Source organism: Mytilus trossulus, chromosome 6, assembly GCF_036588685.1.
Source record: "Mytilus trossulus isolate FHL-02 chromosome 6, PNRI_Mtr1.1.1.hap1, whole genome shotgun sequence".
Lineage (NCBI taxonomy): Eukaryota > Metazoa > Mollusca > Bivalvia > Mytilida > Mytilidae > Mytilus > Mytilus trossulus.
Genome location: NC_086378.1, coordinates 68481526 through 68625704, shown reverse-complemented (window position 1 = coordinate 68625704; position 144179 = coordinate 68481526). Strand labels below are relative to the sequence as shown.

At 32.7% G+C, this 144179-nt stretch overlaps 3 protein-coding genes across 3 annotated transcripts; all 3 read right to left on the bottom strand.

The window, feature by feature from the left end:
• Window positions 1-29077: 29077 nt before the first annotated feature.
• On the bottom strand, window positions 29078-34726 carry LOC134721737 (uncharacterized). The gene is made up of 2 exons (XM_063584922.1): window positions 34566-34726; window positions 29078-30332 (listed from the first exon to the last, which is right to left on the bottom strand). Exons 1-2 carry the CDS (start codon window positions 34646-34648, stop codon window positions 30080-30082), a joined length of 336 nt encoding a protein of 111 aa, XP_063440992.1. The 5' UTR covers window positions 34649-34726; the 3' UTR covers window positions 29078-30079.
• Window positions 34727-45637: 10911 nt separating this feature from the next.
• LOC134721735 (uncharacterized) lies at window positions 45638-139450 on the bottom strand. The gene is made up of 3 exons (XM_063584920.1): window positions 139066-139450; window positions 75218-75599; window positions 45638-47507 (listed from the first exon to the last, which is right to left on the bottom strand). Exons 1-3 carry the CDS (start codon window positions 139325-139327, stop codon window positions 46391-46393), a joined length of 1761 nt encoding a protein of 586 aa, XP_063440990.1. The 5' UTR covers window positions 139328-139450; the 3' UTR covers window positions 45638-46390.
• On the bottom strand, window positions 76899-79994 carry LOC134721736 (uncharacterized). Its single transcript, XM_063584921.1, has 3 exons — window positions 79623-79994; window positions 78781-78931; window positions 76899-78242 (listed from the first exon to the last, which is right to left on the bottom strand). The coding sequence occupies exons 1-3, from the start codon at window positions 79908-79910 to the stop codon at window positions 77680-77682; spliced, it is 1002 nt and encodes a 333-aa protein (XP_063440991.1). The 5' UTR covers window positions 79911-79994; the 3' UTR covers window positions 76899-77679.
• Window positions 139451-144179: the final 4729 nt, after the last annotated feature.

The following is a 144179-nucleotide window of genomic DNA, read 5'->3' as shown; positions in this document are numbered from 1 at the left end:
TTGACCATAAAATGCCAAAATTGGTCATTTTTGCAGAAATTCTATAAAATAAAAGTTTAAATCCTTCAGTTTCATGCTATTTGACAAGTTGACACCATCAAATCATTTAGGGAAGTTGCCAGAGAACAAATTCTATATTTACAGATGTCACCTCTTAGGTCCGAGAACACAATTAAATCGTAGTGCATTTCTTTTAGAACATAAATGAAAATAAAAAAAATCCCACCTGCGCTTTCTCAAAGAAACTTTTACAGTGTGTTGTACTACTTTTGGGACAAATTATATCAAATTTATAGAAAACTTCATCGCCTCTAACTCAAAATATGGACAATTTTATGTTTAGGGCGTCTTGAAATCTTTTGACAGCTTCCGAAGTGCTCATTTTCAACCTTTTTCAGCTGGACCAAATCACTACTTTCCTTTAAAATTCTGGACCCAAATTTTTTTACAGTGTAATTTCATTACCCTACTTGCAATTTGAGGCAGTGAACATGGAGAAATAAATTTGGAAGGGGTATAAAAATTAATGGCAAGTAACCCACTGTCAACACTAGGGACTATATTTGTAAACAACGAAAATCAAGGGACGACAATGGTGGTCTCGGACCGATTTAATAGGGTAGAAAGAGTTGACAAATCTTAAAAAAACTTGGTATGAACAAAGCTTAATGTATTATAACACTGCTTACAAAGTTTCATGACAGTAGGATGTATATTATAGACATTAAGTTAAGTTCTATACTCATCTTTGCGTGTAAAATTTTGACGTTAAAATTGAAAAATTTCAACTATCAACATTTGGGGCTTTAAAAATTAAAATATTGCAAAAAAATACTTTTTAAATGCCTTAATATATAACTTATCATGTACTAAAACCAATAGAGTACTCATTTGATTTATCAGACTTGGCATAATTATTCAAAAGTCAAATTTATATGAGCCTGCGCCTAAAAATTCAGGTTTTTCAATGAAGGGGAGCCTTACATGAAGATGTAATATTTTCCAGCAACTTTAAATTTGTGAAGCTTTTTGGTTATAAATAATCCTTACATATGTATTTAAAAAACTTTAAATGGAAAGATAAGTTACAAATAACATATCATATTAGTTTAAAAGGGTCTTAGGCCAAGTAAGACTGGAAAAAATTTAGGGTCAATTAAGGCCGTGCCACATATTTACATTAAAAAATGCATATTGAGGCTATAAGAAATAAAAATTTGTGTCTTTTTTTATCATTTCTATACTCATGTGACATGATACAACAAATCTGAGCACAAAAAGACTCTTGCAATTAACTTTTCTTACAAGCAGTATGGGCTGAAACAAAGATTTTTGCCTTTTTAGGGAAAAACTTGCATGCAATTTATTCTCAACAGGCTTATATTTAAACCACTTGCTATCCTACAGAAGAAAAGAAATATATTATGTGAAATGGAACAGGTACAATAGACATTGAAAAGTGCATTTGATACAAATTTAGTGAGGTCTTTAATATGGACATCAAATTTTATATACCAAGCTCCCCACTATTGCCTTCATCCAAACAAGGCCTTAGACTAGGGTCATTTATACAACACATTTTGCACATTTTATCTGAGATAAACCTCTTTTCTGTAGATTCAGAGTTCATAAATAAGTAAAAGAAGCAGGTAAAGGCATAGAAACACAAATATTGACACATAAAAACCTGTCAGATAGAAAGTCAGGATGCCATTTATGCATCAATATTGAAAAAGTTATAAAATGTCTATTTTGACCATAAAATGCCAAAATTGGTCATTTTTGCAGAAATTCTATAAAATAAAAGTTTAAATCCTTCAGTTTCATGCTATTTGACAAGTTGACACCATCAAATCATTTAGGGAAGTTGCCAGAGAACAAATTCTATATTTACAGATGTCACCTCTTAGGTCCGAGAACACAATTAAATCGTAGTGCATTTCTTTTAGAACATAAATGAAAATAAAAAAAATCCCACCTGCGCTTTCTCAAAGAAACTTTTACAGTGTGTTGTACTACTTTTGGGACAAATTATATCAAATTTATAGAAAACTTCATCGCCTCTAACTCAAAATATGGACAATTTTATGTTTAGGGCGTCTTGAAATCTTTTGACAGCTTCCGAAGTGCTCATTTTCAACCTTTTTCAGCTGGACCAAATCACTACTTTCCTTTAAAATTCTGGACCCAAATTTTTTTACAGTGTAATTTCATTACCCTACTTGCAATTTGAGGCAGTGAACATGGAGAAATAAATTTGGAAGGGGTATAAAAATTAATGGCAAGTAACCCACTGTCAACACTAGGGACTATATTTGTAAACAACGAAAATCAAGGGACGACAATGGTGGTCTCGGACCGATTTAATAGGGTAGAAAGAGTTGACAAATCTTAAAAAAACTTGGTATGAACAAAGCTTAATGTATTATAACACTGCTTACAAAGTTTCATGACAGTAGGATGTATATTATAGACATTAAGTTAAGTTCTATACTCATCTTTGCGTGTAAAATTTTGACGTTAAAATTGAAAAATTTCAACTATCAACATTTGGGGCTTTAAAAATTAAAATATTGCAAAAAAATACTTTTTAAATGCCTTAATATATAACTTATCATGTACTAAAACCAATAGAGTACTCATTTGATTTATCAGACTTGGCATAATTATTCAAAAGTCAAATTTATATGAGCCTGCGCCTAAAAATTCAGGTTTTTCAATGAAGGGGAGCCTTACATGAAGATGTAATATTTTCCAGCAACTTTAAATTTGTGAAGCTTTTTGGTTATAAATAATCCTTACATATGTATTTAAAAAACTTTAAATGGAAAGATAAGTTACAAATAACATATCATATTAGTTTAAAAGGGTCTTAGGCCAAGTAAGACTGGAAAAAATTTAGGGTCAATTAAGGCCGTGCCACATATTTACATTAAAAAATGCATATTGAGGCTATAAGAAATAAAAATTTGTGTCTTTTTTTATCATTTCTATACTCATGTGACATGATACAACAAATCTGAGCACAAAAAGACTCTTGCAATTAACTTTTCTTACAAGCAGTATGGGCTGAAACAAAGATTTTTGCCTTTTTAGGGAAAAACTTGCATGCAATTTATTCTCAACAGGCTTATATTTAAACCACTTGCTATCCTACAGAAGAAAAGAAATATATTATGTGAAATGGAACAGGTACAATAGACATTGAAAAGTGCATTTGATACAAATTTAGTGAGGTCTTTAATATGGACATCAAATTTTATATACCAAGCTCCCCACTATTGCCTTCATCCAAACAAGGCCTTAGACTAGGGTCATTTATACAACACATTTTGCACATTTTATCTGAGATAAACCTCTTTTCTGTAGATTCAGAGTTCATAAATAAGTAAAAGAAGCAGGTAAAGGCATAGAAACACAAATATTGACACATAAAAACCTGTCAGATAGAAAGTCAGGATGCCATTTATGCATCAATATTGAAAAAGTTATAAAATGTCTATTTTGACCATAAAATGCCAAAATTGGTCTTTTTTGCAGAAATTCTATAAAATAAAAGTTTAAATCCTTCAGTTTCATGCTATTTGACAATTTGACACCATCAAATCATTTAGGGAAGTTGCCAGAGAACAAATTCTATATTTACAGATGTCACCTCTTAGGTCCGAGAACACAATTAAATCGTAGTGCATTTCTTTTAGAACATAAATGAAAATAAAAAAAATCCCACCTGCGCTTTCTCAAAGAAACTTTTACAGTGTGTTGTACTACTTTTGGGACAAATTATATCAAATTTATAGAAAACTTCATCGCCTCTAACTCAAAATATGGACAATTTTATGTTTAGGGCGTCTTGAAATCTTTTGACAGCTTCCGAAGTGCTCATTTTCAACCTTTTTCAGCTGGACCAAATCACTACTTTCCTTTAAAATTCTGGACCCAAATTTTTTTACAGTGTAATTTCATTACCCTACTTGCAATTTGAGGCAGTGAACATGGAGAAATAAATTTGGAAGGGGTATAAAAATTAATGGCAAGTAACCCACTGTCAACACTAGGGACTATATTTGTAAACAACGAAAATCAAGGGACGACAATGGTGGTCTCGGACCGATTTAATAGGGTAGAAAGAGTTGACAAATCTTAAAAAAACTTGGTATGAACAAAGCTTAATGTATTATAACACTGCTTACAAAGTTTCATGACAGTAGGATGTATATTATAGACATTAAGTTAAGTTCTATACTCATCTTTGCGTGTAAAATTTTGACGTTAAAATTGAAAAATTTCAACTATCAACATTTGGGGCTTTAAAAATTAAAATATTGCAAAAAAATACTTTTTAAATGCCTTAATATATAACTTATCATGTACTAAAACCAATAGAGTACTCATTTGATTTATCAGACTTGGCATAATTATTCAAAAGTCAAATTTATATGAGCCTGCGCCTAAAAATTCAGGTTTTTCAATGAAGGGGAGCCTTACATGAAGATGTAATATTTTCCAGCAACTTTAAATTTGTGAAGCTTTTTGGTTATAAATAATCCTTACATATGTATTTAAAAAACTTTAAATGGAAAGATAAGTTACAAATAACATATCATATTAGTTTAAAAGGGTCTTAGGCCAAGTAAGACTGGAAAAAATTTAGGGTCAATTAAGGCCGTGCCACATATTTACATTAAAAAATGCATATTGAGGCTATAAGAAATAAAAATTTGTGTCTTTTTTTATCATTTCTATACTCATGTGACATGATACAACAAATCTGAGCACAAAAAGACTCTTGCAATTAACTTTTCTTACAAGCAGTATGGGCTGAAACAAAGATTTTTGCCTTTTTAGGGAAAAACTTGCATGCAATTTATTCTCAACAGGCTTATATTTAAACCACTTGCTATCCTACAGAAGAAAAGAAATATATTATGTGAAATGGAACAGGTACAATAGACATTGAAAAGTGCATTTGATACAAATTTAGTGAGGTCTTTAATATGGACATCAAATTTTATATACCAAGCTCCCCACTATTGCCTTCATCCAAACAAGGCCTTAGACTAGGGTCATTTATACAACACATTTTGCACATTTTATCTGAGATAAACCTCTTTTCTGTAGATTCAGAGTTCATAAATAAGTAAAAGAAGCAGGTAAAGGCATAGAAACACAAATATTGACACATAAAAACCTGTCAGATAGAAAGTCAGGATGCCATTTATGCATCAATATTGAAAAAGTTATAAAATGTCTATTTTGACCATAAAATGCCAAAATTGGTCATTTTTGCAGAAATTCTATAAAATAAAAGTTTAAATCCTTCAGTTTCATGCTATTTGACAAGTTGACACCATCAAATCATTTAGGGAAGTTGCCAGAGAACAAATTCTATATTTACAGATGTCACCTCTTAGGTCCGAGAACACAATTAAATCGTAGTGCATTTCTTTTAGAACATAAATGAAAATAAAAAAAATCCCACCTGCGCTTTCTCAAAGAAACTTTTACAGTGTGTTGTACTACTTTTGGGACAAATTATATCAAATTTATAGAAAACTTCATCGCCTCTAACTCAAAATATGGACAATTTTATGTTTAGGGCGTCTTGAAATCTTTTGACAGCTTCCGAAGTGCTCATTTTCAACCTTTTTCAGCTGGACCAAATCACTACTTTCCTTTAAAATTCTGGACCCAAATTTTTTTACAGTGTAATTTCATTACCCTACTTGCAATTTGAGGCAGTGAACATGGAGAAATAAATTTGGAAGGGGTATAAAAATTAATGGCAAGTAACCCACTGTCAACACTAGGGACTATATTTGTAAACAACGAAAATCAAGGGACGACAATGGTGGTCTCGGACCGATTTAATAGGGTAGAAAGAGTTGACAAATCTTAAAAAAACTTGGTATGAACAAAGCTTAATGTATTATAACACTGCTTACAAAGTTTCATGACAGTAGGATGTATATTATAGACATTAAGTTAAGTTCTATACTCATCTTTGCGTGTAAAATTTTGACGTTAAAATTGAAAAATTTCAACTATCAACATTTGGGGCTTTAAAAATTAAAATATTGCAAAAAAATACTTTTTAAATGCCTTAATATATAACTTATCATGTACTAAAACCAATAGAGTACTCATTTGATTTATCAGACTTGGCATAATTATTCAAAAGTCAAATTTATATGAGCCTGCGCCTAAAAATTCAGGTTTTTCAATGAAGGGGAGCCTTACATGAAGATGTAATATTTTCCAGCAACTTTAAATTTGTGAAGCTTTTTGGTTATAAATAATCCTTACATATGTATTTAAAAAACTTTAAATGGAAAGATAAGTTACAAATAACATATCATATTAGTTTAAAAGGGTCTTAGGCCAAGTAAGACTGGAAAAAATTTAGGGTCAATTAAGGCCGTGCCACATATTTACATTAAAAAATGCATATTGAGGCTATAAGAAATAAAAATTTGTGTCTTTTTTTATCATTTCTATACTCATGTGACATGATACAACAAATCTGAGCACAAAAAGACTCTTGCAATTAACTTTTCTTACAAGCAGTATGGGCTGAAACAAAGATTTTTGCCTTTTTAGGGAAAAACTTGCATGCAATTTATTCTCAACAGGCTTATATTTAAACCACTTGCTATCCTACAGAAGAAAAGAAATATATTATGTGAAATGGAACAGGTACAATAGACATTGAAAAGTGCATTTGATACAAATTTAGTGAGGTCTTTAATATGGACATCAAATTTTATATACCAAGCTCCCCACTATTGCCTTCATCCAAACAAGGCCTTAGACTAGGGTCATTTATACAACACATTTTGCACATTTTATCTGAGATAAACCTCTTTTCTGTAGATTCAGAGTTCATAAATAAGTAAAAGAAGCAGGTAAAGGCATAGAAACACAAATATTGACACATAAAAACCTGTCAGATAGAAAGTCAGGATGCCATTTATGCATCAATATTGAAAAAGTTATAAAATGTCTATTTTGACCATAAAATGCCAAAATTGGTCTTTTTTGCAGAAATTCTATAAAATAAAAGTTTAAATCCTTCAGTTTCATGCTATTTGACAATTTGACACCATCAAATCATTTAGGGAAGTTGCCAGAGAACAAATTCTATATTTACAGATGTCACCTCTTAGGTCCGAGAACACAATTAAATCGTAGTGCATTTCTTTTAGAACATAAATGAAAATAAAAAAAATCCCACCTGCGCTTTCTCAAAGAAACTTTTACAGTGTGTTGTACTACTTTTGGGACAAATTATATCAAATTGATAGAAAACTTCATCGCCTCTAACTCAAAATATGGACAATTTTATGTTTAGGGCGTCTTGAAATCTTTTGACAGCTTCCGAAGTGCTCATTTTCAACCTTTTTCAGCTGGACCAAATCACTACTTTCCTTTAAAATTCTGGACCCAAATTTTTTTACAGTGTAATTTCATTACCCTACTTGCAATTTGAGGCAGTGAACATGGAGAAATAAATTTGGAAGGGGTATAAAAATTAATGGCAAGTAACCCACTGTCAACACTAGGGACTATATTTGTAAACAACGAAAATCAAGGGACGACAATGGTGGTCTCGGACCGATTTAATAGGGTAGAAAGAGTTGACAAATCTTAAAAAAACTTGGTATGAACAAAGCTTAATGTATTATAACACTGCTTACAAAGTTTCATGACAATAGGATGTATATTATAGACATTAAGTTAAGTTCTATACTCATCTTTGCGTGTAAAATTTTGACGTTAAAATTGAAAAATTTCAACTATCAACATTTGGGGCTTTAAAAATTAAAATATTGCAAAAAAATACTTTTTAAATGCCTTAATATATAACTTATCATGTACTAAAACCAATAGAGTACTCATTTGATTTATCAGACTTGGCATAATTATTCAAAAGTCAAATTTATATGAGCCTGCGCCTAAAAATTCAGGTTTTTCAATGAAGGGGAGCCTTACATGAAGATGTAATATTTTCCAGCAGCTTTAAATTTGTGAAGCTTTTTGGTTATAAATAATCCTTACATATGTATTTAAAAAACTTTAAATGGAAAGATAAGTTACAAATAACATATCATATTAGTTTAAAAGGGTCTTAGGCCAAGTAAGACTGGAAAAAATTTAGGGTCAATTAAGGCCGTGCCACATATTTACATTAAAAAATGCATATTGAGGCTATAAGAAATAAAAATTTGTGTCTTTTTTTATCATTTCTATACTCATGTGACATGATACAACAAATCTGAGCACAAAAAGACTCTTGCAATTAACTTTTCTTACAAGCAGTATGGGCTGAAACAAAGATTTTTGCCTTTTTAGGGAAAAACTTGCATGCAATTTATTCTCAACAGGCTTATATTTAAACCACTTGCTATCCTACAGAAGAAAAGAAATATATTATGTGAAATGGAACAGGTACAATAGACATTGAAAAGTGCATTTGATACAAATTTAGTGAGGTCTTTAATATGGACATCAAATTTTATATACCAAGCTCCCCACTATTGCCTTCATCCAAACAAGGCCTTAGACTAGGGTCATTTATACAACACATTTTGCACATTTTATCTGAGATAAACCTCTTTTCTGTAGATTCAGAGTTCATAAATAAGTAAAAGAAGCAGGTAAAGGCATAGAAACACAAATATTGACACATAAAAACCTGTCAGATAGAAAGTCAGGATGCCATTTATGCATCAATATTGAAAAAGTTATAAAATGTCTATTTTGACCATAAAATGCCAAAATTGGTCTTTTTTGCAGAAATTCTATAAAATAAAAGTTTAAATCCTTCAGTTTCATGCTATTTGACAATTTGACACCATCAAATCATTTAGGGAAGTTGCCAGAGAACAAATTCTATATTTACAGATGTCACCTCTTAGGTCCGAGAACACAATTAAATCGTAGTGCATTTCTTTTAGAACATAAATGAAAATAAAAAAAATCCCACCTGCGCTTTCTCAAAGAAACTTTTACAGTGTGTTGTACTACTTTTGGGACAAATTATATCAAATTTATAGAAAACTTCATCGCCTCTAACTCAAAATATGGACAATTTTATGTTTAGGGCGTCTTGAAATCTTTTGACAGCTTCCGAAGTGCTCATTTTCAACCTTTTTCAGCTGGACCAAATCACTACTTTCCTTTAAAATTCTGGACCCAAATTTTTTTACAGTGTAATTTCATTACCCTACTTGCAATTTGAGGCAGTGAACATGGAGAAATAAATTTGGAAGGGGTATAAAAATTAATGGCAAGTAACCCACTGTCAACACTAGGGACTATATTTGTAAACAACGAAAATCAAGGGACGACAATGGTGGTCTCGGACCGATTTAATAGGGTAGAAAGAGTTGACAAATCTTAAAAAAACTTGGTATGAACAAAGCTTAATGTATTATAACACTGCTTACAAAGTTTCATGACAATAGGATGTATATTATAGACATTAAGTTAAGTTCTATACTCATCTTTGCGTGTAAAATTTTGACGTTAAAATTGAAAAATTTCAACTATCAACATTTGGGGCTTTAAAAATTAAAATATTGCAAAAAAATACTTTTTAAATGCCTTAATATATAACTTATCATGTACTAAAACCAATAGAGTACTCATTTGATTTATCAGACTTGGCATAATTATTCAAAAGTCAAATTTATATGAGCCTGCGCCTAAAAATTCAGGTTTTTCAATGAAGGGGAGCCTTACATGAAGATGTAATATTTTCCAGCAGCTTTAAATTTGTGAAGCTTTTTGGTTATAAATAATCCTTACATATGTATTTAAAAAACTTTAAATGGAAAGATAAGTTACAAATAACATATCATATTAGTTTAAAAGGGTCTTAGGCCAAGTAAGACTGGAAAAAATTTAGGGTCAATTAAGGCCGTGCCACATATTTACATTAAAAAATGCATATTGAGGCTATAAGAAATAAAAATTTGTGTCTTTTTTTATCATTTCTATACTCATGTGACATGATACAACAAATCTGAGCACAAAAAGACTCTTGCAATTAACTTTTCTTACAAGCAGTATGGGCTGAAACAAAGATTTTTGCCTTTTCAGGGAAAAACTTGCATGCAATTTATTCTCAACAGGCTTATATTTAAACCACTTGCTATCCTACAGAAGAAAAGAAATATATTATGTGAAATGGAACAGGTACAATAGACATTGAAAAGTGCATTTGATACAAATTTAGTGAGGTCTTTAATATGGACATCAAATTTTATATACCAAGCTCCCCACTATTGCCTTCATCCAAACAAGGCCTTAGACTAGGGTCATTTATACAACACATTTTGCACATTTTATCTGAGATAAACCTCTTTTCTGTAGATTCAGAGTTCATAAATAAGTAAAAGAAGCAGGTAAAGGCATAGAAACACAAATATTGACACATAAAAACCTGTCAGATAGAAAGTCAGGATGCCATTTATGCATCAATATTGAAAAAGTTATAAAATGTCTATTTTGACCATAAAATGCCAAAATTGGTCATTTTTGCAGAAATTCTATAAAATAAAAGTTTAAATCCTTCAGTTTCATGCTATTTGACAAGTTGACACCATCAAATCATTTAGGGAAGTTGCCAGAGAACAAATTCTATATTTACAGATGTCACCTCTTAGGTCCGAGAACACAATTAAATCGTAGTGCATTTCTTTTAGAACATAAATGAAAATAAAAAAAATCCCACCTGCGCTTTCTCAAAGAAACTTTTACAGTGTGTTGTACTACTTTTGGGACAAATTATATCAAATTTATAGAAAACTTCATCGCCTCTAACTCAAAATATGGACAATTTTATGTTTAGGGCGTCTTGAAATCTTTTGACAGCTTCCGAAGTGCTCATTTTCAACCTTTTTCAGCTGGACCAAATCACTACTTTCCTTTAAAATTCTGGACCCAAATTTTTTTACAGTGTAATTTCATTACCCTACTTGCAATTTGAGGCAGTGAACATGGAGAAATAAATTTGGAAGGGGTATAAAAATTAATGGCAAGTAACCCACTGTCAACACTAGGGACTATATTTGTAAACAACGAAAATCAAGGGACGACAATGGTGGTCTCGGACCGATTTAATAGGGTAGAAAGAGTTGACAAATCTTAAAAAAACTTGGTATGAACAAAGCTTAATGTATTATAACACTGCTTACAAAGTTTCATGACAATAGGATGTATATTATAGACATTAAGTTAAGTTCTATACTCATCTTTGCGTGTAAAATTTTGACGTTAAAATTGAAAAATTTCAACTATCAACATTTGGGGCTTTAAAAATTAAAATATTGCAAAAAAATACTTTTTAAATGCCTTAATATATAACTTATCATGTACTAAAACCAATAGAGTACTCATTTGATTTATCAGACTTGGCATAATTATTCAAAAGTCAAATTTATATGAGCCTGCGCCTAAAAATTCAGGTTTTTCAATGAAGGGGAGCCTTACATGAAGATGTAATATTTTCCAGCAGCTTTAAATTTGTGAAGCTTTTTGGTTATAAATAATCCTTACATATGTATTTAAAAAACTTTAAATGGAAAGATAAGTTACAAATAACATATCATATTAGTTTAAAAGGGTCTTAGGCCAAGTAAGACTGGAAAAAATTTAGGGTCAATTAAGGCCGTGCCACATATTTACATTAAAAAATGCATATTGAGGCTATAAGAAATAAAAATTTGTGTCTTTTTTTATCATTTCTATACTCATGTGACATGATACAACAAATCTGAGCACAAAAAGACTCTTGCAATTAACTTTTCTTACAAGCAGTATGGGCTGAAACAAAGATTTTTGCCTTTTCAGGGAAAAACTTGCATGCAATTTATTCTCAACAGGCTTATATTTAAACCACTTGCTATCCTACAGAAGAAAAGAAATATATTATGTGAAATGGAACAGGTACAATAGACATTGAAAAGTGCATTTGATACAAATTTAGTGAGGTCTTTAATATGGACATCAAATTTTATATACCAAGCTCCCCACTATTGCCTTCATCCAAACAAGGCCTTAGACTAGGGTCATTTATACAACACATTTTGCACATTTTATCTGAGATAAACCTCTTTTCTGTAGATTCAGAGTTCATAAATAAGTAAAAGAAGCAGGTAAAGGCATAGAAACACAAATATTGACACATAAAAACCTGTCAGATAGAAAGTCAGGATGCCATTTATGCATCAATATTGAAAAAGTTATAAAATGTCTATTTTGACCATAAAATGCCAAAATTGGTCATTTTTGCAGAAATTCTATAAAATAAAAGTTTAAATCCTTCAGTTTCATGCTATTTGACAAGTTGACACCATCAAATCATTTAGGGAAGTTGCCAGAGAACAAATTCTATATTTACAGATGTCACCTCTTAGGTCCGAGAACACAATTAAATCGTAGTGCATTTCTTTTAGAACATAAATGAAAATAAAAAAAATCCCACCTGCGCTTTCTCAAAGAAACTTTTACAGTGTGTTGTACTACTTTTGGGACAAATTATATCAAATTTATAGAAAACTTCATCGCCTCTAACTCAAAATATGGACAATTTTATGTTTAGGGCGTCTTGAAATCTTTTGACAGCTTCCGAAGTGCTCATTTTCAACCTTTTTCAGCTGGACCAAATCACTACTTTCCTTTAAAATTCTGGACCCAAATTTTTTTACAGTGTAATTTCATTACCCTACTTGCAATTTGAGGCAGTGAACATGGAGAAATAAATTTGGAAGGGGTATAAAAATTAATGGCAAGTAACCCACTGTCAACACTAGGGACTATATTTGTAAACAACGAAAATCAAGGGACGACAATGGTGGTCTCGGACCGATTTAATAGGGTAGAAAGAGTTGACAAATCTTAAAAAAACTTGGTATGAACAAAGCTTAATGTATTATAACACTGCTTACAAAGTTTCATGACAGTAGGATGTATATTATAGACATTAAGTTAAGTTCTATACTCATCTTTGCGTGTAAAATTTTGACGTTAAAATTGAAAAATTTCAACTATCAACATTTGGGGCTTTAAAAATTAAAATATTGCAAAAAAATACTTTTTAAATGCCTTAATATATAACTTATCATGTACTAAAACCAATAGAGTACTCATTTGATTTATCAGACTTGGCATAATTATTCAAAAGTCAAATTTATATGAGCCTGCGCCTAAAAATTCAGGTTTTTCAATGAAGGGGAGCCTTACATGAAGATGTAATATTTTCCAGCAACTTTAAATTTGTGAAGCTTTTTGGTTATAAATAATCCTTACATATGTATTTAAAAAACTTTAAATGGAAAGATAAGTTACAAATAACATATCATATTAGTTTAAAAGGGTCTTAGGCCAAGTAAGACTGGAAAAAATTTAGGGTCAATTAAGGCCGTGCCACATATTTACATTAAAAAATGCATATTGAGGCTATAAGAAATAAAAATTTGTGTCTTTTTTTATCATTTCTATACTCATGTGACATGATACAACAAATCTGAGCACAAAAAGACTCTTGCAATTAACTTTTCTTACAAGCAGTATGGGCTGAAACAAAGATTTTTGCCTTTTCAGGGAAAAACTTGCATGCAATTTATTCTCAACAGGCTTATATTTAAACCACTTGCTATCCTACAGAAGAAAAGAAATATATTATGTGAAATGGAACAGGTACAATAGACATTGAAAAGTGCATTTGATACAAATTTAGTGAGGTCTTTAATATGGACATCAAATTTTATATACCAAGCTCCCCACTATTGCCTTCATCCAAACAAGGCCTTAGACTAGGGTCATTTATACAACACATTTTGCACATTTTATCTGAGATAAACCTCTTTTCTGTAGATTCAGAGTTCATAAATAAGTAAAAGAAGCAGGTAAAGGCATAGAAACACAAATATTGACACATAAAAACCTGTCAGATAGAAAGTCAGGATGCCATTTATGCATCAATATTGAAAAAGTTATAAAATGTCTATTTTGACCATAAAATGCCAAAATTGGTCATTTTTGCAGAAATTCTATAAAATAAAAGTTTAAATCCTTCAGTTTCATGCTATTTGACAAGTTGACACCATCAAATCATTTAGGGAAGTTGCCAGAGAACAAATTCTATATTTACAGATGTCACCTCTTAGGTCCGAGAACACAATTAAATCGTAGTGCATTTCTTTTAGAACATAAATGAAAATAAAAAAAATCCCACCTGCGCTTTCTCAAAGAAACTTTTACAGTGTGTTGTACTACTTTTGGGACAAATTATATCAAATTTATAGAAAACTTCATCGCCTCTAACTCAAAATATGGACAATTTTATGTTTAGGGCGTCTTGAAATCTTTTGACAGCTTCCGAAGTGCTCATTTTCAACCTTTTTCAGCTGGACCAAATCACTACTTTCCTTTAAAATTCTGGACCCAAATTTTTTTACAGTGTAATTTCATTACCCTACTTGCAATTTGAGGCAGTGAACATGGAGAAATAAATTTGGAAGGGGTATAAAAATTAATGGCAAGTAACCCACTGTCAACACTAGGGACTATATTTGTAAACAACGAAAATCAAGGGACGACAATGGTGGTCTCGGACCGATTTAATAGGGTAGAAAGAGTTGACAAATCTTAAAAAAACTTGGTATGAACAAAGCTTAATGTATTATAACACTGCTTACAAAGTTTCATGACAATAGGATGTATATTATAGACATTAAGTTAAGTTCTATACTCATCTTTGCGTGTAAAATTTTGACGTTAAAATTGAAAAATTTCAACTATCAACATTTGGGGCTTTAAAAATTAAAATATTGCAAAAAAATACTTTTTAAATGCCTTAATATATAACTTATCATGTACTAAAACCAATAGAGTACTCATTTGATTTATCAGACTTGGCATAATTATTCAAAAGTCAAATTTATATGAGCCTGCGCCTAAAAATTCAGGTTTTTCAATGAAGGGGAGCCTTACATGAAGATGTAATATTTTCCAGCAGCTTTAAATTTGTGAAGCTTTTTGGTTATAAATAATCCTTACATATGTATTTAAAAAACTTTAAATGGAAAGATAAGTTACAAATAACATATCATATTAGTTTAAAAGGGTCTTAGGCCAAGTAAGACTGGAAAAAATTTAGGGTCAATTAAGGCCGTGCCACATATTTACATTAAAAAATGCATATTGAGGCTATAAGAAATAAAAATTTGTGTCTTTTTTTATCATTTCTATACTCATGTGACATGATACAACAAATCTGAGCACAAAAAGACTCTTGCAATTAACTTTTCTTACAAGCAGTATGGGCTGAAACAAAGATTTTTGCCTTTTCAGGGAAAAACTTGCATGCAATTTATTCTCAACAGGCTTATATTTAAACCACTTGCTATCCTACAGAAGAAAAGAAATATATTATGTGAAATGGAACAGGTACAATAGACATTGAAAAGTGCATTTGATACAAATTTAGTGAGGTCTTTAATATGGACATCAAATTTTATATACCAAGCTCCCCACTATTGCCTTCATCCAAACAAGGCCTTAGACTAGGGTCATTTATACAACACATTTTGCACATTTTATCTGAGATAAACCTCTTTTCTGTAGATTCAGAGTTCATAAATAAGTAAAAGAAGCAGGTAAAGGCATAGAAACACAAATATTGACACATAAAAACCTGTCAGATAGAAAGTCAGGATGCCATTTATGCATCAATATTGAAAAAGTTATAAAATGTCTATTTTGACCATAAAATGCCAAAATTGGTCATTTTTGCAGAAATTCTATAAAATAAAAGTTTAAATCCTTCAGTTTCATGCTATTTGACAAGTTGACACCATCAAATCATTTAGGGAAGTTGCCAGAGAACAAATTCTATATTTACAGATGTCACCTCTTAGGTCCGAGAACACAATTAAATCGTAGTGCATTTCTTTTAGAACATAAATGAAAATAAAAAAAATCCCACCTGCGCTTTCTCAAAGAAACTTTTACAGTGTGTTGTACTACTTTTGGGACAAATTATATCAAATTTATAGAAAACTTCATCGCCTCTAACTCAAAATATGGACAATTTTATGTTTAGGGCGTCTTGAAATCTTTTGACAGCTTCCGAAGTGCTCATTTTCAACCTTTTTCAGCTGGACCAAATCACTACTTTCCTTTAAAATTCTGGACCCAAATTTTTTTACAGTGTAATTTCATTACCCTACTTGCAATTTGAGGCAGTGAACATGGAGAAATAAATTTGGAAGGGGTATAAAAATTAATGGCAAGTAACCCACTGTCAACACTAGGGACTATATTTGTAAACAACGAAAATCAAGGGACGACAATGGTGGTCTCGGACCGATTTAATAGGGTAGAAAGAGTTGACAAATCTTAAAAAAACTTGGTATGAACAAAGCTTAATGTATTATAACACTGCTTACAAAGTTTCATGACAATAGGATGTATATTATAGACATTAAGTTAAGTTCTATACTCATCTTTGCGTGTAAAATTTTGACGTTAAAATTGAAAAATTTCAACTATCAACATTTGGGGCTTTAAAAATTAAAATATTGCAAAAAAATACTTTTTAAATGCCTTAATATATAACTTATCATGTACTAAAACCAATAGAGTACTCATTTGATTTATCAGACTTGGCATAATTATTCAAAAGTCAAATTTATATGAGCCTGCGCCTAAAAATTCAGGTTTTTCAATGAAGGGGAGCCTTACATGAAGATGTAATATTTTCCAGCAGCTTTAAATTTGTGAAGCTTTTTGGTTATAAATAATCCTTACATATGTATTTAAAAAACTTTAAATGGAAAGATAAGTTACAAATAACATATCATATTAGTTTAAAAGGGTCTTAGGCCAAGTAAGACTGGAAAAAATTTAGGGTCAATTAAGGCCGTGCCACATATTTACATTAAAAAATGCATATTGAGGCTATAAGAAATAAAAATTTGTGTCTTTTTTTATCATTTCTATACTCATGTGACATGATACAACAAATCTGAGCACAAAAAGACTCTTGCAATTAACTTTTCTTACAAGCAGTATGGGCTGAAACAAAGATTTTTGCCTTTTCAGGGAAAAACTTGCATGCAATTTATTCTCAACAGGCTTATATTTAAACCACTTGCTATCCTACAGAAGAAAAGAAATATATTATGTGAAATGGAACAGGTACAATAGACATTGAAAAGTGCATTTGATACAAATTTAGTGAGGTCTTTAATATGGACATCAAATTTTATATACCAAGCTCCCCACTATTGCCTTCATCCAAACAAGGCCTTAGACTAGGGTCATTTATACAACACATTTTGCACATTTTATCTGAGATAAACCTCTTTTCTGTAGATTCAGAGTTCATAAATAAGTAAAAGAAGCAGGTAAAGGCATAGAAACACAAATATTGACACATAAAAACCTGTCAGATAGAAAGTCAGGATGCCATTTATGCATCAATATTGAAAAAGTTATAAAATGTCTATTTTGACCATAAAATGCCAAAATTGGTCATTTTTGCAGAAATTCTATAAAATAAAAGTTTAAATCCTTCAGTTTCATGCTATTTGACAAGTTGACACCATCAAATCATTTAGGGAAGTTGCCAGAGAACAAATTCTATATTTACAGATGTCACCTCTTAGGTCCGAGAACACAATTAAATCGTAGTGCATTTCTTTTAGAACATAAATGAAAATAAAAAAAATCCCACCTGCGCTTTCTCAAAGAAACTTTTACAGTGTGTTGTACTACTTTTGGGACAAATTATATCAAATTTATAGAAAACTTCATCGCCTCTAACTCAAAATATGGACAATTTTATGTTTAGGGCGTCTTGAAATCTTTTGACAGCTTCCGAAGTGCTCATTTTCAACCTTTTTCAGCTGGACCAAATCACTACTTTCCTTTAAAATTCTGGACCCAAATTTTTTTACAGTGTAATTTCATTACCCTACTTGCAATTTGAGGCAGTGAACATGGAGAAATAAATTTGGAAGGGGTATAAAAATTAATGGCAAGTAACCCACTGTCAACACTAGGGACTATATTTGTAAACAACGAAAATCAAGGGACGACAATGGTGGTCTCGGACCGATTTAATAGGGTAGAAAGAGTTGACAAATCTTAAAAAAACTTGGTATGAACAAAGCTTAATGTATTATAACACTGCTTACAAAGTTTCATGACAATAGGATGTATATTATAGACATTAAGTTAAGTTCTATACTCATCTTTGCGTGTAAAATTTTGACGTTAAAATTGAAAAATTTCAACTATCAACATTTGGGGCTTTAAAAATTAAAATATTGCAAAAAAATACTTTTTAAATGCCTTAATATATAACTTATCATGTACTAAAACCAATAGAGTACTCATTTGATTTATCAGACTTGGCATAATTATTCAAAAGTCAAATTTATATGAGCCTGCGCCTAAAAATTCAGGTTTTTCAATGAAGGGGAGCCTTACATGAAGATGTAATATTTTCCAGCAGCTTTAAATTTGTGAAGCTTTTTGGTTATAAATAATCCTTACATATGTATTTAAAAAACTTTAAATGGAAAGATAAGTTACAAATAACATATCATATTAGTTTAAAAGGGTCTTAGGCCAAGTAAGACTGGAAAAAATTTAGGGTCAATTAAGGCCGTGCCACATATTTACATTAAAAAATGCATATTGAGGCTATAAGAAATAAAAATTTGTGTCTTTTTTTATCATTTCTATACTCATGTGACATGATACAACAAATCTGAGCACAAAAAGACTCTTGCAATTAACTTTTCTTACAAGCAGTATGGGCTGAAACAAAGATTTTTGCCTTTTCAGGGAAAAACTTGCATGCAATTTATTCTCAACAGGCTTATATTTAAACCACTTGCTATCCTACAGAAGAAAAGAAATATATTATGTGAAATGGAACAGGTACAATAGACATTGAAAAGTGCATTTGATACAAATTTAGTGAGGTCTTTAATATGGACATCAAATTTTATATACCAAGCTCCCCACTATTGCCTTCATCCAAACAAGGCCTTAGACTAGGGTCATTTATACAACACATTTTGCACATTTTATCTGAGATAAACCTCTTTTCTGTAGATTCAGAGTTCATAAATAAGTAAAAGAAGCAGGTAAAGGCATAGAAACACAAATATTGACACATAAAAACCTGTCAGATAGAAAGTCAGGATGCCATTTATGCATCAATATTGAAAAAGTTATAAAATGTCTATTTTGACCATAAAATGCCAAAATTGGTCATTTTTGCAGAAATTCTATAAAATAAAAGTTTAAATCCTTCAGTTTCATGCTATTTGACAAGTTGACACCATCAAATCATTTAGGGAAGTTGCCAGAGAACAAATTCTATATTTACAGATGTCACCTCTTAGGTCCGAGAACACAATTAAATCGTAGTGCATTTCTTTTAGAACATAAATGAAAATAAAAAAAATCCCACCTGCGCTTTCTCAAAGAAACTTTTACAGTGTGTTGTACTACTTTTGGGACAAATTATATCAAATTTATAGAAAACTTCATCGCCTCTAACTCAAAATATGGACAATTTTATGTTTAGGGCGTCTTGAAATCTTTTGACAGCTTCCGAAGTGCTCATTTTCAACCTTTTTCAGCTGGACCAAATCACTACTTTCCTTTAAAATTCTGGACCCAAATTTTTTTACAGTGTAATTTCATTACCCTACTTGCAATTTGAGGCAGTGAACATGGAGAAATAAATTTGGAAGGGGTATAAAAATTAATGGCAAGTAACCCACTGTCAACACTAGGGACTATATTTGTAAACAACGAAAATCAAGGGACAACAATGGTGGTCTCGGACCGATTTAATAGGGTAGAAAGAGTTGACAAATCTTAAAAAAACTTGGTATGAACAAAGCTTAATGTATTATAACACTGCTTACAAAGTTTCATGACAATAGGATGTATATTATAGACATTAAGTTAAGTTCTATACTCATCTTTGCGTGTAAAATTTTGACGTTAAAATTGAAAAATTTCAACTATCAACATTTGGGGCTTTAAAAATTAAAATATTGCAAAAAAATACTTTTTAAATGCCTTAATATATAACTTATCATGTACTAAAACCAATAGAGTACTCATTTGATTTATCAGACTTGGCATAATTATTCAAAAGTCAAATTTATATGAGCCTGCGCCTAAAAATTCAGGTTTTTCAATGAAGGGGAGCCTTACATGAAGATGTAATATTTTCCAGCAGCTTTAAATTTGTGAAGCTTTTTGGTTATAAATAATCCTTACATATGTATTTAAAAAACTTTAAATGGAAAGATAAGTTACAAATAACATATCATATTAGTTTAAAAGGGTCTTAGGCCAAGTAAGACTGGAAAAAATTTAGGGTCAATTAAGGCCGTGCCACATATTTACATTAAAAAATGCATATTGAGGCTATAAGAAATAAAAATTTGTGTCTTTTTTTATCATTTCTATACTCATGTGACATGATACAACAAATCTGAGCACAAAAAGACTCTTGCAATTAACTTTTCTTACAAGCAGTATGGGCTGAAACAAAGATTTTTGCCTTTTCAGGGAAAAACTTGCATGCAATTTATTCTCAACAGGCTTATATTTAAACCACTTGCTATCCTACAGAAGAAAAGAAATATATTATGTGAAATGGAACAGGTACAATAGACATTGAAAAGTGCATTTGATACAAATTTAGTGAGGTCTTTAATATGGACATCAAATTTTATATACCAAGCTCCCCACTATTGCCTTCATCCAAACAAGGCCTTAGACTAGGGTCATTTATACAACACATTTTGCACATTTTATCTGAGATAAACCTCTTTTCTGTAGATTCAGAGTTCATAAATAAGTAAAAGAAGCAGGTAAAGGCATAGAAACACAAATATTGACACATAAAAACCTGTCAGATAGAAAGTCAGGATGCCATTTATGCATCAATATTGAAAAAGTTATAAAATGTCTATTTTGACCATAAAATGCCAAAATTGGTCATTTTTGCAGAAATTCTATAAAATAAAAGTTTAAATCCTTCAGTTTCATGCTATTTGACAAGTTGACACCATCAAATCATTTAGGGAAGTTGCCAGAGAACAAATTCTATATTTACAGATGTCACCTCTTAGGTCCGAGAACACAATTAAATCGTAGTGCATTTCTTTTAGAACATAAATGAAAATAAAAAAAATCCCACCTGCGCTTTCTCAAAGAAACTTTTACAGTGTGTTGTACTACTTTTGGGACAAATTATATCAAATTTATAGAAAACTTCATCGCCTCTAACTCAAAATATGGACAATTTTATGTTTAGGGCGTCTTGAAATCTTTTGACAGCTTCCGAAGTGCTCATTTTCAACCTTTTTCAGCTGGACCAAATCACTACTTTCCTTTAAAATTCTGGACCCAAATTTTTTTACAGTGTAATTTCATTACCCTACTTGCAATTTGAGGCAGTGAACATGGAGAAATAAATTTGGAAGGGGTATAAAAATTAATGGCAAGTAACCCACTGTCAACACTAGGGACTATATTTGTAAACAACGAAAATCAAGGGACGACAATGGTGGTCTCGGACCGATTTAATAGGGTAGAAAGAGTTGACAAATCTTAAAAAAACTTGGTATGAACAAAGCTTAATGTATTATAACACTGCTTACAAAGTTTCATGACAATAGGATGTATATTATAGACATTAAGTTAAGTTCTATACTCATCTTTGCGTGTAAAATTTTGACGTTAAAATTGAAAAATTTCAACTATCAACATTTGGGGCTTTAAAAATTAAAATATTGCAAAAAAATACTTTTTAAATGCCTTAATATATAACTTATCATGTACTAAAACCAATAGAGTACTCATTTGATTTATCAGACTTGGCATAATTATTCAAAAGTCAAATTTATATGAGCCTGCGCCTAAAAATTCAGGTTTTTCAATGAAGGGGAGCCTTACATGAAGATGTAATATTTTCCAGCAGCTTTAAATTTGTGAAGCTTTTTGGTTATAAATAATCCTTACATATGTATTTAAAAAACTTTAAATGGAAAGATAAGTTACAAATAACATATCATATTAGTTTAAAAGGGTCTTAGGCCAAGTAAGACTGGAAAAAATTTAGGGTCAATTAAGGCCGTGCCACATATTTACATTAAAAAATGCATATTGAGGCTATAAGAAATAAAAATTTGTGTCTTTTTTTATCATTTCTATACTCATGTGACATGATACAACAAATCTGAGCACAAAAAGACTCTTGCAATTAACTTTTCTTACAAGCAGTATGGGCTGAAACAAAGATTTTTGCCTTTTCAGGGAAAAACTTGCATGCAATTTATTCTCAACAGGCTTATATTTAAACCACTTGCTATCCTACAGAAGAAAAGAAATATATTATGTGAAATGGAACAGGTACAATAGACATTGAAAAGTGCATTTGATACAAATTTAGTGAGGTCTTTAATATGGACATCAAATTTTATATACCAAGCTCCCCACTATTGCCTTCATCCAAACAAGGCCTTAGACTAGGGTCATTTATACAACACATTTTGCACATTTTATCTGAGATAAACCTCTTTTCTGTAGATTCAGAGTTCATAAATAAGTAAAAGAAGCAGGTAAAGGCATAGAAACACAAATATTGACACATAAAAACCTGTCAGATAGAAAGTCAGGATGCCATTTATGCATCAATATTGAAAAAGTTATAAAATGTCTATTTTGACCATAAAATGCCAAAATTGGTCATTTTTGCAGAAATTCTATAAAATAAAAGTTTAAATCCTTCAGTTTCATGCTATTTGACAAGTTGACACCATCAAATCATTTAGGGAAGTTGCCAGAGAACAAATTCTATATTTACAGATGTCACCTCTTAGGTCCGAGAACACAATTAAATCGTAGTGCATTTCTTTTAGAACATAAATGAAAATAAAAAAAATCCCACCTGCGCTTTCTCAAAGAAACTTTTACAGTGTGTTGTACTACTTTTGGGACAAATTATATCAAATTTATAGAAAACTTCATCGCCTCTAACTCAAAATATGGACAATTTTATGTTTAGGGCGTCTTGAAATCTTTTGACAGCTTCCGAAGTGCTCATTTTCAACCTTTTTCAGCTGGACCAAATCACTACTTTCCTTTAAAATTCTGGACCCAAATTTTTTTACAGTGTAATTTCATTACCCTACTTGCAATTTGAGGCAGTGAACATGGAGAAATAAATTTGGAAGGGGTATAAAAATTAATGGCAAGTAACCCACTGTCAACACTAGGGACTATATTTGTAAACAACGAAAATCAAGGGACGACAATGGTGGTCTCGGACCGATTTAATAGGGTAGAAAGAGTTGACAAATCTTAAAAAAACTTGGTATGAACAAAGCTTAATGTATTATAACACTGCTTACAAAGTTTCATGACAATAGGATGTATATTATAGACATTAAGTTAAGTTCTATACTCATCTTTGCGTGTAAAATTTTGACGTTAAAATTGAAAAATTTCAACTATCAACATTTGGGGCTTTAAAAATTAAAATATTGCAAAAAAATACTTTTTAAATGCCTTAATATATAACTTATCATGTACTAAAACCAATAGAGTACTCATTTGATTTATCAGACTTGGCATAATTATTCAAAAGTCAAATTTATATGAGCCTGCGCCTAAAAATTCAGGTTTTTCAATGAAGGGGAGCCTTACATGAAGATGTAATATTTTCCAGCAACTTTAAATTTGTGAAGCTTTTTGGTTATAAATAATCCTTACATATGTATTTAAAAAACTTTAAATGGAAAGATAAGTTACAAATAACATATCATATTAGTTTAAAAGGGTCTTAGGCCAAGTAAGACTGGAAAAAATTTAGGGTCAATTAAGGCCGTGCCACATATTTACATTAAAAAATGCATATTGAGGCTATAAGAAATAAAAATTTGTGTCTTTTTTTATCATTTCTATACTCATGTGACATGATACAACAAATCTGAGCACAAAAAGACTCTTGCAATTAACTTTTCTTACAAGCAGTATGGGCTGAAACAAAGATTTTTGCCTTTTTAGGGAAAAACTTGCATGCAATTTATTCTCAACAGGCTTATATTTAAACCACTTGCTATCCTACAGAAGAAAAGAAATATATTATGTGAAATGGAACAGGTACAATAGACATTGAAAAGTGCATTTGATACAAATTTAGTGAGGTCTTTAATATGGACATCAAATTTTATATACCAAGCTCCCCACTATTGCCTTCATCCAAACAAGGCCTTAGACTAGGGTCATTTATACAACACATTTTGCACATTTTATCTGAGATAAACCTCTTTTCTGTAGATTCAGAGTTCATAAATAAGTAAAAGAAGCAGGTAAAGGCATAGAAACACAAATATTGACACATAAAAACCTGTCAGATAGAAAGTCAGGATGCCATTTATGCATCAATATTGAAAAAGTTATAAAATGTCTATTTTGACCATAAAATGCCAAAATTGGTCATTTTTGCAGAAATTCTATAAAATAAAAGTTTAAATCCTTCAGTTTCATGCTATTTGACAAGTTGACACCATCAAATCATTTAGGGAAGTTGCCAGAGAACAAATTCTATATTTACAGATGTCACCTCTTAGGTCCGAGAACACAATTAAATCGTAGTGCATTTCTTTTAGAACATAAATGAAAATAAAAAAAATCCCACCTGCGCTTTCTCAAAGAAACTTTTACAGTGTGTTGTACTACTTTTGGGACAAATTATATCAAATTTATAGAAAACTTCATCGCCTCTAACTCAAAATATGGACAATTTTATGTTTAGGGCGTCTTGAAATCTTTTGACAGCTTCCGAAGTGCTCATTTTCAACCTTTTTCAGCTGGACCAAATCACTACTTTCCTTTAAAATTCTGGACCCAAATTTTTTTACAGTGTAATTTCATTACCCTACTTGCAATTTGAGGCAGTGAACATGGAGAAATAAATTTGGAAGGGGTATAAAAATTAATGGCAAGTAACCCACTGTCAACACTAGGGACTATATTTGTAAACAACGAAAATCAAGGGACGACAATGGTGGTCTCGGACCGATTTAATAGGGTAGAAAGAGTTGACAAATCTTAAAAAAACTTGGTATGAACAAAGCTTAATGTATTATAACACTGCTTACAAAGTTTCATGACAATAGGATGTATATTATAGACATTAAGTTAAGTTCTATACTCATCTTTGCGTGTAAAATTTTGACGTTAAAATTGAAAAATTTCAACTATCAACATTTGGGGCTTTAAAAATTAAAATATTGCAAAAAAATACTTTTTAAATGCCTTAATATATAACTTATCATGTACTAAAACCAATAGAGTACTCATTTGATTTATCAGACTTGGCATAATTATTCAAAAGTCAAATTTATATGAGCCTGCGCCTAAAAATTCAGGTTTTTCAATGAAGGGGAGCCTTACATGAAGATGTAATATTTTCCAGCAGCTTTAAATTTGTGAAGCTTTTTGGTTATAAATAATCCTTACATATGTATTTAAAAAACTTTAAATGGAAAGATAAGTTACAAATAACATATCATATTAGTTTAAAAGGGTCTTAGGCCAAGTAAGACTGGAAAAAATTTAGGGTCAATTAAGGCCGTGCCACATATTTACATTAAAAAATGCATATTGAGGCTATAAGAAATAAAAATTTGTGTCTTTTTTTATCATTTCTATACTCATGTGACATGATACAACAAATCTGAGCACAAAAAGACTCTTGCAATTAACTTTTCTTACAAGCAGTATGGGCTGAAACAAAGATTTTTGCCTTTTCAGGGAAAAACTTGCATGCAATTTATTCTCAACAGGCTTATATTTAAACCACTTGCTATCCTACAGAAGAAAAGAAATATATTATGTGAAATGGAACAGGTACAATAGACATTGAAAAGTGCATTTGATACAAATTTAGTGAGGTCTTTAATATGGACATCAAATTTTATATACCAAGCTCCCCACTATTGCCTTCATCCAAACAAGGCCTTAGACTAGGGTCATTTATACAACACATTTTGCACATTTTATCTGAGATAAACCTCTTTTCTGTAGATTCAGAGTTCATAAATAAGTAAAAGAAGCAGGTAAAGGCATAGAAACACAAATATTGACACATAAAAACCTGTCAGATAGAAAGTCAGGATGCCATTTATGCATCAATATTGAAAAAGTTATAAAATGTCTATTTTGACCATAAAATGCCAAAATTGGTCATTTTTGCAGAAATTCTATAAAATAAAAGTTTAAATCCTTCAGTTTCATGCTATTTGACAAGTTGACACCATCAAATCATTTAGGGAAGTTGCCAGAGAACAAATTCTATATTTACAGATGTCACCTCTTAGGTCCGAGAACACAATTAAATCGTAGTGCATTTCTTTTAGAACATAAATGAAAATAAAAAAAATCCCACCTGCGCTTTCTCAAAGAAACTTTTACAGTGTGTTGTACTACTTTTGGGACAAATTATATCAAATTTATAGAAAACTTCATCGCCTCTAACTCAAAATATGGACAATTTTATGTTTAGGGCGTCTTGAAATCTTTTGACAGCTTCCGAAGTGCTCATTTTCAACCTTTTTCAGCTGGACCAAATCACTACTTTCCTTTAAAATTCTGGACCCAAATTTTTTTACAGTGTAATTTCATTACCCTACTTGCAATTTGAGGCAGTGAACATGGAGAAATAAATTTGGAAGGGGTATAAAAATTAATGGCAAGTAACCCACTGTCAACACTAGGGACTATATTTGTAAACAACGAAAATCAAGGGACGACAATGGTGGTCTCGGACCGATTTAATAGGGTAGAAAGAGTTGACAAATCTTAAAAAAACTTGGTATGAACAAAGCTTAATGTATTATAACACTGCTTACAAAGTTTCATGACAATAGGATGTATATTATAGACATTAAGTTAAGTTCTATACTCATCTTTGCGTGTAAAATTTTGACGTTAAAATTGAAAAATTTCAACTATCAACATTTGGGGCTTTAAAAATTAAAATATTGCAAAAAAATACTTTTTAAATGCCTTAATATATAACTTATCATGTACTAAAACCAATAGAGTACTCATTTGATTTATCAGACTTGGCATAATTATTCAAAAGTCAAATTTATATGAGCCTGCGCCTAAAAATTCAGGTTTTTCAATGAAGGGGAGCCTTACATGAAGATGTAATATTTTCCAGCAACTTTAAATTTGTGAAGCTTTTTGGTTATAAATAATCCTTACATATGTATTTAAAAAACTTTAAATGGAAAGATAAGTTACAAATAACATATCATATTAGTTTAAAAGGGTCTTAGGCCAAGTAAGACTGGAAAAAATTTAGGGTCAATTAAGGCCGTGCCACATATTTACATTAAAAAATGCATATTGAGGCTATAAGAAATAAAAATTTGTGTCTTTTTTTATCATTTCTATACTCATGTGACATGATACAACAAATCTGAGCACAAAAAGACTCTTGCAATTAACTTTTCTTACAAGCAGTATGGGCTGAAACAAAGATTTTTGCCTTTTTAGGGAAAAACTTGCATGCAATTTATTCTCAACAGGCTTATATTTAAACCACTTGCTATCCTACAGAAGAAAAGAAATATATTATGTGAAATGGAACAGGTACAATAGACATTGAAAAGTGCATTTGATACAAATTTAGTGAGGTCTTTAATATGGACATCAAATTTTATATACCAAGCTCCCCACTATTGCCTTCATCCAAACAAGGCCTTAGACTAGGGTCATTTATACAACACATTTTGCACATTTTATCTGAGATAAACCTCTTTTCTGTAGATTCAGAGTTCATAAATAAGTAAAAGAAGCAGGTAAAGGCATAGAAACACAAATATTGACACATAAAAACCTGTCAGATAGAAAGTCAGGATGCCATTTATGCATCAATATTGAAAAAGTTATAAAATGTCTATTTTGACCATAAAATGCCAAAATTGGTCATTTTTGCAGAAATTCTATAAAATAAAAGTTTAAATCCTTCAGTTTCATGCTATTTGACAAGTTGACACCATCAAATCATTTAGGGAAGTTGCCAGAGAACAAATTCTATATTTACAGATGTCACCTCTTAGGTCCGAGAACACAATTAAATCGTAGTGCATTTCTTTTAGAACATAAATGAAAATAAAAAAAATCCCACCTGCGCTTTCTCAAAGAAACTTTTACAGTGTGTTGTACTACTTTTGGGACAAATTATATCAAATTTATAGAAAACTTCATCGCCTCTAACTCAAAATATGGACAATTTTATGTTTAGGGCGTCTTGAAATCTTTTGACAGCTTCCGAAGTGCTCATTTTCAACCTTTTTCAGCTGGACCAAATCACTACTTTCCTTTAAAATTCTGGACCCAAATTTTTTTACAGTGTAATTTCATTACCCTACTTGCAATTTGAGGCAGTGAACATGGAGAAATAAATTTGGAAGGGGTATAAAAATTAATGGCAAGTAACCCACTGTCAACACTAGGGACTATATTTGTAAACAACGAAAATCAAGGGACGACAATGGTGGTCTCGGACCTGCTCACTTATATTTTATAACACGCTATACCATTTATTTCTAAAGTAAGGAATAAGAAATTAAAGGGTTGTCGTTAGTTGCTGTCCGCCTGTTTTACTATTACTGGTTTTGGTTTTGAAAAGTCACTGTATTACTCTATTACTGCACATTTTGGGGTTTACTGAAAGTTGAATATATATCTATGTATATATAAAAACAAAATACAGCAGATGTGGTACAATTGGCAATGAGTCATCTAGTGTGACTTGGATGTAAGCAATGAGATCTGTTAATATTAACTGGTGAACAGAAAATGCATATATCATATGTAAAAGAAATTGGAAAATTTAATGGTAGCTGCGGATTTTTGAAACTTAGAGTAAAGAAATAATCTATATTGGTCGAAATATACTTAACTCATTCAACTGATTATGTTATCTGGTGTAAGTACGATAAAAAAGCTTTAACGTTTGTTTTAATATTAGTATAGTGAGATATAGAAAATAATCATCAATTAGCAATAACTATTTGACTAAATCCTTTATACAATGTATAAGTAAGCAGAGAATTAGTTCATGTACATCTTAACTAACAAACCAATCAATAGCGGAATTGGAATTGACGTGTCCTTGACTCTGGTGTTCACCAACAGTCCATCGTGTTTCGTCTAATTTTCCAGCTGTCGTAGCGATCATAAAATTCCAAAAAGGTTTTGATCCAAATGCTACATTATATAACCCATCTTTTGTCAACCCAATTGACCGAATATGCTGTGCACCAAGATCATTTCCATCCGGACTTAAGTCTGCATTATCAGCGTTAAAGACAGCAATATAATCATTGGTTGGTTGATCAGCAGATTTAATAGTGAATCTGAGCATCTTTCCAGCTTTAACTCCTTGTATCAACGACGCCTTAGATCCATGTGTAGTAACACCTGTTTCTGAGTTGGAATACGCGTGTACCCAAGGCCTGGAGTCAATAAACCACTTTGTTGCCTGTCTATCATTGGAACTGCCACGATCGGTGTGAGAACCTACATTGTAGCGGATGGTTTCTACATTTCCGGTCGTTGCAACATTTTGCCAATACCAGTATGCGTTGTTCGGAAATTTCTGTTAATTTGCTTTCGATACGTGGCCTAGAACTTGCGCAGTTACATGACCGTTTCTTATCACTAACTGGTCAGCTTCAATTCCGTACGTATTATCTGAGTAAACTAGCCTCACTCGTTTGCCAACTAAAATAGCTGCGCGTAGGAACTCCAGGGAACCATCGATGGCTTGTCCGTCTTTGTCATGTTCATATACTAAGGTCTAACACGTATCAGCAAACTTTTTCATCGATACTTTGTCATTAGAATGTCCTCGGTAAGTATGTTCACCAACAAACCATCTTGACATATCGCGTGTTCCATCGGTTGACAAAAGATTAAACCACCAATACGAATTCTGCTGGAATTATATATGATTTCCGACAATTGACTGACTAACATGCCACAAATGGGTTCCAGCTACTTTCGTTTCAGCTTTATCGTATGCTATATTTGAAAATTCAAGAGCTCCTGCTTGTTTACCATTTACCTTGTTAACGTGAATTTCTGCTCCGTTAGCGACAGCTCTTATTAGATGTTTTATATTGCCACAGCTTCCTGATCCACTGTCTGAGTTGCAGAAAATGGGAGCTTGTGGATTTGAGTCTGAGGTTAATTGTCTGAAAATAGAGAGAACATTAGTCTGGCAATTATCATTTTTGTATAATATAATAAGATGTCAAATAGAAAAAAATCAAACAAAAGAACAAAACACTCTGATAAAGACTAATTGCAGGAGCAGTGGCGGATCCAGGGGGTGGTCCCACGGCGCACCGGACCAACCCCCATGACGAGTGTCAATTTTTTCAATTACTAGCTAATTAACAAATTAACACTTAAGATTAACCCTTTCATCGCACTACTGTAAATTCAAAAATTATTGCGTGCATTTATTATTGCGATTTTGTCATTTTACACTTGAATGCGATTTTAATTTTTACGATTTTGAGAAAAAGTCAGGCTTAATTCAGTTAAAATATTACAAAATGCGAGTTTTAATTATTGCGTTTACAACTCAGTCGCATTATTCGCAATAATAAAAACCTCGCAATAATTTCTGAATTTACAGTAATTGGTTATGGATTACCTGGATACATGGAGGTGTCACAATGATAGAATACGGATCAATGCGTTTCACCTGTATACATGTAATTTAATTGTCAAAACAGCTCGTCAATATGAAGAAGTTGACTTCTTATTTTGAAACGTAAATACAAATTATTTTTGTATTTTTAAGTGAAATTTCCATATATAATTGCATTCTCCAACTAACGGAGTCTCGGTTTTAAATTTCATCTATGTACATTTTGAAAAAAAAAACAATCATTACGAATGAATGAAATTAAATTTGTTTATCTATCTCTTTGAGCCCCCCCCCCCCTTTCCCCCAACATCAACAGCATTCAAGCATTCGTGTCGACGTCGAAGTTGGTACCGTCATTTGTACAAAGCGCAACATTTGATGAAATTAAACATTTTGTAGACTTTTACCATACTGATTTGCCGAGTTCATCTACAATGCCTTCCGTATTGCGTTTGTGGCAAAAGACTTGCGAGTCAATGCTTTCAAAACCAGAAACTGTAGCCGGTGCTCTGAAAGAATGTTACAAAACCGACTTTCCAATTATTTCTGTTATCTTAAATATCATAGCTACCATGGGGGTGACGAGTTGCGAATGTGAGCGATCCAACAGTGAGTTATCACTTCTAAAAACCTACCTGAGAACAACTATGGGACAATCGCGTTTAAACGGACTTGCGTTGATGCATGTGCACTACAGTTTGGAACTAAACATAAAACAATTTATAGATAACTTTGCAAGGAAACCCCACGAAGCATGATGTTGAATGACCTGATAAACGACTCTTACGTTTGTTAAATTAGTAAATTTTGAACAATTTTACGTAAAACTATTTTTACTGATTCGGAACATTTTAGCTAAACCTTTTTTACAGCTTGTCTTATTCAGATGGCAGTTGTATGTTGTGCTATTGTAGATTGCAAGATATTGTATAGAGTCTTAAATAAAAATCTGTTTTACATGTCTTTAAATTCCTTTACCTAGGAATATGTGCATCGCATGGTGTTGTCCAAATTCATGATCTTCCATAATGTCGAAGGTATTTTTTAACCTTTTTCATACCCTTCAATATTCATTTGAGACCACCCCCAAATTTTATTCTGGATCCGCCACTGAGGAGCTTTTCCAATTGTTGAAGGCCGTACGATGACTTATAGTTGTTAATTTCTTTGTCATTTGGTCTTTCGTGAATAGTTGTCTAATTGGCAATCATACCATATGTTCTTTTTATATAACTATCGCAACAAGCTTCTGACTTAATCGATTTGTTTATTTCAAGTTAAAGATGACTCAATGACTAATGAAATGTTATTATCTGTTTCAATTGACAAAGCCACAATAGAATATCATATCATCTTGTCTGCATCAGAACAGGCATGGGGTAATCGTAATCAGTAATCGTAATCAGCTGTAATCGATTACATTTTGCAGTGAAATCATATGTAATCAGTAATCCTGCCATTTCTGATCACAAGTAATCGTAATGTAGTCGATTACATTGCAAAAAAAAAGTGTAATCCTGATTATTTTCAGATTACTTTAAGATTACATTCATAAGATTACTGGCTGATTACAAATCTTGTATATATATGCAAATAGTTTTTATAGACAATATGAAAATAAAAAAATGTAAAGCATGAATGAAAAAATCACGAAACTAGTATTCACTATGATGGGACTTTGTTTAATGTGATAAAGTGTATTATCTATATAACAAGTTTAGTATAAGTGTTTTATTTTGTTAACAGTTTACTAAAGGAATTTGCCTTTCAAGTGTTTTTTTTTTTTGTGAGACTGAGCTCTTATGATACAAGAATATGCCTTGAAAGCATTTTTTTTGTTCCTTGATTGAACACTTCTAATCAATATTAACTCCAATTTCATATAAGTTTGCCCAATATTTTAATATTCAAAATGAGAAAACATTTAGTTCCAATTTGACTTTGATGGTCGACATAAATACACGAGCCAACTTGATTCTAAATAAAATTTTAGACCACATTTAAATTTTTTGACAATTTGAATAAATTTTATTTTCCATCAACTTTATGATATGGGCTTTCTAATTACATCGTATATAACTTTATTTGTATTGCAATCAAGACAATACCATTTGATACCTAAGCTCACCTATTATTGTTAAAAATTTGGAAATATTGTTTAACACGGTCACCTGTAAAAACTTTTATGAAAGTGTCAATTATGTCCCCACAGACAATTAAACTATAATACTTAATTAATTTTTCATTATGTATTCAGGTTTTTTGGTAATTGGGCAGTTGGTTAAAATTTGTAGAAAAAACAAAGTTATATCTTTTACATAGAGAAAGACACTTGTCTATAGCTATGTTATCAAATTACACATGTTACACTGTACTGGTCTAAATTCTTCAAAATAAGATGAAAAATTATGGCTTTAAAAAAATCACCAAAGTTAGCTTTTTTTGTGAGGATAAAAAAGTTACACAAGAACTTCTTCGATATTGCAATATACAATGTAATCATAGGTTATCCAAAGTAATCATGATTACTTTAAAGAAAAGTAATATAATGTAATCGATTACAATTGAGATAAGGTGTAAATGAATGTAATCGATTACATTTTATTAGCAAAGTAATTGTTATTTAATCGATTACATTTTAAAGTTATCGACCCCATACCTGCATCAGAAGCACATTTCGACAATTAATGTCTCTTAAGGGAGTTCGCTTCCCAGTTTCAAAAAATTTACTTTTCAAAACACTAGTTTATATTGATAGGGGATTAATAATGGAATCCAAAAAGCAAAAAAAAAATATAGGTCACCGTGCTTGTTTTCGAGATAAAAGCCATTAATATTTTGACGGGGAAACATTGTCTCTTGACTTTTCATAGCTTTATCATTGACAAGTTGAAGTTCTCAAAAACAGTTAAAAAATAATCTAAAGTCTATAAGACTTTCACAGATGGCTCATCATTATACATGTAAAAGATTTATAAGAAAAAAATTGGGAGTCAATAGGCAATATCTTTAAGGCATTCAAATGGATAAAACCAGAGGATTCCGGAAATCTGACAAAAATCCCAAAACATGACAAGCGAACTTCCTTAAGTGATGCTTTAGACCTTGATAATGAAGAATCAAACTTCGTTTTATTCAACAATAGTATTATACACGCTGTTAACAATTACACCACTGACACAGCTATCTGAGTGACGGTCTATAACCTAATACATACTTAATGTGCGTATTGTTATGCGTTTACTTTTCTACATTGGTTAGAGGTATAGGGGAGGGTTGAGATCTCACAAACATGTTTAACCCCGCCGCATTTTTGCGCCTGTCCCAAGTCAGGAGCCTCTGGCCTTTGTTAGTCTTGTATTATTTTAATTTTAGTTTCTTGTGTACAATTAGGAAATTAGTATGGCGTTCATTATCACTGAACTAGTATATATTTGTTTAGGGGCCAGCTGAAGGACACCTCCGGGTGCGGGAATTTCTCGCTACATTGAAGACCTGTTGATGACCTTCTGCTGTTGTTTTTTTATTTGGTCGGGTTGTTGTCTCTTTGACACATTCCCCATTTCCATTCTCAATTTTATTTGCAGAGCTGTTCAATCCAAAAGGAGCATCAATTAAAGCCAAATCCGGACAAAGAATCAGAGCTTTGTATGAGCGAGATGCAGTCCTTAATTCAATACAAAAGAGCAATAAAATGTACATTGTGTCCCACTACTCGCCCCTGTAATTTTTCAATAGTAATTAGACAGCTATTTATTACTCTATATACCTTGTAAACCATCTGACACTGTATTTAGTTTTCGTTTCTGGTGTTGACGGTCGTGCATAAGATCCATCATACCACCGAGACATGTGTACATTTCCAGTGGTACATACGTTGAGAAACAACCATGACCAGTACGCCTTAGTTTAATGTTTATCCCAATCATTCTTGTTTCACCCATTCGCTTCCACAAGTTACTATTAAAGTAAAGAGAATAAAATTAGAACAGATTGATTCGACCAGAATATCAACGACAAGAACATGTTACGCATTTATGATTACTCTGTACACGTCAATGAGAGGGTTATTCGACGACAAAAATATGGGTTTATAATAATTGACTACAGATAAGTAATTGGCTTCACATAATTATCATGATTCTTTTTGAAACTTTTGGAGAAAGTAAATTGCTTCTGAAAAAGTTTGTGCTGTGTTCAATTGCAATTCTTGTTCCTGTTGTCGTACTCATGAAAATGACATTTAGTACATTATATTTCGATCGTGGTAGCTTAGAAATTCTTAAGACCCTTGCTAACGCAACTGACATAAAACTATTAGATCGTATTGAACAGAAGTAAAATATAAATTTCCGAACAAGGAGAATTAAACATTTTTACAAGTAATGCTCATGGTACATGCGCAAGGCTATTTGAATAATGTTTTGTCATCTCAATAAATACTTGCAGAATTTATCATAAATGTTAAGAATATAACAATTAAATAACATTAAAATATAAGGATCAAAACAAGTGTTAATTTTTGATTGGCTGAACTTCAAAACTACATGTGGTTGGTTTGAATCTACTTTTGACATATGTCTTCATATGAGCTGCGTCGGATAGAAATCGACCTTATGCAAGTGCACGTTTACATGAACATGCATAAGACTTTGATTGGTTCTGAATATTTTTTTACTGTATGAAAGATAAATTTTGGTCTGTTTAATGGGGTTCTTATATCAACTCAATTTCCAAACAGTTACAGACTGTACATACATATCTTTTACAACCCAAAACAAGTTAAATTACCAGATGTGTTGATAATTACAGATATCTATTTTAATAAGGTCGATTTCTATCCGACGCAGCTCATATTGCAACAGTAGAGAAACACCTTCTAAAATCATTTACAGCTTTCCTTATGTGTTTATGAAATCCTTTTGGGGGAAAGGATCAATTTAAGGATCTCATGTTTACCAAATATAAAATACAAATCATTACAACACTTTCCGTTTAAAAATGGATGATACAAAAAAAAAGTAAAAGTCACAAAAACACTGAACTTCGGGGAAAATTCAAAACGGAAAGTCCCTAATCAAATGGCAAAATCAAATGCCCAAAAACATCAAAAGAATGAACAACTGTCTTATTCCTGTTTTGGTACAGGCATTTTCTTATGTAGAAAAAGGTGGATTAAACCTGGTTTTAAAACGATTGAAGAATGAAGATATTACTTTCTTATGCATTTACTTATGCATGTATCACCGATATCTTTTTTGCTTTCAAAATACCGATTACAAGTTTTAAATGTACTTTTTATTTATCTAATGTAATGAAATTCGGATTCCATCTTTGGATATGATTTACTGAAGGGTTAATTATCTGTAATTCATACGGATATTAAATTCAAATGTTGGTGGCATTAACATTTTAGGTTTATTCATCAAATATGTGTGTGGTTTTTCAACATTATGTTTTCGTACAATTAAAATGTTTGAAAATCATTAATACTTGTTTATCACGTTTTTTTTTTAGCAATATCGGCTTATCTTTCCATAATAACACTATTCTTTGATAACGTCAACCTGTCGAAAAAGCATATTCAACCCGTTGCTGTCGTTTGTGAACAAAATATGCTCTATTTTATAAATTTAGGGCCTTGAACATAAATAAAGATGTCAAATATTTTGGTTCTTCTAGTTTTATCTTTGTAAGTAGACAATAATGCAATCAAATCAACTTTTAAGCTAGCAATAAAACCAGGTTTAATCCACCATTTTCTAAGTAAGAAAATGTCTGTACCAACCAAGTTCGGTATTGTATCTCCGACAATTGATATATTGGTTCGAAAGATGGAAAATAAATATTTGTTGTAAAAACCTATTTTTGTTTGTGCAATAATAATTCTTGAAATTTACTTGTATTTACAGTTACATTAAATCTAACAATCTAAGTTGCTTAATAACCTGTTATTAATTATCAATTGTTAAAACAACACCTATTTTATTTTGTTTGTAGGTATAGGCTGAATATATTTTTACCAAATGTTGGCATTGGTTGAAGACACCATTCTATTACTAGGGAATCATTAGATAATGAGTACTTTTTATATCATACATTTTTTTTCTAAAAAAACGTTTCTACTTCTAAATTTCGCTGACTAGTGTAGATAAGCATATTTAATGAGATAGAGTCGTTAAATTAATCTGCACTTTTTTTTAAGCATCACATGTACTGTCCTTTTCATTTTAGCCTAAGAATACTGTTGTAAACATAACATTACTATACATTAACAATAACAATGTTTAATATATTATAAGTGGGTAATATGCATCATATTGTTCTTATGATAATGACTTACCTAATCAATGATATATGTCTTTGTTTTTTTCAATGACTTTTGTTAAGGGCGACTTCAGTTTCTTAAGCATCTTGGCAAAGTGTTTTTGATACTTAATTGAACATTTATTATCGTCAACGGAAATCCTTTACAAGAAAACGGCTATTTTCACTATTTCTCCGATAAATTTATTACAAGTAATTAAAGTATGATAATACAATTAATGTATCATTAAAAATGTTATCGCAACCCATAGTGATATCAGTTTATAAAGCCACAAAAATAATAAATAGAAAAAATATCATAGAGTGTCAATATTTATCACTCTTAATACCAGTCTAATTAAGTACAACCCCCCTTACACGTAAGATCAATCTAACTCCGTATTGATCCCTCCTCCTGTTCTCCAATGATCAGTTCTCATCCCTCCTGTTTACCCGTTCGACAAGACTAACTCAGTACACACCCTCCTTTCCTTTATGGCCGTTCTGAGTCGGTATCCATCGTCCTTCTTACCCATAAGACCAGTCAGACTCTGTCTGCATTTCTCCTCCTCCTTCCCTTGTGACCAGTCTGACTCAGTCCTTACCCCTGTCCTCACCTTTCTGTTACATATGACTCCTCAGTCCTCCTTTCCTTTCAATTATACCTAGTCTGATTCAGTTCCCACTTCTTCTCCTCACCTTTTGACCAGTCTGAATCAGTTCCCACTTCTTCTCCTCACCTTTTTGACCAGTCTGATTCATTTCACTCACTTCTTTTCGTCTTCCGACTGACCAGTCTTCAACAGTTCTTCACACTCCTCCTCACCCTTTTGACTATTTTGACTCAGTACTCATCCCACTACGTACCCTATTGATACCTGTGAAAAAAGTAAAATCACAAAAAACTTCAAGGAAAATTCAAAAAAATGTCCCTAATCAAATAGCAAAACAAATAATAAAACACATCAAACGAATGGACGATAACTGTCATATTCCTGACTTGGTACCGGCATTTTCAATTGTAGAAAATGGAGGATTGAACCTGGTTTTATAGCGCTAAAACACTTACTTGTATGACAGTCGCATCAAATTCCAGTTCTCCTCACTCGTCCTTTCCCTTGTAATTGTTTGACCCAGTACTTCTACCTCTCCTTATCCGTTTGATCAGTCTGATACGGTACTCATCCCTTCTCCTTATCCGTTTGACCAATCAAATTTAGTACGCCTCCTCCTCCGTTCTCTTATGATCAGTCTTACTCATTACTCATTCCTCCGTTTCATCCATTTGACCAGACTGATTCATGCAGTACACAATCCTTCTTCTAACCCTTTTGACCATTTTGACTCCGTACGCATCCTCTCCTTATCCGTTTGACCAGTCTGACTAAGTACTCCTAACTCCTTCTTTCTTAAATGATCAGTATGATTCAGTTTTCTGGCCTGTTTTCCTTCTTTTAGCAGTCTGACTCAATACTCATCCCTCATTGTCAACCTTTTTACCAGTCTTATTCAGTACTCATCACTTCCCCTCTTCCTATTGACCAGTCTTACTCAGCTTTTGACCACCATCTTATTCCCTTTTGACCATTTTGACTCAGTATTCATCCCACCTACTTACCCCTTTGACCTGTTTTGATTAGAATTGATCCTTTCGTCTTTGTCTTTTGATCTTTCTGAATCAGTACCTCTAATATCCTACACCTTACATTTTTAATCACTCTTACTAAGTTTTCAATATGAAAATAAGACATGGTAGGATTGCCAATGTGACATATATCTACCAGAGACCAAATGACGTAGACGCTACAAACTACAGGTCACCCCGGTTCACGGTCTTAAAAAACACACAGCATAACTACTTATAAAAGCCTGACATGACAAATGTGAAAAGTGGTGGAAAACTAACGGTCTGATTAATGTACAATGCATTTAACGTAAAACAATATGATAAACAGCAACACACGACAACTAAAAAAATACGCACTCCTGGCAGACTCATACGCAATTTGATTCGGATTGTTCGCAATCACCCAATCATTCACCTAACCAGTGTAAGTCATGTAACAGCAAAATCTCTGTTTCAAAAGACTTGACCCATCAGGTCGACAACAAGCAAACAATAATACAAAAGCAAAACTAACAAAAAGACTTAAGAAATGATATAGAAGTTAACAACTATAGCTTTTCGTTCAGCCTTCCACAATTAGCAAAACTTTTACCGCATTGTCAGCTATAAAATGCCCCGAAATGCAAAGGTAAACAGTCCAAACGAGTAAAACAACGCCCTGATCTATGTTCAAATAATAGATAAAAATCGATATGATATACAGCAACAAACGACTACTACAGAATTACAGGCTCCTAACATTGGACTGGCACATATATAGAATGTGGCAAGATTAATGATAACATTTTGATCAATAAAAATATCAATAAAAAATATTCAAAGTGCATGTGTTGATAATATTAATGGGATCATACTTAATTATACTGGCTCGGTAAACAACATCTAAAACAAATTATGATGTGTTATCCCGATTGAAATAAGGTTTTCTATACATGTACAACCAAATCTTTTAATAAAATCTTTGTTTATATGGACGAATTAAGTAAAGGTTCAAAGTACGTTAAGAAATCCTTGAATTGATATTTTGCCAGTAATATGTTCATTTTAATCCAAAACAACACTAAATACGTATAGATTATTACATGCCCTCTTCCGTATTGGCCCTGGTATCAACCCGAGACTCCCATATCGGCCTCAAGGCTTTAGCCGAGGGCCGATATGGGTCGAGGGTTAATATGGCCAATATGGAAAAGACATGTTATAATCTATTTATCACATATTTAAGTTTTGCAACAAAGAGGGAAAAAAGTTCAATTATATCAATTTAATGAAACAAAACAGGTCAATCTTAAAAAAAAATCACAAAAGTTTTATCACATTTTCAAATTTAGTTTTTATCATCTACTCCATAGAAATTTATTGTCACATTTCCACTTATTAAAGAATATGGAAGTACACAAACGCGAGAATTTTGAAATATGGTAATACACAAACAAAAATTTGGCACCGTCATCGTTCGCCATTGTCGTTAAGGACGCCACGTCATTTGGAGGGGACAATATCAATAAACTCTTTTTTGCCCCGGCCAATTTTGACATTATTGCATATGCAAAACCTAAGGTATTCATAACAAATATGTGATAAATTGGCATATTGAATAAGTTGTGATGTATAAACACCGTAAGATAGCCATACGGAATTTTACTATAAAAAAGAGGAAAAGAAAAAAGAGGAAAAGAAAAAAATGTCGCTAGTGTAGCATTTTTTATTTAGAGTTTTCCGTCTTAAGCTGATTTATCTTAATGTAGCTAAGGACAGTTATACCGTTTATGACTTTTTATCATTTTGATCGATTTAAAGTAAATTCCTTTTGAATAATGTTCGGCAGTATATTTAGTAAATTCTTTATGATTTTACGAAAAATGTGATCAAGATACTAGTAACGAAATGTGTTTTGAATTTATCAATTTAATGCAATTTAGACGGGTCTTCACTAAGCATACACTGTGATGTATGATAGTACAACAACAAGTCTGCTATCAAAGGGCGTAATTGGTGCCCATATTTATACCTTAAACCAATTGATAAGTTCCCTTACCGAAACTTACATCATAATTGTGGTCAAGGATTATATTAGCAGCTTAAATCATCTCATCATATCTTCAGTAAGATTATTTAGCATATAGCCCTTCTCACTACAGTAGAATGTTTAAATGAGTTGAAGCAAATACATTTTCCGTCAAAGTTTTTGATCGACCATTTAAATAAATTTGATATAATTTGTGGTGTAGCGTAAAAAGTCTAAAAATCAAAACTGTCAACCGATTTGAAATGACTATCAACACCACATTATTGATCTAAATCCTCCAAAGAATTGTTTACACTCCAAAACAGTTATTTAAGTTTTTTTATATGATTTATAACAAAAGTTTATGCAAAGTTCTTTGATAGTAGTTAAGGAACTATTAGTAGTTAGAATCGATGCAAAATCAGTTGAAGACAATTATATATTCTTGCATTTATTTGTGTATTCTTGTTGTCTTTTTATGTTTGCTAATGTGCTTTGTCAATACATGACTTTTTGTGTTTCTTTGCTACATATTTGTTTGTTTTTATAGTGATTAAGATTATAACACAATTTTGACTACTGTTTCCCTATATTTGAGTTCGGGGTTTATTTTGTTACTTTTTAAAAAAATCTTTTGTAACAGAAAATTTTAAAAAGACAAGATACGATTGTTGATGATAATACTGGAATACTATCTACTGGTCTGTTTATAATCGGCAGTAACAGTCAACCAGCAGAATTATCGATCCAGTGGTAAAAATAATGTATCTGTGGTATATGTGTCAGTATGTCCTTTGTCAAGGCATGAAAATGTATAAAGTGATGTCGACAAGAAGCCTTTGTGTTTTATCTTATTAGACGAGATTTTGTTTTTAATATCAAATTCACATATTCAGTATTCTGATTGAACAAGATTTGCTTTCTGGATTTACATTTTTTTTGTATTTTGAGTGGATTCTAAATTTAACCAGACAAAAGATAAAGTGCAATTTTCTCCTACAAATAGATGTAAAACCGTTGATTAAATTTATTAATTTATTTATTTCTTACTCTGAGATATTTTTCATTCGGTTTTCTGATTCAACTATGAGCTGTCTTGTGGTTTTTTTCTGTTGGTCTTACAAGATATGCAGAAAAACCAGTCAGATCGATTTATAATTCTAGATATGATTACAAGTGTTTCCATCCATGATTTTTTGTTTATGACGAATAAGATTGTGTTTCTTAGTGTATAATTTATGGTATTTATATTTCTTCTCGAAATAATGATTGACAGAAAAATAAAATTTCTTTAATCTTCTTATTTATTTCATATTGCCGTACTTCAGAAGCTTCAATAAAACTTACTTTCCTGGTAAACTAATCGATCCTTTAGATAAACTTAATCTACAAGGATGCCGATTCAACACTGTAACTCGATCTCTGAATATTGTTTTTATTGGTATTAATATTGATTTTGTTATCAGTGAATTTATAGCAATCTAAATATTATTGTTATATACTTACACTGTATGCACTTTTTATGTATCCTTAATCTGTCGATATCTTTATCTATCTTGGCATTGCACACGTCGGCGTCAAATTGGGTTTTATTTTACTGTTCATGATGTCTTTACACTAAATTCATTGGATTTGTACTGATTGACAATTTAATCTTAGATGCATGATTATTTTTCATTAGTTGTTATTTGCTTTGAATTTGACGTCAGTAACTGCGAGTACTCTAAGATCTGTACTGAGTGTCTTTTTGTTGTTAGAATTAACAAGTACCTGGCGACGTCCATGTTTTTTGTTGATTGTATTTCTATTTGTATCCATCTTATGAGTAAAGGCTTTTTCAACTTATTTGTATAGTTCGTTCTTACTGTTACACCACTATCCAATAAGGGGAGGTTGGAATACCGCTAACATGTTTAATTCCGCCATATTCTGTATGTATGTGCCTGTTCCAAGTCAGGAGCCTATAATACAGTGGTTGTCGTTTGTTGCTGTGTTACATATTTGTTTTTCGTTTTATATTTTGAACATTAAATAGGCTGTAAGTATTCTCGTTTGAATTGTTTACATTTGTCATTTCGGGGTCTTTTAAAGCTGACTATGCGGTATGGACCTGGCTCATTGTTGAAGGCCGTACAGCGACCTATAGTTGTTATTTTCTGTGTCATGTTGGTCTATTGTAAAGAGTTGTCTCATTGATAATCATACCAAATCTTTTTTTTTATATTTGACTTTGTCAGAGAAGATGTAGAATTTTCCGGAATTTCAGTTTGACAAATATTGTTTGTATTATGCATGTCTACAACAATTGTATTTTAACAATAAAACATGATCATTAGGGTTTGAATTAGATAAGGAGTTTTTCTTAAGTATGCTTATGTTAATAACTAATGCAGGTTGGGCTGAAAATATATATAGTTTTGAAATTGTCTTGACCTTTTTAGATAGTATTCAATGACTAAAATCTGATATATGTCTCTTCATAACATAATTCTAGGTCCACATTCCTATTCATTCTTCCCTTTTTCATGAATTTCATACGAAATATCAGCTTTTAATTCAAAACTACAATGTTCACACTAGTACAACTGTCACTATGTATACACTCATTTTCGTATACTATTTGTTGTTTAGTGCATCTAATAATTCTATTCTCTTTACATGAAGTTGGAATAAAAGGTTTCTACCTATTTCCTCTATCTTGGTTACGAGTTCACTGCTTGTATTTAAAATTCCTTTGAAATTGTTAAAATCCAGTAGCAATCTGGTTATTTCCATCTTGTTACAAACTAATGCATTCTAGTTAGTTGGGTCAATATTATCCAATATTTCCTTTTTTATCTGTATATAGTATTTCTCTCTTATGGTACTTAACACTGGACTGTCTGGACATGATGTAGCCATATGTACTATGTCTTCATATACGTAACGGTTCTGCTATAAAGTGTGTAAACTTGTGTTTGTCTGACTGTAAGATATATGATCCCGTCATCATTCTGGCTTTTACAATAGCTTTCCTGGGCAAAAAACTTTATTGATTTTTCACATTCCAGACTTGTTCGGTTTGTTCAATTTCTAGAAATTCTTTGTTCATATATTTGGATTGGTTTCAAAGTGATTGAACTGATCCGGTTGTGGATTAAATGGAAATAAAAGTTTCTGATTTAAATGCATCCGATGACAATGACCATTGGTGTTTATTTATTCAAATAACGATTTTCTCCACAATAGAATTAAAAATGTTTCAAATGAAATTGTTATTGTATCAACTATAATTCAAAGTGTATGTTTATGCAAAACAAATTCACAGAAAGCGAACAATTATTGTCTTATCATTAAAGGAAACAGGTAGATCTGGTGTTAACCACAGCTATTGAAATAGAAACGTACACAAAATTTCAACGGTAAATATATTACAACAATATAATTGTCGCTTTTTATCATTAATTTTTAATCATTATGAAATTTTGCATGTTGGAATATTACATCTTTATACCAAAGTCTATATTAACTATAGGTGCACATTTGAATTACATTTACATCAATAATACATACAATATAGCCTGCATGTGGTGATTCGTCGTTAAAACAATAATTTTAAAAATCAGTGATTTTATTTCATAAACTGCATAACGTTAGAGGAGACAATTTTTTACAGAAATAGGACCATACGACCTTACGAATTTCTAACGGTACATTTCAAAATGTGTTTGCTTTGGGTGCATAAAACTCCTTATGTAAGCGTCTTTTCAGTTTGTACCACTCCCCTACATTGGATTCGCTTATTTCCAGCGGCCGTACGGTGGCGTATATTAAAAAAAGGAGTTGTGGTGTGATTGTCAATAAGACAAAAACACGTCTTTTCAGTTTGTACCACTCCCCTACATTGGATTCGCTTATTTCCAGCGGCCGTACGGTGGCGTATATTAAAAAAAGGAGTTGTGGTGTGATTGTCAATAAGACAAAAAGACTTAAACAGTAAGATATTTGAATCGCGCCTGTATTAGTTATAGCATTGCTTTATTATTTTGTTAATCTTAAACCAGAGACATATATGTGTATATATGTCTCTGCTTAAACGTATTTAAGCATTATTGCTAATCAAATTGAAACACTTATGGTTCCTGGTTCCACATTATGTCGTTCCCCTATATTATCTATACAAACCGAAATTATTACTAACTGCTTTTTTTTTTACTGAATCAATACTGACGCAGTCAGTGCTAATTTCGGATTGTGGCCTATTTCTAACAGACTTTTACCTTTGGTGACGCCATGCATGATGTCACATATCTTAACAAAATTACAGAATTAGTTTAAGTCTAAACAAAAAAAGGACATATACTACGATAGAGGTTAACATCACGGACATAAAATTAAATATAATTATATCACGAATGTGTCCTTAGTACACTGATGCCCCAAAAACTACCTCCATCAAAAGATTTAACCTGAAGCACAACGAACCGACGGACGCACGGACGAACGGACGTACGCACAGACCAGAAAACATAATGCCCATAAATGGGGCATAAAAATTATCTAGATAATTAAATTTGAATCCAAGTAAAAAAGAAGTGATTATCACCGATGTCAAATTGTTTGGATTTTATAGACCGCCATACATACATGAGTAGATTATTGAATCGCTGATAGGTCAATCAGGTCAATAGGTCATTAACAGCTCGAGCGCTTTTGAACTCTATTGAATGTTCGCCATTGATTTCTAAAGAAATTTAAAGAACCCTCTATTAATTTGGCTATTCTTTTTTTTTTGTGACATTTGGTCAAATATGTCCTTACACTTCTACGTATTTATTCGTCCATGGCTTTCAAATTTTAAGTTTTGAGCATTCTTGTGCAAGTTAAATCCAGAAAAGCACTTAAAAATTAAACTATACTGTTCATTTCATAATTTTATTACATATTATAGTTAAAAAAAAGATATTTCTGAAAATCTTCTGAAAATCTAATAAACTCTTTTTATTGTTTTCATAGTGTTTTAAAGAAAATAGGTTCCTTTGTTATATGAATAAAAGTTCTCGAAAGAATCATTTCCCATCAAATTTTAGTTGCAAAAACAAGAAATCGAACCTTTTATTTTTTCAGTTTTTTATATGCTATCAATCTATAACGGAAGAGCAAAGATCCTTACCTGACGATTATACAATGCAGATGAGGTGTTCAAGCAGCATACTTTACATATCACATGTTACAAAAATTTAACACTTTAATTACTAAATGGTGATTTTTTTAAATTAAGAGGAAATAAATCGAGCATATTTTGGTGGGAATAGAAATAATTCAGTATATATACCGGGAATAGTTCGATAAAAATGTTTTAAAAGAAAGGCAAAATATACCAAAGGGACACTCAAACCAACAACGTTACGACCAAATAAGAAACATACCATAAAAAACAATAGAACACTAATCACAACTTATAAAAATAAAGACTGAACAACACGAACCCCGCCAAGTACTGAGAGTGATGTCAGGTATTCCAGAAGAATAAGCAGATTCATAAAAATTAGTTTCCAAATACATTTTGATATAGAATGATAAAGAAGTAAAAACAATCATCAACTGATGTTTACAAGTTAATTGTTCCCTTTATACAACGTCCTAGTCTGCATTGTAATTGTTCAGGTACATTTTAACTAACAAACCAATCAATAGCTGAATTATAAGTAATGTGTTCCTGATTTTTTTGCCCACCAACAGTCCGTCGTTTGTCATCGACTTGACCAGTTGTCGTAGCAATCATATGATTCCAAACAATTTCTGATCCAAATACTACATTATAAAGCCCATCTCTTCTCAGCCTTATTGAACGAGTATGATGTGCACTCAGATCGTTTTCAACTTGACTTAAATTTGCACGGTCTGCGTTAAAGATAGCAATATAATCATTCCCCTGTTGATTAGCAGATCTTATAGCGAATCGGATCAATTTGCCAGCGTTAACTTCCTGTATCAACGAAGCCTTGGATCCATGTGTAGTTGTACCAGTTTCTGAATTGGAATAAGCGTGTTCCCAAGGCGTAGAGTCGATAAACCACTTAACTGCGTGTCTGTCACTAGAACTACCAAAGCTAGTGTGTGAACTTATATTGTACCGAATGGATTCTACATTTCCGGTTGTTGCAACATTTTGCCAATTCCATATTGCGTTGTCTTGGATTTTCTCTTGATTGTCTGTTAACACATGACTTAGTACATGCGCTGTCACATGGCCGTTTCTAATCAATAGCTGATTAGCCTCAATTCCGTACCTAGTATCTGAGTAAAATAACCTCACCCTTTTGCCAACTAAGATAGCTGAGCGTAGGCATTCTAGTGAGCCTTCTATTGCTTGTCCATGTTTATCATGTTCATATGCCAATTTCCAACATGTATCTGCAAACCATGATGATTCTATTGAAGAGTGAGAATGTTGTTTTAAAATTTCGATATGATTCATGTATGATACATTTATTGTTCCATCAGTTGAAAACATTAACAGCAGCGCCAGCGTTGCGTAATGTGTATAGTTTTTATAGTTTTTTAGATCCGTTATTTGAACTGTTGATATTCCAGATACTACCGTATGAGCCTCATCAATTAATACTTGAGAAAGAAACACACCGTACATATGAGGTTCGTCAATTTTACCGAGAGTATAGAGTTCAGCTCCGTTACTCACAGCACTTATTAGATTCTTTATATTGCTACAGTCTGCTGATCCACTACTTGTATTGGAGCAGAAAATGGGAGTTGGATGGTTTCGTTGTCTAAAAAAGAAACACAAGTGTTTTGGCTATTCTTATTTGGTATAAGACAATATTGTTTCAAAATCGAAAAAAAACCACCATAATGCTCTGATATCCCGGTACAGACTAATCACCACAGCTGCGTCATTTAGATTCGTTTTTCTTGTTTCAATCGACTGTATATTTTAGTTGAAAAAAGTAGTTTCCCTTGTTTTGCAGTAATTGTGAACTTTCTATTTTGATTCTTGCTATGTACATTTGTTTATTCAACATTTTGAACATGGTTGAACATTTAATAACAAGAGGGTTTGAAATGTCTGAATCGCTTACCTGTAATTTATTGCTTGAATATTTCTTCAATGATTATTTTTACTTTTCAATATAAATATATATTAATAAGTGGCTTAGCCATATAAATGTTCTCTGTATTTGTCATATGTTTTATCAAAGCAAAACAAAAATGCATTTTACCCCTATGTTTTATTTAATTTTTCACATGTTGTACTAGATGCACTAAAACTTATTTAGCCCAAGTTTGACCTAAAATTGATTCAGCAGTTAAAAAGTAAGCAAACTAGATGAACAAATTGTAAAAAATTGTCTTTAAAGTCAAACTCCTTTAAGGGTCAATTGACAATTTTTGGCATTTATTATTTATAGATCATATGTGTTGAACATTTATGATGTTTACAGTTGTCTCTACCTATAATAATATTCAAGATTTGATAACCAAAAACGCTAAATTTTCTTAAAATACCAATTTAGTGGCAGCAACCCAATAATAGGTTGTTAGATTCAACTGAAATTTTCAAGGATGTATTTTATCCCTATGTTCTTTTTTGTTTAATTATAAGTCTGGTACCTTTGATAACTATTAGCCTGTCGAAATGTCATATTGTAAAATTTATTTGTGTAGTTCTCTGTCCAGAATGGTCTTGCATTTATTTGAAATGCAGTCCTGTCATGTAATATTGTCATTTTTGTGTTATATTAAACATTGCATAAAAGCGCGAGGTTTGGTTGGACGCGGGGCAAGGTTCAGCCCACCGGTTTTTTTTCTTGGAATGACCTGTGCCAAGTCGGGAAAATAGCATTGTCGTTTTATTCCATATATTGACCGTCAATCAAATTAGTTAAAGAACGTAACGATAAACATAGATCAAATGGTTTGATATATAACACAAAAAAATTGAAAACAACATGTTTTATATCTCTTCTTGATTCACATTCAAGGCCAAGGAGGTATAAACCCGAAACAGTTGAAGAGCTATAAAATCAAATTACGATTTCAAAACAAAGGTTGCTTGGCTAAATTTAGCATATCTCCAATGTATACCACACATGCTGTTACCTTTGTTGTTATGACAATAAAGGAGTCCAGAGGTTCCAGCCTTTCTCCTTCTTACTGAGTCTTATATTTTTACAATATATTTATTTTTCTATTATTAAGTTTTCTTTTGAATAGTTTGTTAGCGCAACCATATTTGTTTGTTCCAATGATAATTTGCTAACAATAACAGAAATGTTAAGTTTCTAATGTCATTTTCATCGGAGTACCATCGGAGTACCAAATGAAATCAAATATGTATCTAATCTAAAAGTTAATTCTATTTCTAGAATTTCAAATATTAAGAATTTAAGGTACTCTCATATATGATGCTGAACGTCGGGGAAAATGGAAACAAATCATTGTGATAATGTCTACGGACAAGACATTTTATTGATATTTAATTAAATGCTTTCAAAGATGATTGTTAAAGTGTTAAAGTTAAGATTAAAAGTTACCAATTAAATTTTAAGCTGTGTTTTTTAAATTTCGGAAAATATAAAAATGTACCCATAACTCTTTACATATCTCAATAATTTATTGATTCTATTACGTCATATCACTTCCGGAATTAAATGAAATAGTGTTTGCGCATGAATGACTTCAATGTGTTTGCGTAGCTCGACGAGGACAGACGTAGTTTGTCTTGATTAATAAAACAATTTATTTAATCAATTGTATCAACGCAGTTGGCAATAAGCGACTACAAAAACAAAAATCGACGTTGTTGATTTAATTATTTTATATTTTTAACGACATCTGTACCAAGTGGGCTACATTGCCGATTTACGCCAGCCCCGAGACAAAATGGCAAAAAGAATGGTCAAGAGAAATTTAAAAGAGAACGATGTTCTCCAAAGTAAAAGCAATAAGGAGGACGATGTCATTAGTATGATAGATGCTGAACTAGATATTTCTTCGTCGACGAAAAAAGTTAAAAGGAGTTCGTCCGTGAAGGCTACTCCCAGCACTAGTAAAATGTCCGTTGCCACGTGTGGTACTAGCTCGGACCCCAAGTCTTTTGATAAAACCATAACTGGTATAGACGCCAACATAGTCATGGAAATGTTACAGTCTATTAAAGAGAATCAGAAAAAACAAGATGACAAACTTGAATGTTTGACAGACAAAGTCAACGAAATGTATGACAATGAGTACGACGAGTACGATGATGAAAATGATGATTTAGACTTAGTGTAAACATATTTTATTAATTAGATTCAGGTAAAGTAATGTACACAAATAGGCATTTACATAATAATACAAGTGAAGTAATTAATAGGATCCAGAAACAAGCTGTTAGCTTATACTAATCCGTTTCTTAATAAGAACATTTCATATTGTAATACTCAAGGAGTAAAATGTTAAAAGAAAATAACAATGTTACACTAGATGGAAAGACGAAAAAAAAACATATAATAAGGTTGTGACACACAAGAAAGAAGAAACAAATATACATCGGCAATTCAATAATAAAGTGTATGTTTCTGAACGGACACAATTATTTAAGATATTAGTATTACTTGTTGAACAAGATGTGTGCTATCATATGACGAATCTTTTGCTACTGAGTATAAATGTTTGAACTGCCAAGAATATTTCAATGTTTTGCTCGTAGCTGAAATCCGTTGAACCGTGTAGCAAGATTTCTTCCGACAAAAAATGTATTATATTGATATAATAAAAATGCTGTTCACGCATAATGTGAAAATGGGGGCAGTGCAACAAGTAGTGCGCTGTCGTTTCTATAGCACCATATAAGCAAAGTTGCGAAGCCACTATAATTTTAACAAAAAGATGATGATTTAGAGAACTGCATTGCATACGAAGTCTTGAGTGATAAATTTGACCTAATCGCTTACCTATGTAAAAATAATTTGGAGGTTTAATCACCCGAGACTGGACACAATTCCTAAATGCCCCCAACGAAGTACTGGTCTTAGCATTCTCAGGGAGGAGATTCCATGAACGTACAGTTGCCGGTAAAACATAATTTGAATACAGGGCTGTTCTTGTTCGAACAGGGGGGATTAGGGACGAGTTTCTCGTATTATGATTATGTATGGTTGCATGGGATTCTGGAACTAAGGTTGATAAAAATTCCGGAGTAATATTTTTTTTCATCTTGTAAACATAAATTAATCTGTGGTCCTCCCTTCGATCTTTAAGTTTTTCCCAACCCGTTTCGAGATATAATATCTCTAGGGACACCAACCTAGTACCCCCAGTTACGATCCTGGCAGCCTCTTTAGAGATAGGGCCGAAGGCGAAAAAAGCTAGATCAGATGGTAATAATAATTATGTGCAAGACACAATAAAAAATTCAGAACAGTCAGTAAAAAAAAGGCAGGTTTGCTACTATGAGCAAAAGGTTTAAACAAAAAGAATTAACTGGGGAAAACATTGATGAAACCCTGGCAGAAAACATAACAGATTTGTTTAGAAATGGCATGGATGAGAGCCAGTCCAATGATATGATTAAAGATGAGCTAAACCCTAGACCCGGTAATTGTGACGGGTTGGTTATTGTCAAAACAAACCAGCTGATATGGGATTTGATCTCCCCTTTTGCTCAGACGTGTGACAAGAAAATGCAAAATATAGAAAGATCAGTTGTAAAAGCTGCAGTCTTGCTAAGTAAGACCGTAAATAATATAGCAAAATCAAACAATGAAACAAATGAGTTTAGTGAGGTAAATGATGAATGCAATGATGTTTTAGCATTACTAGGTCACACTAATAGACAAATTAATCTAGCAAGAAGAGATTTTATTAAATATGAGTTGAATAATGAATACACTCATTTGTGTGCACAGTCACAACCTTATACCACCTTTCTCTTCGGAGATGATGTATCTAAAGTAGCCAAAGACATAGAAGACTGCTCTAAGATAGCAAATCGTATTCACTTTGGACGTGGAAGTTCAGGGTCTAGAGGACGGTTTTGTAGAGGTGTTTGAGGCAGATTTGGCCGTGGAAGAGGTAGAGGACGTGGAATTGGTAGAGGTTCATATGAAAGCCATTCACGTCAAAATTTTCCCAGTACAAGTAATGACTCTGGAGCAAATATTTAAATTTTCAAACATGTTCAAAATTACATAAAAAGGTCAAACAGATTTCTTATGCCTTGATATTGCGTTATTATTGCTGACACAGGACGTCATCGTTGTCATCAATCCACAAGTCATCGTCACAGAAGTATACGATTTTTCAATCTTTCTTTTTCCTTTTTTTACTTTTTCCCCTCTTTGTTCACCTATGAAAGCTAGTATTATATTGTATAAACTGTTTATTTTATATGCATGTCCATTATATTATACTATTATTGTAACTTTATATTGTATTATGGAGAAGACTTCATAAGTATGATTTACTTGTGTCTAATCCATTTTGCTTTAATTCAGCAAATAAAATATGTTTAAACTAAACTCTGGAGCAAAAAACTATCCCAGAAGAGGGGGTTGAAGAGGTTTCAGAAAAATGTAAATAGCCAAGAAAAAGATGAGGTTAGTACATTGAATGAGTTTGAAGCAGGTAGATTGAAATATTTTATCCATGAGTGGAAAAAATTGACACCTGATGAAATTGTTTAGATATTGTAGAAAATTGTCATGTAGAACTGGAAAACGATGAATTTTTGGTTGAAAATTCGACTAGTTATCAGTGCAATTTTAATGCAAAAGAAACTTTAATTATACAGAAAGAAATACAAAAACTATTAGACATTAAAGTTCTTGTAGAAGTTCCTTATCAAAAGGAACATTTTTTTGTCACCTATATTTTTTAGACCCAAACCTAATAGGGAATATAGAATGATACTTAATTTGAAAAAAAATAATGAATTTGTTCAATACCATCATTTTAAAATGGACCCTTTGAAATTGCACTTTGACTAGTGACTAAAAACACATACATGGCTAATGTTTATTTGAGACATGCATATTATAGTGTGCCTGTAGCACAAGAACATCAAAAATACTTGAGATTTTCATGGGACGATAAAATATTCCAATTTACCTGCTTACCAAATGAGCTTGCTTCAGCACCAAGATATTTTACAAAAATTATGAAACCAGTTTATTCTAGGTTGCGAAATTTAGGTTATACAAATGCTGGCTATATTGATGATAGTCTGCTATGTGCTGATACACATAAAGAATGTAGATAATGTCCAAGAAACAATTCCACTTATGGAAAACTTAGGTTTTATGATTCATCCTGAAAAATCAGTATTTGAACCTTCTAAAAAGATTAAATTTTTAGGAAATATTATATATTCTGTAGAAATGATTGTTACTTTCCGACTTGATAAAAAAGAACGCATTGCAGAAAAATACAAAAACTTATAATTACAAAATATAGAAAAATTAGAAATGTGGCAAAAGTAATTGGGTTGATAGTTTCAAGTTTTTCTGCAGTAGATATTGGTAAAATATTTTACAGGAATTTAAAATGAAATAACTAAAGCTCTTAAAAAATCAAATGGAAATTTTGATTCTAATATGAGTTAAATTGGTGGTCTTTAAATATATTTACACAAAACAGGAAAGTTTCTCGCTGAAATCCTGGTTTCAGAATTGAGACTGATGCCTCTGGATTAGGATGGGGCGCTGTAGTAGAGCAAGAAAAGATAGGTGGACAATGGACAGAAAAAGAAAAAGAAAAGCACATCAATTATTTAGAAATTTTAGCTATTAAATTTGCTGTGCAATCATTTTTGGGAAAAAATAAAACATAACCATGTTAAATTTTTAACAGACAACACCACAGCTGTTGCATACATCAATAATATGGGAGGTTCAAAATCATTAGATTGCAATGAAATAAGTAGAAGTTTATGGTTATTGTGTATTGAAAATGGAATTTGGTTGTCATGTACCCATATTCCAGGAAAATTGAATACAGAAGCTGATAAAAAATCACGTATTTTTAATGATCAAACTGAATGGAAATTGAGGGATATTGTATTTGATAAAATAACACAAAATTGGGGGAAACATGAAATAGATTTATTTGCCTCAAGGCTAAATTTTCAAATTGAAAAATTTTGTGCATGGAAACCAGATCCTCTTGCATCATTTATAGATGCATTTTCTTTGAATTGGAAACATTTTAATTCAGTATACATTTTTTCTCCTTTCAGTCTACTGGGTTCTTGTGTACAGAAAATAAGGATGGAAAAGACCAAAGGAATACTGATAGCACCTCTTTCGCCAATGCAACCTTGGTTTATCAGGTTGATGAAATTGTTAATAGACAAACCCTTAATAATTCCAAAAACCAAAACATTGTTAACAATTCCTCATCAAGACAAGGAACATCCACTTCAGAGAACGCTAGTTCTGATTGCTTGTCTAGATCTTGTGTCAGGAAACTATACAGAAAACGAGGGCTTTCTAAACAAACAGTTAATATTATCATGTCGTCATGGAAACTTGGTACTAAAAAACAATATCAGACGTTCACAAAAAGATGGTTTCACTATGACTGTAGTTTAATTCATTTCAACCAACTGTAGAAAATTGTTTAGGATTCTTAACCAGTTTATTTGAAGCAGGCCTTGGATATAGTTCCCTTAATACTGCTAGAGGATCTCTGTCAGCATTAGGGCTGAAATGCGAAGGACATTTAGTAGGTTCACATCCGTTTATAATTAGGTACATGAAGGGAGTATATAAATTACGGCCTACATTGCCAAGGTAAACACACATTTGGGATGTCTCCAAAGTTTTGTTCTATTTGAGGAAACTATCTCCAGTAAAATTCATCAGTTTAAAGGATTTAACATTAAAATTGTGTATGTTAATTGCATTAACTAATGCAACCAGAACCCAGTCGATTCATCTTTTAAATATAAATAATTTAAATAAGTTGAAATCCGAGTTTGTTGTTGAAACAGAGGGACTATTGAAACAAAGTAGACCTGGGTAAAGGAACCCACAGTTACACTTGAAAGCTTATCCTCCAGATAGAAGACTTTGTGTTTATACCGTGTTAAAAGAATATTTGTACAGAACAAAACAATTACGTCAGAAAAATTCAAAGCTGTTAATTAGTTATGTAAAACCACACCAAGATGTTACTAAAGATACAATTGCAAGATGGATTAAAACTGTTTTGCAAAGATACGAAGATTTATGATGCTCACAGTGTGCGCTCAGCAACGACATTACGAGCAAAATTGAAGACAGTCCCTATTCAGGAAATCCTTGTTAAAGCAGGATGGACAAACGAAAGAACATTCTCTAGGTTTTACAACAAGAAGGTGCTTACAAAGGATGTATTTGTGTCAGCAGTTTTGCAGTAATCTGAAGTTGAAGAAGTACTGTAAGTAGACACTTAAGCTGACATTCAGGTTTTTTTTCATTGGCTTTACAGTCTCGTTTAATTCCGGAAGTGATATGACGTAATAGAATTAAACAATTAAACTTGTTAAGAGTCGAAGTTTGATTGTGATTCTATGAGTCATAGAATCACAGATGGGATTAAATGCCACCCGCCCGCCCTACTTAAATAGGGTAAGTTACTAAAGGGTAATTGTTTAATTCAGTATGTAATACGGGTACATTATATTTATAGGAGGCATTACTAAGTTAAACCACTTTTGTCTGTATTTGAAATGACAAAAACCTTCTTTAAAAATTGAAGTCATTCATGCGCAAACACTTTCTCATTTAATCCCATCATTGATTCTATGACTCATAGAATCACAATCAAACTTCGACTCTTACCAAGGAGAGTCTTGTTTCATTGTTTAATTAAGCCAAACTGAAGACCCATTCTTTTAACTGAAATCCATATATCTGACTGTTTTAAACAATCAAACTATTATTACAACTCATTTTTGACATAGTTCAATGTGTTCTCTTGAAAAAATAACATACATTTTATCTATCAAATTAGGCTGAACACAAGGAAATTGGATACAAATATATTGTGGTAATGTCTACGGACAATTTCAGTTAAAAAAAACAATATGTTAGAATTAATTGTGACTTTTTGTTGTTGAAAATACTGAGTTTTAATTTGAATAGATAACTTTCATCACCTATAAATAAGATTAAAGTTCCAAAGCAGACAAATAATTGAATTTAATACTTGTTAAGTACAAGTGTCTTGTCCGTAGACACTTCCTCATCTGCTTGTGATACTGAAATGCAAAATATAAAGTCAGAGAGAGAGAGAAATACTTTTTCTTCATTTGCTTTAGTTAATCTTTTAAGGTATGCAGCAACTGGAATAAACAATATTGAAGTAAAATATGGTATGCTTTTTATGACTGATAATTTGCCACTTTTTAAAATCCACTCTTGTAAAGTAATTTTACATAAAATTAGAACACGTCAATTACCATTTATTAATTAAAAATAAGATATCTCTAAGTTTAAACAACACATAGGAATAATTAAGACCAATAAAGCCAAGAAATATTGATATAAAGCCATGTCTACAGACAAGACATGTGTCTACGGACAAGACATTCTGATATATTTTTCAAATTTTTCCTCTATTAATAGATGGTAGAAAAATATGTTAGTAGTGTTTTCATATCTAAAAAGAACAGGAACTTAGCTATGCAACATTAATGTTATTACACTTCGAGTTTACTAGGGCATGCTATCTACGGACAAGACATTTTTTCACTTTATTTGTATATCCAACTTTGATGGCATATATCTACAGTTAGGGTACTGCAATATTGATATATGAGGTAGTTTTTGATAATTTATACTAGGAGAGAAAAAAAACACATAATAGCATGAATTTGATTTATTTTTCTCTTTTATCCTTACACTGAGCAAGCTAAAAACAAAAATACAAAATTTCATAACAAACGCATAGTATTCCACTTTTTATCATAGCTGTGTAACCACTGAAGATTTTTTATTGCAACAACCAGTAAAGGAAAGATGAATAAATTGTCTATAACAGTGAACCAATAATGCAGTTCAAATTAAGTTCACTTATGAACTATCAATTGATAAAAACAGCGTAATTTTCAATGAAACAACATAACGTGAAATTTTGCCCATTTTCAGCGTGTATTTTAGTGTTTTTTTTTCAAAACGGTAACACCTATACATGATTTTTGGTATTCATTGCGAAGCCCTACATTCTCTTCTTCAGTTCAAAGATGCATGTTATCACTCAATTGTTTCGAAAAAAAATACCTGCATTGGAATCTTCACTATAAATGAATATTTTGTTTAACTTTATATGATTTGCACAATATGACATGCTCTATCATGATTTTGTTTCATTAAAGATCAATTTTATCATTAATAAGGGTATTTTCAATATACAAAATTCGTTATTTAAAATATCAATCATAATGCTGGTTGGAGATTATTGTTGTTTTAGAATAATATTTCAATATAAACTTATTGTCGATATTATAGTACATTGAATGGATGGCAAACATTATGAACACTGTTTCTCCAAACAATGGGCATTTTGAATTATTAACGACTGTGAAGTTACATCAGGGTATCTTTCTATCGGCTGTTTACTTATCATTTATTTACATTTTTGATGTAGTCGAAAGAGAGGGGTTACATGTATATCTTTTAACACACATTTGAAAAGGGGAGTTAATTGTATTAGATCATTTCATATTTACATTTTGCCACCATCATCCCCACCACCCATCCCCCTTTCCCCTGTAGAATATGACTTGTTCCTTAGCGGTATTTTAACATTGCCATATAAGCGGAATGTTTTGCTAGACATAAAACAATGTTCAATCCATCATTGTTTTCTTAATATGTCCTGTACATAGTCAGGAATATGGCAGTTGTTATCAAATAGTCCGTTTCTAAGTATGTTGGCGGTTTTGTAGCAGTTCAGTTTTTTTGCTGTTCGTTGTTTTCCTCTCATAGTTGATGTGTGTCCCTCGCTTTTAGTTGGTGACCCTCATTTGCTTTCGCTAAATCGATTTATGACTATTGAACAGCGGTTTACTATTTTTGCCTTCATTTATTCTTTTAAAGGGCAAACTTTTTCCATCCATATTTAAAGCGGGGGACATTTAAAATATTTCTCTGATAAATATGTTAACATCACGTTTGTTAAATAAACCTTCTTTATATATGGTACTTTAACTTATACAATATTTTGACTCACTTTCTTCGTCGTTACGACTAGAATTTTGGAAAGATGTGACAATACAAATATTACTTAACTTTTGTTGACCGTTATAATCATATATTTGTGTATTCCAATTTTGTTAATATTTCATAAATCCTTATGTTATCTTATTTGGTTTTGGAATAATTGAATAACTAATGTCACCAGGACCTGCAGATATAAGTATATATAAATTCATCAAAAGTAAAATCACAAAAATACCGAACTCCGTGGAAAATGCAAAACGGAAAGTCCTTAATCTAATGGCAAAATCAAAAGCTCAAACACATCAAAAGAATGGATAACTTCAAGCCACTATAACATTGATAGCACGTTTCTTAATGTAATAGTTTGGTTTTCTTTCCTGTGTGTCGTGAATATGGACCAAGCGACTTGGTACGTTGTGTTATGAAAACACACCTGTACTTTTGCTCACACTATTGAAATGAAACGTAACGCAATTTTTACGTATCTAGGCATCTTAGAATAATAAAGAATTTCAGCTAGCAAGATGTTATTTTCTTCTACAAGTATAATAAAGTAAATAACCTTCAAGATATTGGTACCGTGACGAAAACTAACAAAAATTAGTTCGAAACACAAAAAAAAGTCCGAGCAGCATATCGGCAAGCAGTAATAAAGCTACTGAAAAAAGAGGCACGACAGAAATTCTAACCACAACCAGATGTTGTAAAACATAATTCTATGACGGAGCTGATAAAACAAAGCAAAAGACATTGTCCGATATTAATTCAAATATTGAAGAAGTAGAAGACCTCGACAATGAAACAGGAGAAGTTAAACGGTACAAGTTGAAGATACATTTTGGAATCATGCAAATTGGGAAGTACATTAAAGAAGTAAGTCTGTCAAAAAATCAAACCTTATTTAACCCTAAAACACAAGCTTTGATATACATGTACACTAATTCCAGTGTGCTAGACCATTCAAATCCGATAAATTTTAAATCAGAACAAACAAGCGTAAGCCGTGGCCATTTTATATGCCCACCTTTAAATCGTTAAATCTTTGTAAACACATTTTTTAACTCCACCTGTCCATTTTTGCGGAAACCTACTAGAATTGTCAGTCTTTTGGGATTCTTATTACTCTGCAATGTATCATGTACAAATATTTAACTTTATGAAATCGCAACTTTACATGCAAACCAACTCCTATAATTAAGGGACTAAAAACGTTCAGTGACACTATATAAAGTTGTATAGATACGTGAAATAGAAGGAATATGTCGATATCAGGAATCGTACAGAAGCATATTTATACCACTAATACTCAACAAACTCCCATGTCTATGTCACATAACTATTACTCCAGACCACGGATATCCATACTTCTATGGAAACCGGATCAACTAGAGTTACTCAAAAATGAATATTTAGCTGCGAGGACCTAGAATATTAGCCAAAGACCTAGATATGTGACATTTATGCGATAGAGCAGGAGATGAAAGACTCCATAGAAAACTTTTACAGAAATCGATTGCGATAATAGCCGACTCCCTTACATACCAGACTAACCCGTTAAGAAGGAAACAAACATTATTATATAGAATTATATAAGACTGCAGTAACAGTGGCAATCCAGATTCACCCAGCCTTAATGAATGCCTGTCTTTCGCACCACCTATTTTGAATGAATGAACATACATTCAAACAAGATTTAGATTAGGTAAACATGGAATCAAAACAGACATAGAAAAGGCATTTTTAAAAGTTAGACTTGGCAATGAAGTCCGAAACATGACATCGTTCTTTTTGGTTGTCTCAGTCAACAGACCCAACAATTGACTTGGCAAAGTACAGATTTAAAGATGTACTTTTACAAGCGACGTGTTTACCGTTCAGTTTAAACGCTGCATTGCTAAGACACATATCGATCAATCCGAGCAGTAGCTTCAATTCTACAAGACGACTTATATGTTGATAATATACTGACTAGCATGGACTCCACAACAGTAGCAGTTAAATTCTAAGAATGCGAGTTCTTATAATTGCGATACTGACCCAGTCGCATTATTCGCGTTTATAAAAAATGGCCTCGACTCCAATCTTAATTGACAAGGACTGTCAGTTTTCCTATCGAAGGTCGGTGGTTTTCTCCGGGCACTTTGGATTACTCAACCAAGAAAAACTGACCGCCACGAAATAGCATAAATGCGGTGCTTAAAAGTGGCGTGAAAACACAAAAAAATAAAAATTGCATTAATAAAAACCTCGCAATAATTTCTGAGTTTACAGTTCTTCGATGAATCTAGAACATTTCTTAAACAGGGAATATTTAACTTACGGTCATGGATGTCAAACAGCGACAAACACAGAGATTTGGCCTAATCTGAAAAAGTACTAGAAGCAGACAAGGAGTCGAAAATGTTAGTGATGCGCTAGATACACACGGCTTTGCAGAATCAAAACAATTAATAGAGATGGACACACAATTGACAAATAGTTATCAGAGGTATCAGGATTTTAATGTAATACGCCAGACGCGCGTTTCGTCTACATGAGACTCATCAGTGACGCTCAGATTAAAATAGTTATAATAAAGCCAAACAAGTACAAAGTTGAAGAGCACTGAGGACCAAAAAATCCCAAAAGTTGTGCCAAATACGGCTAAGGTAGTCTATATATGCATGGGATAAGAAAATCCTTAGTTTTTCGAAACAATCCAAGTTTTGTAACAGGAAATTTATAAATATGACCATATAATTGATATTCATGTCAACATCGAAGTGCGGACTACTAGCCTGCTGATACTCTCGGGGACGAAACCTTCACCAGCAGTGGTATCGACCAAGTCGTGTAAATAGTACCAGGTACCAGGATTATAATTTAATACGCCAGACGCGCGTTTCGTCTACATAAGACTCATCAATGAACAAAACGTGAACTTTTGCGATAGTCTTCCGCTATCTATGATCCGTTATGACTACTCGGACCGATCACCATTAGAGCAAAAACTCTTAATCAAGAACTTTGAAAAAACGATATGCATGGGACGGACGAGACACTACCGAAAGAAATTTTAAAACGCATGTGACGATGACCGATGTGACGAATGGCATCTTACAGATAACTTCGAAACTTAAATAATAGCGATACTTGTTTGAAATCCACAACGAGAAAACCAGCGAATCTACTCTACACATTTTTCTTGATGAAAACATATGGATCGTCCGTTTATTTGAGTTGAGGCGCAGTGTCAACACTCGTTGTCGCAAAGAACCGTGTTGCACCGTTGATATTGATAAATTACCCGAAATTAGAATAAATGCAAGGCTGCAGTGATCGGAGCACGACTCTCAAAAAATGTAATCAAATACACAGGGATTAAACAAGGAGTATTTTGGAGCGATAGCCAAATAGTTCTACATTGGCTCACCTCGTCGAAACCGTAAAACAAGTTTGTCAAGAAACGTGTTAATGAAATTAAAGATATAAATAAAATTCATGAATGGAAATATGTACCTACGGAAATGAACACAGTCACAACTGACCTTCTAACACGTTAATAACCGATCATAATTTGAGGATTCGATATTTTGGATGATAGAACACCAGGTGATAACAGAGCAGCGTAAATGGCCCGCTTGGACATGACATGTGGAAATAAGCTCTTAACTATTCAATATCACAGGAACAGACACACATAATTGACGATAAAAACCCTTGTGATCCGCAACGAATATCACAGATCATAGATATCCAAGTTTTCTGATCTACTTTAACTTTTAACTCTGACTGGATACATTTTTGTACGTCTGGAAATTCGTAGATAATTGTCAGAAAAAACAACCATATCGACGACTTGGAGTTTACAAATTGGCAGGAAGCCCAAAACGATTCTAACAAAAGAGGAAATGTGATTAGCTATGAATTTATAGATCAAAGATACACAACAAAAAAGGTTCGTGAAAAAGCTATAGAACATATATATGACTTATGTAATTGATTCCAAAAATAAATAATTCCAGCTGGTATAGCAGTAACGTTTATATCTGGATGAAATGGAATTCTTCAATGTAAAGGCAGTATACAACAGTTATTTCTAGGAGAAAACGCGGTATCCTATTTCATTATCAAAGAACCATAAACTTACAGATTTCGTTGTTATGGACGCACATCTAAGAAATGTTCATTCAGGAGTCAGCCATACTTTAACACACTTAAGACAACAATTCTGGATAACGGCAATTGGTCAATGTGTGAACAGTGTCTTACGTTAATGCGTAAAATGCTAAAAATTAATTGATAAACCATATAACAGACAAGAATCACCACCATGCCCAAAGGATCGAGTAAAAGACACCACACCATTTTGTACAACTTCTATACATTTGTCCAGACCTCCACACATAAAGGATACAATAATACAATCGCGGAAGGTATACATATAATTATTCAAATATACACGTTTACGAGCTATAAATTTGGAATTTGTACCTGATTTGTCAATGAACACTTTAATCTTAGCATTTAGACGTTTTATAAGTAGAAAAGGAACATCATTAACTATTTATTTTGATAAAGCACCTTCATTTCAAAGTCATCTGAATTTGGACAACAACTGGGAATTAATTCCAAAATGGAGCGCCATGGTATGACGGAACGTGGGAACGTCTAATTAGCTTAACAAACAATAACATTAAAGAAAGACTTTGGTAAGGCACTCGTCGGCGAACGATATTTTACAACAATACTCACGGAGATTAAAACCATAATTAACCATCGCTTATTTGAATATATATCTCCAGACTTCAAAATGTAAGGTATCCCCATAAGACCATAGTTACAATCAATAACACTAAATCCATAATTCCATCATCATGTTGAAGAAAACTTACTGTCTCAGGAATTTCTCTGAATGTGGTTTGTTATATTCAATGTTGAAGCCCAGAGTAAAATCTTCAACATCAACAGTAGGATAATGCAGTATCAACGACAGTTGTCAAAGTAGACAACACGTACTTCTACATCATCAGCCTCTACAACACCAGCAACGAAAGCTTCCGTTTCAACTATTTCATTAGGAAGGACAGTGCAACCTTCTTTGAATATTTTTAAGATGTCATAATTTTTTTAAATTCAAAAATTCGAAATCCAGAAACTTGGTTAATACATTTTTTTCAAATATCCTTCTTTTTACGATCTCTCAAAACAAAAAAAAGGTCAAAGTCATTTCCTTTTCATTTGAAATTGGGTATGATACATTTAATTTTCTGATGCCAAATAAAAAAAATGACTTACTTGATCTCTATTTTTAGATATGTATTTAAAGATAAACATAACTGTTAGAAATTACTACAAACGTACCAGGAAAGAAATGAGTTGGTGCTAGATTTCATATCTAGGTTTTTAAAATTAGCTACTTACAAAAAAGGTATCTGCTGATCCTGTACAAAATTAGAGATATGACTGTGTTTTTTCTTATTTTGCCAGTTCCTAATTAAGGACTTTTCGTTTACAATTTTACTCGGAGTTGGTATTTTTTGCTAGCCGTAGCAATGAATGGGTTAAATAGATATAAAAAGATGATTGTTCATGAGACATTTCTCTATCCAAGTCATATTATGAAAAAGTAAACCATAATAAGTCAAAGAACGACCTTCAACACGGAGCCAACTTGTGAAGGCTCACAACGAACAGCAAGCTGTAAAGGACACAAAAAATTAATAGACGTGTAAAACGATTCAAACAGGAAAACCAACATTCTAATCTATATTACAAAACGAGAAATGAGAAACACTTATGAATCACACCAACAAACGACAACCGTTGCACATCAGACGTAGGACAGGTGCAAACAAATGCAGCGGGTTTGAACGTTTTGAAGCCAGATTTTAAAACAATTGGCATGACAATTAAAAGATAAAAAATATTTAAGAATTTATGAATGCAGCTCTTTTGGAAGAAAAAGCTATTGATTCTGATGTAAGTTCTTTAAATTCAATGAATAAACTGTTTTCCATGAAATTTGTTCATTAAGGGAACACATTCAATCTATTTATATAATGTAAATAAACCAATTTCAATAAGTACTCAAAATAAGCTTTATCAAACTTCTCCAATCCCAAGGAATATCAAAGCAATCAATGTACCCATCAAATAGGTATAGGGTACAACAAACTCAACCTACACGTCCAAGAATAAATTGGACCCTTTCAAGCCAACCAGCAAATAAAAACTTTTGACAACCAGATCGGTATCAATTTCAGCGTAAATTATCATTTCGTAGAATTTTTTATTGCAATTGGTTTTTGTTAAGATAAGTACCAATGTCCCGCTAATGATGTCGTTTGTCATCTTTCGTGCCTGTTCTAATTTGAACAGTCATACAAAGTTAAACAATGTTAAAAATAATTATTTTAATCGTCAAAATTCAGAAACATAATCAAAACAACTTGTACAATGTGTTCTTCCAGTAATAAAAATGGATTTAGAATAGAAATAATTACTCAATCTCAAGAAAATTAATTGGGCAATTAATAATAAAATTAAAATTATCAATGATCTTGCTAATGCAAAAAGATGCCCAACAGATCATAGGCAAAATAAATAATTAGATATAAAATAGGAAACCGCAAAGATATATTGTTTTGTTCATTAATTATAGACAGATAACTCGGACCCAACATGGTAATGTCACAAATAGAAACACACAATAAACAATACGAGTAAGCTGCACCGACTCTATATCTGTGACTAACTCTTGCAATAGTTGAAGACTCCGTTTAGCACTAAGTATAATTTAATAGTTCAGCATGGAATACAATTGTACAGAGTTAGAACTGCTCATTGTAATACTAAATATAATATGCCATATCGAAATATTAAAAAGGTTATATAAACAATCAAAATTTGTTTAAATAGACTTGACAAATATTTCTCTAAATTTTATGAACGGATTAAAGAAAAATAAGCATAATTTAAAACCAATTGTTCAGAGAACAATTGTAGGTCTTTCCACTAGTAAAGATCTATTTTGATATTGAAATATGAAAAATCAGTTTAAAATGTTAGTTCCTATGGCTTTATGATGTATTTATATGAATTTAAAGCAAAGGTCAAAATCTAGAACGTCCTATTGACCTATGACCTTGACCTCAATTTCAAGGTCACAAACTTAGGACCTTAGATCAAAAGACCCTAGGTCTTTAATATGTTTGGTTAATGAGTAATATCTCTTTACGCGTAATTCTAAATGTAAGATGGGCAAAAATTCCCATTTATTGTCTGCGCACCCTTTCAACCAAAATATACAAGTAAGGAAATGTCGCAACTAACAATTTATGAAAAATTATTTGTCGATATGTCATAAGGTATCTGAAAATAAGTGAAAATAAGCCAAAATCAAAATTTAGAATATGACCTTGACCTTTGACCTTGACCTCATTTTCATTTTTTTGGACCAAGGACCTCAAATCTGAGGACCCTAGGTCTTTATCACTTATGGTTTAATAGTTAGAAATGCATATCACCTAATTAAATGAAAAAGGGGGAATAACTCTCATATGGAGTCTCCGTGAAGCTTCAGTCCAAATGAATACCCTAATCTTTAAGACGTAACGAGCAATTTGGTAAAATAAATTTGTCGTAATCTTTTACGGTTGCGAAGTAGTAGTGGCCACAAGAAAAACAGTGTTTGGGGAGATAACTCTTACAACGTAAAGTATTTTGTTACGCAGTTGTAAATTTTTAAAGCGTATAAACTATACGACATCATATTCCAAATATCTAAGCGACATCTTTTGAAACATCAATACTACGCAAGAAAAAAATTTAGGCGGAAGAAAAAAAAAAAAAAAAATAATAATAATCAGAACAAATTCAATAGGTCTTTCCACGGAAAAGTGGAAAGACCTAATAATCAGAACAAATACAATAGGTCTTTCCACGGAAAGGTGGAAAGACCTAATAATCAGAACAAATTCAATAGGTCTTTCCACGGAAAGGTGGAAAGACCTAATAATCAGAACAAATTCAATAGGTCTTTCCACGGAAAGGTGGAAAGACCTAATAATAATAATAATAATTAAAAACCAATTGTTCAGAGAACAATTGAAGGTCTTTCCACAAGTAAAGATCTATTTTGATATTGAAATATGAAAAATCAGTTTAAAATGTTAGTTCCTATGGCTTTATGATGTATTAATATGAATTTAAAGCAAAGGTCAAAATCTAGAACGTCCTATAAACCTTTGACCTTGATCTCAATTTGAAGGTCACAAACCAAGGTGCTGAAATCAAAAGACCCTAGGTCTTTAATATGTTTGGTTAATGAGTAATATCACTTTATGTGTAATTCTAAATGTAAAATGGGCAAAAACTCCCATTTATAGTCTGCACACCCTTTCAATCAAAATATACAAGTAAGGACATGTTGCAACTAACAATTTATGAAAAATTATTTGTCTATATGTCATACGGTATTTGAAAATAAGTGAAAATAAGCCAAAATCAAAATTTAGAATATGACCTTGACCTTTGACCTTGACCTCATTTTCATTTTTTTGGACCAAGGACCTCAAATCTGAATACCCTAGGTCTCTATCACTTATGGTTTACTAGTTAGAAATGCATATCACTTGAATCAAATGAAAAAGGGGGAATAACTCTCATATGGAGTCTCCGTAAAGCTTCGGTCCAAATGAATATCCTAATCCTGAAGATGTAATGAGCAATTTGGTAAAATAAATTTGTCGTAATCTTTTACGGTTGCGAAGGAGTAGTGGCCACAAGAAAAACAGTGTTAGGGGAGATAACTCTTACAACGTAAAGTATTTTATTTTGTCGTTGTGAATTTTTAAAGGGTATATCATATCATATCATATTTCAAATATCTAAGCGACATCTTTTGAAACCTCAATACTACGCAAGGAAAAAAATTAGGCCAAAAAAAAAAAAAAAAAAAATAATCAGAACAAATACAATAGGTCTTTCCACGGAAAGGTGGAAAGACCTAATAATCAGAACAAATTCAATAGGTCTTTCCACGGAAAGGTGGAAAGACCTTATAATAATCAGAACAAATTCAATAGGTCTTTCCACGGAAAGGTGGAAAGACCTAATAATCATAAACAATAGAGCATATAAACTTATTTATGGAAATAAATATATACAAATAATAGAAAATTGAAGTAAAATGTTGCTAATTGAAAAACAGAATATTCCCAATCTTTGAACATCCGGAAAAAAATATTTCCAATCTATTTACGTTGTAGTCATGTCTAGATTTGGATTTGTGGCTTTGTTATTTTTGGTTTTGGTTTTCTTCTGATTATTATTATTAGGTCTTTCAACCTTTCAGGTGAAAGACCTATAGGGTTTGTTCTGATTAGGTCTTTCAACTTTTCCGTGGAAAGACCTATTGGTTTTCTTCTGATTATTATTTTTTTTCTTCCGCCAACTTCTTGTTCCTTCGCTGTTTTTTTGTTTCGCAAGATGTCGCTTAGACATATGGTATATGATATCGAACAATTAATACGCTTTTGAAACTGACACCACGTAACCAAAATCTTTTCCATGTAAGAGTTATCTCTCCGAACACTGTTTTTCTTGTTATTACTAATATGTCGCAACCGTATAAGAAACCGACAAATTTATTTTACCAAATTGCTTGCTATATCCTTAGGATGAATTGATGTATTTTAACCGAAACTATCCGGAGACTCCATATGAGAGTTATCCCCCCTTTTGTATATGATATAAGTGATATGCATTTTAACTGGTAAACTATAAGTAATAGAGACCTAGGGTCTTTTGATTTAAGATCATTGGTCCAAAAAAATGAAAATGAGGTCAAGGTCAAAGGTCAAGATCATGTTCAAAATTTTTATTTTGGCTTGTTTTCTCTAATTTGCAGAAATCATATAAGATATTGACAAAATGTTTTCACACAATTGTGAGTTGCGACATGTCGTAACACGTAAATTTTAGTTAAAAGGGTACGTAAACATTTAATGCGAGTTTTTCACCCTTTTATATCTTATATTAGTTGTATGGTAATATAACTCATTTACAATATAAAGTAGAGGCCTAGGGTCTTTTGATTTGAGGTCCTTGGTTGTTGACCTTGAAATGGAGCTCAAAGTCATAGGCAAAATTAACGTTCTAGATTTTGACCTTTGCTTTTACCTCATATGTATACATGATAAAGACATGGGACTTTTTGCAATAGGTTGCAAGCAATGTGACCTTGTAAAAATCAACCGGAAGTGACCTTTTGTTTATCGGAAGTAGCTATTTTGTGTTCTCAATAAATGTAAAAGTATATAGAACCATATATTTTTTGAATCAGTGTCAATTAAACTATCAAACTATACCGGAAATAAAATCGTTTGAACCGGAAGTATACAATTATCTCCCTTATCTATATCTTTTTCCATAGAAACCATACATTTTTGGAATTAGCGTTCAATAAGCTGTCATTTGACGCTGCAATTGACATGTAAAACCAAGTTTTAATATTTTCATATAAAAAAAAATTCTTACTGGTGGAAAGACCATCAATGGTTCTCTGAACAATTGGTTTTTAATTATTATTTTTTTTCTTTTTCTTCCGCCAACCTTTTTTTCCTTCACTGCTTTTTTGTTTCGCAAGATGTCGCTTAGATAAATGAAATATGATATCAAACAGTTTTTGCGCTTATGAAACTGACACCGTGTAACAAAAAACTTTACCTTGTAAGAGTTATCTCCCCAAACACTGTTTTTCTTGTTATCACTCAGGCTTCGCAACCGTATAAGAAACTGACAAATTTATTTTTCAATATTGCTCGTTATATCCTCAGGGTGTTCTGTTTCATTTTGACCGAAGCCGTATAAAGATTCCATATGAGAGTTATTTCCCCGTTTGTATTTGAAATTTTGAAATGTATTTTAAACTGGAAAACCATAAGTGATAGAGACCTAGGGTCTTCTATACTATTAAACGAGAAGACCTCATTTTTGGTGTCGCTTCTCTTCTTTCCACAATAAATTAATCATAATGCCTCTATGTCCAATGGGTACAGTGCATAATCGCATTTGTCATCCATTCATATGATTAATCAGATTGAGTTATTTTGGGTGAAAAACGAGGAAAAAGACGTCCGGATATGTTTCCGTCATTGGGTGAAATTTTAAGTCAGATTAGACTTCCGGTTTGCGTTTTCCTGTATACTTTGAACATACATTATACTACGAATACAGTGTATTTTCTGTCTTATATCCTTCATTGGACGAAATTTAATTCAGATTAGACCTCCGGTTTGCGTTTTTCTTTTTACTTTGAAACAAATACATATACTACGAATAAAGTTAGTGTATTTTCTGTCTGATATCATTTTCAAGTTTACTATCATCGGCGGTCACAGAGTTTATTAAATAGAGAGTGTCTGTATAATATATCAATAGCCGCCGTGGATCGATTATTAAACTGAGAATTGACTGTAAAAAGAAAATACACTTTCGGGACGTCTGGAACGTGTGTTTTTAAGATCGGAATTTCAGGATTTACCATTTCGGACTCCGGGATTTCTTTTTTCGTATTTCGGGATGTCGAGATATTTAATTTGTATAGTAAATTCAGAACCTCGGGATTTCATTTTTTAAGCCCGGGATATTGGGATCAGGGCCCCTCTGCAGTGGCGGATCCAGAAATTTTCATACGCAGGGGCCCGTTGATTGCCTAAGATGGGCCCGCTCCGGTTATGCTTCAGTGATTGTCTATATAAGCAACCAATTATTTTCCAGAAAAGGGGGGGGAGACCGGGCTCCCTAAATCCGCCTCTGCCCCGACCCCCCTTTAATGAATGTTCATAATATACAGATAAGCGCTAAAATTATTGATGTGTCATTAAAATTAATAGAAAACAAACAAATAAAAAGGATTTTTTTGTGGAAAAAGGAGGAGCCGGGCTAGAAAAACAATTATCCTGTCCCAAATTACCTATGACTTTTGATACCTTTTCTGAAATTCTCAAGTATGAATGCCAATGAGACAGCTCTCAACAAGAGACCAAATTTACACCGAAATTAACATGTATTTAGATCACCTTACGGCATTCAACAATAAGCAAAAGCCGATACTGCATAGTCTGATATAAAAGGCTACGAAATGACAATGTAAAACAATTCAAATGAGTAAACTAATAGCTAATGAGACAGCTCTCCACAAGAGACCAAAATGACACCAAAATTAACACGTACAGGTCACCTTACGGCCTTCAACAATAAGCGAACGCCGATACTGCATATTCTTATATAAAAAAATGACAATGTAAAACAATTCCATGAAATGAGAAAACTAACAGCCTTATTTATGTAAAAAAAGAACCAAAAACAAATATCACTGAACCACTGAATATACCGAAAGAAGCCCAAAAGACTCCCCTTCATAAAAAGCGTGACCCATTATTATAAACAAACTAAAGACCAGTTAGTGTCTTACCCATATTTTCTAAAATCTTTGAAAAATTATATGCAAATTCAACTAACTGAATACTTAAAATATTTAATCTTTTTTTTTGTGTGCATTTAGACGTGTACATGGATTTCAGACCATCCTTCCCAGAGTGTAAGAAAATTGTACATCTTATATTGCACCACAACTGACAACTCTTGTAAATTTGTCAATTGAAAAAAACTGTTTCCCTGATAAACTTAAAGAAGCCCAAGTGACTCCCCTGCATAAAAAGCGTAACCCATTACTATAAACAAACTATAGACCAGTTTGTGTCTTACCCATATTTTCTAAAATCTTTGAAAAATATATGAAATTCAACTAACTGAATACTTTCATAAAATATTTAATCCTTGTTTGTGTGCATTTAGACGTGGGCATGGATCGATGTCAGACCATCCTTCTCAGAGTGTTAGAAAATAGGCGTGAAGCTCTTGTTATAAACCACTACATTTCAGCGGTATCAATGGATCTCTCTAAGACTTATGACAGCCTGCTTCACAATATCATGCTAGATAAATTATCAGTATATGGTGTATCCCCCAATAATGCATGTAGTTGCTTTTTTAAATTCCTATTTATCTAATTGTTAACAGCAAATTCAAAGTCAACAATATTCTGAGTGGTTGGGCTGACATCCATAAACTCGTATGACAGGGTTCTATACTAGGATCATTGTTGTTTAACATATTTATAAATGATATTTTTCCTCTTGTTAAAAATTGTAGTTTATATAACTATGCAGATGGCAATACTTTGTCGTTGTGTACTCCAGATTTTGATTTATTAATTTCAACTTTGGAATCTGAGTCTAAAATACTCATTGAGAGGTTCCGGGCTAATAAAATGCAAGCAAATTCCGACAAACTTCAAGTTTTGGGTATTTGCAAAAAGACCTTAGAAAAAAACCATCTATTCAAATACAAAATTCAACCTTACATGTGAAAAAAAACAGTAAAATTATAAGGCATTGAAATAGACTATCAGTTAAATTTTGATGTTCATATCAGCTCAATCTGTAGGAGGACATCACAGCAATTAAAATGTTTTAAAACGTTTGGGCTCAGTTTGTGATAGACTTAGTAATCTTACTTTTTTTCATACTTTTATTCTTGGTAATTACAATTTTTGCCCTTTGGAATGGGATTTTTGTACTGGGAGAAATTCCAAAAAACTAATAAAAGGTTAAAGAAAGAGCACTCTGCTTTATATATAAGGATTTTACCCGCTCATACGAGGACCTCTTACTGAAAGCTAATGTGCCCTCCTTGCAGATCAGACGGATAAGAACAATGGCTCAAGAATTTTTGAAGATCATAAACATACGTTGTATATTTTAACCTATGCCGAGTCAAAGTAAAGTTTTCTTACCTTATCTTATCTTAGAACACCCCGAAATGCCAAATGTAAAACATATACCTGATAGATGCTGATTTAATATTCAGTCCATCTTAGGAGGTGTAGTTTTTTACCTGGGTCACCTCTGGATTTCATCCCAATTCAACAGGGGAACTTTGTATAAAAGTGATAATACTAAAGGAATTTCCTCTGTGTTTTGCTTGGCCTTTTTTCTTATTAAATCAGATCTATAACATGATAATGCCTCAGTTATGTACTTTTCGATTTCAATCTCCGCCTTAGTATACAAGTGACACTTAACATCCACGTATTCCAACATCAATCCGAATTCCGATAGCAAACAATCTAATTCGGAAGACTCCGTATCCATACTATAAGTATTTTATTGTAATTATATTACAAAATATTGATCACATGATGCTAGTATTACTAGACTTGCAATTGCTCTACATCAATCCGACATTATTTTAATGTTTCGGCGGTTTTAGTATTATATGCTAATGATAAATGTATAACATTTATGAAAGGGTTAAGCATTATAGGCCCGCCATAATTAGGGATTTACCTCTATCAATTTATTTTAATTTTGTTGTTGTGAATAGATCTGCAATATTTTCTTGCTTTTTATAAGCTATTATTGGTTCGCGTTAACATATTTCGTTGCAAACTGCATCCTGTTTTAGTAGGTCCCAATGTTTACTAATGCATTGTTTTAATTCATGAATGCATGGATTAAATTTCGTTGCCAATATTAAAGGAATTTCCGTTGTGTTTTGTTTGGCCTTTTTTCTAATTAAATCAGATTATAAAAACCGTAAACACAATGTTATAGCTGTTTTTACTTTAACAACTAAACATCTATTATATCTGTCATCAAACGCAGCTCCGCGTTTGACACATTCCTTTCAAATTATTGCCATGATAGAACTTTGATAAAGCGTAGGTCAGTTGATTAGTAATCACGTTGATTCTGTGAAACTGACTGTTTTATATATACTTTGAATGTTAAAAAAGATTGAATGGTCTCTTCTGATACTTAAATATGTTGAAGTCAACCCATGCTTTGCAAATTTTAGGGGGGGGCGCACGCCCGCCACGCCCCCGCCTAAATCCGCCCCTGGATCTATTACATGATAATGCCTCAGTTAAGTAATTTTCGATTTCAATCTCCTTGTATCCTCTCTTTATTAAGTTCAATCTGAACTGTAACAAAATCTATTGTTAATCAACATTATCATTTGTTGTTCTAAAGTATCTGATGACTTCGCCCTTGATAAACCCTGCAAATACATGTGTATTTAATTGGCGATACGTTAGAACAACAAATAATGATGTGGATTAACAATATAGTTTGTTACAGTTCAGATTGAACTTAATAAAGAGAGGATACAAGGAGATTAAAATCGAAAATTACATAACTGAGGCATTATCATGTAATAGATCTGATTTAATACGAAAAAAGGCCAAACAAAACACAAAGGAAATTCCTTTAGTATTGGCAACGAAATTTAATCCATGCATTCATACATTAAAACAATGCATTAGTAAACATTGGGACCTACTAAAACAGGATGCAGTTTGCAACGAAATATTTTCAAGCAAACCAACAATAGCTTATAACAAGAATGTGTCCATAGTACACGGATGCCCCACTCGCATAATCATTTTCTATGTTCAGTGGACCGTGAAATTGCGGTCAAAAGTCTAATTTGGCAATTAAATTAGAAAGACAATATCATAGGGAACATGTGTACTAAGTTTGAAGTTGATTGGACTTCAACTTAATCAAAAACTACCTCGACCAAAAACTTTAACCGGACATGGGACAGACGGACGAACAGACAGACGGACGGACGAACGGACGCACAGACCAGAAAACATAATGCCCCTACTACTATCGTAGATGTGGCATAAAAAGCATAAAAATATTGCAGATCTATTGACAGAACAAAATTAAAATAAATTGATATAGGTAAATCGCTGATGATGGTGGGCCTACAATGCTCAAACCTTTTCATAAATGTTATACATTTATCATTAGCATATAATACAAAAACTGCCGAAACATTAAATTAATGTCGGATTGATGTAAAGCAATTGCAAGTCTAGTAATACTAGCACCATGTGATCAATATTTTGTAATATAATTACAATAAAATACTTATAGTATGTATACGGAGTCTTCCGAATAAGATTGTTTGCTATCGGAATTCGGATTGATGTTGGAATACTTGGATGTTAGGTGTCACTTTTATACAAAATTTTACCCGCTCATACGAGGACCTCTTACTGAAAGCTAATAAGCCCTCCTTGCAGATCAGACGGATAAGAACAATGGCTCTAGAATTGTTAAAGATCATAAACATACGTTGTATATTTTAACCTATGCCGAGTCAAAGTAAAGTTTTTTATCTTATCTTATCTTATAACACCCCGAAATGCCAAATGTAAAACATACCTGATTGATGTTGATTTAATATTCAGTCCATCTCAGGAGGTGTAGTTTTGTACCTTGGTCACCCCTGGATTTCATCCCAATTTAACAGGGGAAACATTGATTATGTGTCGTCATTAACTCATTTGAAATTTAATTTCTGAGTTGCAATGATAATTAAGGAGTACAAAAATTATGAATTAACCTTTTCAAACAGGATTTGTTTAAGTCTCCACTTATGAATGTGTAGGAAGTAAATTATTTCTATAAAGTGACACAATGAGCAATATATTTTCAACATTTCCTTTTTGTGGTGGAAGGGGGATAAGGCGGTATTCTGTTTCCTGGCATGGAGTTTAACAATACGCATGTCCTATTGTTTAAAATTAATATGTGGTTTTCATAGCTAAAGATATGTGTATCGCATGTGTAACATGTAATTTTAAACACGTGCGTGGCACATGCATTTTATAAACACATGCGATTCACATTCATATGTATTTTTACAAAGATATTCGTGTAAAAACTTCAAGCTTATAACAACGTAAAATTACATTAATGGGACAAATGGTAATGACGCATATGTCAAATGTGTTTTCCCATACAAACGTTTATATACGCATGCGTACATCGAATGGGTAACATTTGTTTCAATAATATGCGTGGCACCTGCGTATGTTTAGACACGTGCGACTCACATGCGTTTCAAGGTACACGCATGACACATGAAATGGATGTTTGCCATAGAAGGTACAAAACAATTATAATTGCATTCTCCCACCCATTCATTTCATATAAAGAATTATCATGCATTGTATTTGCAGTTAATTGCAGATAGTGCATATGACACAGTATAGATGTCTCTCCGAGTGGAAAATAAGGAGATTTGTGTCAAATCAGTGAAAAAGACTTTGATATATCACGCCTCTTCAAAGAAACCTAAGTAGATTGCATAATCATAATATGTTGATAGATTGGTACAATGTACGAGATGAGATGAAAAAGAAATTATGTTTATTTACTTACCTTGTTAACCATTTGACTTTGAATTGAAGTGTGAAATCCCTGTATATTGGTTGATCGTAGAAGTCAACAATCAGCGGCATTAAAATAAAATGCAAAGGATTGGGATTGGGATTGGGATTGGTACACACGGTTATCATCGTTTGAGTTCGAACTGCTGCAGTTGGACGATTGTTCAAAATCTCATGCGTATGTATATACGCCTGTACACAAATGCTCATATTATTGACATATATCACTTCGGTAACAGGATAATACCCATTTAAACTGATTCGAACTTTCGCACCACTCAAAACAGCCTGTCGAAATGTTTCGTCACTTCCGGATACTACATTGCCCTTTTCGTTTGTCTCGAACTGTTGTATCCATTTGCTACCACAGGTTGCTATTAAAGTAAAATAAATCATCATTACGAAATAACAAAACCACATCATGTAATGAAACAACTACATTACGTTAAGTCACATACACATCAATTAATTTTAAAACCACATTGACTAATGACACAACCATATTAAATAATGGTGAAACCACATCAAGTAATGACAAAACCATATTGAGTAATGACAAAACTATATCAAGTCAATACGAAACCATATAGTGTAATATCGAAATGTCATTAAGTAATGACTATTCCATATTGAGTTATATTAAAACATCATTACGTTATGTCAAAACCATATTAAGTAAAGACAAAATATCATTAAGTATAATAAAACAACATAAAGTAATATCATTAAGTATAATAAAACAACATAAAGTAATATCATTAAGTATAATAAAACAACATAAAGTAATATCAGTGTTCCACATAAGACAGCTGTGGCGTTCCATACGGGCCTTTACTGAGTTTGGCCATACACTATGACATAAAAGTAAATAAACAAGTATCTTATTAAAGTACACGTGCAAATCTACAATTGTTGACTCCAACTGAAAGAGAGTTGGCAACTGTTTAAGAAGAACAGCAAGCAGATCACAAAATTAGAAAAACCTTTTTACATTCAAAAATTGTCATGACATCGCTGATCACAGCCTTGGAGTAGGGCCACAAAGGGTAAAAAACGGCCCTGTCTCAGAAACTGACGAAATTAATGCAGAATGACCCCTTACTAGGGTACTGTATAAATTGATAACCACCAGGCTTGTAACTCTGTTTGTTTAATTTTACTGAGCGTCAGAAAAGACCATGGTGAAATCCTATTTTAACAATTTGTGCGTAACGTCAAACTGATTTTACTTGACGTTCTTATACTAATATAATCATTTTACCACAAGAATTGTTTTGCAAAGTATTTCTTGAACTCCATACACATAGTTCCTTCTTTATATATATATTTATTTACAGAAACTTACTAAAAGACAGACAAAAGTGACAAACAATGCTCCAACTACATTAAGTACAATTGCACTCGTTTTCGGCTTTGATATTCACGAAATAGAAATTGCAGACAAACAAAATTCCATAGCATAGATTAAATTCAAAGTTATAAATAGTTTCCAAACATATTAGAGCATATTAGTCTAATATTTAGCAGAAGGCACATTCAAAGAAAGCTGTAAAATATCTTAGCGAGCGGAGTATAGACGATTTAAAATCTTTAATAAAAGTTTTACGATAGTTGTCTCATTGGTAATCATGCCATGCCATCTCTTACATTAGTATGAATAGAAAACCCGTGAATACGCTGAAACTGAAAAGAGTTTATTTCCTGGAAAAATAAAGAATGAAAGCAATTCGTATAGACATTACATAATAATTCCATATGATATAATCATATAACACATAATACACAAATGTACCACACTTGCACCCATAAACACCACGCTCGTTCTGGCAGATTTACCTGCCGACTCTAAAATCAACATTCAGAATAAAATGTATGATCGATAGTTTCATTTTAAAACTGCTATTTATACACGAATGACTACTGACACACAAAATTATTTATAATTTATGCTGTCTCTATAATTGTACCTTAAGTGCGTAAAAATATGTACAACTCTTAAATTAATAAGAATATATTTCAATTGTTCAGTGGATACGTTTAATATTTTCCCCAAGGTTTTTATCTTGCAATTGTTCTTAAAAAAAAAATATTTAAAAATTAAAATTGACAAAATTCTCACTTCTAGTTGTCAAAAGCGGATAAGTTTATTTTTCGGCTTTACTTGTTTTAACTGTAGAGTTGATGATAATGTAATCTAGGTCAATTAAAGTTATGTATTAATCAAAACTATGAATAAGTACAATCAATATACATAATCTATTATTTTATTCTATAGTTTGTCTTCTTGAAATGTCTGATGAATATGTTATATTCAACAATAAAATACTTTAGAATTTTTGAAAAACCTTGCTTACTTGAAAATTAAAAATCCAGTACAATGTGTTCAAATATTGTGTGTGGAATACTAAGATAAAGTCAAGGAGACAGAGACCTAACAAGGATTGATACAGTATTCTATTCTTCAATGACACTCTCCTCACTGTCACTTTCGTCTACGGCTTGTGGAATAGATGCTGCATCTTCTAGATATGCTCCCCAATTCTGGACTCCATAAGATATATCCTGATTATGCCTTGCATAACCAAGATACCAGAGTATTGAGGCAATATGTGCACATACTCCAACGACACGAGCTCCTGCTCTGCATTTACAGTACCATGCAGTAATTTCAGCAGATGTGTATTCTATCCACAAGATGTAGGTTTTTGAAGAAACATGACGGCTCTGAAGTTTCACACGTATCAAATGGTCATCCTCTTTATGAACAAGAATTTGACAATTGCCTTCTAGATGTTCCTGAATGTAACTAGTGCTAAGCTTTATTTGATAGACACCGCACGTTATGTTTCTAAGATCTTCTTCATCAAGAAGTGGAAAATCATCTAAAATATTATCAGGCTCTTTCCAAATTGTTTTACGCCTCTCCAAATTTTCTTCTTCTACCCTCTGTTTCAGTGTATTTACTCTTTTAGACAGATAGAGCATTTTTGCTGCCAATGCTTCTTCATTATCACATCCTTTTTAAGCAAGAAAATTTCAATCATTATACTAGTACATGTATATAGTTTTATAACAATGTTTTAATCAAATATAACAAAAACGGTGATGTGATTTCCAATGAGACAACTTTTTACAAGTTTACCAAATAAAAAAAATACCACAGTATGGAGCATTGTCTCATTGGTACTCATACCACATCTTCCTATATCTATATACAAAAGAACAATAGTTTTATATTATCATGTGGTATTATTTTTCATTTGTCTTATAAATTTTGTTTAAATTGCTTGTTTGTTTAATTTGCTATCTATTGGATAGTTAGGGAAAAGTGATTAATACTTTTTAGAGAAGGATTTTTTAACATACATTTACTTAAAAATATTTTTTTTAACTAATTGGAAAAAGGCAGCTCTCTCAGTGTGAATTTCCTAGTGAAAAAAATGTCTTTAAAATATCGCAAATTCTTTTTGATCACTATTTATGATTTGATTATATACATATACATTACTAATCACAGTTACCACTACCAGCTATCTTAATAGTAAGAGTGTTTACCTGGAGACAACGGCGGCAAATATTTATTTGATATTCCACATACAATGCAAACATAATCTCCGATATATGGAACTTGTTTATTTGGTAAAACATGGCTCAGATACTTCCATCTCTTGATTCTTGCATTAGCAGACTCTACTACCCATCGGACCTAGAATGAGAAAAAGAGTAATTTAGAGCTATTTTTCTAAAACTGTAAAGTAAAGGTTTGGTTAGCTTGCTTGCTTTGTTTATATAGCTATCTGCTCAAACATTGTAATAAAGTTTTACTATTGCAATTAAAAGATAGGTAGGGTTTCAGCTAATATAATGCTATTGGTCACTTGAAATTGGATGCTTCAGCAAACATTTATAAAAAAAAAAGCAAGAAAGCCAACCAAACCTTTTCACTACATGCATTGAGAAAACAGCTCTAAGCGAAATGTCTGAAATTCATTACTGGTTGCAAATAAAACTCTGTATGGCAATATTAATTATGTTATATAAATGCATATGGTAACTTTTGCGAAATGTAACAGCAATACCATTACGTGTGCAGAATGAACAACATTTATGGAAGGTGAGCTTTTTTTTTTTGTTTAATTGATGTTTATGAGTAAAAAAAACTGTTAATACTGAAAAACAAAATATATGCAGTTCTATAAGTTACTTTTCTTTATTTTTATTAGTGTCACAATATTCATACGGTAGTTTTAACAGTAAATATAAGCATATTTCAGTTGGGTGTGCTTTGTTCGAATAAGAAAATAAAAATATCTTAGCATGATACTATATAAAGTGACGCAGTTTCAAAATAAGTTTTGGGAATTAAACTACACTATTTTGGTTGTAGGGGTACAAACCTTAGTAACTAATCTGCTTGCTTTGGCTTCATCTGTTGTCATCTGTTTTTGACCTTTCGTTAAAAAACTTGGCATCTGTGACTTTATCCCCAAATCATCAAGAAGCTCCAATGAGTCCCTGAATCCTCTATCAACTACAAACACATCATTGTCTTGCACCCATTCTTTGATATCTTCTACATTTGTGTTTAACATATGTTTGAGGATTGCTGCATCATTATTTTTGCAGTCGGCAAAGTATGGTCCCAAAACAGTCACAAAGTACCCTGTAGTAGTAACAACTACCATTGGTTTAACCAGCGGTCGTCCCTTATGTAAGCTATATGACCTTCTTTGAAAATGAAAGTTTCCACTTTTCTGATATAGATGTACGTGCCATCCAGCACTAATATAGCCTGTGTGTTTGTTCCATCCCCAAATAAAGTCTGAGCTAGTGGTCGTGTGTGCTGATTAACGACATCATCATGGCTGATGTGTTTAAAACCCAAATTTTGAGGTACGAAATTCTGAACTAAAGCTTGTCTGACACATGAAATGGCTCGGCGTAAACTTGATCTTGATATGTTGAAAATTGTAGATAGCACTTTATTTGAAATTCCAGACTTTAATTTAAAAAGGAAAATTCCAAGAGAAGTTCTGGTGCTTCGTGTAGGTGTATTTCTTACTAAAGTTTTGATGTAGGAATGAAGATCATTGAAGTTGTCCTTATTTATACCGGTTAAATTGATAAAGTCAGAGTCAGATAAAACTTTATCTGTATCAAAGTCAATTCTTGATTGTTCATTTTGTAAGGCTGTGTATCTTAACTTCTTCAAAAGATCCATAATTGTAGATCTGTTAAGGATGACATTATCATTTGTACAATTTATTTTACTAATTGCATCTTCTGTAAAAGTATCTTCCGTCAAATGTCCCGGACAACAACGACATCCTGCAGGAATTATAACCTCTTTTTTAAGAAAGGTAGAAAATCTTGCTTGCGACGGAACAACAATTAGCTTTGGTCCAGGCTTTTTGCATATGAAACAGTATGAATGGCTTTTTGATGTAGAAGGTATTGAAAGAGATACTGATGGTGGACTAGATAAAACTGTAGATCTACGTTTTGCTGGTGGAACATAATCTTCATCGTCAGATAATAAATGTTGTACAACAGGAGATGTTGTGGTTTCCTTAACATAGTATTTGTGTCTACATGTATTGCATATCTTATCTTCTTGTTTATGTGTAATCAAAAAATTCTTCTTCAAATACATTGCTACAGATTTATTGATTGATCTTCTTTCGTGTGGTTTAGTCCTTTTGTTGCATAGAACGCAAGGGTGAGACTTTGGACCGCTTCCAGGCATTCTGAAGTGAAATAAAGAAATTAATATAAATACAAGAACCACGATTCCAGTTTAGAGCCGGAGATTTGATGCATGTGATAATGAACAGCAACCCATCACAACGAAACAGAGCAACAAATCAAACATCTTATTTTTAATTATTGACATATATATAACCACAGCCAACAAAATCTATGAATTGTTTAAATTAGAAATATATATTCTATAATTATAACTTGGGATAATATTTTTGTTATTTATATATATAATTTATATCAAGTCAGGAATATGGCCATTGTTACATTATAGTTCGTTTATGTGTGTTACATTTTGACATTGTGTTTCCGTTGTGTCGTTTGTTTTCTCTTATTTTTGAGTGTGAATTCGCATTACTATAAGACGTGTCACGGTACTTATCTATCTCAAATTCATGTATTTGGTTTTGATGTTATATTTGTTATTCTCATAGGATTTTGTCTAATGCTTAGTCCGTTTCTGTGTGTGTTACATTTTAATGTTGTGTCGTTGTTCTCCTCTTATATTTAATGCGTTTCCTTCTGTTTTAGTTTGTTACCCCGATTTTGATTTTTGTCCATGGATTTATGAGTTTTGAACAGCGGTATACTACTGGTACCTTTATTTATATCAAAAAGGGACAAAAATTAAAGAAATTAATAAAATTGTTCTTCTGATTAGTGGTGAAGTATAAAGTATTACCTCTGCTTGGGGCAAAACCAATTAATATGCCAGCTATGCTGGCACTTATGGTAGAAGCATCGTTTTGGGACAAAGAACGATAACTTTTGCTAGACGCACTGAAAAGTTTCGTCACTCTCGTTAAATCTCGTACGATTATTTTTTTTTAATGGCTGCCAAAATTCTCGTTTTAACGCGATCTTGAAAAAACGGGACAGATCGGAATAATTTCGATGTTTAATACGACATAAATTTTTATTTGTTTGCAAAAACAAGAATTCAGAAATTTTGGCTACTTGTGTAGCTTATTTAAATTTTATTGTACCACGGACATTACCGAAGTTATGACAACAACATCTGACGCCATGTTTCGTCTGCTTCAACATTCCATTATGAGTGAGGTCAAAACAAATGTCCTAAATAATCACAGGTACTTCATTCAAAAGTCACAAAATCATAGTTAACGAAAACAAATTTAGCGTAAAAGTTCCGCCCAGCCATGGAAACACAGAAAAAAACTCTGCAAGCAATACATTTCGCATTTCTTTTTACAAATTGGCCATGCCGGGCATGCGGGGTAAATTAACTCCGGTGCACTGGTTGACCATGACTCCTTATGTTCATCTGCCACATATCATTATTCCCCAAACCAAGGAACAGTGATAATTATACAGGTGAATGTAATCACGGTTATTCATGTAGTCAATGGCGAATCTAGCGTTTTCATAAAAAAAAAAAGGGGGGGGGCTGACGGGGCGCTCCAGTCATGCTTCAGTTATTCCCTATATAATCATCATTTTTTTTTCTCAAGAAAAGGGTCTCCCTCTGGATCCTATGGTAGGCCACAGACTCATTCAAAACTTAACAAAAGTTAAAACATTCAAATAATTCACAATCTTCTAATTCTGTTCTTCCTAAATGGCAAACTCTCAAGACATCTTTTCAAATTTCCATTCATTTATAATGTCACACCTTATACAGTCCCAGGAAATGGAAACTGTTTTGTTTTCTCTCTAAGTTAAATCATAAAAGGAGACTTGAGTCTGAGTAGTACATTTAGAACTGACTCAGTGTTCTCCCGAGGACCTTTTAGCATCAGGGTAATGTGATGCTATATTTTTGAATTTGATGCTATCTAAAGTGATTTTCTTATAGATTACATGTATGTTATGGATGTGATGCTATAATTTTTAGAAGCAAGATGGTATTTCTAATTTCCCTGTTAACCATGATGCTAAATGCAATTTCTGGGGAGAACACTGTGACTACTGTATATATTGTATGCTTCAATATTGTCCAAAATTGGATTTTATGGGAAGATGGAGTTATTATGATAACCCATGAGAATAAACCATGATAGGTATATACAGGGCATGTTACTTGAAAGAATGTGGGCTACATCCTTTAAAATTCAAGCTGCAGCAGTCGCCTGCATATTTTATGCATCAGTTTATCCCTGTTCAAAACATTTTCACTCTACCAAGTACTTTATCACTATATCACTTTCAGGTTCATATTTCAATCTATTTAGCAATACACACTTATGATATAACATCAAAGTACAAAAATTGTACTTAGTAACCAAATTGCACCTATTCAACAAAAAATACCTGCAAAAATCTTACAAGTTTTGTTTCACCATGTGAAATTATCTTATTATCACCTTTTACTCTGGTAGATTAACTGATGAGTGATAGATTTCTCTTAGAAGAAATTTAAAGGTCTGAGTGACTATAAAATATACAGAGAACAATTGTGGCAGAGTCATATTTGATTGATATATCAAATATAATATTGATGATTTTAATTTTATTGGAGTGTTTGATAGTTTGGTTATTCATTGTTTCTATTTCTAGCACTATTGTTCTAGTATCATTCTCTTTTCCCTTTGGTGAACCTCTTTTCTTTCATATCATTTTGGAGGGAAAATTCTAACCTTTTGATTGGTCAATCTTTAGGCCAAAGGTCTTACTATATGTTTTCATTGTTTCTGGTAGATTGATACTGCAGACATATTGGAATGCAGTGAAAATTACCTGCTTGATATATTCAATTCTGACATTGATGATATTTGTATTATACTTCTTGGATTTTCAATATTCTTATATTCAGGTCAGTTGATTAACTTTATTTCTAATTAACAAACTAAAAGTATGTCATTTTAATACTTTGTGAAAGGATTGATTGTATGTATTGAATGGAGGAATATTTGGAGTATGAAAGAGTAAAAGATTAAATCATTTTATAAAAACACAGAGTCATATTAAACATTTTAATATAAAACATTCTAGTACTTTAAATATTATAAAGTTACAATAAAAGTGAAAGACAGATAACTTTGGTATTTGAATAATACAGATCTCTGAAACTACATATTTGAGATGTAGTTGTATATTTTATTTAATTGGTGAAATAGTCCTGCCACTGGACTTATGAATGTTATATTTGTATTTATTCAGGATATGGATTGATACCTTGTCAAGTTGTCAAATGAGTAGTGCTCAGATTGGTCCGGAAACGGTCATATTTGCCAGTCATGTCCTAAACTGAAACTATAATGGGGTTAATGTCCTAAACTTTTAATTGGGATTTAGGTCAAATTTTATTTTCAACAGTAATAATTTCGGTCATTTCGTTGAGATCGCCATTTTGAACATATTTTTGTTTTGTTATCTATCGACTTCCTGTAATTAAACTGCCACTCCAATAAAGTGTTATAATCCTGAGGGCTCTCCTAATAACTATATTAATGCCTCTGGGAGCTATTGGCTAATCTTCTTCTTCTGGTATTCTTTTTCCGTCCACGTTGGGACAACCTCAATTGAGTACAGTTTTTTCTTTAATCAATATCTACAGACAACAGTAATCCGTCATCACAATAATGTCAATAATATCCATCACCGAATTTATATACACTATATATATACAACATATATATACACAATATCAATCACGGTGAAATTAGCACTAAATGTTCCCCGCACACTAACAATATACTTATTTCCTGTTAAAGACGCACACAACTATCTCTTCTTAATGTCCAACGTTCTATATCTAGCAACGTGAAGAGCATAAATCAACTGTCTTGATAAATCTTCTATCCTTTGAAGCAATGTAATGATTGCTAATTAATCTCTTTACCTGTGTTTTTAATTCACACCTGGCAATTAATCACAAGCACCAAACTATTATTATAAAGAAATAAAAATTCCATACCAACTGGCTTCATTATTTAATTACCCAACAGGTCAGACAATTGTCAATTATGATTTAAAAATAAATTAAAACTTGGTTTAATTTACGTAGAATTTTTTTTTAACTTCTAACACACGTGCTTTGTTTACTATGTAATACGCATGCTTGAAATTCTCTTCCACAGATTTAGACAATTAATCGTAAATTTAAAATAATTTCATCCTAAATAAAGCTAGTGCAACTATTTTAATTAATATTCTTGCACTATTAAAGGTAAAATATTAAAAAGCCGATGATTTCCTGTGATTTGGGTAAACAAACCTATTCCCGGAAATGAGTCCGGAATTGTTCGTTTTAGTATTGTCGCTTTACATCCGGTTTGAATTTTGACTTCAGGATCGAAAGAAACATAAGTGATAACTGAGAATATTATCGTTTTGAGTCATTAAAATCATTTTATTTTTAAACTGTTGCCTTCCCTTAATTGCTCTTGATCGATTTTTGGAAAATGGTAGGATAAATCATGAAGCAAATAGTAATTGTCTGTTTATGTGAAGTGTAGTTTATGTAATATCTTTATGTTGGTTAGAATTTGTATACTTTATATACAAATATATTTATCAGTGGCGGATCCAGAGGGGGGGTTCCGGGGGTGTGCACCCCCCCTTTATTTTTGCCGATCAATGCATTTGTATTGGGACCATATGTTTTGCACCCCCCCCCCCCACACCCTTTGCTCTGGGTTAGCACCCCCTTTCGAAAATTCCTGCATCCACCCCTGTTTATTAAATGGACAACTCGTTAATAGATTTGAAATGTATATAATTATTAATTATTATGAGATATATATGAATAATGTATTGGAAAGTTATATGTACTGTCTTGTCATGTGAATATTTATTATTTGTTATTATATGTTGTAGGGTCTTAAATATTGTGTATTAAAAGAACAGAACCCTAGAATAGTTTTCGTTGTATTTGACCAGAAAATACCCCGTTACACAATATCTGTTGTATTTGTTTAATGGGACAATAGAACTGCAAAAAAAAAAAATTTTCTCTCGTGTGAAAGCAGTACCTTTTTGGTCACTATTTATGTGTTGCGTCTTAATAAGAATTGTAACACTTTATAGTGACTGAGCAGGTTAAACAAATACTTCTTGAGAAACAGAAAAAGAAGACAACTTGAAACAGCACCAGCCATGCCAGTATACATGTATGTATGAATAAAAAAACTCAGATCAGAATAGCATGGACAATATATTAGTTCTATGTCCTTGTGAATATATTGTGAGGAAAGTTATCGATAATTCTGCAAAAATGTATGGTTACCTATAGTTGTTAATGTTTGAGTCATTTTGGTCTTTTGTGGATAGTTGTCTCCGAGCATTGGCAATCATACCACATCTTCTTTTTATATTTTGTACATTTTCTGTTAAAATTTTCATGCAATCAGTGAAACATTCAAAAAGGCTAAACTAAATTTAAATACTGAAAGTTTCAAACAATGATAAGTATTTTATTTACCAAATAATTCATGTTTCTGTGAGGGAAAAAAAATCAGGTGCAATTTTTGGAATTTAAGGGAAAGAAGATCCTTTTACAGCGCACTGGCGCATGTCAATTGGGAATATATACTTACCAAATATATTTTCTTTATCATGATACTGACATTGACATTATCATAGGAAAATACACAAATTACAGATAAAATATTTAAAACACCCTATTGAGTGCATCTTCTTACTCGAAAGAAAATTTTTGACATGCTTGTTTTTCCCATTTCCATTCTCAATTTTATTTTGCTTTCATATAAAAACTTGAAAAGAAAGCTACATCATGTACATGTTACAAAAAATATATGCAAGAAATGACATAAAACTGACTCTGAATTAGTACATGAAATTGATGTAGAACTCCCAAACTGAAGATGATCTGAAATACAAATGTTTTTGTATTCGAGTCAGATTTTTTTTTTACAAAGCCCTTCAGTACTATCAATTAAAATTATTTAGTCAAAATGTAACACTAGTTTTATGGTTTATCACAAAAAATTGGCAAATACGGCCTTATTATCACCTAAAAAAACTACTGTGTTACTGTACAGACTGACATGTGCGGTTTGGGAAGTTTTTGTGTTTTTAGATATATATAAAAGTTAAATTTATTTTGCATATCTGAAAGATAAAATTATTTTTGGTGAAGATCTGGATTCAAAATATTTTTTTTGTCCTATGCCTGACAGACTTTTGGCCTTCTTTTACTATAGGGGTCCCAACATTTTTGGATTTTACTTTAGGGGTCCCAGTCCATAAAAGTTTGTGGTATGTTATTATATAAAAAAAAAAAGTTCCCTATATACCTGTTTTAAGTGTATTAATTTTTTAATTATTTTTCCAATCTTTTTTGGTGTTTTAAAATGCATTTGCTTTTAGTAAAATGACCTAACATTCCCTTTTTTATTTTTTGTAATACATTTGGACCCTTAAAGTAAAAGAGTGCTATAATGCTTTCATTTACTTTAGGGGTCCCACAACCTATACACAAGCCAAAAAACCATATAAAGATTATTTGATTTGGACCCTAGAGTAAAAGAGTGCTATGGCCACACCAATTTAATATCTTGTTCTACGGATTTTTGGACTCCAAAAATTGGGGCGAGCGAGCGATTTGAAAATTTTAATAAAAAAATATTTAATTTGCAAATTTTTGAGGCGAAGCTTAAAAAGTAAAGGCGAGCGATTATAATTTTTTTTTGTAAACATAAAATAGTAGGTTTTGACTATATTAAAACTTGATTTATCACTTGTACCTTGACATTCTTTAATTTATGAAGTATTTTTTCCCTGTTCAACAAGAAATAATTGAATAATTAAAAACCAATTGTTCAGAGAACAATTGAAGGTCTTTCCACTCTAGTACTTATGGTTTACAAGATAGAAATGCATATCACTTATATCAAATCCATAAGGGGAAATAACTCTCATATGGAGCATTCATATCACTTCGGTCAAAATAGGACAAATCATGCGAAGGATATAACAAGCAATTTTGTAAAATAAATTTGTCATAATATTTTACGGTTGCGAAGGAGTTACGATAACAAGGAAAACAGTGTTTGGGGAGATAACTCCTACAAAGAAAAGTATTCGTTTATGCAGGGTAAATTTCAAAAGCGCATAAACTGTTCGATATCATATACCAAATATCTAAGCGACATATTGCGAAACAAATGTTTATAGCAATAACAAAATTAGGTGGAAGAAAAAAAAAAATAATCAGAAGAAAAACGTGTTTTTTTTGTACTGGTATGGATAGTAAATCCCCATATTGACAGAAACAAGTGCCTGTGTTCCAAACGGGAAAATACCAATGAACCACATCAACAAACGATTAAAGCTGAACGACAGGTCTCTGAATCAACCAGGACAGGTGCACAAACCTGCAGCGGGTATGGCCGTCACCATACATTACAATTGCAGTTGAAGGCAAATCCTTCAGAAGTTCTTTGAACTTTATTTTAACAACGAACATTTTTTTTATAGGGAATGTAAGTTAGGGGAAAGAAACCAACGTTTTGTTCTGTACTGGTATTTCTATTTATATCAGAGCACTCCCGCTTAGAATTAATTGGTTTCATGCTGAAACAAATATTCTCGAAGATATTTACAGTGTTGTGGGGGTGCAAATAGGTTTAAAATCGTCATATAAAGGCTAGACTGTGATTTAAACAAAACAAATGTTGAGATCTTTATATAATATTTACAAAAAAACGGTGCGGGAAATGGACATGATTTCATTTCCGGATGCGGGAAGCGGGAATATAATAAAAATTAAAAAAATCTGTTTTGAAAAAAATAGGTGCGGGCGGGTCCGTCGAACAAGGAATCAAATTGGTGAAAGCATTATAGCACTCTTTTACTTTAAGGGTCCAAGTCAAGTAATCTTTATATGGTTTTTGGCTTGTATAAAGGGTTGTCACAGTGTACAAGCGGACAGTGACACAAAACGGAAGTTGCTGATCTGTCCGACGGCGATCGGCTCGTTGTTTTTCAAAAAAATATAGAATATCAACACAAAGTGTCCCATAATGGATTGTTCAGCAGCTCAAGGTAAGTGAATAACTACAATGATGTATTTTTGACCATTTAAAGCTTATTTTATGCTTTTAGCATCAACCGTCTTTTTAAAATAACTCCTGATCATGAAGAGGGGTCAAAATTTTGCGATTTTTCGAGTCATAAATCTTAACAAAACTCCGAAAATTCAAACATTTTCAAGATTTTTAATCGATACATAGTTGAATAATCATGTTCCGCATACACACACAAAAGTTTGGTTCATTTTTTTTTATTATATTGTCATAATTGAATCTTTTCTATTCAAAGTGTACTGTCCGCCTCGTTGCCACCGTATGTTTTCATACTGTCCGATTCGTTGGTCATATTCATGATCGATATCTTAAGCAAAAGTAAGATTGAAACATGCAATTTATCCACATTTAAACTTTATTCAACACAGATACTGTCTATGATTCTATATGGAAAATATTTATAGATTATATATTCAGCTTGGATCTCGTGTCAATTAAAGGGGGACATTGGTCACTCTTCCAGAACCTTTACTCATGTCTGCTGCTCGTATTCATCGTTTGCGGACCTTGTTGTTAGATTCTCTACCGATATAATATTCTAATAAATGCATGGTGAATTCAGTACACATGTTCCCTATGACATGATCTTTCTAATTTAATGCAAAATTAGAGTTTTGATCCAATTTTACGGCCTAATGAACATAGAAAACGATAGTGCGAGTGGGGCATCCGTGTACTATGGTCACATGCTTCACCGCATACTTCATGTTAAATGTGTGTATATAAGTATTCTTACCTCTACTAAGGCAATAGGAAAACAAACTCATGGACCATTCAAGTACACCGTAACTTTTCAATTGATTCTTTTTGACTTGAATTCCAAGCCATGAGATTTGTTTGATTATTGGTGAAATAAGACGCAAACTGGGTGTAAAAAACTATTGTTTTGATTTTCTGTGTCAAACGTTTATAAATATAAAAAAGAAGATTTGGTGTAATTGCCAATGAGACAACTCTAAACAAGAGAACAAATTAAATGACACAGAAATGAACAACTATAGGTCACCGTACGGCCTTCAACAATGAGCAAAGCCCATACCGCATAGTCAGCTATAAAAGGCCTAGAAATAACTTTTGTTGCATGTTTGTATTTTTCATGAAAAGTTATTACCCCTATTTATGTTTTTAAGTGATAAAAATAACAATGTTCCACATGAATGTATGAATAAATATACCATAAAAATCACCTACGTGCCCCATTTTCCTAAAACAAACTAGAGAAACGTATATTAAATTTTCATGTGCATGCATTAACAATGCTTTTTATATGTAATAATCAGTAACATTTTATAAATGTTGATATTTCCTAGGAAATCGGTCATGAATGTGGATAAATTGCATGTTTCAATCTTACTTTTGCTTAAGATATCGATCATGAATATGACCAACGAATCGGACAGTATGAAAACATACGTGGTGGCAACGAGGCGGACAGTACACTTTGAATAGAAAAGATTCAATTGTGACAATATAATAAAAAAAAATGAACCAAACTTTTGTGTGTGTATGCGGAATATGATTATTCAACTATGTATCGATTAAAAATCTTGAAAATGTTTGAATTTTCGGAGTTTTGTTAAGATTTATGACTCGAAAAATCGCAAAATTTTGACCCCTCTTCATGATCAGGAGTTATTTTAAAAAGACGGTTGATGCTAAAAGCATAAAATAAGCTTTAAATGGTCAAAAATACATCATTGTAGTTATTCACTTACCTTGAGCTGCTGAACAATCCATTTAGGGCACTTTGTGTTGATATTATATATTTTTTTGAAAAACAACGAGCCGATCGCCGTCGGACAGATCAGCAACTTCCGTTTTGTGTCACTGTCCGCTTGTACACTGTGGTTGTGGGACCCATAAAGTAAATGAAAGCATTATTATAATAATAATGCTTTCATTTACTTTATGGGTCCCACAACCCTTTATACAAGCCAAAAACCAAGTCAAGTAATCTTTATATGGTTTTTGGCTTGTATAAAGGGTTGTGGGACCCATAAAGTAAATGAAAGCATTATTATAATAATAATGCTTTCATTTACTTTATGGGTCCCACAACCCTTTATACAAGCCAAAAACCATATAAAGATTACTTGACTTGGACCCTTAAAGTAAAAGAGTGCTATAATGCTTTCATTTACTTTAGGGGTCCCACAACCTATATATAAGCCAAAAACCATATAAAGATTATTTGATTTGGACCCTAAAGTAAAAGAGTGCTATAATGCTTTCATTTACTTTAGGGGACTCACAACCTATACACAAGCCAAAAACCATATAAAGATTATTTGATTGGGACCCCTAAAGTAAAAGAGTGCTATAATGCTTTGATTTACTTATTATAAGGGGTCGCACAACCTATATACAAGCCAAAAACCATATAAAGATTATTTGATTGGGACCCCTAAAGTAAAAGAGTGCTATAATGCTTTCGTTTACTTTAGGGTCCCACAACCTATATACAATCCAAAACCATATAAACAGTTTTAATATAACAGACATATTTAAGCCTATAATATATAAACAATCAATACAATAGAATATTATTTAATATATCAATTACAAAATGTATTCAAACACATGTATATTGTGGGACCCTCCATTTTTCAACAGTAATGTTGGGACTCCTAAGGAAAAGGAAGGCCAGATTTTTTATTCATCAATTTGGGAATCAGAATATTTTTTTCAGGAAAAATACTATAACCCTTCTGCCTTTTCCAGTTCAATGTTTGTTCCCTAAACATTATCCATCTGAACTTATAATTAAATTTTAGACATAAACAATACGTTAATTAGGGAGGGGGTGTAGGAGGGGTCCTGATCCCGAAATCCCGGGCTTAAAAAACGAAATCCCGAAATCCGGGACTTAAAAACACGAAATCCCGATGTCCCGAAATTCGAATAAAGAATTCCCGGATCTCGAAAGGGTCAATCCCGAAATCCCGACCTAAAAACACCCGATCCCGGAGTCCCGATAAAGGTCCTATCCCCCATCGTTAATGTAGCCTAGGACATTCGTTCTGAACATGCATGAAATATTTGCCACTAGACGTTAAACAACCAACAACCAATCTATATAGAGGACATTGTCTTAGTATAAAGCTGGCATTTAAGGTAGCGCCTTCCTCATATTAAGATCACCATCACACGTGGTTAGAGGTTTCAAATTCTAATTAACATTTATTCAAAATTGCAACATCCAGTTTAACTTAAATAACAAAGCCTTTCGAATATACTAGATACATGTAAGTAATACATTACCTTCTTTTTACCTGTAAAACACACATGTAGTGAGGTTAAATAAACCATGCATGAATTAAAGTGCTTTTAGTTTGCCATGTCCTTAACTTGACGTAAACTACTTAAATTTAATCAAAATAAATTTTTACTGCTACTTTGGAACACATTTTCTTTTTTAAAAAGTTTATCTAGGATTGCTATGGAAATTCTATTATCATGATTATATTAAATTTAACAAAAAAAAACAAAGGGCTTATTTTTGTTTTAATTTATTAAGTTGCTTTATATATATTTTTATATATATTTATCTATTCTATTATACGAGAAGACCGTATTGTGTGTGTCGCTTCTCTTCCTTCCACAATAAATTAAGCATCATGTCTCTGTGTCTTATAGGTAACATGCATAGTCGCATTTGTCATCCATTCTTATCATTATTCAGATTGAGTTATTTTGGGAGAAAAACGACAACAAAGGTGTCCGGATATTGTTTCCGTCATCAGACTGGCTTTTAGTTATAGATAACACTTTCGGTTTTATACGCATGCACAAGTACATTGAGACCCAATCGTATGATAGATAACAAAAATGAAAAATAAATAAGCCAATCAGAGCGTTCTTCATATCATGGTTTTCAGATCGCAAGAGCCACAACTAATATACCTCATTAGCGAGGACAATTATTTTTCGCGTTTATCTGCATGCATATGTAACTACGATTATACTACTTTAATATATAGAGACTCTTTGAAATGTTTACTATTTAAGGGGTCAAATCAGTTACAAAAATATTGAATTAAAATAAAACATGTGTACACAAGAATGTGTCTATAGTAGACGGATGCCACAGCGGCACTATCATTTTCTATGTCTTCAGTGGACCGTGAAAATGGGGTAAAATCTCTAATTTGGCATTAAGATTAGAAAGATCACATCATAGGGAACATATTTACTAAGTTTCAAGTTGATTGGACTACAACTTCATCAAAAACTACCGTGACCTCGATAAAAAAAACTTTAACCTGAAGCGGGACACACGGACGGACAAACGAACGGACACACAGATTAGAAAACGTAATGCCCATTAATGAGGCATACAAAATTATTGTTAAAAGTGAAAGTATTGATTTGGCCAAAATGAAAGTAGGGTAGAAATTAAAATAAGCCTTTAGTTAGTCATTTTTCAAGATTCAAATCCTGCCATTGGCATGTTAATATGGCTCTCAAAAGAAAAAGCACTGATGGATTGTCTTAGAGGCATATTTTATTAGAATAATAATGGTCTATAAGCAGTAGCATTGGTTTCAAGTTTGAAGCTGTGCAAATTTTTAATGTAATTGGACTTTTACTTAAACATGCGTTGTAGCAAAGGGGAAGAATAATTGTGGTCTGAGGCCAGAAACACGAAAATAATTGAATTTAACAGAGAGGCAAAAATAACGGACTTTGGAAATAAGGAAGAGGGCTTTTGATAACTTTTATGAAATTCTCCAGACATAAAATCTTTTACAAAAAATCATCCTACAACAGTGTACAAGCTGTTATTGCCCGCGATTTCTCAGGTGTGTTCTAGTATATTTTTCGTTTGGGCTTGTATCATATTTCCCCTCCGGTTTATATGATCCGTTCATCCTATATTGACTCTTAAAATTCAAGAGTCTATCTAAAAATGAGGGTACTTGTTCTAAAATGAGGGTTCTTTTTAAATGGCCTTCCAAATACCGTTTCGATCCCTAACATCACTGAAGAGACATTTATTGTCGAAATCCGGATCTGGTGTACTAAAAAAATATTAACACCTTATGTTTGTGGCATAAAATCGTGGCCACAAGTAAATTGTTTTCTGTTTAGTATTAAATTTGTATTAAGATCCATTTTGTTACATCTTGTGATCAATTTTATATGGCAATCGCCAATGACAGTCAGCAGGGTTAAAGAACATCAGGTGTACGACCTGTTAGTCAAATGCGTTTTGTTTAAATATACTTCTTCACTTTTTTGGTCTTTTGGAAAATGTTGTGTGTGCTGTATTTAGACCCTTCTACAACGAAATATGTTTTACATGCACACGTATAAAAATTGCGGTTTTTATCCAACGCAATCATAGGTTTGAATGTAGTATTCAATTTAGACTCGTGGGTATATATATATAACTCGTGTAAACATCAACCCCACAATGTTAGATCTGTGAATTTGCTTTCGCAAATTTTTGGTTCTTCCCTCGCCGGGATTCGAACCCATGCTACTGTGATATCGAGACACCAAATCGCCTGCACTGCAGCCGTCCCGCTAGACCACACGACCACCTGGGCTCTCAAATTAAGAGCTTTCGCTGGCCGTGTGTTACCTTTCCACGTCAGTTTTAATCTAGCGGCGTAATACAGTACATGATATATAAGGCATGAAGATGTTATTGTTACAGATCAGCTAAATTATCTATAGTAAAGGATCCTACAAATTAATGTAAGATACAGTCACAGAAAATAATTATATTATAATATATATATGATATATATAGAGAATAATACATGGCAAAATCCGTATCATATGTCGTATCATCCCGAGACATCAATATCAGCCCGAGGGCCTTTAGGCCCGAGGGATGATATTGGTCGAGGGTGATACGGCATGTGATACGGATTTTGCCATGTATTATACGCTTTATCATATATTTCAACAGAAGAGTATTATAGTATAAGAACTGTGTTCTAATCCATAGCACTGGGTTACCTTCAGTTCTGCTTTTGTCTTGTTTCAAAGCTTTAAAATAACTGCTCAATTAGTTATACGAAGCACCTAGGTTACCTTACAATCTGTTGTTTTGAAAATATTTTGTTTATTATTGTATATATTGAAGTGTTTTGTATTTTTTATAGTTGCATTGAGTGTGCCAAAAAATATGTTGTAAAAACTTGATGTTCGTGACGTCACATACAATATGAAAACTTGATGTAAGTGACGTTACATACCAAACAATGACGTCATTCCAAAAAAAATACCTATTTTTAGAGAAAAAAAATCTTAAGCAAAAAAAAACCGAAAAAACTGACTTTAGTTAAAAAAAAAAATTTAAAAAAAAAGGTATGCGATACGGGTTTTACCATGCGATACGGGGTATGCGATACGGGTTTAGCCATGCGATACGGGGTATGCGATATAGGGTAGGTGATACAGACTGGAAAAAAGAACCTTTATTAGATATACAAAATAACTGTATTTTGTACCAAATATATGATAAATATATATATATATAAAACGTCTGAATAGTAGTCAACGATTTTCCCCACGAGGGCGCTGAATCGTTACGAGTAACGATACATGTACACAATAAATAAATTATATAAACGCATAAAAAAGTGTACACAACAACTCCAAATACAAAAAAGGTAACTATAAATGTAATTATTTATAAATATTTCGGATAACAGATATCCTTCATCGGTATATATGATTGTGATGTTGAATGAATCAAATATCAGTCCACTTAGATTAAGCTGTTACAATTGTAATTGTTTTATGACGTTACGTACTTAACTACCGTCTCATAGTTACAATTATTCGCCTTTCACCTGAAGATTGTTGTAAAACATGAAAGTACTTGTGAATATAAAATAATATATGCACTATCCGGAAATGTTGGACTTTTTTTATATATTATATATATATATATATAACATCAACCCAACAATGTTATATATATATATCCAAAAGCTTTCCCGAACCTGTCGCTTGGCATCACTCCAGTGAATGTTCTGTTCAATCACTAGAATTTTCATGCGGTTAAAGTCATCAAGTTTGTGACCCGACTGTCTGAAGTGCTGAGAAACTGGGAGAAGTGGCTTCTTAGAGATATCACTCCTATGGCCATTGAGGCGTTTGTGGAAAGGCTGCTTTGACTCACCAACATATTGGAGGCCACGAACCGAACAAACTAGTATGTAAATAACATTCATACTTTTGCAGGTAGCATTGCAAAATATCTTATAGATATTTTCGGTTGCCTTACTGTGAAATGTTGATGGATGCTGCATCTGTAGGCAGCATTTGCAGCGTTTTTCTTCACACGAACGACATTCTCCAGAAGTACTTCTATTATCAGACACTCGTGTATTGTAATAAACGAATAAAATTCGATACTTTGCGATGTGTTACTTTTATGCTCAAAATCTATATCGAAGGCGCCAATACAAAGGTACAAAGTAACGTCATAAACATAAGACGTTAATACGAGAAACATAACGTTAACGTTTGCATTATATTCTCAACATACTGGGGGGGGGGGGGGGGGGGCGGCGCAAAAGTATATCTTTGTTTAAAATTCAAATATTTCTTTAAATGTCCATAATTGAAACGAAAAAATATGATTTAAAATATGATGGGCAATTACAGTCTCTTGAAATCACTATGATGAAATTAAAAATTAACCGTCTCTATAACAATTTGAAAATCGGACACAAAATTAATGTCTTCTAAGAATTTGTCCAAGATTTAATGTTCTCCTTTGCACGCATAGCTGCCTTTCGTATAGGCAGTGTTCTTCTGGTACCAACTTCATTCGTCTCATCTGTTGTATTTGGTAGTTCCTCTTTTTGATCTCTAGCGTATAAAGTTTGACAATCGGATGAGTCGTACGGCCACTGTTAGTCCTGATAGTTGCAGATCTGATTAAACCATCATTTCCAACAACTTATTATTCAACAATTGCTATTTTCCAACGATTTCGAGGTTTGTCGTCATGAACTTGCACAATATCTCCGACTCGGATGTTGATTTTGTTGTCTCCACTCTTCTTATGAAACTCTTTCAGTGCTTTTAAATATTCGGACTTCCAACGATTCCAAAATTGTGCAATTATAAACGAAAGTCTTTGTGCACGCTTTGAAGCAACATACGTGTTCAATACGTAAGGTTCATCAATATTATCTATCTCAATTCTCGGATATGGTACAGATGTAATACGGCGACCATATAGTAGGTGTGCCGGTGTTAATGGTTCACTGTCATCAATGTCTGTAGATACATAAGTCAATGGTCGATCATTTAAAATCTTTTCAATTTAGGCAATTAACGTTTGCAGTTTCCCATGTTAATCAATGCACGTCCAAGTATTTTCTTAAAATTCGTTTTTGTTAATGCGATAAGTCTCTCCCACCAACCCCCGAACCACGGGGATCGGCTAGGGATAAATCTCCACTCGACTCCGTGCGTAGATAATGTCTCTTTGATCTTCTGGGATTCACACAGTTGTTTAATCTCTTGTGATGCTGAAATAAAAGATGTAGCGTTGTCTGACATCATAACATGTGGTAAGGATTTTTAACATGTAAATCTTCTGAATCCTAACAAAAATGATTCTTCTGTCATGTCGGGTACAACCTCTAAATGAACGGCTCTTGTCGATGCACAGGTAAATAAACAAATGTATGCTTTAATTAATGTTCCGTTCTTTTCCTTGATATGAAGAGCTCCAGAAAAATCTACACCAGTGACGGTAAACGGTGGGGCTTCTTGAAGTCGTATTTTATGTAACAGAGGAGGGTCTGGTGCCCTGTATGGTTTTCCTATAACTCGTTTACATGTTGTACATCTATGCAGTAATTTGCGTGTAAATTGACGCAATGACGGAATCCAAATTGCGTAACCGTGGCATTAACTCCAGAATGTAAAACTAGTTCGTGTGAGTTCAATACAATAAGTTCCGATAATCGGTGATTTGGCGGTAAAAGGTAAGGGTGGTTTGCCGATTCGGGTATTGGCGCATTATGAATTCTTCCCTTGCATCTCATTTAATCGTTGTTATCTAAATATAACTGAAGTTGTCGAAGTCGTGGCTATTTGGTTTTCTGTATCTGTTTTAGCTTTAGTGCGCGAACTTCATCTTGGTATGCGATAGCTTGACAACATCGTATCCATAATATTGTTGATTGCTGTAGTTCATCTGGTGTCATTGCCCCAACGTTTCTTAAAGATTTAACTGTTCTACAATTGTGAATAAATCGTTGGACAAAGGCTGACACTCGCAAAAGTTTCTTGTATGATCCATAATTGTTAATATCTATAATTCTGTCTATTCCAAACTGAATATTATTTTCGCAAGTTTTGCTCTCTTCATCGACTAATGGTTCTTTGTCGTCGTCGGTTAATACGATTAAAGCTGTATTTGTCTCTATAAATGTTTTCGGGTGTTTTGATTTATCACCTATCCAAATCGGTCCTTTTCTCCATAACGTGCTTTCCTTGAACTTTTTCGTAGTCATACCACGTGGTTGTAATTTGTCGGGTAATACTTCCATTCACAGTTGTCTGTTAATTTCTTGATTTCGTTGATTCTATTTGAAACGTTTTAATGTTTTGGTAGTCTTTATCCACTGTAATACGATTTGACTATCTGACCATAGTGTAATATGTGAACATATTAATGTAGTTTGAAGATGATGTGCTAAACGGGCTCCTATTACAGCAGCCATTAACTCTAGTTGCGGTAAAGTAAGTTTTTTAAGAGGCGCTACTCTTGTCTTTGCCATTACCAGTGAAGTGTTCTTTTCGTTGTTTAAATACGCAACTGCTCCGTAGGCTTTCATACTTGCGTCCACAAATACATGCAGTACTTTTCCGGATAACTCGCTAATCTCATCAAAATAGTGCCTAGAAAAAGTGGTTTGTGTAGCGGTTTCTATGTCTTGGGCTAAACGGGTCCATTCCGATTGTAGCGTATGTGGTAATAGCTCGTCCCAGTCGTAACCTCCTTTCCATAAGTCTTGTATTAGTATCTTAGCTCTAATGCTAACTGGACTCAGTAATCCAAGCGGGTCATATATTTTTGATGATTCCTTCAAAATTTCACGTTTTGTAATACTGTTTTCATCTCCTTGTGCTGGTACGATTGTCCGTTTTGCATACGTAAGTTCATCATTTTCAACGTTCCAACGCATTCTTAGGATCTTTGTCTGTTTGTCGATGTCTAATACATCCTCGTTGGCGGCTTGCTGACGAAGTTGTTCATTATTAGAAGTCCACGATCGAAGGTTAAATCCAGCTTTTAGCATCAGTTGTCGTGCTTCTGTGAAGTAATTAAGGGCCTCGTTTTCATCAGTAACGCTTGATAAAATGTTATTAACATAAAGGTCTCGCTCAAGTATTTTCGCTGTTTGGGATCCTTCTTTTTGCAGATGTTTAAGTAAAACGGCGTTCAAAATAAGTGGGGAACAAGTCGCTCCAAACAGTACTGATATAAATCTGTAAGTCGTTAAGGATGTCTGCTGGTCATGTTTTTGAATTCTTGTCATATTTTCGATTTTCTCAGGTTTTATCCATCCAAATGTATTAAATATTTTTTTCACGACACCACACTTTTGTCTTCATAAATCTGTTCAATAGATCATTTAAGATTTAGTGATCCAGCGGCATGAAATCCTTGTTATTTTTTCTTGGTTTAAAGGGTAAAAAACAATTCCAATGTTAACAAATAGTAAAGTCTGAAGAAAACCCTTTTCCCGCCATTTTCTAAATGTCTCGTATTTTGAAAACTACACACGAGACTAATGATTTTATTACTTTATTTTGTTTAAATATCAAAGTTGTTTTCATTTTAAGCAACCACTTGAAATCCTTGTTATTTTAAATTAGAGTAGCAGACATCCTTAAATGGCTTCTTGGATCTTTAGGGTCACTTAACCAAAGAAATCTTGTCACATCACGATCCTCTTCATGTAGTCCAACGTGTAAAAATAATTTCTCTATATCCGTAACTATGGCAACAGGATTTAATCGAAATCTAACAAGTAACGTGGTCAGGTCGTTCAATATCGGTGGTGTACTGAGTAAACAGTCATTCAGACACGGTAATTGTCGGGATTGTCGGCAACTGAAATCGTAAACGATTCTGATTGGTGTAGTAGTAGAGTCCTTCTTTACGGGGTGATGTGGAATATAATGAACCTGACCTATAGCTTTATTTGGATCCTCCACTCTGTCGATAAATCCTCTGCGCTCCTGATCCTTAATTATTTTATCGTAATTTTGCAGCATGTTTGGGTCCCGACTTAACCATTTGACAACGTTAAGGGTTCTCTGTTTTGTTTTTGATCTTGTTTCCATGGCAACTTAGCTACATACCTGTTTTTACGGAATTCTACTGAAGTTTTTTGGTACATATTCATAAAGTCGATATTTTCATCCTCCGGTTCTACGTCGACTACTCCTAGTGACTCCAATTTCCAAAATGCTTCTAAATTAAACTCTGCCGGTTTGTGATTTGTCAGAATGTTGAACATTCCTACGGCTCCCGATTTACGATTCATTTCTGGTGATGTCGGACCAGACGTTTGGACTTGACAGCTGTCAGACCTTTTCCTCTAATAACGGTATCTTCTATAAAATCCCAATAAAAATCTGCTCCTATCAGTAAAGATATACTAAACTTGTCGTCGTTTGTGATCGTGTGTGCTAATCGTAATCCTATCAGATGTTTGCAATTTCGGGTATCATTTTCACTATGATTGGTGATCGAACTTGCTATGGTTGGGACTACTAAGACTTCAATGGGTATTTTTACTCCTTCTATTGACTCAACGTATATCATTCCTTTCGGTAAGTGTCGAACTTTAGTGCTTGCATTTACAAATGCAGAAAGATGAATAACTTCTGTACCTACTGCCTTTATGTCTAGTTTCGAAGCTAATTCGTTGGTCACGAAAGAACGCTGTGCTCCTTCATCGAACAATATATTTTTATTCATTCTTTGATGTTCACTCCAAACGGGTGCTACGGCGGTTGTCAGTAATACGCTAGAACGGGATTGTATTGTGGACAAATGAAAACTTGTGGCAGTGGCAACACTTTCATTGTTGACTACGGTGTGTACTGACGTTCATATTTATTTCCATTTGACGGTTTAACGAAGTACGATCTATCGGTATGTTGGGTACATAAACTAGTATGATGCTTCTTGTTACAGAGTCGGCAACGAAATTGAGACTTACATTAACTTGCGCGGTGCGTTCCCAAGCAGTTGAAGCATAATTGCTTGTGTTTGATAATTGTTATACGGTGTTCATAATCTGGGACTTTTAAGCATTTTGCGGGATCATGCATATCGTAGCAATATATGCAAGGTTTCTGACGAATATTCGTACTTTGTTTCTGACGGTTTTCAAATCTATCTTGTGTTCGCGGGTAATCTCTTTTATTGGCACTTGTCAAAAATGACACTGTAGACGGTAAATTTTCATTAACTTCTTCGGTGCGTTTCCTGCTTCCAAAATTGTTATTTCTTTCAATATCTCGTGCCTTAATCCTTTTAATTCCCAATTATCGGTTCCGTTTTCCCTAGCTAAGTTTTGTCTGACAGCTGACGGTAGCTTATTCAAGATGATTGGGATGAGCAGTGCGCCATATGATTCTCCCGATCTACCTTACGATTCTAGACCTCTTCTATATGCTTCTTGTTTGTCGTAATAATTACGAAGGCTGATAAGATTGTATTGTGGTGCAGGAAGTTCTAATAAGGCTTGCATGTAGGCATTTGTGATTTTATGCGGATGACCAAAACGTTATTTCAATAATTTTTTTGCTTCCGTATAATTATTGTTTGTGAGTGGTAGTCAATCAATGCATCGAACGGCTTTATTACTAAGTTGGGATTTCAAATATGTGAACTTCTGTATGTCGGTGAGTGTGAGATTATAGTGTACAGATGATTCGAACGAGTCCCAAAAAGATTGCCACATGAGTGATTCTCCTGTAAATGTAGGTAAGGTGAGTTTCGGAAGATGGTGATTTTGCGTAACGTTGGGTGGAACATGGTACATTTGTTGTTGAACAGAGGTAAACGTATTTTCAACTGAACTATGCTGATTCGTATTTTTAGTTGATTGATTAGGCATGGTGGTTATATTCGAAGTTGGTGATTTTGAGTTTTTTTTACGTATGTGTCTAATTTTAGTATTCAGAAAGAATTTATACTCATCTGTCTGTAGTATTTCATCTTCAACATCCTCATCCTTTGTTAAATTAAGAATTTCTTCATCCAAAGCACTAATAATCTTCTGTTTTTTGCGAAAGTGTTTCTAATAATTATGTACCTTCTTCTATCTCCAAATCCTGCTCTTCTTCTGTTTTTCTCAAAAGTCTTGTTACAGCACTTTTATGGCCTGCTCTCGCCGCTTTCAGTTTACTTTCCATTCTGGTCACGGCACCAAAATGTATTGTAATAAACGACTAAAACTCGATACTTTGCTTTGTGTTACTTTTATGCTCAAAATCTATATCGAAGGCGCCCATACAAAGGTACAAAGTAACGTCATAAACATAAGACGTTAATACGGGAAACATAACGTTACCGTTTGCATTATATTCTCAACAACTTCAGCCTGCACCAGCAGGTTCCGCAGATTATTAGGTTGCCTAAAAGCTATCAAGGGAGGCTCGGGAAAAATCTTAGATAGTTTGGAATTCTTTTCAACTGTTTTCCAATGCTCACGAATGACAACAAAGCTGTTTTTGAGAGATGGGTAGTAAGTAAGAACACATGGAGTCCTTTTATTTTTATTTTTAACTTTGTATTCCAATAATTCACTCCTCGGAATTGACTCCGCTTTCTGAAAACTTTTTTTGATATTTCTGTGTTTGTAGCCCATTTTCTTCAAGCGAGTTTCAAGTTGACGTAGTTGTCTTTTAGTTGTTTCTGTGTTGGAACATATTCGCTTGACTCTTGGTACCTGACTGTAGGATGCTCTCGGTAAGATGAGCAGGATGGCAACTTTAAGGAGACAAATATTGATGAGTGTCAGTAGGTTTAGAATATAAATCTGTAGATAGGATGCCCTCTGTGAGCGAACTTGAAGTATCGAGGAAGGCGATTTTGGATTTAGACTACTCATGAGTAAATTTGATACTTGGATGTATGTTGTTGGCATGAGTGATAAAAGTATCTAAATCCTCGTCGCTTTTATTCCATTTCATATCCACATCATCTATAAATTTAAACCAGGAAAGCGGTTTTTCGATGGAAGATTCAAGAAGTTGTTTCTCTAATTTGCCCATAAAAATGTTGGCATATGATGGAGCCATTTTGGTGCCCATGGCAGTTCCATTACCTTGGAAATAATGATCTCCATCAAAAGTGAAGTTGTTTTTCTTAAGTACCAGTGTGAGCATTTTGACCTTAAACATTATGCATCAGTATTGTTAAAACTTTTGACCCTGAAGAAGGCCATTTGTTGAGCCGAAATATTTGTCAACACGATTTAATAACCACATTTTCGTATAATAACATCTTATATCAGTATCGTTGTGCAAATTTTTAGACTGATATATATATACAACTCGTCTAAACATCAACCGAACAATATTAGATCTGTAAATTTGCTTTCGCAAATTTTTTGTTCTTCCCTCGCCGGGATTCGAACTCATGCTACTGAGATATCGTGACACCAAATCGCCTGCACTGTAGTCGTCCCGCTAGACCACACGACCACCTCGGCTACAAAAAATGAAGCTTTCGGTGGCCGGGTGTTACCTTTCCACGTCAGTTTTAATATAGCGTCGTACTACAGTACATGATATATAAGGCATGGAGATGTTATTTTTACAGATCAGCTAAATTATCTATAGTAAAGGATCCTACAAATATATCTGTTGTAGAGTTGTCACTGTCTCAAGACTGAATAAATAGTCAACGATAAATCTTACGGGGAGATGGATCATAAGAACGATCAGTACACTACAAAATATAATATATAACAAGTCTAAAAGGGTACAACATCACCAAAAACACAATAAAACGAACAATATGTTAGATATTTCGGATAACAGATATCCTTCCTCGGTAATTGCACGATGACAAATGAAGCATGTCAATTTAAATTAAGACTCTATCAAAATCTTGAAATTTATACAATTTGAGCGAACGCTGAAACAATTTTTTAAATTTCCAAACACGGCGCAAAGACTACAAGGATATGCCAAAATAAAAATAGTTATTTACGATGTGAACTGGCACAACTATAAATTCCCAAAGGTGGTGACAGTTGCGATGTTAAACAACTGCGTATAATTTACACTGAAGAAAAATCACAAAAAATGAATCGCTTAAACGGGAAGTGTCACTTTTGCAATGAAAAAGAATCACTATTTCATCTTTTTATTTTATGTAAACTGGTGGAAGACGTTTGGCGGGAAAATTTTGAGAAAATAAGGGAATTTTGTTCAAAATTAAATATCCAAAAATTACAAAAATCGGAAACAAGTATAATTTTTGGGGTCATTAATGCAGATGCATCTTATACCCACATTTTAGATACGGTGCTTTTAATCACGAAATGGGTTATTTGGAAAACTAGAAATATCGCAAAATATCAAAAGAAAGGGATAAGTAAATCGGTGATTTTAAATATGATAAAACATGAAATGCAGTTTTTGCTCAAATATCTTAAACCGAATACGAAAATCGAAGCTTTTTCAACAATGTGTGACATTTTTTGTATATAAATATATATTTTGCGTGGTCAGGTCAGTGCAATGACCTCTTTGATACTGATTGAATAATAATATGTACACTGCTCTCAACTCCCTACATGTAATTTCTGTTGTGTATGTATTCATGTATATCATCTAATTGTAACAAGACATGCTGTATCAACAGGTCCATATTATAAACAAATATTTACTATCCATATCTTTGAAATTAATCCTTATTGGGAATCAAAATCATTTATCCATTTTATTTATGAATGAACTACACATCCCTTCAACACATCGCACGTGGTAAATGATCACTCGAACAGAAATTTAATGTAATTGAAATTAACATAACAAAAGACTTGATGTACGATAAAATTGAAACTGCTTAATAAATACAGGAAGCCTTTGTGAGAAATAAATAACGATAAAAACATACTTTATTCAAATAATTATATATGGTGAGAGGTATAGATATATAAATCGATAATGATTGCAGGTACATGTACATTTGTACAAGGATAGATAATATTTATAAAGGTGGATGTTAATAATTTATAGTGGGAGGTTTTTTTTTCTCATTTGCTTTTTCCCCGACAAATGAGTCTTTAAAAATTGGGGCCCCCTTAGTTGTTTCCCTGGGCAACTGAGGGTTGATGTAAAAGGTGATTGTTAATAAAATATGTTTAATATTAAAAAAAAAACTGCGTGGAAATACAGTCCATATAAACAGTCCTGACAGATCTAAGCTGGTATAATATTTAAAATATGACAACGGTAGAGCAATTGCAACAGAGACTGCGTTTTTAAACATCCCAAAAATATAGTAATTAGATGATAAGAAAAATGAGTAATAAATTTTTACTAAGGTTAAGTAATAGAACGTGGATGCGTATTTACACATCCCTGCCAACTGTAATTTAAACTAGTATAATTCAAAAATTCCTGAAAACTGTAAGAGTCCAGTACGGAAGCCAGAGTTACTGGACACAAGTGATGGCAGGAAGTTAGTGATGGTAGGGAAAATGAGTGACTCTTCTATGTTTTTTCGTTAATGCCCTCTGCGGAAACTGTCCTGAGCTTTCTTATCCAAAAACTTTCCCGAGCAAGTCTGTCGGCCTTTGACCAGTCCTCGTTGATGGTGATGGTAAGTTTTTTAAGATCAGCTTGGGCGTGCCCATGTGATCTTAAATGACGACTTACGGAGAGGTCGGGCTTGCAGGTGTAGTCACTACGACGACCATTCATGCGTTTGTTTAATGGCTGCTCTGTCTCGCCAACATACTGCATGCCAAATCGACACTGAAGAATGTATACAACATTCTGGGTTTTGCAAGTTACATTACAAAATATTGTGTACACAGACCCAGTGGAGTGGCAAGCAAATGTTTGAGTATTCAGTATTTGTTGGCAAGTCAGACATCGTTTGTTACCACATGACTTGCACCATCCTGTAGTTGAACAGCTTTTATTAGAGGAGACGGCAGCTTTCACAAATAAATCTTTTAGACTTGCTGGTCTCCGAAAAGCTAAAACAGGAGGATCGGGAAAGATTTTGGATAATTTTGGTTGATTGGCAATACTTTGCCAATTGGCACGGATCAAACGTGAAAGGTTAGTAAAGGCGGGATTGTATGTTAAAACAAATGGAACTATTTTGCTGCGCCTCTTCTTTTTGTACTGTAACAGGTCATTGCGGTTATTATTGTTAGCACGCGCAAACCCTTATCTATGTCCAATTTCTTATAGCCTCGTTTGATTAAAAATCCGCGAAGTTCCTGTAACCGCTGAGTGACAGCCTTCTCAGAGGAGCAAATCCGCTTTACTCTGAGAGCTTGACTGTACGGAATACTTTTTGTACAGTGTTTGGGGTGACAGCTTTGGGGAGAAAGGTACTGATGTTTATCTGTAGGTTTACAGTAGAGGTCTGTTGATATGACACCGTCCTTTATAGATGTAGTTGTGTCTAAGAAAGATATCTTAGAGTCGAATATTTCATATGTAAATTTAATTGACTGGTGGGCGTTGTTTGCATGTCTTATAAAGCATCCAATTTTTGTTGGGATTCAATCCATTTCATGTCAACATCATCGATGAAACGGAACCAAGACAGATGTTTGGATAAAGATGTTGAAATAATTTGTTTCTCTAATTTGCCCATGAAAATATTGGCGTAAGACGGTGCCATTTTCGTCCCCATCGCTGTCCCGTTTATTTGAAGGTAATTCTCACCATTAAAGGTAAAGTTGTTGCATTTCAGGACCAGAGTAAGCAGCTGGACTAAACATTCGGTAGGTGGTTCTAAAGTGTTGCGCGAGTCCCATATTTCCCTACACGATTGTATTCCGTCATCATGAGGTATGTTGGTATACAATGAGGTGAAATCCAAAGTGACAATTACAACATGTAGGGTTTCCGGAGGAAGAGGGTTCATGGATTCCATTTTGCGAAGATAATCTGTAGTGTCTTGAATGTGAGAAGGAAGATTTTCTACAAGAGATCTTAAATGAAAGTCAACAAATTCCGAGATTTTCTCAGTCGGGTGGCGGATACAATGGGTCTACCAGGGTTGTTAACCTTGTGTATTTTAGGAAGAAGATACAATCGACCAGGCTTGGCGTTCTCTGGTTTTAAATATCCAATTGTATCCTCATCTATGTGACCGTCATTGTGCATGGTTTGTAACGCAGTAATAATTTTGGAACTAAACTAAACGGAAGTAGGGTCATAGTCAAGTTTCTTATAAAATCTCTCATCAGAGAGCTGTCGCTCTGCTTCCGCGATGTAGTTGGCTTTGTCCATTATCACAACGGCACTTCCCTTGTCCGCTGGTTTTATAACAATATCATCTCGGTTTCTCAGCGATTGTATGTCTTTTTTCTCGTCAGAAGAGGTGTTATAAAACGACAAGTACTTATTGCTGGCTAGATGAACAACATCCAAATATTGAAATATTCAAGTACACTAGTTACGTAACCTTAAAAGCTATAACAAAACTTTTCAATTTAATACTTTCGTCTGGGTGCTACCCCAAAAACTGGAACCTATCTTTTTTTAAACCGGTTCATTAAACAGGAGACAAATCAGACCCAAACAACTATAGGGGTATAGTGTTAACTAATTTCATAGCAAAACTATTTAGTGCCATTATAAATAACAGAATAACAAATATTCTAGAAGATAAACTGAACAAATCCCAATTTTGGATTTAGAGAAAAACATAGGACCACAGATAGTATTTTTATATTGAAATCCTTGAAAAATAAATATATACACAAAAAGAAGCAAAATCTTTTATCTTTGTTTCATTGATCTAAAGAAAGCCTTCGACTCCATATGGAGAAATGGGTTCAGTATATAAATTAACAAATATGGGTGTTGGTAAAAAATTATATAACCTATTAAAAAACAAACTTAACCAGACTAGAATTTGCTTTAGACATACAACTTTATAAGTAGACCCATTCAATATTCAAAGAGGGGTACCAAAGGGGGATTCACTATGCCCCACCCTCTTTAATATATTTATAAATGATATTAGTGATCTCTTCGATAGCCAAGACTCAAGTCTCTCTTATTGAATCAAAAAAGGGAAGCCTTCTATTTGCTGATGATCTGATCATTATCTCAGACAGTCAAGAGGGACTTCAAAACAGTTTAAATAAATTAAATGATTACTGTGAAAACTGGCAACTTACAGTGAATACTAAAAAAGTAAAACTATGACAGTAGGGCAATCAAAATGCAAAAAAAGGACAACTTCTTTGAAGATAAACGGAGAAACATTAGAGGATGACATTTGTTTCTGAATATAATTTTTTTAGGTTATAAAATGTAAAGGTTCATCTATACAAAGTACACTAGACTTGTCACAAAAAGCTAGAAAAGTACTATTTTCTTTAAAGTCATATACATCCTCTCTTTGAGAGCTGCCTGTTTCATGTATCTATTTGAAACAATGGTAAAACCATTGTTAACATACAATTTTGACGTATGTTATATAGACACATACATATCCTATTATAGAGCTAAAGACAGAGCAAAGAAAACTAATCAGACAGTTGATAAGTTATCTTTTATTGATAAAAGTCCCACTAAAAAAGTTCACCTTTCATTCTGTAAGCATATACTTGGGGTTAAAAATCCTCATCAAATATAGCAACACGAACAGAGTTGGTCGACTCCCTATTGAAGAGTATATACTCTCACAAACATTGCTATACTTTTCCCGTCTGGAAACTCAAAAAGTAAACCCCTTATTAAAAGAGGCTTCTGAAATGTGTAAAATCAAAGCACTGTAAGCGCTGTAGGCAGTTAACCAAAAACTAAGGCAAACAGAATTATGAAAACTGTGGCAATGCTGCTTCTATTTTTTTTTAAAGATTTAAAAGAACAAACATTAAACATTCATGTTCGTTTAATGAATTTATCATTAAGGCAAATATTTCATATTTTATCAAGGTTTTCAAAAGCAACGCATATATCAAGTGTACTTTTTTCATGGTCATAAGTTTGCAGTGGTACAAGTTCGCAATAATTGCAGTTCTTCTAGTTGATAGTTAACGTTGGTATTAGTTGACTATTAGTAAATCAAGTTATGAATGGACTTGCTTCCCTGGAAAGAAAACTGGTACGGTGACATATAGTTGTTAATGTCTGTGTCATTTTGGTCTCTTGTTGACAGTTGTCTCCTTGTCAATCAAACCACATCATCTTTTTTATATATGAGTTTGTTTTCTACAGTACAAAAGTTATGACACAAAAATCAGACAAATGTTTACTACTACAGGGATCAATGGTGAGGTCTGACTGACCTGCCCGTAGTAAATGTATAATGCTGTTACAATGTCTCCCAAACAAAGCTCCCATAATTATTCATTCCCATGGTCGCCTGACATTGGGCAACGTCTAGTACACATTGGTTAGGTCTAGCAATGTGATATGCATATATATGTGACGCCTATGAGATTGACCTTGTATGTCATTCAATATTTTTAATAACAGGAAAGAATATGGTTTAGGAGTTGGTATCTCAATCTTTTACAAGTTCCCAAAACACACACAAGAGGGGGTGGGGTGACCCTAGGGACTACCCTTATATTTCTTTTGATTTCTTATATTGTTCCATACATGAATATATAAGGTTTAGGGGTGGGGATCTCGACCGTTATCAAGTTTCAAACAGGAGGGGTGGGGTAACTTCCCCTATATTTCATTTGATTTGTTATATTGTCCAATACATGAATATATATGGTTGAGGGGTGGGGATCTCATCTGTTTCCAAGTTATAAAACAGGAGGGGGGTATGGTGACCCTAAGGACTCTCCCTATATTTCATTTGATTAGTTCTTTTGTCCCATACATGAATATATATGGTTAAATTTAAAAGTGAGGATCTCAACTGTTTCCAAGTTCTCAAACAGGAGGGGTGGGGTGACAGCAGGGACTCCCCTATATTTCATTTAATTTAGAGGTGGGGATCTCAACTGTTTCCAAGTTCTCAAACTGGAGGGGTAGGGTGACCGGATTCTCCCCATATTTCATTTGATTCCCATACATGAGTATATAGATATAGGAAGATGTGGTGTGAGTGCCAATGAGACAACTCTCCATCCAAATAACAATTTAAAAAGTAAACCATTAAAGGTCAATGTACGGCCTTCAACACGGAGCCTTGGCTCACACCGAACAACAAGCTATAAAGGACCCCACAATTACTAGTGTAAAACCATTCAAACGGGAAAACCAACGGTCAAATCTATATAAAAAAACGAGAAACGACAAACAGGTATAAATTACATAAACAAACGACAAATACTGTACATCAGATTCCTGACTTAGGACAGGTGCAAACATTTGCAGCGGGATTAAACGTTTTAATGGCACCAAACCTTCTCCCTTTTTCCTGAAACAATAGCATAACATCACAACATAGAAAAACACACGATAAAATATCAATTGGCAGGCTTAACTCCATCAAAAAACGTAAATTAATACACTATGAACGAATGAATTTGATCTGCAATATCTGAATGCAAATGCACATTTAATAAAATATTAGGGACAAACAGTCAAGGCCAAAAAACAAACAAACAAGTCCAAATATATATGTTTAAGGGGTGAGAATCTCGACTGTTTCCAAGTTCTCATACAGGAGGGTGTACAGTGACCATAGGGACTCTCCCTATAATTCATTTAATTTGTTATATTGTCCCATACATGAATATATATGATTTAAGGGTGAGGATCTCGACCGTTTTCAAATTCTCAAACAGGAAGGGGTAGAGTGGCCTGACCAACTCCACCTTTATTTCATATGATTTGTTATATTGTGCCATACATGAATATATATGGGTTAGGGGTGGAGATCTCGACCGTTTCCAAGTTCTCAAACAGGAGTGTGGGGTTTTCTGTACAAAATATGTTATGCTTTTTCTTTCTTTTACATATATCTTTTGGTTTTCAATTCTATAGTGTTTATATTTATTTACCATGCATAGATGTATTTTGTCACTTGTCTGGATTTATTTTTTTTTGTTAATCGCCAAAACCCGGAATTACCCTTATCCGCTTCCGGAATCGGATCCGATATTGTAATTGTCGTTTTTGTCAGATACGATTTTACTCGAATTTACCCATTAATTGTCGGGGATTTTCTGTATAAAGCTAGCGGTTGAACAAAATGAACATGAATAATAATGAAGAAAATAAGTTTTGAGATCGTTTAATAGGAGAATTTGGTAAAAAGGTTTGCAAAGTTTTTTTTTTATTTTTTCCAAATGGAAGCTCCTCCGTCGGGCATATCGGGTTAGCTAGTAACCAAGTCGAAAGTCCGACTGCAAAAGTGGAAGGTCGCAGACCTCGGACCACCGCTTATTTGAACCCCTGCCTCCAAATTGAAAAGATACGATAATTTCGTCTTCAAATTTAAAATTGCCGCCAACAGCATAAACAGTTGAACTAGTACTGAGGGGGGATAGGACCTTTATCAGGCCGAGATTTCGGGATTGACCCTTCCGGGATCCAGGAATTCTTTTTTTCGAATTCCGGGACCTCGGGATTTCGTGTTTTTAAGCCCGGGATTTCGGGATCTGGTGTTTTTAAGCCCGGGATTTCGGGATCAGGACCCCTCCTACCCTCCCTCAGTACTTCTTTTAATAGAATTATGACGTAGTTGACTACGTATTGATGACAAACAAAATTCCTACGACTTTTGCCATTTGGGAAATCCTAAACTACTTGTTTTTACAGATTCTCGGCGATAAAATATTTCATACATTGGTTCTTTGACAACTTAGTCAAAAGCTTGGGGGATAATCAACTACAGAAGGATTCCTGATGTGCTCTACTTCCTATGTGCAACTTTAAAACTTTTTACTGGGTCATTCGACGATCATTTAAGGTTTTTCTGATCATATTTTTTGTAATCCAGAATTAAAAGTATGTCCAAATAGTTATAAATAACATAATATCCAGCTAGATAATAACAATGGCACGTATTCCAGCATTTATTATGTAGAACACAAATCTAGGGTGCTCGCATAAGGCAGCTTAACTGCCTAAAAATGCAATCAGAAGGAATATATACACGGTACTATACTTACCTTACTGATATTTTAACAGAATTAGATATTGATCCAGAAATAATAGCAAATGTACAAAATACAGGTTTAAATAACATAAAAAAGCAATTTAAATCTAATTGCAATGTCTGTTATAATCTATTGGAAAAAAAGATAAAGGACATAAATGAGGGTAAAATTTTCCTATACAAAAATATTAAGATTAACTTGAAACATGAATTTTACCTAAAACATAGCCATTCTGACTCCAGGAAACTACTAACAAAATTCAGAATTAGCGAACACACTCTTTTAATAGAAAAGGTTAGACATCTTAAGATCCCTAGAGATCAGAGATATTGCAAATTCTGTAATGAGATAGAGGACGAAAAACACTTCTTTCTCAAATGCCCTAAATATAACTTTCATAGAAACAAATATTTTGACTCCATGAAAATCAATTCGGAGTGGAAAGATACTGCTGAAGATGACATGCTTAAACTTAAAATAATACTAAACCCTACATCTCACAGTCAAATTAAAAATACAGTTTCCTTTATAAGACAGTCATTAGAACTGAGGACGGGAGATCGACCCAAAACAATAATTTGAACTGATACATTTTGCTTTTTAAGATTGTATTGTTTATTTTTGTATATATCTTATGTTTGTCACAGATCATGTTTTTTTTATTTAAATGGCAATAAAATTATTTGAGTTGATTTTAGTAATATTGCCAATTTTCAGAAATGCACAAAGATGTGAGATGATCACTTATCATGTTTTTTATATTTGTAATTTAAGAAAAAATAAGAGTTTTATCTGCTATTATACAAGATATATGACAAAATTTTAATCAAGTATAAATTTAAAAATTATGTTAGTACTCTTTGCTTTTTAGGTATTAAATTAATATAGTGGATAAGGATATGTAGCCTGGGATGGTGTTCTCGAAGCTATCTTAGGATTAGGACGTGTCCTAAGACCATCTTATGACAAGTTTTTGTCCTAAGTCGTGTTCTCGAAGCTCTCTTAACTTAGTACATGTATATATCACATTTTTCGTCCTAACTTTAGGACACCTAATTACACAGTGTAGATACTATTCTGTACGCTATCCGGAAGTCGCGATTTTCGAAGCGAGAACTTTTTGAATCACATTTTAAATTTGTTGGATATACTATATTAAACGGTAAGATGTTCATCTGTACATTGCTTAATGATTAATTCAGCTGAAATCGATAATCACAAATGGTTTATAATTAAATTTAGCACATTCACTATTCGTATCTTTGCCTTAACCAAGAGATTTTCAAGTGCATCACTACGGTAAATCAGTCGGTGAACATGAAAACAGTCTTTTTGCACCCTTACTGTACAAATTACCGTAAAAACCAGACTTAATTTACTAAATAAAGTATATTTTAAGTGGTGGTAAAAGTTTCAGCCAGATCTTTGAATCCAGAAATAAGAAAATTACACTTGTTTGAATTTCTCACTGTACGATCAGTCTCGCTTGTATATTTTGAAACTGTATGATCAGTCTTTATTTCCCTGTATTCTAGTAGTGATTTCAAAGTTATTTACGATACATTAGAAGATTGCATTTTTCTTAATAACACAGATTTATTTTAATAAATTCACATCCTGAAAACTTATCAAACATGTTTAAGCTTGATAGGGTGTACTCGACTTACTACATTAAGTATAAGGATGTTTGAATGTTGCTGAAATAAGACGAAGGTTTGTTTGTTTATTTAAGTTTCAGAAATGCCCTCCGTATACTTAAAATTATACAAACACACAGATGTAATTGTTTTATAAAAATGCATGTATTTACAAACATTCGAGGCCGTACTGTAGCCTATAATTGATCACAGTTCCTTCACTTTGTTTTGGATGTAGATCTATCTCTTTCACACTCAAGTGTACACCACTTGGTAAAGCGGTAGTTTATAGTGATAATGAAGTCCGTCTTTCAGTTCGTCCGTTGGACCGGTACAACATGTTTCGCCGGTTTTGTAAGGGCATCTCCTCATAAACCACTTAATATACATTGGGGTTTCCAGACATTTTTAAATGGAGAGGGGGTCCAATCCAGGAGAAAAGAGGATTCCAAACATATGTCCCCATACAAATGCATTGAAAATTTAAAAAAAAGAGTTTCAAACAGCCGGATTCCATTTTTCTTGAATCCGTCACTGGTATAACTATTAATTATTTTTACTCGGATTCCGTATCATAAATGATAATATAAAAAAAAGAAAATTCGGTATAAGATTGCCAATGAGACAACCGTCTACAAGAGATCAAAATGACACAGACATTAACAAATATAGATCACCGTATGGCCTTCAACAATGAGCAAAGCCAATACCACAAAGTCAGCTATAAAAGGCCCCGAAATGACAATGTAAAACAATTTAAACGAGAAAATAAACGGCCTTATTTATATATTAAAAATGGAATGTATTTCGAATTTTATTAAAAAATAAGATACGGACTTGAACATTGCATTATATGGGGGCACCCATCAGGTATTTCCAACCGTGACACTTTTCTAAAACTGCTCCATTTTTTATCAATTAATGTATTATGGACCTTCTATTTAGAATTTTTGGTAAAAATATTTTTGATGTTTCTATATTTAAAATACGCACTTTGTCATAACCTTATATTTTATATCCACAACTTCCTTCAGACACTTGTCATAACTTAATGAATCTTTTTTCAGATTCCTTATCATTTAATTCAACTAGGCACCTCTTATTTTGAATTTTCGAAAATTCATCGGTTTTCTATTCCCATGATAAGGACTTTTTCACTACCTTTAATATTGAGTGGTACCCGTTTACTATACGCAACTTTCAAAAACTTACCATATATTAATAAAACTCCTCATATTCGTTATTAAATGATTCCCCTGTGCACCTATAATTTAGTTTTCTGGTGGGTTTTTTTCTTCTCAAACATAGACTATAGAAGTGGCGGGGTATAATTTTGTTGTTGTAAATAGTCTTTTAAAATGTAATAGTTAAACAGATAACTGCAACGACACACTAATAAAAAGTCCACAAGCGAATCATGTATTGCCTTTTAGGCATTTGATTTTAAGTAACACTGACGGAACAAAAATATAATTATTTTGCCGTCTACCAAAATCATCAGAAATATATATTTATATTGTCCGATGAAAGAAATTACACGTTATAGTTCCATGGACACAATCATAATATCACATAGACACGTATATACCATCAAATTGCCGTTGTTTTTCAGTCAAGGTCGTTAAAAAATTCCATTTGTTGTTGGGTTTTTTCTTCAAAATCACGACTGGTCATACAGACAAAAAATCTGAAATCGCTTCTAGAATACAGTCAGATTTGGACTGATCGTACAGTAATTTATTTTGGGATCCTCAAGGAAAGCATATTTTTTATTAGAAATACGAACATTCTACTTAAATACGGTAAGAATATTGAAACAGTATATATTTAAATATAAACTGATGCAAATATTTACAATAAAAGATTATTTGCTTTTTACTACGAGAGCAAAATTGTCAATCGATTTCACTTTTTGCTATGAAGTTGGTGTGATGCACACGTATATTTTATATTCTACTGCATGTATTTGTTACAGTTACTCATATCTATGATGCTATACATACATTTAAGATGTGCAAAGCACTTTATAGATATAGGAGTAAACAAATGATGAGAAAAAGCACCAAAACAAAACCGTTCTGTTAGGCAGTTTGAAATCCTCGCTTCGAAAATCGCGACTTCCTGATAGCGTACAGAATAGTATCTACACTGTGAATTAGGTGTCTTAAGATCATCATATCTTCATTCTAATTTTGTGCATGCTTTTTTTCTCATATTTGTACGTAAAGATGAACGGGGAAAGAGACGCACCATAGGTTATTAACTCGTGTAAAGAAATTGTGCATGATTTTAAACTTTGAACTTCGTGTTTTTACGATACGATGACGCTACGAATTCAATATTCGCATTTCAAAACAAATTGTTTTACAGTTTATATCAAGATCCTATTTTGATATTTTTTTATAATTACATTTGAAATCATGCATTTCATTAAATAATTGTTATTACAAAATTTCGTAAACAATTTAATAATTGGTTTCGTCTCTAATAAATGTTCTATCAAACAATTACTTTAACTATTTAGGATTTCGCGCATAGGATATGTTTAGGACGTCCTAAAATAAGATGCGTCTGAGATAGCTTCGAGACGCAACTTAAGAGTGTCCTAAGTCAATCCTAAGTCCATCCTAAAATCGGTCTTATCTATGACTTACCACGAATCTTAGGATACTTTTTAGAACACCACCCCAGCTAACTTTCACTGACTGACTGAGCGCATGAATTCAACATTAGTGTTTTGGTGATGTAGGTGTTGCTTAGTATTGAGTTTTTTTTTTATCTTAGTGTTGTTGTTTTTTTCTTCTGCATCTTATGTTTGCCTTTGCATTATCAGTTTCTCATTTCTATCTTCGTAATGTTATAAATAATACAAGAGACTAGACAAAAAAAATAGGTGAAATTTTTAATTTAAGGAGGTTCGCGGGTATAAGATTTTCAGAAAAAAATTAAACATTCATTTTTCATTACAAATTTTATACATTGCCTTAAGTAGTTGTTACTTTATCATATGGTACAAAAATCATTCCAAAACAATCAATTCGTGTTGGCCCCAGGTGACTTTTGACATGTAGATATCATTGAAAAGCTTCAAATTATCTCCCTTTGGTGCAAAAATACCCATTTTTTGGCATTAAAATTGAAATATCTTTTTTAACTCATCGGTGACCTATAATTTTTTTTATTGTTTTCGAATAAGCCGTACGTAAACTAAATAATTGTAAAATTTAAGCGATTTCTGTAATTTAGTTCTTTTTTTATTTCGATATTACCGATATTTCTCCTATTAGTTCAACAGAAAAAAAGGACATTAACACAAATGTATGCTTCTTTCGAAGCAGACTGTGAGCGTAAATGAACGGTGACCTAATTTTTTATTTCATTTTTCTTTTAAGTATAAGATAAAGTTCATTTATAGAAAAAATATAGAGAAATCATATATGAAATTTAAAAAAAATGATTTAGACCCGAGAGCCCCCTTAAGCAAACTGGTACCATATTTCCCGGTATATATATGAAATAGTGTCTTTGATAGTCTTGGAATTTTATCAATGTGATTAAAATACATTGATCATAAAATGTTCATAATACTTTGTGAATTATCTATTGATATAAGCTCCTTTTCAATTTTTAAAGATTTTAGAGTTTACAATTCCAAGTCAAGGATTTAGTCATATAAAAGGGGGAATTTTCCAGTATTCTGACTATAATACTCAATAATGTAATTTTCATGAATTGTTTTTATATAATAAAATAATCATAGTTTCTCCTTCAATTTTTTTTTTTTAAATTCTAGTTTAAATTTTTGTAGAATTGGGACTTGTCTTTGGAAAGTAACTCAAAAACGCTTTCATCATTTTTTATGAAACTTAAGTGAATTGTTTTATACAATGTATATTGACATAAATTCCTTTTTCATTTTTATGACCCATAGTGGAGGGGGCATTAAAGTAAGTTTAAACCCTGAGTGTCTGTCTGTCTGTCCCAAAGTTGGTTATTGTTCTCGAACTGTTACAGTAGTTTGCCTAAACCAAATGTTATAAAACTAATATTTTAACCACAAAACTCGGATCAAGTGTGAATTTTGGTAGGGTCAGTGTAACTGTTTGTAGAGTTTTGACCCTTTACAATTGGAAAAAATTGCTGAATTTTTGGTTTCTCGTTCCTAACTTTAGTTTGCCTCAACCAAATGTTATGACACTTGCACACAATGCTTATTACCACAAAGTACAAATTAAATTTGAATTTAGGTGGTTGACTTTACTGTTCTAGAGTTACGGTAAGTACTTTACAAATGTCACTTTTATCGTTCTACAGTTCCCCTTACAGTTTCCCTCGTTCGAGTCCTGCACTGGCTGTTTTATTAAAATCTTGTAATTCTAACTAGTATTTCTATTGCAAAATTTCGATGGTCACAACGTTCGGGCCACTTTTCAAAAACTTCCATTGTATATTATAGATATATATATGCAAGTATACCTTTTTTTAAAATAGATTAGACTTTAAATGGTTGTGTACTGTTTGATAACTCAATCTGTAGTAGAGAATTGATAAGAAGTAGTGGATTCGTAAACGATAATCAACGAGCGACTTTAGTCGCGAGTTGATTATCGTTTTCGAATCCACTACATCTTATCAATTCTCTAGCTTAACCCATTTCTGGTAAAACGACTATCTGTTTCATGATCTGACAATGAATCAACGGAATTTCATGAAAATAATTTCGTGTTTTGTGATTTTTATTCTATAATAGCTGGAAATGATTAGATCCACACGGTTCACATTTATATTTAACTTAATATAAGTTCAAATTAACTTAAAAGTGTTGTTATCTTCCCTTTTTAATACCAAATTTTATATTTGTAAATAATTATTTCATTCAATATTTAAGCATTACAAATAATTTATATTGATGAGATTTAAGTATTTATGATTCATTCAAAAAGACATATAAATCAATATATGAATTTATTTTAATCTCTTTTGAAAAGTTAAAAAAAAATTAATCACCAACATTTAGAAACCTTTAGAATTTACATAATATGTTCATAACTCCTGCTTGATTGAGTTGACCGACCGTGCAAGGGCTGTATAGCCAGTCAAGGTCGTTAAAAACTTCCATTTGTTTTGTTGATTGAGTTTACATCACACCTTTAAAATGAATAAAAACATTTTAAATGTGAATGAAGTGTAAATGTCACCACTTCACTAGACACCAGCTACTAGACACCAGCTGAAGATAAAATAGATGCAATGGTTATTCTTAATTCAAAAATTAATTATAATTTTAGTGTAAACTGGTTCCCTTTCCTTATGTTTTGATTATTCTAACGTTATTACATTTGGCATCCATTGTCAATCAGTTAATCAATTAACTAGTATTTGGGGTTCGCATTCTAAAACTTAAGCAGAATTGCTCTTGCTACACATGTACAATATATAATTATGTCAATTTTGCAATGGAACATGTAAGCAGTTCATAGCCGTGATCGTCTAGTCGTTGGCACCGAAAGAAGTTACTGTGTTATTAACAGTGCTAAGTTCAAGCCAAGTACCCGGAATATATTTTTTTTTATTGTAATGTTTTTTCTCTACCAAAATATTGTTTTTAATCTTAAAGGTATCTATATTTAATTTTTCATATAAAGTTGACAATTTTGTTTCTGGTTTTACCGTCAAAGAAGTAGCTTTACAGTCGTAACTTATCACACTTGATTCACATTCGAGTCAGTTTAATGTTGATGTATATTTGGACTATTTATAATCAAACAAAGAAAAACTAAGTGATCATGGTATGATGTGATTATACTGAAACCAAAAGTAAGCATTTTTTATGATGAAAAGGGAAAGGCCTTGTACGTTAAAAGTGATAAGTGTAATGTGTATATGGATTTTGTTTTTCTCATGGAATTATACTAATAAGTAATATTTACAATTCTTTGATTCTATACTGTTTATATATTTTATTAAATAACAAAAAGACAGAAATACAGTTTATTGGCATGTATTGACAGATATACGCTATAAGAGTGATATTAAAATATTATTATTTATCAGCACTCGTGGTCTCGTGGTATCATGCATAGACTACAGACATAACTGATGAAAATACGCGCGAGTTCGAGCCTTGCACTAGTCACTCGTTTTTGAGAGGATAACATGTCGTAAGTTTAAAGTTATGATATAAGTTATCTTAAGTTAACATGGTGGTCAGTGGATTCTTGAAAAATAATCCACTGCTAGAACAATAGACTGACGTCAGAGAAATGGGTTAAGGAAGAATAAGATTTATTTCAGTTATAGTTGTTATTAGCCTTGAGCAAATTTCCAGTAATTGCCAATACTCTTATGTCGGTGCTTTGCGTCTATTGTCTTAAAATTAGTTTGTTTGTGCGTGTCTCGTTCCGATCTTTTGAGTTAATCTAATTGCAACTGATAGGACAGGTTGTTATTTTTCTGTACTGTTATGCCACTGTCCAATATTCGGGATAGATTGAGTGGCCATAAACATGTTGTTGTACTCTTACACCGCTGTCCCAGATTAGGGGGAGGATTTGGGATCCCGCTAGCATGTTTAACCCCCCCGCATTCTGTATGTATGTGCTTGTCCCAAGTCACGAGCATGTAATCAGGGGTTGCCGTTTGTTGCTTTGTTATACATATTTGTGTTCGTTCATTTTTTTTGTACATCAATTCGGCCGTTAGTTTTCTCGATTGAATTGTTTTACATTTGTGATTTCGTGGCCTTTTATAGCTGACGATGCGATGTATCATGGTTAGCTTATTGTCGAAGGCCGTACGATTTCGTGTTGATTTTTTTGTCATTTGGTCTCTTGTGGAGAGTTGTCGCATTTTCAATGCAATCACACCACATTTTCGTTTCTATATCAACCTTGCCATATTCTTTATTTACCTGTCCAAGGTCAGGAGCCCGTAGTTTAGTGGTTGTCGTTGGTTCATGTTTCGACTCATATTTGATATTTTGTAAATTGTTTTGTTATGTATAATTAGGCTGTTAGTTTTTTTCGTTTGGATTGTTTACATTTCCATGTCGGGCCTTTTATAGACGACTTAACAGTATCAGGTTTTTGTCATTGTTGAATGCCTTACGATTGTCTCAGTCTATGGAAGAAGCGATTCGATAAAAACTTTTCTTATATCAACGAACGATATTGTCTTATATCAACGAGTTGCATTGTGGGAAATTTCAGACGAATGTTAGTATTTGTACGAAGAAAGGCAGATTTTTCTGCATAAAGTCATGACTCTTTTCTTAAAACAGGGTGACATTTAACACGGCATACGTCTGGTGTATAATGTCCATGAATTATTTTATGTAATAATAGTTTTACCCTTCAGTCACAGAAGTGCTTTCGCCAAATTTAGATGTGGTGTTGCTCCCCTAAGAATTGAAACAGGGAGATATGAAAATATTGTTTTAGAAAATAGAGTGTGCCATATATGTGACGTTTTTATTGAAGATGAAGCGCATGTTTTATTAAGATGTCCTCTTTATGACGATTTTAGAAACCATTTATATTATGTTGGTGAAAATGTTGATGATAATTTTAATACTTTAGATGATAATCAAAAGTAAATGTTTTTTTTCTCAGATGTAAATATGATACGTGTGTGTGCCAAAACCTGTCATTTGATTTTAAAAAGACGTAGAAATTTTATATATTGTAAATAGTATTTTATTTCATATTGTGTATTATATCTATGTATTTTAATAGTCTCTTATAATTCTGTATAGAATGGCTCCCATTTTATCTAGTGTTATTTTACAAGGTATAAAGATTGATTGTACTTGTTGAGAGATGAGACTTTACTAAAACATTGAATTGAATTGAATTGAATTGTAATAACAAGCAAGGTGAATTTAAACGAGAAAATTAAATTGTTAAATAAATGAAACATAAATGCACGAGTTATCATTTGTAGATGTACACATTCTATAAATGTCATGTAGTAAATTCAGAGAAACGCAATTGAGATCAATTCAATTGTTTGCTAAGCCAAAATCACCTGTAAGTCAAGGATACTGCTATATTGTATTATACCAATGCGGTATTTGTCGAATATCATAGCTATGATTTTTTAATATCAAAAATTTATGAATGCGATACTTTTCTAATATAACTGCTATAGTTTTCTAATATATATTATTACGATGACACGTCACAATGCATGTCAAGAAAACTGCAAACATAATTTACAAACTTAGATCATGACCGGTTTAATGTTTTAGGATCAATATCATTAATAATTTAAACTGAAACAACATTAACGCTTACATGAACTTATCATTTCGAAAATGTTGCTTGACCCTATTGATAGTTGAAAGTGTTGACAACCTGTTCAGTCTATTGTTTTCAATCACATGGTTTAACCGACTAATTCTATTTGAAGTGATGATGCAATGGCGGAATTTAAATGCGGTTGCAAATAGTCTACCGACCTTTTAGATTCTAATTACTGGTCACACCGCTATAGCCTATCCACCTTGGTAATATCGAAATAGACAAAAAATATCATTACTTAAAAGAAACATTGAATTTCATTCAAACAATCCAATCCAATACAGCTCTAAATTACAATGAATATTCAAATGATAAAATAAATAATCCAAACAAATTAAAATGTACAAATGCTGATGTCTCGAACTTTGAAGATACGAACTGAGACTATAAATTGGACAACTTCAGATACAACGAAAATCAAAGATCTTGTCAAACAGAAAATGTATTTATTATTAACATAGAAAAAAAAAATATTCAGAAGGAAAACAGTTATTTTTGGATATCAAAGACTTTTCCTGTTGTAATTGTAATTGTAATGGTAATAAGTTTATTGCAAATCAGCATATAACATAATGCTATAGCATCAACAACATATATAATATAGTAAGCGATATTATATAAATGAAAACAGAAAGCAAAATAATAGCCAAAAAAAACCAAACATATTAAACTAAATTAGTACCATATATAATCTACTTTATCAGTTGTGACCGTAGTTTCCAGTTTTCATATAACAAACAACGAAGTTTTAATACCAAAGTTCTTGAACATGTTTGAATAAGTGATAAACATTTTGACATATTAGGCCAAGAACAATAATATTTAGGCAAAAACTTTAAACGCAAATGTCTATAGGCTTTATAGCTTGTTGTTCGGTGTGAGCCAAGGCTCCGTGTTGAAGGCCGTACTTTAACCTATAATGGTTTAATTTTTAAATTGTTATTTGGATGGAGAGTTGTCTCATTGGCACTCACACCACATCTTCCTATATCTATATCATTACAAAATGATATTCATTTTCAATAGCTTTCATATTGCAACATTGACATAGTCTTTCATTATGAGGCACATTATTATATCTACCAGTTTCAATGTTGTGAGTTTAAGTGAACCACATCTAAGTTGTGTTAAGATTTTAACATTGACATCAAGAAGTAAATATTTTTCCAAACAAAAGTCAATTTTGAACATTTTCAAAATATCCAATTTTTCACAATCCAACATACTAGAACGCCAGCTTTGTATAAACTGATCATAGAGGCGTAGTTTCAAAACATCATATGAAAAAAATACATTTTCTTGGTTATACCATAAAAAAGTATAACCAAGATCATTTAACAACTTCAATTAAGGTACGAACAATTGACGCCCAGTTTGTTTTCCCATTCTCAGCAACATCAACTAACATTTTATATACATCAAATACAATAGGAGGTTTCTTGGAAACAATTTTCAACCAATATTTAAGTATTCTTTGTTTTCTAATAATATGCATTGGCAAATGTCCAAGTTCACCGATAGCAGCACATATAGGTGATTTTTTACCAACTTTAAGTACAAATCTACAAAACTTATTATGAACCTGTTCAATGTCCTTGGCATGATGAAACCCCCATATTTCAGAACCATGATAGCTTAAGATCGATCCCACAAGACTATCAAAAATTTCACATTTCTGTTGGTAAATCGATATCTCTATGATCATAATCAGCTCGCCGCGTGGACGCCCTTTTACATCGCGATGACCGTGAGGGCATTCCGATGTATTGTTGCCACAGAGATTTGACTTTTGTTTTTGACTAGTAATCGATCGTATAAATACGCGAACATTTCTAAGTGCAAAATAACAATCCGTATCGCTTGTTATAAATTCATTTCTTCAATGAGTACTAAAAAAGATTGTTAAGAACACAAATAAATAAGATGTAAATGTCTTTTGACGTTAGCGTTTGTGTATATATCTTTTCTATGTTTATAAATTTAGATCGTTCAGTTTGAGGACTGGAAAGCAGTTATTTATAAGGGGAAATTTTAAAGATTTATAGATATAAGAAGATGGTGCATGAGTTCGAATGAGACAACTTTCCATCAAAGTAATAATTTGTTTAAGTAAACCATTATTTGTTATTCGCATCGGATTTTGTCTAATGCTTAGTTCGTTTCTGTGTGTGTTACATTTTAATGTTGTGTCGTCATTTTCTTGTATTTAATGCGTTTCACTCGGTTTTGGTTTATGACCCGGATTTGTTTTTGTCTATCAATTTATGAGTTTTGAACATCGGTATACTACTGTTGCCTTTATAGACCAAAGTAGGGCCTTAAACACGGAGCCTTGACTCACAACGGACACCACGCTATATAGGAACAAAAACATTACTAGTGTTAAACCATTCAAACAGGAAAACAAACGGTCTAATTTGTATAAAAAAAGGAGATTCAAAAGTACAGGTCAGATTTTGTCGAATCAATCTGAACGAGGACAGTATGATTCATCTTTGTCACAAGTTAGTTTCATTGTTATCAATAAAGGAAGGCTTCCATGCGTGCGTTGCGAGCATATCGGATATCATATTATTTCGGTGCGTTCATTATAAAATTTGCTAAATGTTATATGTGAGCTTAGCTATTTGATTACGACATTGTTTATTTAACCTTTATTTGATTAGCTTTGCTTCCAAAAACAATTGAGAAATTTGTAAGATGTTACCAAAAACAATTTCAATTTAAGCAATGGTCTTAAAACTGCTTATTTACATATAATACTACTAAGAAGTAAAATCACAAAAATACTGAACTCCGAGGAAAATTCAAAACAGAAAGTCCCTTATCAAATGGTAAAATTAAATGATAAAACACACCAAACGAATGGATAACAACTGTCATAATTCTGACTCGGTACTGGTATTTTCAAATTTTGAAAATGGTGGATTGAAGTGAACCTGGTTTTATAGCGCTTAACCTCTCACGTGAGACAGTTTCATCAAATTCTGTCATATTTACAACAATGCGTGAACAAAACAGACATAATAGGTGAAATTGTCAAAATATTGGTACAGCAGTTTAATATTTCAAATACTAATAAGTGCTAATATTGATATAACAAAAACACCGCTATGACATTTTAAAAGTATCGCATTGATATAAGAAATAATAGCATTTGTTTATTTATGTATATCAGAAAAACACAGCACTTCAAATTTTACACGGACATAAACTTTAGCTTCTAACTAAGTTCTGAATGTATATTTAGACTCATTTGTTGTTTATATTTGAACAATAAGTTTTATTTAAAGTTAGTATTTTCTTAATTTTTCGTTGAATGTCTGCATATTTACAATTGATATTAGACAATATCGCTATGTGATATAAGAAAAGTTGTTATCGATACGCTTCTTCCATAGACTGTGTCTATATATATATAATTGCTTCCATCCACTTTATATTTGAACTCCGGTAGATAGTTGCCTTATTTGCAATCACATTCCATCTCTTCGTTTTTATATTATATACCTGATTTCTAAACTCGTGTTTTCATAAACAAGCATAAAATATTTGTCATTTGGTGTTAAAATTAGCAATATACAATCAATCAATTTTAAATTGTGTTAGATAAGAGCCATTTTATATTTATTTATTTGTTCGGGTAGGGGACAGAAGGATTTCATATATGAATATGGTTGCCTGGCAATTAAGAGCTGAAAAATAGGCATGATTAGCGACAGATTGAAATGAATAATAATGCCCTTCCTTCCCTTCCCCATCCTTCGTTTATAAATTTAAACTGACCAACACGGAATAGCCCAATAGTGTTGAAAGTAACGTTAAACACTAATCAATCAAAATCCCTTGGATCCCTAGAATATCAAATAATTGTCCCTTAACAGTTATTGTCCGTGTAGTTCTTATATTTATCCAGCTAATCGTCCTACTGTCATACCATAAAAAACGTTTATAAAACAGATCACATTCTAATATATCTGCATTCATAAATTTATAATTTCATTTAGACTAAACGACGCCATAGTGTATTGTTTGTTATGTGCCTCTGCCGTCTTAATAGCCTATCAAAAAAGAAGAGGTAAAAGAGAACCAGAAGATCTTCCAAATGGAAAAAAAACAGAAATCGACTTCTTCTGGCTCACTTCCGAAGAACAAAAAAAAAACGCGACCCATAATATGTTTTAAAATACGCCTTGCCCCTACCTTTTTTTCCAAAAAAAAAATGGCATTATCAAATATATAAACAAAAAATAGATGAGGGGCGGGACCAAACCGAAAGATAACATAAAAAAGAAATGATGAAATATACAGAATAAGTTGTTTGATTTTTGGTTGCTTTATGTCCAGTGGCAAGTATGTCACGCATGTTTAGGACAAATATAATAGAGATCAAAGGATAAAGAAAAGAGTGAAATGGTAAAAACTAAAAGATATATAGAATTATAGAAACGATCTTTAATCTGAAACCCTCCCCTCAAACACACACCATAACCATTACTGCCAATACTCGCATATATACATCTCTATACAAATATTTAAATTTGAACCTCCCCCTCCTCCTTCCCCTAAGACACTGATGTTTTTATCCGCCCCTGTTATATGTGTCTTGTTATATACATTTTGTACGGGTCTAAATAATAGTTAAACGTACAATCATATAATTTGTTGGATACCTAATTATATTATATACTGTATCACAAAATAAACTTGTATACCCCCCCCCCCTTTTTTCTTTCCCAATGCAGTATTGAAAAGTAAATCATTTAAAAGTCCAGAAGATAGAATATGTATTGAAATGTGCTTTGCATACTTATTTAAGCAATGACATATAGTAATTATTGAACTACTGTGGGGCTTGAAAAAAGTCTATTTAAGGGATTCGGAGATGAGAACAGTAAAAAAAGCTGAGCAACGTATCCTAAATGTAAAATGATTTGCGGCATGATACATGAGGGCACATATTATAAATAATATTAAATATGAAGTTCACGCCTCATACAGGACTATTGTTAAAATCAATCGGGTCCAGGACCAATCCAGTATATCTTATCATAATCCTTGGTTTTTAAATCAATTTCCTATAGTTAGAGTAATTCAGAGCTAGTAAACTCAGTGTATGGTGAATATTTCCGGTTATGGAATACATTCGTCTGCATTTATTTCCATATTTTTCTAGAAATTCAAAATTGCATGATTGTAGTAGAATTGTTCTATGTATACTAAGAAAATGGTGTTTCGGTTATGGTCATGTAGACCTAGGCTTATCCTCATCAGGTATCCCTAGCCTATATGTTTCCTCCTTTGTAATATGTAGAATAGTTCAAATTTGATTTCTCTAATGGGGATACTTTCAGTGCAATTTCATCAACAACCCTTATCTTTACATGAATAGATTATATCTGTCTCACAATTACCTCTATTTATTTTTAGAATGATAATATTAATATCGTAATTTAATAGTATTGTCTAAAGCATTACTTATTTATATAAAGGAATGTAATTAGCATTATATTTTATCTTACTAGTTTAATAACAATTAAGTGTTAAATCATTATCTAATAAAATACACACATATGACCAGAGTTAGATGGCTCGATGACGTAGTAACTGATCTACACTAATTACGGAACAACCAATCAGATTGAGAATACAAATGACGAACTGTGTTGCTTGTTACGAGTGACGTGGGGACATTGGAATATCCAATCAGAATCTAAGTCTTAGACTAATGTATGCACGTGGTAATTCTTGGTGTATATTTGCAGTACACATTGATTGCCGCAGAAGTGAACAATCACTTCAACAGAGTTTACATATACATTGTATAATTTTTGAAATAGATTTAAACAAAATACAAATCAATTCATCTCTCAAATAGAGTAGAATTAATAAAATACATTTCATCTCTCAAATAGAGTTGAATTTCATATATATTCATTTCATCTCTCAATTAGAGTTGAAATAATTATACAAACAAACAAAATTGTTTTGTCACAAAAAAAAATTATACAAATAAATTACTATGAGTAATAGAAAAAGATCTCTCAGAAAAAGGGATAAGAAAAAACGATTAATAAAATACAAAAGTAAACTCCGTATACATAATAATTACAAAGGCCATCTTAAACGCACAAAACACTTTCATGAAAATGTAAAAAAAGCTTTAAACTATATAGAAGTGTTTTCACGTGAGAATCTCACAAACTATGAAATATTAGTTCTTGCAAAGGGATTAAAATTTATTCCCAGTCCAGATGTAAAATACATTAAACAAAATCTCTTGCGAGATTTTGACGAACTAGGTAGAAAAATGCGATGCAAATATCACTTTAGTGATAAAACTAATGCGGACACCAATCATCCTTTTAGAATCAAATCGGATTTTAAACCCTCTTAAGCAAACAACACAATAGAAAATTATCTATTTGCCACAAAGATGGAAATATGTAGACTTAAAATAAACAAAGTTAGAAATAATCTTTCTAAACATGAGAGAGCGGCACTCAAAACCTTACATTCAAATAATAATATAATTATTAAGAAAGCTGACAAAAATTCATCTACTGTTGTTCTGGATAAAAATCTATATATTAAACAAACACTGAAATTCCTGAACAACAGTATATGCTATGAGCAAATCACAACATAAAAGACAATAGTTATATCAAATCATAAACTGATTTAATTTCGAATACAATACATCAATACAAAGTTACCAGGTGTCGTATCCCGGTATGCAGAATTTTTAAATTCTATGCGTATGGATGCTTTGAACTTTACTTTGAAACTGATTATTTTATTAGTTAGAGGCTTGGGATACCTGATGAGGAAAAGCCTTGGTAGTTAAACCTTAACCGAAACACTTTAAAAAACAACAAATATTTATGATAAAATATTGAATTGAACAAAATAGATTATGAAATAAAGTCAAATACTAAGAATATGTATTGGTATATATAGGATTGGTTCTGGACTCGTTATATCTCATTCAAGTAAATCATTTAAAAGTCCAGAAGATAGAATATGTATTGAAATGTGCTTTGCATACTTATTTAAGCAATGACATATAGTAATTATTGAACTACTGTGGGGCTTGAAAAAAGTCTATTTAAGGGATTCGGAGATGAGAACAGTAAAAAAAGCTGAGCAACGTATCCTAAATGTAAAATGATTTGCGGCATGATACATGAGGGCACATATTATAAATAATATTAAATATGAAGTTCACGCCTCATACAGGACTATTGTTGTAACATTGGTTTGTAACTGATTCCAATCCATCCTGAATTAGTTCCGGAGTATAACAGCTTATGTCTCTACTTATGTCTCTGGTTCTGCTGTTGTAATAAGATGATTTTTTTTGTCATGTAGAAAAACTAGAGGCTCTCAAGAGCCTGTGTCGCTCACCTTGGTCTGTGTGCATATTAAACAATCATGGACACAGATATTCATGACAAAATTATGTTTTGGTGATCATGATGTGTTTGTAGATCTTACTTTACTTGACATTCTTCTTGCTACAATTATCTATATCTATAATGAACTTGGCCCAGTAATTACAGTGGGAAATATATTCTAAAACTTTACAAAAATTTACAAAAAATTATGAAAATCGTTAAAAAATTACTACATTGTATAAAGGGCAATAACTCCTTAAGGGGTAAACTGACAATTTTGGTCGTGTTCACTTATTTGTAGATCTCACTTTGCTGAACATTATTGCTGTTTACAGTTTATCTCTATCAAAAACTGCAAAATTTCCTTAAAACTACTAATTCTGGGGCAGCAACCCAACAACAGGTTGTCTTTTGTCTGAAAATTTCAGGGCAGATAGATCTTGACTTGATAAACAATTTATTCCCTGTCAGATTTGCTCTAAATGCTTTGGTTTCAGAGATATAAGCCAAAATCTACATTTCGCCCCTATGTACTATTTTTAGCCATGGCGGTCATCTTGGTTGGTTGGCAGGGTCACGCCACACATTTTTAAAACTAGATACCCAAATGACGATTGTGGCCAAGTTTGATTAAATTTGGCCCAGAAGTTTCAGAGAAGATTTTTTAAAAGAATACTAAAATTTTAGAAAAATGGTTAAAAATTGACTATAAAGGGCAATAACTCCTTAATGATTCAACTGACAATTTTGGTCATTATGATTTATTTGTAGATCTCACTTTGCTGAACATTATTGCTTTTAACAGTTTATCTCTATCTATAATAATATTCAAGATAATAACCAAAAACAGTAACATTTCCTTAAAATTACCAATTTAGGGGCAGCAACCCAACAACGGGTTGTCCGATTTATCTGAAAATTTCAGGGCAGATAGATCTTGACCTGTTAAACAATTTTTCCTCGTCAAATTTGATCTTTATGCTTTGGTTTTTGAGTTATAAGCCAAAAACTGCATTAACCCTATGTTCTTTTTTTTAGCCATGGCGGCCATCTTGGTTAGTTGGTCGGGTCACCGGGCACATTTTTTAAACTAGATATCCCAATGATGATTGTGGCCAAGTTTGGTTTAATTTGGCCCAATAGTTTCAGAGGAGAAGATTTTTGTAAAAGTTAACGACGCCGGACGACGGACGACAGACGACGGACGCAAAGTGATGGGAAAAGCTCACCTTGCCCTTCGGGCCAGTTGAGCTAAAAAGAGGTGGCTTAGATCAAATAATTATAATGTCCTGGAAGACTTTTTATTTTTTTTTTCATGTTTGCCCTTTAAAGTAAAAAATAATATACTCGTAGCACAAAAGAACGTCATGATAAAATGTATCTGGACTTAGAGGGAGAGGGGGGCTGGCTGTGTATATTTTTTTTTACTTCAATGTGTAGACTGTAGGGGAGTTTCTTCAGAAAGGGTTTTTATTGGAGATGTTTTTGCAATGCACGCAGGCATCTGTTTCTATCCATGCACAAGTTGTGTGTCAAATTAGTCACTCGCATTTTTTGCTCTACCTGGTCATTATTGGCATTAATTGCCAGTGCACGAACTCGCAAGAACGCCAAATTTAGTTACAGGGCGATATTCTGACGCGTTTTTTAATTCTTGGTCATTCAAGTTTAGAAAGAAAGCAGAAAATCCAAATAAATACCGACCAATCACAAACGTTGTTGCAAATTTGACCTTAAGGCGTCAAACAATTTCCCATAATGCAACAATTGCATATAAATAAAAAAAAAACTATTATACCAATTGAATAAAAAGTATTGCATTTGAATGAAAGATGATACCATTTGAATGAAAAATTATACAATTTGGATTATAAATATTGCATTTAAAAGAAAAAATATACCATTTAAAGAAAAATTATACCATTTGAATAAAAAATATTGCATCTAAATGAAAAAATATTGCATTTAAATGAAGAAATATACCAATTAAATATAAAATATTGCATCTAAATGAAAAATATCGAATTTCTGCAACCAATACCACAATCTAATGAAAATATTTGATCTCTGATTATGAAGTATAACGTAATCAGAAATCGATATTTTAATTAGATTGCCAATACCATGCCATATTAATTTTGCACAATTGATGACAAATTTGTAACATTTTGTTTTAAAAGATACAAGTGTATTACTCATTTTTATTTCATTTGTTCCATATTTAAGAACCTGTTTTTTTTTAAATTGTTTTTGGTTTTGGAAGATGAACGTAAGTTATAATTTTGATAACCAGTAAAATGAAAATTTTCTTGTAAATAGTTAGGAACCATGGAACGTGTCAACGAAGCTGTTCTAGGACTAGGACATGTCTTAGGATTGTCCTAGGACACGTCTTAGTCCTAAGTCAGGTTACCGAAATAGGATATACAAATAGTCCTTAAGGTTACAACGTCCTGAAACGATAGGCCTTGGATGAGACAGTAACATGGGCAAGGATGTCTTTCAAGCCAAAGAAGTCTAGAGCTCTAATTATAAGGAAAGGGAAGAGAACACACCAAGTCGAACTGAAGGTGCAAGGAGAAGTCATTCCTTCAATAATAGACAATCCCATCAAGTGCTTAGGAAAATGGTATGATGACTCTCTAAGTGACAAAAACAATATCAAGAGAATAGAACAACAGGTTTCAGAGGGAATGCATCTTCGCTAGCCAAGGGTTACGATCCACTCCCGCTCTCTTCACGTGAAGAGAGCGAGAGTGGATCGTAACCCTTGGCTAGCGAAGATGGAGGGAATGAGAAACATCGACAAGACAGGTCTACCAGGGAAATTAAAGGCATGGATATACCAACATGGACTCCTGCCAAGGATATCATGGCCACTTATGCTGTACGAAATAACGTTGACAACAGTTGAGAAGCTTGAAAGAACCATCAACAGACATCTAAGGAAATGGTTAGGTGTCCCTCCAATTTTTACAACTGTAGGACTATACAGCAGGACCGCAAAGTTGCAGCTACCATTTACATCTCTAGTGGAAGAATTTAAAGTTAGCAAAAGTCGCCTTGTGATGACACTGAAAGAATCTAGAGATGACAAAGTAACATCAGCAGGTGTCCAAGTAAGAACAGGACGAAAATGGTCAGCATCAAAAGCAGTTTCAGAGGCAGAGAGTAGATTGAGGCATAAAGATATTGTTGGAACAGTGGCAGTAGGACGACAGGGCCTTGGTACATCAAAAAGTTGCTACTGGAAGAACGCTAACACACAAGAAAGACGAAGTCTTGTCCAAAGAGAGATAAAATCTAGAGAAGAAGAAAACAGACAAGCAAAGACAGAAGAATAAGGAAGCCAAGGTGCTTGGTCGAGATGGGATTTGGAACAACGATCCCTTACATGGTCAGATATATGGCGTTATCCGCAATACCAACTGCAGTTTCTTCTGAGATCAGTGTATGATGTGTTACCGACACCTTCAAATCTGCACAGGTGGAAACTATCAGAAACACCAGACTGTCCCTTGTGCGGAAACAGAGGAACTCTACAACATGTTCTTTCAGGGTGCAATATCGCTCTTACACAGGGGAGATATACATGGCGACACAACCAAGTACTCCGGGAACTTGCTGAAGTTATAGAGAAACAGAGGAAAGATGCGAAACACATTAGAGACAAACCTATCAAGATCCAGTTTGTGAAGGAGGGTGAAGTAGGCCAGAAAAGTAAAAAGAACATATCAGTAATGCTTAATCAGGCGAAGGACTGGCAGTTAGAAGTTGATCTAGGAAAGAAGATGCAATTTCCTGATATTGTACCAACTAACCTAAGAACAGACATGGTACTTTGGTCTACAAGCAGTAAAAAAGTAGTAATCATAGAGTTGACAGTTCCCTGGGAGGAGAGATGTGGCGAAGCAAATGAAAGAAAGAAGGCAAAATATGATGCACTGTTGGCAGAGTGCAGAGATAGAGGATGGCAGACATGGAACTTTCCTGTTGAAGTTGGCTGCAGAGGCTTCCCTGCACAGTCAGTGTGGAGAATGTTTTCTGCAGTTGGAGTGACTGGCCAGAATAGAAGAGCAGCAATCAAGAAACTGGGCCAAGCAGCAGAGAAAGCATCTTGCTGGATATGGATGAAGAGAGATAGTAGTAGCTGGAAACCCACCACCAATGCGCAGTGATTGATCACAACTGTGGACCCCCCATCCTGAGAGTGTACCGAGCTAGGGGTCGAAACACATGATGATGGATGGCCTCGGCTGAGGACATTGGCGGTGTTTGCAGTAATTCCACCAGTACTGTATGTAAGTAAATTTCATAAACTGTTTGATACACTTAAATCGGCATTACTATATAAAAAAAATGTACATAAATTATGCCTACTGTTTTCTCGTTTGACTTGTTTAACATTTTTCTTTTTGGTTTTTAATTACTCATTAAATGTTGAATGCAGTACAATGACTTTGTTTAATGCATTATGGGCCCTGCTAATTGTTGTAGGCAGAAAAGTGACTAAATATTATTAAGGCGACTTGGGCTCAGCTCATTGTTGACGGCAGTACAATGATTTATTGATATTAATACAGTATGGGCTCTGCTCATTGTTGAAGGCAGTAAAATGAGTCTAAATGACTTTTTGTTTTATTTTATTTGCCGTTTGTTCTACTGTGAAGAGTTGTCTCATTGAATCATACCAATTCTATTTACACGAGTGAGCTTCTCAGTTACATGTTTATATTTATACTTTTCAATTTGCGTTTATTTTCTTGTTAGCTTGCTTGTTTTAATTTTTGCATGTTTGCCTAGCTATTTACATTATGCATGTGTTCCTGTTGTAATATATGCTTTATTAAATATGATATTTGATTTTGATATGACATATCAAGTCAGTTGAACTTGTGAGAGATTTGCAGAGCTCATGTTTACGTTGTTGAATTTTACATACCAAGCCCGATCCTAAATTTTCTTACTTGCGTAAATATAGTTCATATAGTGATACAAGCAAATATAGTTATACAAGCGATAGTCTGTATAGGTTTCAAATAGCTTACTAATGCTCATGGACAGGACAATTAGTTTACCAACAAGTCAACTTAGAGCAAATAATAGAATAATGTGCACTATTCACACAATTATCAAATTACTTTATATCTCACGAAGCAGAAGACAGAGCATGGTACACAACATCCTCTTAACTTTGAAGTGCGATAATGTTATTGTATATAAACATGTACATATATTGTTTAGATTATTTTTGATTGTCTTATCTAACTCAGATATGTGAACATTGAGGTTTTAATACGTTTGTATTTTACTATCACATTTATTTTACATGTCGACACGAACCATGGGCTTACCCACATCTATTTTTAGAAACTAAACAAATATGCGGTATATAAGTTACTGTTAATTAAGGACTTTTACAAACAAACACGCATATTATCCAGATGGGAAACTCGATGAATTGTTAAATTTATTTCGAATACTCTTGATCTTTTTCCTTCTATTAAAAGGAACATTTAGCATTCTTATCTATATACAAAGCTGATGGACACAATCTTTTTAATTCTAGTCGAAATTAATTAACTATCCATTACTTAAAGTAATACTCCATGGAATTTTACTCTAGCACCTTGTTCTTTGAGGTCACAAAATATATTCGACGCAAAACTATTCAAGATTGAACTTTCCAAAAACATGTATCCGAATGTTAAGTACTACATGTAATAGGGATACATGGGGTAGCCAATTTAGTACAGGAAACGCCTAGTTCTTTTAGGTCACAAAATATATTCGACGTAAAACTATTCAAGTATGAACTTTCTAAAAAAGCGGCACATACTGCTTAGTTGTATCCGAATTTTAAGTACTACTAGGAATGCATGTGATTGCCAACTTAGTCATGTTAGTACAGGATATGTGGTTCTTTCTATGTATTGATTGATATGATTTTTTTTTTGTGTACGTTCTACACTCTCGGTTTTTAAAATATTGGTCACGTTACTTGTTTAAAATTAATATATAGCCTATTCAAATGTAACCGACTTTGAAGGAGTGCCTAGAATTGCACATAATATATATACAGGTAATGTATTTTCGTAAACTTTGTAGAGGATAATAAAATTGAAAATGGAAACTAATATTAGTGCATATTACAGATTAACAAAGCAATTGAGTAGATTCATGGCATATATATACCACCATCTCACATTGTACTTTTGCAGTGACCAGTCAGTCTAGTTATTACCCAAATCTCCGAATGTGTACACAGATGTTCAATTTTATTGATAATACTGTTTATTTTTATGAAGAAATTTCCTGATTTATCGCATTATATCTCTTAGAAATATTTAACAAGTTGCAAACTTATGTGCTTTAGAATACATTTTGTTCAACTAAGCCGGTTAAGGCGAGATAACTCTTATAGTAAACCCATTGATAATTCATGATCGGTTTTTCAGTGGATGTATTACTGCTAAAATAATGCGTTTTAAGACGATTTAAATATATATATATATATATATATATAAAATGGATAATACAACGACAGAAGTGATTTCTTCAAAAACAGCACCTTTATAACAAAGCTATTACAAAAGGAAAAATATGATTGTCTAAGATTCAAACATATTAACAAAGAATAATGCCTTCTTAGCTAGTTCACCTAAATGGACCTTTAGGTTGTGGGAAAAAGGGGTGGGGGGATTCTGATGAGTGTGTATAGACACACTCAAGTGGCAAGATTAAGGGGTTATGATCGTTTCCCGTAATTGTACGTCGGATCATATTAGGTTTTTACTTTCCTGCGGTACCACAGGAAGTTCTGTTGAGACCATCTCACGTCTACCCTGAGTGGCCGGTTCTGAATTGGTACCAGTTCGAGCTTGACTGTTAATGATACATCGTATGGCCTATATATTCAGTGTTTTATAATATAAAAAATGTTAATCTTTACTCCCCTGAAACCAGGGGGTGATGCGAATAAGACCCGACGTATTTGGGGATCATAACCCTCGTTCTCTTTAGGATTTAACCTGGAGGAACTTGAGCATCCATTGCTACCAATGGTGCACAGATTTGTCAGTTAAAACTAGCATGTCGGCATTCTGTAATCATGTCAGACCTCGTCATTCTAAGTGAACTGTGGCCGTTATTTCCACATTATTTATTTGTTTGTTATGTTTTTGCCTGAAAATGGATTATTTGATTAATACGGTTTATCTCATTTATAAGATAAACCAATTTAATTAAAGATAAATGTTATTGCCTCATTCGGATCCGGTTCTTGTTTCCCGCCAATCAACGTCACATGACTCGTCAGCATTACATTGCACTAGCCAATCTTGTAGATATGTAAAAGTTTCAAAAACCCACCCACCTCCCCTTGCAATCTGCCACCTAATAACAATTATTGTGTCTGCTGCTGTTTTATTTATCTTTTCAGAATGACCAGAACATGCCGGATCTATAACTTTTTGGACAAAAAAGAGGAGACAACCAAGCCGATGGATTTGATAGCTAAATCATACGTTCGAGAACTATAATTATTATGTCAATGCTAATTTCATGAATGCCTACCACCTAAGTTTATCTAAATATTTAGACACAATCAGTGTGAAAATGGAATTACCAATACCTGGTATTAGTGCTTCGCCTAGATGCATTTAACTTTTGACTTTATTTGGATAAAAATCATGCAGAATTTATTTTAATTACTCGATTCTAATTGTTCATTGTTTTGTAATAAAATCACTCGTCACAGTCAAAAAGGATGTCGGGATCTGGCAAGATTAAGGGGTTATGATCGTTTCCCGTAATTGTACGTCGGATCATATTAGGTTTTTACTTTCCTGCGGTACCACAGGAAGTTCTGTTGAGACCATCTCATGTCTACCCTGAGTGGCCGGTTCTGAATTGGTACCAGTTCGAGCTTGACTGTTAATGATACATAGTATGGCCTATGTATTCAGTGTTTTATAATATAAAAAATGTTAATCTTTACTCCCCTGAAACCAGGGGGTGATGCGAATAAGACCCGACGTATTTGGGGATCATAACCCTCGTTCTCGTTAGGATTTAACCTGGAGGAACTTGAGCATTGCTACCAATGGTGCACAGATTTGTCAGTTAAAACTAGCATGTCGGCATTCTGTAATCATGTCAGACCTCGTCACATTCTAAGTGAACTGTGGCCGTTATTTCCACATTATTTATTTGTTTGTTATGTTTTTGCCTGAAAATGGATTCTTTGATTAATAAATCAAAATACTTTCAATATTTGTTAAAGATTCAATTGTATTACATTAAATTATAATGTACTGTTTATTTTGAAGCCTACAAAATATTATCATTATTAGCAATTTTTTTGCGACTAACCAAAACGGTGCAATATTAATTTAAATATAGGAAAAAGTTGACTTTTTTTTTTAACTAATCCTAATTCGATACATTAAATGAAATGGAGTGGACCTAAGTACAAAACTAGTTTATGTACTAAAATTGCAGCACAAATATCGCATTTAACAAAGTTTTGTGACTATTTACTTTCGTTTTCGTATTCAATTCATTTACATCTTTTATCATATAAAATAACGTTTTTATTAAGTATTATGTTCAAACTTTAACTTTTATTTTGCGTTAATAAGATAAGATAAGATAAGAAAACTTTATTTTGATTCGGCAGGAGTACAAATAAGCAACACAAGCTCTAAGGAGCTTTTGACCGAATATAAAAACATATAAATAACATAAAAACAGTGCATTTTGACATATAAAACAACCTATAATACAAAGTTGAAATCTCACATACATAGCATGCAATAAAAATAATCAACAAATTTAAGAAAGTTAACTGTTTCCATATAAGAGTAAATACTAAAATACCATTAAATCTATGACATACAAGTCTTTACATATTTTTTCAATTAAATAAATGTGTTAGGATGGTCCTCGGACCCTCGTAGTTAGGACTGTCCTAAGACAGCTTTGATTTACATCCTAAGACATGTCTCAGACACGTCCTAAGACCATCCTAAATAATGTCCTAAGACCTATCTTAGGACATATCCTAGGATACTTTCATTGACACGGCCCCAGATCATTTAATGATTTTAATACAAATATTGCCTTTTGGTATTGAATGCGTTTTTCCACATTTAACCATTGTAAACTATTCATAAACTGGATGATGTCATTATGTCAGCTTCTACTATAAACATTGATTACACCAAGCTAATATTTCCATCAAGAAAAATGGTAAATGAAACATTAAGAATACAGTTTCTGTAAAAACAAATTTAAACGCTTTACTCACTATGTGTACGTACATCTCAGTCCAACATGTTTGGGCTCACATAAACTTCCCTATTAAAAATAAACTATTGTATAGGTGTGTGTGTGTTTACCTTAAGAATGTCATTTAATAGTTTAAATGTTGTCGTAAGGGTTACCTGTTTCACTAAAAAATGCTGCCTTGTTTTCTCTCGTTTCATCATTTTCTTTCATGTAAACTTTGTCCGGTTCTTGCAGTACTGATATTTGTTCTTCAAATTCCTTCCGATGTGCATTTATTTGCTCTTTGGTCAATTCTTCTTTCACTTCATTTCCAGTATGAATTTGTGATAATCTTTTTTCTAATTTGTGTCCATAAAATGCAATCAGCAATAAAACTACTGACAGAAAAATAATAACAAGATTATTTCCCAATGCCATTATTATTATATTTCAAAACATTATAATTTTGAAATATTTATAGAACATTCCGACTCACCAACATAAATATCCTTTTGCACACGAGGTTTAAAATCCAGTGATGTATAAAACCTTATGCGTGCAAAATCAATGGTATATATTTTATATTTGTGAATTAAAACATTGTGACGTCATTCTATAGTTGTACCCGTTCTTAATCTTAGTTATTGAACTATCATTTACCTGTAAATAGAAGTGGGACATTTAAAGACGTATCGTATCCGTTTCTGTATGATACGTTGACGTATCTGAGAAAATTATTATATCTATGTGTTATTGTTTAATAGATTATTTTCAGGTTTAAATATATGTCTTTCTATTTTTGATATCTTTCTTTCATTTATACCCATTGCTACACTCTTTTTATTACATGATAGTTTTCAATTTATGAATACTCGTGTATATCTAATCACTTGATATTTAAATAATCACCACTTCTCCGTCGTGAATTTAAGATTTATGAGTCCTTCTGTATCCATGTGTATTACGAAATTGTGCAATTAAATTCAAAACAGCAATGGTACAATAGAGATTTGCCATATGGTGCATATATACAAAGAAAACTTCGTTCAGAAAATTGCGACTTTGTGGCAAATATATTAAAATCTACAGACTTGAATAAAAAAAAAAATATTATAAAATTTTAAACATAGTTTACACTCTACTTAATGTGCTAACGTTAATTGAAACAAAAAGTAATTAACAACTATTCAATAACCAAACATGTATTAATCCGAGATTAAGTCACTAAAGTCGAGCGCACCCTAGAAGGTGTACTTCACTACTTATTTGAAAAAAGGATTGCCTGCTACATTTTAATTTATAAATTTAGTTTAATGGTATCAGTAATCAATTCGACTCATATGATGTGGATGGTTCAATTCCCCTTTATTAGCAAATCTAAAGTTAGTGTATGAATATTGTTGACGTTACCTTTATTTGTTTTAAATTTCAACTTCACGCCTGGGTAGTTCTAATGATTTAAATATCAAGTTTCAAATTATATACAAGTATATAGATTGACACGGAAATCATGTGATTGTTATATGTGTGTAAATGTTAGCTTCTGTTGTCGTCCGTGCAATGTTTTCATAATTGTATTATAAGTACTGAAATAAAGTAGAAACATCGATCATTTTAGCGCAATAAATATAATTAAGTCTAGATTTTGACATACAAGAAGCAAGTATGTAAACATAAATAATACATAAATTAAACAATTATTCAACATTATTTATATATAAGAAATGAAAGAGATAACAAATATACATTGCCCTTTCCTTTTTCCCCAATCTCTTTTCCCTTTTCTCGATTACTAGTACTATTTTTCAAAGCACGTAAATAATTACTTGAAAAATAACCCATATATACGTTTAGATACGTCAACGTATCAGATACGGATACGATACGTCTTTAAATGTCCCACTTCTATTAACCATTATGTTACCTTCCGTTGTCCAATATTTAAAAGAATAGCCCTCCTCTTTCTTAAAAATATTGGACAGCTGAAGGTAGCATAACTGAATCTAACAGGTAAATGTTAGTCAAATCACTGAAAAAAAGCTACCAATTCCGCACATAGTTTTCATGATGTGAAAAAACAACCAAAGAACAATTGACAATTATAAAAAAAAAAAGCTGCTATAACAATATTCTCTTTGTAATCCTCACTAAAATCGAATATATCTGAATAGATATAGGAAGATGTGGTGTGAGTGCCAATGAGACAACTCTCCATCCAAATAACAATTTAAAAAGTAAACCATTATAGGTTAAAGTACGGCCTTCAACACGGAGCCTTGGCTCACACCGAACAACAAGCTATAAAAGGCCCCAAATTTACTAGTGTAAAACCATTCAAACGGGAACACCAACGGTCTAATCTATATAAACAAAACGAGAAACGAGAAACACGTTTATATTACATAAACAAACGACAACTACTGTACATCAGATTCCTGACTTAGGACAGGTGCAAACATTTGCAGCGGGATTAAACGTTTTAATGGATCCAAACCTTCTCCCTTTTTCTGAAACAATAGCATAACATCACAACATAAAAAAACATACGATAAAATATCAAATGTCAAACGAGCGTAGTAAACTACGTACTTACAGACTGTTCAAAATGAATTTGGTGAAGAAAATTATGTATTAAAAACTATACCTGGTAAATATAGGAGTGCCTTTGCCAAATTTAGAAGTGGTACTGCTCCTCTGAAAATTGAGACTGGAAGGTATGAAGGTCTTTTAGTTGAAAATATAATTTGTTTTAACAGTATTTGTAATGAAAATCTTTTAATTGAAGATGAGAAACATGTTTTAATGAAGTGTCCTTTGTATGAAGATTTCCGTTATTAGTTTGTTTTATCAAGCATCTCTTTTTAATGTTAATTTTATGCAATTGTCTGATGACGATAAATTTATATTTTTATTCACTGATGAAAATATGTACTTTTATATTGCCAAAATCTGCAATGACATTTTATTGCAGAGAAAATGTATTTTATATAGCTAATTTTAATGTAAATATTGTATATACTTTTTAGATAGTCTCTCATAACTCTTTTTAGAGTGGCTCTTGTATGTTTTATGATTTTGTTTTATCAACTGTTTGTATGTTTTATATAATGAAGAGGTGAGACTTAAATAAAATATTGTCTTGTCTGTCTTGTCTTGTCTTTGCAGACTTAACTCAATCAAAAAACGTATGATTACACAATGAACGAATAAATTTGATCTGCGATATCTGAATACACATGCACAGTTAATTAAATATTAGAGACTAACATTCATGACCAAAAAGCTAACAAACAAATTCAAACACACTGAGAAATATTTAACCAATCAATGTTCACTTTAGAAAAAAACGTTTTTTTATAATCTTGAAGTTTATACAAATGTTGTAAGAATAAGTGAAAAATTAAAGATATTGCAAATAATCAAAGCTGGTGTACAGACAAGATCCATATAAATAAAAAAATAACAAAAAATCATTATAAACAGTATCAACAGGTCGAATCGATAAGAAAATACGATTTGAGAGTACCCGCAGTTACTGACAGCTAGTTAAAAGCCAAAACCAATTAATAGTAAAAAATCATGCATCAGAGACTAAAATCGACTAAAACACATCACAGGGATTTAGTATTTTAACGTCATTAATAGTCAAAGAAGACATGACTTGTGCAATGCCAAAAATAAATGTATCGACAGGTAGTAGTATAGTGAAGAGCGACTTCTATAGAAATAAAAGTTAACGTGTCCGTGTCTCTATACATCTCGTCTCAAAAGATAATGAAATTTAGTTATCATGTTTTAATTTGCTAATGACAAAATCAATATTAGTGCCGATGTGAACTATATTCAGAGATCTAATTACAATATTGGTACGATTACCCTTACTTATAAGTTTGTTTAAAGGTTCGATGATTTTACAAGGATCACATAGTGCTTTCCTCGCTTTAAGTACAATATTACCATAAAATTTAGGATGTGAAATACCATTTCTAATAAGCTTTCTACAGGTATAGCCAAATTTACTAATCAAATCTTTGTATCTATGAAAGAATTTAGTAAAAGTTTTAAGTAATTTATGGTATCGAAATCCCTGACACAACAATTTACCAGTGATGCATTGATTACGTTCGTTAAAATCTATGACATCAGAACACACACGGGCAAACCGAACGAGTTGCGATATATAAACACCGTATGATGGAGTCAAAGGCACATCGCCGTCTAAAAAAGGAAAATTAACAATAGGAAATGAAAAATCGTCTCTTTTGTCGTAAATTTTAGTGTGAAGTTTCCCGTTTGAAATTGAAATGTCTAAATCTAGAAAAGGACAACTGCTGCTGTTTATGTTAGATTTAGTTAAAGTAAGTTTGTTTGGGTAAATTTCTGAAGTACACATTTGATTTTATGTCAATAAATACGTTACCATCATAAATTCTGAGTGCATCCATCTGCGCAAGTCTGACAGGCGGAAAACCCCAAATGAAAATATCATCCAATGAGAAGAGGGATGACCATTGCCCGTATAACCATGCCTTTATATTATCCATTTAATTTCCGCCTGCGCACCAAGACACACGTATTTTTGTATTATTACATAACTTACAGAGAAGACTAAAGTTTTTTGTTTTTTCTATATTGAATATCGTAGGTATCCCCATACCATTATTTATTTGACATTTTTTTTGTTATTATATTGTTGTTATAAGTGTTTAACTTCATACTTATTCAATTATGCAGTTTAATGCTCCCAGTCCTTACGAGGCCATTACAGGTAACGTTGTTTTCTTAGACGGTTCATTACCTTTTCCTGTGACCGTGACGGCGGTAGGGCAGGGAACCCCTCCTATTAGTTGTCAATTAACCGACGTTTTTACTTCGGTGACTACTAAGACCGGTCAACAGACCCTGCATGCAGGTTCTGTCGGTTATGATGGAGGTGTCCCTACCACTGCTACGGTTAAACACACTTTTTCTAGGCCAGTTGACACCACAGGGTCCATTTCATCTTACCCTGGTATCTCTATGGGTTTAAACTTACCTGGTTCTAGAGCACCAGCGTCCTATTGTGGCTTAACTTTACCGGCATCAGCTAGTAATGCAATGTCATGGTCTAGACCTCCTTGGTCTCAGGGTTATCCTTATTCAGGCTTTTCTGGTCAGGGTTGTCATGGTCAAGGGTTTCCTGGTCAAGGTTTTCCTAATCAGGTTTTTCCTAGTCAGCCCTTTCCAGGTTTCTGGCCTTATTGTGGACCAACACCAGTTATTGTTCCACAGAGTACTACTCCTAATCTGT

Coding starts and splice junctions, on each gene's coding strand:
- LOC134721737 (XM_063584922.1), bottom strand. CDS start 34,648: ATGTCTCGGTGGTATGATGGATCTTATGCACGACCGTCAACACCAGAA. Junction 30,333..34,565: donor AGTGTCAGATGGTTTACAAG/GTATATAGAGTA, acceptor CTCTATTTTCAG/ACAATTAACCTCAGACTCAA.
- LOC134721736 (XM_063584921.1), bottom strand. CDS start 79,910: ATGGTAGTTGTTACTACTACAGGGTACTTTGTGACTGTTTTGGGACCA. Junction 78,932..79,622: donor CAAGCAGATTAGTTACTAAG/GTTTGTACCCCT, acceptor TTCTCATTCTAG/GTCCGATGGGTAGTAGAGTC. Junction 78,243..78,780: donor TTTGCCGCCGTTGTCTCCAG/GTAAACACTCTT, acceptor TTGCTTAAAAAG/GATGTGATAATGAAGAAGCA.
- LOC134721735 (XM_063584920.1), bottom strand. CDS start 139,327: ATGGCATTGGGAAATAATCTTGTTATTATTTTTCTGTCAGTAGTTTTA. Junction 75,600..139,065: donor AGCATTTTTTAGTGAAACAG/GTAACCCTTACG, acceptor TTACTTTAATAG/CAACCTGTGGTAGCAAATGG. Junction 47,508..75,217: donor AAAGTCAAATGGTTAACAAG/GTAAGTAAATAA, acceptor TTTCTTTTTTAG/ACAACGAAACCATCCAACTC.